Source organism: Ceratosolen solmsi, unplaced genomic scaffold (genome assembly GCF_000503995.2).
Source record: "Ceratosolen solmsi marchali unplaced genomic scaffold, CerSol_1.0 scaffold10, whole genome shotgun sequence".
NCBI classification, from domain to species: Eukaryota; Metazoa; Arthropoda; class Insecta; order Hymenoptera; family Agaonidae; genus Ceratosolen; species Ceratosolen solmsi.
The window spans coordinates 23,789,641-23,933,819 of NW_011948412.1; the positions used below are offsets into that span (position 1 = coordinate 23,789,641).

Consider the following 144,179-nt stretch of genomic DNA (forward strand, 5'->3'; position numbering starts at 1 on the left):
TTATATTCTTTAATCAAATATGTTTTAAGATTATGTTGTATCAAAGACAATTTTTAATCTCTGTATGAAGATCCTTAAACTTAAATAAAATTCAAACCTTTTGCAAATCATTTGCTTTCTTTATTATCAAAACATGTTCAAATACAATTTATAGAAAATAATTTGCAAATAAAACATGAAGACTTAACATATTGTAAATTGAAACCGAAACCAACTAAGAAACTTCTTAATGAGCTTTTCATTGAAAATAATGAAACTATAGATTAATTATTAATTTAAGTCGTTGCTATAATTTAATAAATTGAAGAATATAAATTTTTAATATGTACATTTACAAAAATTCTGATTATATAATATGATTGAATTGATGTAGAACACGTTAAAACTGTGAAATTAATTATAAAAATTAGCTTTATTAAATGCAATATGATGTTTTTAGAATATTTTATTTTTTAGAAAATGAAATATAGTATTAAATTACACTTATTACTCGAGTGCAAACATAATATTGTTAATAATTTAATTTAATTAAACATTTATACATAATACAGTTTGTATTAATAAATAATCAAACGAAAAAATGAAAAGATAAAGAGAAGCTAAAGAAGATAAAGAAGATAAAGAGAAGAAAAGCTAAATAGATAATGATGAAAAAATGAAGAAATTCGTACTATAATGGAGACTCGATATTATTTTGCATTGTTTAAATAACGTTATTAGATGATGGCAGGAGTGGTCCGTTCAATATCACTAATATGAGAATTTCGTTACTTACGCGCCACGACAATAAAGTGATTTTTCAGCCTACGGGACAAAAGTTATAAAACGGCAAGTGTGTATATAACGATTATTATTTTCTGGAGTATGCGTATGAGTGCTTTCAGTGCATTGATCTAGTTGATTAGTTGTAAGAGAAATTAAAAAAAAAATTTAGTGTAACCCAAAAATTGATATTAAATAATGAGAAAATGCATGAAAGTAGGCTAGTTTTTACAGTTATCGAAAAAAATCAGGCGACTTCAACGCCTTTCAGGATTTTAATCTTAATCAATTTCTACTAATATTAAATTTAAACAGATTCAGGTAAATGTTATCTATTACGGCTAGTAGTGAATATTTTGTTAATCATCTTATTTTATCATTGTATCAGTGCTTTCACATTTTCTCGGTAATTATTCCTGTTAATTATTGGACGTTCAACAAAAATTCATGGTTACTGTATATTATTATATAGAACTGAGCGGCTAATCTTATTGATGACAAAATATAGACAAAATAAATTGATCTAATCTTCTTTACAAAAAAAAGGAAATTTTCGCAGAAGTTGTACATTGTTTCAAATTGTGTTAGAAAATAAATAAAAAAGCAACATATTTACAATGTATATAAAGTCAATAACGATAAAATATAAGGACTTTATGTTTACATGGTTTACAACAAATACGTAAGTTAATCAAATAGATTTCCTAATATATCAAATCGAAATTTTACTGATAAATAAAAATATATTTTTTTAAAATACTCGAGTATAAACGTACAGATGTCAAAAAATTTGGTCTATATATCACAATAATCGACATATATACGGATTGAAATTCACCGGCGTATATCCATTTAAACGTGAATAATACTGCGAACGAGTGTCGCATTGCGTTGTGCCAAGCCGCCCCCACATCGTTCATTTTTATTTCTTCCTCGTACTTTGGAAGGAGAAATTTTTAGATTCGAGCTTTGAGAAAGAAAAATTTCGTAGAATTTTTTGGAAAATTATAAGAAAATTAGGTATTGCACTTTTCTTAACATATATACATTTTTGTTTCATTAAAATAAAAATAAAAAATCATAAATTTTTATATTTTTTAAACAACGTTCACGACCATAAAGAACTTATAAGTGAATTTTGAAAAATATAATAAAACTTTTTTAGATTTTTTTATAATACATGTGTAATGAAAAGTCATAGAATCATAAATTATAACTCATCGAAATAGGTTTATTAAAACTCACATATTATATTATTATGTATCTGTGACCTATTCTCCTTGGTAGAAATACACTAAAATGAAGCGAGTTAAATTAACACTAAACAATTTAATCCTTAATTTATTTAACCAAGCAAACTATTTGAGTCTGTAAATCTTAAAATTTAATTAACTTCTTTTATTATTTTTCGTCTTTAAATTTTTGACATGTTATTTTTTGCTATATTTCGATATCCAATAGCATGTAAATATTAAAATATATATTAAATACAAAAAATAAAAAAAGGTAAAAACCAAACTTCATAAGGGAAACTCGATGTTTAATACTTTTTACGGGCAGCACATGTAGTCTCTCGATATTATTTTATGTTCTGCGAATATTTAAATAGTTTCACGACTTTTCAGCAAAAAGAATCGCAGATAGGAGAATACAAATTTTAAAAGTTTCCTATCGGTTCAATGATACTTGGTAGATATATCGAATATAGATTATAAATATGGCGGTGCATTATCTCTTTTGACCGAGATGGACAGTATAGATACTCAAGTAAGTCTATACATCTGGAAGTGGAAAGATTTGCCGTCGGCGCTTTCACGTCCTTTAGTTCTATTCTTCGGGTATGTGGGTGTCTTGTCTTTCACTCGAATTACGATTGATTGTAAGCACTAATTCCACTGGTACTAGTATTAAATGGAAAATAAAGTTATAAATATAATCAAGTCGAAAAGATGATATTCAAAAAGCAATGTAATTAATAGAAATACACTATAATATTAAAACAATACAAATAAATTGAGAAAGAATCAGTGGATTTTGAAGGAATAAAAAAAGAACTAATTTATTAATTAAACATAATTGAGGATTTTGTGCGGATGAATCGTTATAACATTCGTCTGAATTATTACAAAATATCGGGCGGAAAAAGGCATTTATCACGTTTTTGCGTTGGGCTATAATTTACTAGAATCAGATTACGTTTTTACTTGCATCAAACATGGGTGCACTTTTTATTGGCGACGGAGCGACTTTTCACTCTTTCAGATTTATAGCGTATGCTCTAAAAAGGATTTCAGTATAAATTCAATTTTCCGATCTATAGACAGTCGTCTTATCTCAGTTTACGATTGCAGAAAAGTTTGATAGTCCCTCGAATAGATGCAGAATATTCGCAAAATTTAATATTTTATAAAAGGGAAGGCGGAGAGTTTAAATGAAAATAAGACGTGAGAGATAAGAAACTGACGAATATGAAACAAGCTGTACGCTTTCATGAGAATAAGACAGCGGTGAAATGCCTAAGTATGAGTAAAGACATTAAGGAAGTAGAACAAGACTAAGCGATTGGAAAACAAATGAATGGAAATGAATGAGATGAAAAGGATGAGAATAAGGAGTAACGGAGTAGTTGAATGGTAGGTATCGGTGGGTGGAAGGGGCACAAAAAGATTTATGAGGAAAAGGAGGATAGGGGAGAGAATGTACGGATGAAAAGTGAAGGATCAGAATATTTTAAAATGTTAATTCTTCAAAGATAGAGAATTTTAGGTGAGAATAAATTTTAGTAACTGCTTCTAAAGTTTTAGTATCTTTCCATATTGACACGTTTATATGAAATTTCTATTAAATTACGTAAACTTATGCTGCGATGTATAGAAACTTCTGGTACTAAAACTTTACAGTTTTGTATCGATATTTCAAATAGTTCTAATGGTAAATAATCTAATGGTAAATCTTGTTAGAAAACAGATTCATGTCGTATCTTAACTGATTTTATGAAAGCTTAAAGTAATTTATCGCGTTTTAAATACAATTTTTATGCAATTTATTCATCTTTATATCCTTATTCATATGTACGTAAAATATTTATTATTTTATGCATTTCTATTGTATTACACTTTATTTATTTTAATAAAAAACATATTTAATTTTTACTACATTTAATTTCTCGTTTAGTATAGATATTAATTTATTAAAACGTTATGTAAGATCTCAAGACATTTTATTCTACATTATGGAATGAACATTTTATTATTATTATTATATACTGATTCGTATTTCTAACTTCTCAAAAATAACAAATCATAATAGCATCTTTCAAAGTGCTGAATGTAAACGTTGCATTTATACATCCATCCCATAAGCACATTTCTAATTTGTGCATATGGTACAGCATATGGTTAGAGATAACCCCAATCCTTTCTGTGAATGATTATGTTCTAAATAACATGGACTAAGATTTTTGTAACTTCAAAGTAAGGCTTCTAAATGAAATATTGTATTTCAGTTAATTTAAATTTGTTTAAAATGGTAAAAGGAGAACTGTAATGAGATATCCATTAGACTAAAAGTAAAATAAAAATTTCTCATTTCTTAGTTCTTCCTTCAAAGTGTAGAAAAACGACCTTTTTATTTCTTCGAATTCTTCTTTTTTTTTTTAATTCAACAGGTGATCCAATAACCGGATTTAATATAATTTTGATTTAATTTTAATCGGTTTGTAATTTAATGAAATACATTCAGTTACCTTTCATTATCCAAGAATTTTTTTAATTCTTCTGCATTTCAAATAAAAAATGGCAAAATTTAATTAAAATCTTTGGTACAAAGAATTTAAATTTCTTTATTAAAAATATTATTTTCATTTATTTTCAGAGTGCTCTATAATTATATATATAAGATAAGAATTTTTTTAATAAGATATTTAAATTGAAAACATTTTTCTTTAGATTTTCAAATAAGAACAGAGTTGCATTAATTATGTAATATTTAATATGTTCACACAATCCTTCATCATCGATTCAGAAAATTGAGCTTTCTAATAATAGACACAAATACCACCATTGCGAATAATTGGCAGTTCTGAAAATATTAAAAATGCGTGGTTAAGTTGACACAATTAGTCATTATCGATTATCCGCCAACTTCGTGCTCCACTAATTTAAAAACTTCAGTAAGAGCTCTCTACAAAGATAAAGAAGCACACATTTTAAATATTTTTAAGATAACTAATTGTACTCCGGCATATTGACTGTACTGCCGATGTAACCCCGATGACCTTTGACCCTACGGGAAGCAAGATGAAAAAATAGCAACTGACTAACGAAATTGACCGTGTGTGCCCACAGATTCGACCTTGGAACGCAGAAAACACTAGGCATCGACGACACGGTCAGTATTATGAATTTGCGTGGCGGAGTGCGGTAAACAGTGGAGCGTCCATCATTTCCGTGACATCGTTCAATGAATGGCACGAGGGTACGCAAATCGAGCCCGCGAGGCCCGCGAGTAATCGGGACTTCACGTACCTCGATTACGAGCCGGAGGGGCCGGAATTCTATCTCAATCTGACCAAATGGTGGGTACAGCAGTTCTCCGACAAGCTCAATGCCGCAAGCTCCGCCCTCAGTTAATTTCCCGGGAAAGGTTCTTCCGGGGTTATTTGCTGCCTGGCGCAATGCCTCGATTAGCGTTCGCTATAAGAATTCTTTTCGAAAAGTCATTTCATACATCCTTGTAAGTTTTCAATTTGAGTTATTTTTATGCACACCTACGTGCTTTGCTTCATTTTCACATTATATTGCATTGTTCTAACAAAATGTCATATTGATTTTTATATCAAGGGTTATTCTTTTAATGTGATATACAAAATTTGTTCCTGAATATAATTATCCAATAGTGTTGATTTTTCTCTTATTTATTTCGTACAAAAAAAACCAACTTTCGAAGCTTCAGGAATATTTAAAAAATATGAATTTTTATGCTTTAATATTCAGCATTATCCAGTAGTTTAACGTAAATATAATTTGATTATTTAAAAATTCTCTAGCTTAATAAGTTGAATATATATTGAATTTTTTCAACTTATTATTGAATGCTCGTTATATTGTACATAGTACTTATCTATTTAATATCGTAAACTTACATATTACTTACATATCAAAATATCATTGATTATTGTAGTACATTATTAATTATTATTTTAAAATATTAAATCATATGAAATATTGTATTCGACTTTCAATATTTAACTATATTTAATAGTGAACATAAATAAGACAAAAACTTACTTCATTATATACACGTGGATAATTCTGATTAAATGAAATATATATTAGAAGCCTGCAACGTAGTGAGTAAATAAAAACTTTAACTACGATTTCACAAATTTCTACAATAATTTACGCTTAATAATTGTTATAAACAATTATATATTAATTAAATACTAAATTGTCGTAAATATTTTTATAATTAATTATTCAAATAATCAAGTAAAGTGATTATTATATGATATATTATAAAATTAACATATTACGCGATGGAAACATCTGTAATAATGATGAAAGTCAGTGTATTTATTAATACGCTGAAAAAAATATTGGTTGGTTGATTACGCAAAAATTTTCAAGTGCGATCATTTTCAAAGTGAAACATAACTTGAATTATTATATTATACTTAAATTAAAAATTTTACTAAAATTATTAAATAGATTTTATATAAGTATTCGTACATAAATGTAACTACTTGCATGTATTTAATACATATAATTAGTTAAATTTAAGTAATACAAAATTTTTTTTAATTAACTCTAATATTATTATTAGTTTATATTCATATTAAAATAAATTTTTAAGATATGTCTAAGACAATTTAAAAATGCACTGACTTTGTCGCCTTTTCAATGGTAGTAATTTTACATAGTTTTAATACTTAACGAAGCCAAACATTTACGAATTTAAAATTAAACTACCTATCACTGCAATTTTTAATAACTTTTATGAGCACATATTGCAATTATTAAGGGTTCACCATATATTACCTTTGTACAAAAGGTTCACTGTTATAACACACAAAGTTTTAAATTCCTATTATATTCTTCTAAATACTAAAAAATTATTGTAGCATATAAAGTAATTAATAGTAATTAAGTATGCCTAACAAATTATTCTATTTAATCGAGGAAAATATTTCAAGCAAACATATAATATTAAGTCTGAAAAAATACAAATTAAGTTTGCTAAAACTAATTTTTTTTTCTTCGGGATGTCCTTTAATATTGAAAACGAGTATAAGAAATTTTGTCGATTAGAATACTTTTAACACAATTATAATATAGATTTTGAACTCAGATTAACAAATAAAAAGATTTGAAATTTAAAATGCTTGCATTATTCGCCTTTGCAATTGAAGATTGATAATTGATAGCTGCAAAACCATTGAACAAAGAAATTTGCAAGGGTATGCCGAAGAAGGCTAGTTAAAGCTTTTGCTTAAACGATTTAGATACACATGCATGCGTCTATCATAAACTTGCATGCATACATAGAATTGGCCTTATCTATCATGGAGTTAAAGAGAAGCAGCTGCTTTTGAACAGTTATCCAGATGTCCCTGTAGGTGGACAAATTGATCAAGTTAGATAAATGAGAGAAGAAACTGTGAACTGCTAATCGATTTGTCATTTCAAAGCGGAATATAAAGGATGATATTTTTCGATTAAATAAATACAAAATAATAATAAATATATCGATTAATTGATTTGATAATTAACCAGACCAGAGAAAGTGAGAGAGAAAGAGAGAGAGAGAGTGAGAGAGAGAGAGAGAGAGAAACACCTCAGCAGAGAAGAATACATCCAAACTAAACAGCAATAATGCATAACTAAAAGAAATCAGTATGCAAAAACTTTTTGTTTGTTGATCTGTGTAATGAGCACTGCCATATTAACTGGAGCAGCCATCTATTCTAAATAATAACTACGGCTAAACTCATTAAATAAGAATTAAAAATCGCTGTTAATAAATGATATATTAGACAAATGTAGTATAACAGTAACAGTAAAGCGGAAAGAAGTTTCCTCAATTAAATGAATAATATTATGTTGTTCGATTCCATTTTTCTGTCTTTCTTTCTTTTCTATGACACGGCATAAGATTATTTTAGCTTTAGCGGCGGATGACGCTTTTTTAGCATTGGTGACGGCGCAAATTCTGTGACTTGTTTTAAGTAGATCACTATTTACGAGGAAAATATTTACTATTTTTCATTCATGAAAGCTTTACAAACGAGTTCATTCCTGTTCCGTAATTAGATTTAATGATACCAAATTATCATAGTTTTCCTTTCTTTCGAATATCCTAATGAAATAACTCGGTGAAAAATGAAAACATATTATAAATAAATACATTAAAAACTGAATTATTTTTCATACAATTATTTAAAAATGGACAATATTCGAATAAGAAATTTAATATACTATGTATATACCATTAGAAATTCGTACATATTACGGTACGATCAAATTTATTATAAAATGAAATATTATACCGGAAAAATTTTTGAAATTATTCGATATTTATATTGTTTTATTTGTACCTTTAAAAAATACTATTTATAATATTTTATAGAATAAAATACAATTATTAATAAAGATAAAAGGATTACTTTTATAATAAATACCTAGGTAACATTCGATATAATTTAAGAAATTGATTATTTTAGCAGGATAAAATGCTTTACCAATGATAATATATGAGTAAATATAATCTTATTTGTCAATATTATTTATTATTTTTTTTTTATAAATTTTAATTGATGACATTTTTAGCAAATTAGAAATAAATTTCGTTCAACGTTTAAACCATAATTTTTTTATTAATAGCATTAGATTCCTCAAAATAATTCCATTTTTAAGTACTACGCTTGACCCATACATCTTATGAAGAAAATTAGGTCAACAAAAGTAGTAACAACGTAAAAAGTGAAAAAAAGAAATATTACTTTCGACCAAAGCTGAAACAATAATCGCGTTATATTAATGGCTTTCCAGAAGGGACTGAAGGAAAGAAAAAGAAAATAATAAATGGCATACCGTTTTAGGCGGTCATACATTTTGTACCGCAAGTTACACCGAAAAGTTTAATCATTAATTAAGAGTATTGCTGATTCACACATTATAACATATAATTTTAATTACGGTTTTTTATAGTTTTACATTTAATATAATTTATAATAGATTTTACATATATTTTATTTCATTTTTATAAGGTGATAAGATAAAATTTTGTAAAATTTATTATTACAAATTTAGTTTTTCAATACGTCGTGATATTTGTACATAATACGCAAAATTAATCTAATTTGTTAATTAGTATAATTTCATAATACGTCTGTAATTATAGTCATATAGTATATCTTAACTTGCTAATATTTAATAGAATTTTATTTAGATAAAAATAAAAACTGTAATCGAAATATTAACATATCAATAGAATTATGTACTTTAATAATTAAAATTGTAATATTCGAAGAGAATATAATTTAACTGTGAAAGATATAGAAAAATATAGATTTTATTATATAAGGATATTGATATATAGTACATAAATTAAAATAGAAATGAAAATAATTTATAGAACAATTTTTATAAATAAAAAATAATATAAGTAAGTATTAATTAATAGAAATAAATACGAAAATTCGTGAATTATAAAAAAAAATGTTTTAAATTAAATTAATTAAATTTTTAATTTATTAAATTTCAAATCAAAATACACAAAAACTTTTACTAAAATTGATAGACAGCATTTTCAGATTCTATATAAATAAGGAATAATTTATATACGTTATATTATTAAAGTACCATTTATTACTAATAAAAATGTAACTATTCTTATCTTTGTTGTTATTCAAATAATAATTTATACTTTTTTCAAATTTCAATTATAAGTTCACAACTTTTTATTTTGTGAGTTATTGATTTTTTCATACATATTTCTTGAATTTCTTTTGTAAATTTTGGTGTAACTTGCTTTAAATAAATACATATTATACATAGACAATAATGAATCCCTGTTCCATTTGTCACAGGGTAATTTTTCTGAATGATAATCAGGTTTGAAGACAAATTAGAAATTTTTGTTAAAGCAAAGTAAATTGTAAAAGTAGTTATAAGATAAACGAACGAGTGTACGTTTCCCTTAAGATATTTTATTAATTTTATTTAAGAAATTTATCTCGCTTGCGTAAACTGTTACTTACCTAATAAAAAACATTAAAAAGAATGTTAATAACATTGCAATTTTTCATTAAAATCGAATAACTAATAAAAATTGAATTAAAATCTTCTATATTAAAATGTGTTATTCTTTAATATAATAAAAAAATATATAATAGTATTATTTTTATTAGTAGAATTAAGAAAGTCAACAATTCTGGAAATGAAAAAATGAAAAATTGCATATGTAACATAATAAATTGCCGTTGAAAGAAAGTTTTAAAGTTTAATATTAATTAATACAATGAAATAAATGTATTTACCGAGAAGTTAGAAATTTAGAAAATTATATTGCATATCTGAGTGTTTAAATGTCATACAAAATTTTTAAAAAAAAGTAAGTCTATTGAACCTACTCAGGCACAGAAGTACAACTCGATTTCACTTTTAAACATTTCGTTATAGATAAGTTATAATTGAAATTTTCGGTAGAGGAAGTGATATAATCAACCATATTAATGGTACTTCAGCGTACTATTGTCTAAGTAGTTAATAATAAAGAAAATATCTTAAAGTTTTCATATAGTTTTTGTTGATACTTTTAAATATACAAAGAATTTTTTAATATTAATTCGTATGTTCCTGAGAAATGTGGAAGGACATATACAAATAAAAAAAGCTAGAAGGAATAGAAAAAGTATAGTGTTCCGTCGGAAATTGCTCACTGACTAATGAAAAAGAGCCTAGATTTATAAAGAAATGTAATGGTAATACATTATGTAAATGGAATGAAAATAAAAAATTGAAGATTGAATTAAAATTGAATAATTATTATACTAATTATACAATATTTTTTATTTCTAGAAGTTAAAAGTTTTATGCTTTGATATTTTAATTTGATATTTATAATCAATTCATTACGAATGATATATATATAATTAGATTATATGTAATGGAAACTACGGACCCCACTCAACAGCTCCTGTATTATAACAAATCTAGGATCGTCGTTCACAGGTGAGTCTTATATTACAATAATGACTATTAAATTTTATTAAAATTTGTTTATTATTTACTGTAATACTACGGCATCGATCGAGTCAGATATTGATTTTAAAGCTCTGTATATTAATTATCTGTAGTAGAAGCATAAAATTACGCCTTTTACGAAAACGCAATCATAAAAGGAAATTATATTTAAATTTTTTAACCAATTACGATAAGTTTCTAAATTTATTGATTTTATTTATTAATACTTAACTAATTCAACAACTTTTTTTCTATTCAACTATGTTATCGAAAATTCGATCCTATTAAATTAATCTAAGATTTCTAGAACATCCTGAATAAGTACGTACATATGTGTATCCAGTATACGACTTATTTTATCCAAAACTAGAATTCGGAAATCTTATATTACAGTTTAATTGCAAATATGAGAATAATTATAATAATTATAATAATTATTATATTTTAAAATATATAATGTATTTTAAAATTAAAACAAAAAATATACATAAAGGTAAATAATTAAATAAATATGAAATAGTTAATAAAATAATAATTTTTTAAACAAATGTTTTCTATCCAAATTAAGTATTATACTTTATTAACTTTTTATTGAAGTTACGAAATTGCTTTATAAGAATAAAATGATAAAATAGCGTTTTGTCTTAGCTTCATAATGGGAAAGAATTTACATTTCTCTAAAATATTCTCTATCTAACAAATCTCTAAAAAAATGTCAGTTAAACTTATTTTAATAATGAAATTAATAAATTTTTCTTTGACCTATATTTATACTATTCATATTATAATAATAATACATCTATATAATGCATAAAATAGATGTCATATTTTACTGTAATAACAGAAGAAAATTATAATTTTTGTTCTTAATCGCATCCAATAAGATCATGTTTAGACAATTTTATTTCAGTATTATCATATAAAAGTATAGCGTGACAAATACTATTGTGAATAGTTACAATCCTCTATTTAATATAATATACCAGTCGATACGTCGATATTAACTGCCACTTTTGACTATGATGTGATACTGAAATTTTGAGGTAGTACTATAGATTTTCAGTTCTAGACTTCATTCACTTGAAGAATGTTTTATACTATAGTCATACATAGTATACTGTTTAATTCTAAAATTTATTAAGTAATTTTTTGTAGATTGAAAGTATGATTTTATCTACATTATCTGAAATTCGTTCACTGAATAGTAATACAGAAATATATTTGTTTATTTCTGCAATAAAAACATTTGTAAAAACTACTATAAATAAAAAAATGTATGTGTAATCATTAAATAATATTTTAATATTATATATTATAAATAATAAATATTTTACCAATGAAATATTTTGAATATGATATATTTCAATAATTGTTATTATTCTTATTTTAAATGATATCCTATTCTTTATAATTATAAAATAAATTAAGAACTCTATAAATAAAATTCAACTCGTGTTATATAAGACAAATCTATTGATATTCAAGATCAAGATTTGTTAATTTAGGTATCTATTGATACCTAAATTAAATATTTTATCAACTTTATACAATTTTTAAAATACACAAAAGATTATTTGAAACAAAATTCATTTTACATAATAATAATAATATTAATAACAATACTAATAATAATTATAACTACGACAATAATACAATAAGTATATTAATATTAATGATAAACATTTAAAGACAGATTCAAAATCATAATAACCAATAATTATATTGGATATATTTATTTATTAAGATAATGTAATAATATTTTATTATAATTTTTTTACAAATTATAAGAAATAATTTTTCGGTAGAGTTCGCATGTATGAAATAAGTAATATCAAATAAAAATCTTTATTTTAATGTATATTTAACAATTTTAACAAAAAATTAAGCTAAATTTTCAATTTATAGTGATGTAAAACATTAAATTCATATTCTAGTTCATATATGAAATAGTATTAAGTATTATTATAGTAATACAATATTGAATGAAATTGCATACATTTTATTTTCCATATTAATAAATTTTGCGATTAATTATTGCACTAAAATAAAACATTAAACAGAATATTTTTTATTATATAGAAAATAATTTATTGTTATGCAGTGACAGTTAAATCAGTGAGTATTTATTTAAAAGCATATTTTAATTATAGAAGTTTTAATATAAATTTACTTATTTTCAACTTGATAAAAGTTCAGAAAAATGTGCTTTAAATGTTTTAATTGTTTTAACAATTGATTTATAAAAATAATTTGATATCCAGATTAAATTTGTTGATGCTAGCAATATGTAAAAATAAAAAGTGTAATTTTTATGAATTTAATCCAGTAAAAAATATTGCATTTTTATTTTAAGAAATTGTGATGGAGGGCCAATAATAATACTAACTACATATTATAGGTTTATGTACTTTGTGATTTATTAGTAAATTTTTCATTTGTACAGTATTCTTTAAATTCTCTTGTTTGCACTCGAATATCGTTCGCTATCTATTATACATAATGTTTTTAATAATATCTATGGAAGAAGAATGAGTTATAATTATAAAGAAAGAAAAAATGAGAGGTATTTTTTATTATATACGCTTTCGCGCGCGCGCAATAGTAGATACGTTTAAACGGATCGCATACTCTTTTTGTTCCTTAATAATCATTTTTTGACCTTATTTTACATAACCATTTTTTTTGGTTATGGAAATAAATCTAATCATTTTTAAAGAAAAACATTTTGATGATTTCATTTATAAAAGTTCATTTTAATATAGCATTTTTACAAATCCGAATAAGAATTATGCATTTATTAAAATTGTTAAGAATTAAAATTATTAATTAAATTAACAATTAAAAACAATCCCACAGCTCTTTCAGATTTTCTTATGACTTGAATAAAAATATATATTTGTTTTTGTACCGAACACGCAAATATAACTTTTTCAATAACTGATAAAACATATGAAAAAGGATATAATCAAGGAATTACAAAAAAATCGTCACTTACAAACTTATATTCACAAAAAAATATATTATTAAAAATTATAATGCCACTCAACATTAGATAAAATCTAATAAATGGTTATATGTTAAATAAATGAATAAATTTTGAAACTAAAGATATTGTATATTTGATTTTCTTTTACCTTTTAAATATTTTCGAATTATCAACACAAAAACTCACGAAAAACTGAAACCAGACGTTAATAAAGATTTATTTACTATAGAAATTGACAAGCTACAAAAAACTTCTAATCAAATCTTAAGCTCAAAATCTCTGAGACTACGTATTCACCGAGAATTTTTGGATTGGTAGTTTGAACTCGAATTTGTTTTTTGTAATAAAATTATTATGAATAAAATAGTTATATAAAATTTCAATTATTCAACGATCAATTATAAACTTTTTTACTTTCGTTATGGATTATATGCATATTATATATATATATATATATATATATATATATATATATATATATATATATACTGAATGCTACATGTTAATTATTAATTGGAAACAAATACGTAGTCTCAATGAGTGTAATAATAATAATCGGCTTCATCCCACTTGTACAATAAATATCTTACAAAATATGTGTGACACCAATAAAAATGTCAAACTAATACGCGCCGACAGAAAAACTTTTCTATATAACGTGTGCACAAATATATTTTTTACATTTCTACGCAAGTGTTAAGCAGCTACGTCGCCTCAGCGTAGAGCGTATACATTTATTCTTTTATTTATTTACCTTCATGTTCTTCAAACATACAGAAAACAAATGCCAGAGATTTTTTATTCACATGTATACATGTATTAGGGTTGTACATGTGTACATAATATTTAGGGTTAACATTGAAAAAGCAGTTCAAATACTATGAGTATTATAGCTACTTCATATACACGCATGAGCTCCTTTATTAACAAAACTTTCTTAAAATTTTCATTACTTATGCTTTTTATGCAACTTAATTTTCTTATAGATTAGAATATTTAAAAATACTGTGAGAAAAAAATTTCATATTGATAAAAAAGTATTCGACAATTATCAAAAAATTATGTTATAATTATAAATTCATTTATTACCTTAGCACGTTTACATTTATTACTTAGGTCATATAAAACATCTTACAATAATACGACACGAGTAAACTGACATTTTAAATATTTTACTAATTAATTTGACTGTTCAAAATTTGATAGCAATAAAATTCATACAATAAATTAAATTCTGTATTTACAAAGTTAAGTTTTTATTAAAAATTTGTCCCAAAAAAAAACAACTACTATCTTCAATAGTAGTCAACATAAATTTTGACAAATTTTGAATCATTTATGATAAGATTTAATTTTCTTTACAAATATTTATTTTCAAAATATTCAAATCTTTCTTAAATATTTTAAATCGTTCTTGTGTACTGGTTCCGATTTTTATGCTAATTTATCAAATGACAATAGTAATTTTCTCAAATTTCTCTCTGACACTTGACATACTTTGTAACATCATTTGAAATAACAGCGTTATTTGTTACATTTTATAAAAGCAATCAAAAACAAATTTTTTTTTTTTTTTTTTTTTTTGAAAAATAAAAATATTTTCTTTAATATAAAAATTTCTTTTATGGTACTATCTCTTTATTTGAAGATGTTCGTTCGTTTTTTTTTTAGGAAATAATTAGATTCTTATTATTTTTTTAAGTGTCATCGTATCTTTCCATTCGTAAATTTGTATACAATTTGTCAAATGAACATCATATATCTTTAAGAAAATAGTTGTACGGTTCTCATTTTTTACTGTTCATAGATTTTATATACGTATTTATATACAGGCGGATAGAATTTTCATTCTATTTGCTTTTATTTATAGTATTTATTTTGTATCTTACGACAAAGAACTCTATCCATTTTATGTTCAATATCCATTGATTATTAATATGAACCATCTAAATATAAATATGAGGCAAATCGTTATATTAAGTATTATTCATGCAAACAAATTCTAAGACACATTTCCATACTTATTTCTATCAGTAATCTTTGAAAATTTATAAATTATAATAATTTTACGGTGTTATAAAATATGTACATTATGAAAGAAACTTTTTCGAACATATGTACGGGTTCAATTATCTATCATAATTAGCTTATGCTTTATAAAGTAAAAAAATGTTAATAGCTAGCCATTCTGTGATAATAAGACGTGCAATTCATTAAAGTCACTTTTCATATTAACTATGAGCTACAAAAATAGCACACAAGCACCTATAAATGTAAATTTAATGTTATTTAATTACCTGTTTATAATCAATAAAAAAAATATTTTATGTAAATTTTCTTCTCTGTTTTAATACAGTATTTTAGAATAAATATACATAATAAAAGAAAACAAATTTTAATTTAAATATTGGATAAGAAACAATTGGTACAGCAGTTTTTTAAAATCAATACTATATCTGAACCATAAACTATTTCAAAGAATTAAAAGATATTAAAAGATATTTGAAAACGTCAAAAAAATCTAGATAAAAGAGAAAAAGCATTATCAAAAGAGTCCAACAAGAGTGAACATTATAACGTTTAAGTTGTGCATTAAAAAGATGATATTCAAAAGTTTCTCTCGCATTTTCTTCGAAGATCACAGGTTTGACTAGTCGATATATACAAACATTTTTTCGTGCTGCATGTTTTACATTTTTCTTTCTTATTTTATAAATATACGATTTACATTTTATGTAGATAACAAAAAATCAGTTTGCCGCATTCGATTAATAGGCGGACACACAAAGCAGAGAGTGAATTCGTTGACAAAGAAATAAATGAGGTTTCATTTTTTAAAAAGCAGAAATATAAATAATTCTTTAATATTTCATTTCATAATATCCTTACAAAATATGTATGTTGAAATGTTGTGATTCCAAATGTAAATGTGTCCTTATTTATTAAATATTCAAAAGATGTTCTTAGTATTTAATTATAAATAAAGTTAATAACAAAGTGAAATTGTCACTCTCATATTTGTCAAAATATAATATAAATATTAAGCTGAAGCTAATAATAATATTAAACAATACTATTGACTAAGAAGTATTAAAGATATTTATCAAAAGTGTATTGACAGTCTCTTTAAATCATTGTTCACATTTTTATAACTTTATTTATTCATATTTGAAATAATATTATTATATAATTAATGTGATTGGTCTAATTTTTTTTAGATGTTTTAATATTTAATTATTAATTTCTTAATAATCAATTACTTAATTATATTTTTAATAACAAGATAAAATGTTTTGAAATTTGAAAACCATAGTTATCAATTAAAATTTTTAATTTAATAATAACAATTGACTAGTAACCAACGTTTTGATTTAATTATTTTTAATATATTTGGAAAAAAATTCAATACTATTAATGATTATATTATTTTATGTAACAAATTGTGTTACAATATTTTATATATACTTTATATTTGATTATGTTTTCTGTAAAATATTAAACTTATTCAATAACATTAATTTTATTTATATTTTGAGGTAAATTTATAATTGAAATGATTTTGTTTCACGATTTATAAACAAAAAATTCATTAAACTATTAATTTTTTATTTATGAACGTAGATGTAACGATAAACAAGTAACAGAGATTTAGTAAAGAAGCAATAATTTACTCCCACCAAAACTAGATCTACTGAAAAAACTCAATTAACTTTAAAATTTAAAAAATGCATATTGTTAAATTCAAGATAATGTAAATATGATTAATAAAATAATCTATTTAAAAAGTTGTTATATAAATTATGCATTACTGTTAATAAATAATAATTTATTTTAATAATTTTTTATTGTTATATTTAATTCACATTGCATATATAAAGTTTTATATTACCTATTGATTTTTGCAGTTAATCTTATATTATAATTATGTATACTGTTTTTGTACCTTTTATTATGGATTGTAAGAAAAATATACTTTAGATTATAAAATCCTTTTGTGAAAAGAGGTATTGTTCAAAAAAGCTTCTTATTTAACTCTTTGTTAATCAATTGTTGTATATTATCGCTCTCTTAATTAAAGCGATTACTCATCCAAATTGTTGACGCTATTTACATCACAACATTATGTAAATAATATTTGGTAAAACTAAGGAGTATCATTTGGACATGCATATCTTAATACCAGATAGTTAAATTTTATTGAGTCCGTCAATTAACTGTCCTGTTATGTTTCTATCAAATATGTGGATAATGGCATTAGTGGTACATTGCTCTATTCTTTATTAATTTTCCTTTAATTGATTATTTCTGACCAAGAAATCATTTTAACCAAGTGTATGGTACTTCAGTTTAAGTAAATTTTGATAATAAAGGTTGAGGGTATTTATACACTATATACGAGAGAATTCATCCACTTGCTTTTGCAAATGCTAAAGTTATTTGGCTATCAAATCCAATGGCATTATAAATCATATTATCTGATATATATAAAATTCCATTTTAAGGCTGAGTGTCTTTATTTATATTAGTATTATTTATATACTAAACTTCCTTATTCTATGTAAATTCGATACGGTAAACGTTTACTATAATTAATTTTCCATTTATTCATAAACTGTACCTCAATACGTGTAAAAGATAATAAAGCTGAATATCTTATTATTTTCATTTCTATCAAAGTATATACACAGTCATTTATATCTTTTTTGCTTTAATTTCGTCTTCTGATCATGAAAGAAATATTAACCACATTTTATACCATAATAGGATGATAAGGTCCATATGTTAATTGACAGAAAAAATATAATTTTATAATGTGACACGATATAGATAAAAGTTTCTATCTAATATTATCGCTTATTTTAATATATATATATATATATATATATATATATATATGTATATATATATATATATACACACGGCTTACAAGTTGTGATAATATAAAATCTGAATATAATTATAGTGAAGCTATAAACGTAAATCTAAGCTACTTAACTTCAATAATTAACACAGGAATTCATATTAAGATGTAATTAGCAGCAAGTGATACATAATATTATGAGCATATGTAACCTCTATAATTTAATAAATTATTTATACTAATTTACTATATAAAATCACATTAAAGACTCTGAGAAATAGGATATGTAATATTTTAAGAAATTATGTAAATTTTAATTGTCATACAGACAAAACTTTAATCATATTTTAAATATTGTAAAATTCTGGCTTTACCATATACTTTCGTTAATGAATTATTTTATTGTTTGAATAATAAATAATTATAACGATGAAAAAAACGTTTGAATTTATATTTTATCATAAACAGTTGATTTTATATTCAGCTCACCTAATATTATAAATTACAATATATATTTTAGTATATTTAAAGTTTAATTATTCTAAGATTTTCAAGTACTTATTTTTGCCTAAATATTCAATTTTTTATCATTCAGTGATTAAGGTAGAATATATACACTATGGAGACTATTTTTTATATCTATACTTTTACTCTATGAACTATGTTTTGAGAAAAGATCAAGAAAGTAATGTAAAATATAGTCCAAGTACATTTTCATTAAGCTAATCTTTCATTGGATTTATGTAATTCTGTAACGCATGTAACAATCTATTTTTCATTTAGAAATAAAATTCATTAAAAATTTTTATTAAAAAACATTTAAAATATCTGTAAAAACTTAATTAAAAGAAAAGCTCTGTTTAATTAAATGAAGCATAAAGACATATGAAGCTATATCATACTGCTTTAACTTCTTGATTTTAAAAATATGAAATGCCATTTAAACGATTTTTGTAGAACAATACACGCTTTCATCCTTCAGAAACACCCCATACATACAAAAACCCAAATAGTGGTTTATTAATATCACGAATTCACTCCCTCCTTTATACGAAAGAAAAGGAACACTAAATCCTCTTTGTGGAAAAATTTAATGTATAATATATGAAATAAAACATAATAAACTTTGAAAAAGTTGATAATTTTCAAAAGAGTCTTTGCTATACGTTTCCAATATTGAAATTTTAAAATCCGATTCAGTTACTATAGTTATTATCAATTATAATAATAATTATCAATGATTAATTTAAATAAGTATCATCCGTATTTCATATTATTTTTAATGTATTTAACAATTTATAAAAGTGATAGAATAAAATGAATTTTTATAAAGTATTAAATACTTCTATAATTATACTAAATAGCTCATAACCAATAATTTATATGTAAGGTACTTTTTCAATTTTGATTTTAATTACCAAACATATAACAACATTTACTAAAGGTAATTCATATAAAATCAGAAAATTATGAATTTATGTTTTATAGGAATAAGATATAATTAAAAAACAATCAATATAAAATTGATATTGTTTAATTTGTATATAACAAACTTATTATTCACCAATCTTATATTATCGATACTATTTAGTATTTTGTAAACTTGTTTATAGAAAAATAGCTTATCAGTTTCGATTTCTTTTATAAGTAGTTACAAGTACATGTCTTGCAATTTGATATATATATTGACCAGATTAAGGACAAAATTTGAATATATTAATCATGATGAAATCATTTTAAAATTCAATTTTTCAGAACCGATCAGCAGTGATAAAGACCAAAAAATAGATTGATCAAATTTTTCCACAAAGGGTTGGTAGCCTTTAAAAATCGTCTTATTTAACCATGAGGAAGCCTTGGACATTGATTATGAATTTGTCGAAGTTATCGCGGAACCTGAGCCTGTGCACACGCTCGGTGTTAAAGGCGACATTAGCGGTCAGTTCGTTGAAAGCGGCAGCAAGCCTCTGGGCAACCGCCGGATCCGCCTGCTCGCCTATCAGATTCTGCACGAGTTGTTGATACTGATCTTGATAACAACAAATCAGATAGTAAAGCGGTATGCTAGTGTTGGAAAAGAGGTCGGAGTTTATCTGATGCGTAATTATGAGGTTCATCAGTAGCTGAAAATAAAAGTAGGGTAAAATTTCTTGTTGTTATGATTATTAAAACTTTCATATTTGATTAGTTATAATAAAAAATATAACAAATTATGGTACTATAATAAAGCAACAAATAATGTACCGAAAATATTTAACATTTTTTATAATAATATTTTAATAATTATAGTGATTATTAATTTCATATAATTGTTTATAATTGCTTGTTGATATTATCGATTATTACTTAAAATTATTTAATTTTTTTTCGAATTTTTATTAAATATATTTTAAAAATTTCTGATTTCAGATCTTACGTTACAAAAAATAATACTAACTTACTTAATAATTACTTAATAATTTCTTATTTAATTTCAGTATTTAATTTTCAAAATATACTTATGCCAGTTAATTTTATTTCATTATAAAAAATTACATTAGTATTAAAATGTATATTTTTATTAAAAAACAAAGTATTACATATTAAAAGATGAACTATGTAAACACTTTATTTTAATCATTTATTAAATTATGTAATAATCAAATTAAATTATCAAAATGTTATTATTTCCATATAAATTTCCATATTATTTACATTTAAATAAAAGCAAAACTTTATATCTTTATAAAACATTATTAATACAATTTTAAGATTAGTGATGATTATGAATTATTTTTAATCTTTTTATAATTATACTTACATTTATAAATGGAGCCATAGCCTGATTTCTTGGTCGACCCATTTCAACCTCTGTATAAATATGTTTAGCCAGTGCTTGAATTGTATTACAACAGTGTATAGTTATTTCATCACCAAATGAAAACAATCCTAACTCTACCGATACCAATAAATGTTGTAAAACTTCAGCATTTAAGGTACAAACTTTTTCCGGATAAATTTCACAGGCAAATGTAATCATTCTAAAATATCTGTAAGATTAAATATTTTAATTTTTTAATTATTTTACATATTTAAACTGCTATATTTTATACATTTAATTTTCAAATTTCTTTATAAATTATAAATTTGTACTCTATAAAATCGTAAATTAAAATTTTTTTATTGGAAATTGTCTAATATGATTTATAATATTTAGGATTTTTAATTTTAATTCAAATCTATCATTATTGTTATATTATTCATTTTAATAAAATACATCTATTATTTGAAAAATATTAAAGTAAATATGAAAAGAAAGTTTTTCGTATTATATATTTTTCTAATATTTCACAAAATAAACATTTTTTAATTAATAATTTAAAAAAAAACTTACTGAAGACAAAGAGAAGGAAACTTAAGTAAATCTATCGTCATCATAGGCATGATAATATTTAATCCATAAAGAAAGACGTTTGGTGTTACTTCTTGGCTTGAACTAGCATCCGACGATTCAACGTGATTAACAAAATCCCTGGTTACCAAATTTGTGAGTAACTGCATGAGTAATAAAATATCCTGAAAGGTATCTTCCTCGGATGTAGAATCAGTGGTCAACCAATGACGATTACAGTTTGCATAGGACTACGAATTAAAGATGGTTTTCTTTACACTTTAAATTGGTGCCTATATCTTACAGTTACATACTTATTCAAGTTAGAATACAAATTCAAACTTATTGATTTTTTTTAATATTACAATTATTATCTATTATTGTTATTAATACTTAATTTAATCGATACTTAATGAATTTAAGTATGCATAACATAAATTTAGAAGTGAAAGAAATGAAATTTATAATTACGAACTATCAACGTAATTACTTAAATTTTACAATAAATAATAAAATTTATGCCTACTAAAACTTATTTAGTATTAGTTTTATTAATATTAAACTTAATAATTATTACATTAACACACAATTTTTTATGTATGTAATATTTCAATGTTTTTTTATGCCCTACATTACTAATATATTTTGAATACAAAATGTGTGAAAAGCAAAATGATTTGCATTAAAATAAATATGCTGAATGTTTACGTTTGAATTCTTTTTCATATTCTTATAATTAACTGTTTCATTTGTCAATTCAATTTTTCATTAATAATGGAAAAATTTTTTAAATTACATTGTATTATTTATTATTCCTATCATTCATTATTATATATTTTTTTTACAATAACAATTATATATATAAAGACTTTGTATTACTAGATTATATTTGATCGAAAAATTTAAAAATAAAAATTGAAATTCATTATGAAATTTCTTTTCTTTTCTTATTCATGAAATATATGAATAATTATTATTTAATTGTATTTCATTAAAACTGTAAATATAGGCGAGTACACTAAGAAAATACTTTTAGCGTGTGACTACTTATTATACAATCTTATATTTTAATATATTTAAATTTAATATCTATAATTATATAATATAATTATAATTGTAATATTATACTATGTATAATATAATAAAACTTGTAATATTCGATCTCTTAATAAAACTGTGGTACATTAATTAATTTAAAAATATTTAATTATTTCATATGTTAATTCAAGTGAATGTGCATTACTTAATTTAAATATAGGAATTGTATAGAGTGCATTTATTTGATAAACTCTTTTAAATACAATGAAGCAAAATTGTCTATCGGCATAATAATATTAAGTCACCTGCATCATGTGTAAGTAGATTTCAAAAATATTTTCGCTGTTCTGGAGATAGGTTAAAACACTGTTCGAGAATTCGCAGAAGAGTTCGAGTATTAACTGAACAATCTGCTGATAGTTGTGGTAAAGTGTGATTAATCGTGGAAGTTCCTGAAGTATCGTGCATATATACTGGGAAGTGAGCTTTGCAGTATCGTTCATAACTCCTTGAACTGCACCTAGAAATAAATTTGTTTGTTTATTATATTTTTTATCTTGGTCATACAAGAATTAACACTGGTATGTGCAATAATATTTAAGTTCTAAATTATTTCATTAAGATCAGTAAAATAACAAAAGTAAAATTAATAATTATTTATGGGACTATCGACTGTCTTACCAACGATGCACTCGAGAATTTCGATGATCTGAGCACGTATTTCTTCTTGATGATAATTCCTTGGAAAATCCGTATTACAAATGATGTTTTTGAAACGATTCTGTAAAGGTTGTAGTATCTGCAAAAAATATTGCTGCAGCTGATCTGTATCATTTAATACGGCACCGACATGAACGATCGTCCGCATTAGACCACGTTTGGCTACTTGCGGTAATTCATGACTCTTTGTGGCTAATTCTACGAGGTTACCAAAACGCTCTGACTTAATTAGGCATGAGGCTCTATGATAACATAAAAAGAACATTTATAAAATATTTATAACAAACTATAACGCAATAAGTAACTTATACTTAATCAATTAAATATAAGTTAAAAATACTTTTTAATGTACAGTAAATAAAATTTATAAGAATCATTTCTATAATTTGAATTTGTATAATTAAACTCCTAGTTAACAACCATTTCAGCTAATAATCCAATAGTCTGTACGATTTGTCGACTTACTTATCAGGTATCTCATCAAGTACATCCATGAGCTGTATAGTCTCATTCATAAGGTTGGGCTCGCCTTTAAAAGCATTGATATTGCACTCAATTTTTTCGACGAGGAAATTCATAGTCCACTGACTACCGGGTGTATCATCGCCGAAAGCCTGAAGCAGCGTCGTACTTAGCTCCGAGTAGTGGTTCTCTTTAGGTAAGAGATAGCTGAGGGACCAGCGATGAAGAAACCAAATTATACTGCTGCAAAGTTCGGGCGAAAGGTGCTTAGCCGCGTTGAAATTTATTGCAGTCTTTGCAACTTCACTCAGTCGGAATACGGCCGCTATTAACCGTATTACATGATCAGCTGACTGCTCGGCACCGCTTATATCACTTATATTGCTCTGAGGAGAGGCGAGTAGCTGCAATGTTACGTTCAAATCCATCTGACACTGTTGCACCTATAAAAATATATTAAAACGAGTTGCATGTATAGAATTATATGGATGTAGTAATAAGAGATATTATTTATTTAATTAAGGTATGAACTAAAATATTTATTGTATTGTTGTAAATTATGTATCGTAATTTTTACATATTAACAACGGCGCGCTTATCACACAAACAAACACGCGCACACACACACACACGCACACGCATACGCATACGCATACGCACGCACAACCTTAAGTGCTCTTTACTATTGACATAAAATAATCTGTATCATACTTGTTCCATGCTATAGCGCATGACTTTTGAGGGCACCAGCGGCATTTCACCTACTGACTCCATGCACAGTACGTGCCCAGCGATAAGCACCAACCAATGTAAATCCTCGTAAAGATTTTCAACGGTAACGTGGTCTGCAGCATGAAGAGATTCTGGTTGAACAACTAGCCGGTTCAGATGTTCCTTTAATTTTATCGTACCATTTTCAAGCAAACGTGAAAGTAGTGGCAGAGAGTGACTCAAGATGTGTCTGCCGAAGACACCTAAATGATTGAAATAATAATTGTGACAGTTACTCAATTATTTAAATATGAAGTTATTTGAAAATCTAATAATTCTTTAAATATGATGATGACTCATGCACATTATATATAATCCATTCCAGTAATATTTAAATTCAATCGACGTTATAAAAAAGCGGCTTCGTAATTCTTAAGAAATATTTTTAGATAATCCTTACAAGCTATCTATTAATTTAGTTGTTTCCACGTTAATGGACCAGAATTAATAAATGCATCAGAGCAATTATTCAATACGTTCGAATCAAAACAGAATTTTAAAGAATGAAAAACCATGATTGTGAAGAATATAAAAAGCAAAAGTAACGTGTGTATAACCAATTGTTTGAAGTTGTTCTTTATATTTGGACCGATCATCTTCCTCGTTGCCATCGATTTCTTCTTTTTTTAGATCTTTTTTGCCCACGCCTCGGCGTCCGTCAGGAGGTGATAAGTGGCACTGCAAATACGTGTTGAATATCTGTACGGAGCTTTGCTGACAAAACTCCACAGGAAAGAGGGGTGCATATGACAGTACCGACATCCACATCTCCAACATACACTCAAACGCCTCCATAAATAAACAGTCGTCAGCGCAGAGCTGCAAAATATTTTGTTAGTTGGAAAGTTGACTGCATATCTCATGCACAAAAATCAAGTTAAGGCTAATATTATAAGAGATAGTTAAGCAATTTTCAAAATTTCTCCTTTTTGCTTGCAATAAGTAATTAGTAAATCCAGTAAGTACGTTTTTGTAATGAAATATTTAACATAGTGAAATGGAAACATCCGCAAAATAAAACATTTTTACTTTTAAATTTGCTTTTAGATACATCTTATAAACACTAATTAGATAAAAGAAATTGATAGAAATATTAGTATTAATAGATTTATCTTTGAATAAAATAAAAACATTAGATTGGCATTAATTCGTACAATGCCAAAGTTTGCGATTTATTATAATGATTGAGTTTTATATCATTATAATCTGTATATGTATACATCATACTTTGTATCCAATCATAAAAATGTATAATATATATTTGTAGACAATTTCTTAATTAAAATTAGATTTAGCGGCATGTATTAGTGAGGTATTGGTAAAAATTCTTCTATAAAAATAATAATAAATATAGAGAAATAATTCATATTTAAACAATTAATCAATCTATATTCTATATATATTTTGTTATACTTGTTAACATAAGTAAAAGTAAAGTTTAATTATTATATAAAGTAAATATCTAAAGGGAAATATAAAATAAACATTTTGCTCATAATTCATAATAATTTATTATTTTAATTTAAGAATCTATAAATTGCTTAACCTAATATAATAATTTATTTTATTTTGTAATTTTTAAAAGTGTTTTTACTTTAGCCTCAACTTTATATACATTTATATTGTAAATAATACTATAAAATTCCATATTTAACATAAAATGATTTTATGTAATGATTCAAAAATACGTATTTATCATTTATATATAATTTCCAATATCCTAACAGTTTACATAAAAAATATCAAAATGTATTAAATATAACTATTGTTGAGATTTTTTATGTGTCCTTTAGATTAAGGATAAATTATGGCTATATCATTAAAAGTTAGAGATTTATATGAATATTTTTTAAATACATATAAATAATTATAAAAGTAATTGGTACATTTCAAGTTAAATTTATTTAAGTAATGTCAAAATTATTTAGATAAATAGGTACAATATGTGGTCACGATGAGTATACGTTTGTTTTTGTTTTAAAAGAATTAACGCAAAACAAAGCATTATTCTGAAATATAATAATACAGACAATAACCACATTATAATACTTATATTTTGTTACCGTTTGAGCAATAAATAAATAAATACAATAAAATAAATAATAAAGCTGTGAACACAAACACAAACACTCGTGATGGAAAAATATATTCAAAAATACGAAATTTTACTTAACTAATTATTTTACAGGTTCAGGATGACATTTTGATAATTTAAAATGTTTATAGTTTCGTACATTTCTGAAAATTTATCACAGCAAATTATTCTATAATAGTCGTTTTATTTGAAATTTATATTTTATATAATTACTCATTTATTTTTATATATACTCGTATTATTTGAAATTTATCTTTTGTATAACTACTCATTTACTTTTGAAATCAGAGAATATAAATATTATTAAAATCTGTATACTATTTTATACAAATAAAGTGACTCAAAATTTTATATATAAAATCCTGGTGACAATTTTTAAAAATTTTTTGAAAAAATATTTTTAATTTGCAAATAGTTTTATTATGAAATAATAATGGTACATGAAAATTGAACATAATTCACTGTTTTCATTATTTAAATGACAATACCAAGAAATATTTCTTATAATTATGCTTTATTTTTCAATATGAGATATTATCAATTAATTTCTTAAAAAGAATTTAATTAATTACCATGCTTAAAATATAAACAAAAAAAGCTTTACTCACAGATTCCTCTTGGTTGGCACCATCAGCAAATAAGCATGTCAATTGTGTCATATATTCCATGAATGACCTTTGAGTCTCTTGTGGCAGATTGGGTATTGCTGCCCGAAAACAGCCAATGAGTTTTTTAAATACATTAGCAATACCAATTGCTTCTTCGTCGATAATTTTGATATTTGAAAGAAGTTTCAGAAAACTCTGTACAAATGTGCTGAGATACTGAAATTTCACCTCAGGAGCTTGAACAATTAAACCATTAAGGCTGGCTAATTGTACAAGACAATTTCTCGCATGATGTGCTAGTTGTGGATTTGATCTGACTTTCCAATATAATGTGAAAAATAATTGCACAACTATGGGATCTAATATTACATCCCTCCACATAGTTGTTAAACGTAGTGTTGAACTGCTCTCTGACTCATAGGCAGATTCAAAAACCCCTATCAATCTTTTAGGCAGTGTTTTGCAGTTAAGGATTATAAAATCTTTTATTTGATTATATAGATTACATAGAACTAAAGATTTACTCAATATATTGATTATTAAAGTTTAATTATTATATAAATTACTTTCTTTTAAATATATTTATTTTTCAAATTTTTTATGAAGGATTTATTTATTAAAAAAATTTTTTTTGTAACATATTTTTCAACTGAAAATAATTTATTAAAACAATAAAGTATCCAACAAAAAATAAAATATCTCTTTAAATATCAAAGTTAATATTTATTCTGGTTATAAACACACAAATTTTGTAAATTTTGTAATTTTGTAATATTAGTTATTATATGACTCTGATTTATAATTTGGACAAATATATTTAAAATAAATTTTTGAATGTACTCAGAATTAAATTTCAATTGAATCTTCAAAATCAATATTATAATTGCATTTAAGCAATTTACTTTATAAACGTTAATAATATTATAAAAATAATATATAATAGTTTAAAAGGATATAATTAACATATATAAAGCCCCACATTAGTACACTTTCACAAATAGAGAGCAAATGCTTTATTAATGGTAAAATAGATTCAGGTATATCAGATTTTGTTAATTCTCCAAGTGCTTGAATACAAAACTTGAATATTCTCTTCAATGATGTAACTTCAAACTGTTTTTTTGCTTTAAAATGTACTTCCCAAGTTAGTCCAACATCTGATGATTTTACGGTTGTAGCATATTCTTGCATTAGCGCTGAAATTATGCTACAACCTAATAATTGCTATAACATTTTTAAAATATCGATATTTAAATTTTTGTTAAAGTTGAAACTAAAAATTTATACATTAAAGCTTAGTATATTACATTGGATAAATATTGTTCATAAAAAATAATTAAGCTATTTACATATTTTATTTAAGGATTCATAAAAATTTATAACCTACCCTTGGCATATCTCCACTCATAATTAATCCTTCAACTTCATTCAAAATTTCTTTTCTCTCTTCTCCATGATCTTCAACACTACCTCTCTTTACCATAATTGCAATAAAATGTAAAATTCTTTTTGGCTTACTTATTATATAGTGCAATAAATAATGCCTGAGAGATACAATATCAGCTTGCTGCATAATAGTCCATTCTTTTATCAGTGCAGCTTTAATAACATTCGCTGATTCAAATAAGACATAATCTACTGTAGTAGTCTCTAAAATTTGTCGACATAGCTGATATGGTGATTTTGTTTTACGAAAATTTAAAAAAACTGCTTCTGCTGATTGTCGCTGTTCAGCATTGACAAGATTTGATGGCGCCTATAATTAAAGTTTTCATAATTTGAATGTTATTCATTGATCTCTAAAAAATCAACTCTTTTGTAAAAAAATTATATCTATTGGTATAAAACATAATTATATTAAATATTTATTTTTATTAAATATTTAATTATGATTTATTTTATATTTGATATCATGATTTTATATTTTATATCATGAAATAATACAATATTGTTTAAATAAATTATTAATAAAGTTTCAGTTTCATTGCAATTGAATACTAAAAATAATTAATACTAAATATGAACATTAAAAATAATTAAGATTGTTTAATTAGTTTTATACTATTTAATTTAATAAAATTTTATCTATAATATTTATATAATATGAACAATTTATAAATAATTTATATAAAATTGTATAAAAAGAAATAATTATAATATATTATTCGAATATATACATTTACTGTATACGTTTGTTTGAATAATAAAGAAAAACCGAGAATCATAGAAACCTTATAAAGATAAAACATAGATGAAACAAAAATTTCAATAATAAATGTCGTAAACTTTAAATATTACCCAAATTCTTTTTTAACTATTGGAAACAATAACTCTATTATATTTCGATTCAGTATTGAGGCATTAAATTAAAATACAAGAAAAATAAAAAAAAAGTATGGCTTTCATATTCAATGAAAAATGATGTGATAGCTAAATCGTGTACGTAAATAAAATTTCATTGAAAACATGTTCTTACTGGAATTTAGGTCAATATTAAAAAATTATTCTTGGTATTATATCATAAAGATTTTACGAAAGCCTAATCCAAAACAAACTTTTTAAGATGAAGGTAACATAACCAATACAAAAAATTGTGAATCTGTGTTTAAAATATATTATGATCAAGTGATATTTTTATAAAATTATAAAATTTCTGATGAATTTACGCTACCTGGGTTTTTTATATGACTAAAAATTTGAAAGAAAAACTCACTAAAATAACTTGTGCAGCAGCCTCCAATTCTCTAAGCACTTGGTCCGCCATTTTTATAAATAAATATCCCTCTTCACTGTCTACACTGTCTTCACTACACTGTCCCGTTTGAACGTTTAACATTTGATGGTCATAGGAGGTAAAAATTAAATCTTTCGTTTTACATGTTTTTCACTATTAAGGTATTAAAAATCTGTAAATGCAAAGGGTTACTTTGAACATGCCTCTCTATCATTGACTGTCAATTTGTTCAGAATTTTTAATAAATATTGTCCTTCCATCATTTCAAACCTCTATGTTATATAGACCGTGAATTTTAATGATTTTATAATAACAATAAATTATAATTTGATGTCAAAGTAAAAGGATATTGCCTAAGTAATTAATAACATTAGTACTCGAAAAAGCTATATTAATACGTAGATATAAGATAAAATTACAAAGTATAGAGAGGAGTATAAGTAAACTCTAATTAGTTTTCTATTGCAATAGAATATTAAAAATTTGTCATAAACACCTTTAAAACAATTATTTTATAGCTAAACTGCAATAAATTACTTTGCGCTACTTGTAATGGTTTAAAATATATGAATATACGATTCTTCAGATACTGAAATGTGAGAAAGAAAAACTGGTGCACATTTACTTATTATAATTACCTATTAATTGACTATCCTATCGTTGGGTCTACCATGACATGAAAAAATTATAACCAAAAACATTGCTTTACCTTTTATATCAATATCGCAGATTGTCAAACGTCAAAATAGAATAATCGGAACTATTAAAAACGAACCTTCCACTTAAAGATCATAAAGTTCTTTATTATTACGCGCAATCATATTATTTAAAAAAAGGAATTTATATTATTAAAATGAAATTTAAATATGCTGCAATCCATATTTTGTTGAATATAATAGCGAAATTTTACACTTCAGAAAAATAATTATACTTAAACTCATGGTATAGACCAATTATAAGAAATGTAATTCTGTTAATGTTGAGTCAATTCATCATTTTTAACGGACGACTTATAAATTAACATAGAAAAGAGACAAATTAATAGATTTATTTATTTAACAGATTTATTTTAAACAAGAATTCTAACTACATGTCTAATAATGTTTTCCTCTAGTGCAAAATTATACAATTCTCATTAAAAACTTATAATTCGCGGGCTATAATCAAATTAGCGTAATCTATTATATATCGTCTATTGTGTACTTTTATATATCTTCTGTGGCGTTATTATGGTGGTAATCTAACAATTTAAAGATCTTGTCTTTGAAAATTAAAATAAAATCTTTCGCTTTTAACTTGAATTAAAAAGCGCTATATATTATCAAATATATTTCATTTATATAACGATTAAATGTTTCTACAGCATAAGGTAAAAAATTAACCTTCGTACATAATCTTTATATTTTTGTTATTTATAAACTACTCAGTTTGATATTGAGAAAATTATGAGATATAAACATTTATAAAAATAGGTTATTTTGTAAAAATGTTGTATTGTATATATTATTTGATTATATATTAAATTATTTATTATTTCTTTGTTATTAACTTTCTAGCAATAATGAAAAGAATAAGAAAATATCCAGAGACTCCAAATCCATTGTTTGAAAAATGGCTAGAAGAATGGAAGGAAATGGCAGCTGCAAAAGATTTACCAATTCAATATGCTTTTGGAAAAGCCCTATCCTCTTTGAGAAAATATCCTTTGCCTTTAGCAACTGGAAAAGAATGTTATATTCTAAATCACTTTGGGCATAAATTGTGCTGTATGCTTGATAAAAAATTAGCAGAGTATAATAATTTACATAATATATCATCTACTTATAAACAAAATATTTCTTTGCAAAATAATAGTAAAACAATACAAAATGTATTTTTACTAGTTTACTATCATTGATATATAATTATTACAGATAAATTAAAATTAAACATTTTTATTTCAGAAATCAAACAAAATATATATTCCAAAAATTGGTTCTCCATCTTATGCTATTTTGATAACAATGTATAAAAATATGAAAAAACCTAATTATCCTGGTGAGTAAATGAAATATAAATAATTTAAATACATTAAATAATTATAAAGTAATTTTATAGGCTTTATGTATAAAAATGAAATAATATCGCAAGCACAAAGTGAATGTGAATATCCAATGAAAACAACTGCTTCACAGCATTATGCGGGTTGGTCTTCTATGAGTTTATTAATTACTAAGAATTTAATACTTAAAAAAAGTAATCCAGCAAAGTATAGTTTAACTGATACCGGCGTGTCACTTGCTATATCATTACAAAAAGCAAGAGAAAATATTTCCTCAGATAGTTCCGATGAAAATGCAGGATTATCTAATAGTTTATTAAATGTAAAAGAATCTCTAAATAGTTTAATAGCTTCTTCACTTAAATCTAAAAGTAATACATCAAAATCCTCTGAAGACAGTATCAATGATCTTCTACATATTGAAAAAGCTCCCTTGTATTTAGATTTAACAACAAGTAATTTAACAGATTCTATTAAGTCTTCATCAGTATTAAATAATGATCATGAAAATATTAAAGAAATAGATGATATTATAATAATTGATGATGACACTGATAATGATAATGATAGCAAAATATATAAATGTAATAAAATGGTAAATATTTTATGTATTCTTAATTTTATAAGTTAATAAGTTGTATAAACGAAAATATTAATCTACTTAACATTTTTAATTTGTAACAGAAAACTAAAAGTGAAAAAACAGTTGTTTTTGATAAAGATGCAAGAAACATACCGCATATAGAAAAAGATAAATCAAATCATGACTCTTTTCAAGAATTATGTAATATAAATAAAGAATCTTTAATTAATGTAAGTTAAATATAAAAATACTATATTTATTAGTTTTATAGTTGTTCCAATCATTTTTTAATAGTTATTATATGGATTGACTAAGAATTAAAATAATTTTTTAATAAAAATTTCAATTAAAATCAAAAATTAAAAATTTCATTTAATTGAATAAATTTTATGAATAAGTAGAATATACTTATTATAAATTTTTATAATAGATTCATTATCCAAAATTAAGATCTATTACTAATAAAATGTAGTTTTTCATTAATGAATTTTTTAAATTCTTAACATATAAAAAAATATTTTTCAAATTTTTATATTAGTTAATAAACCAATGTATTTTTAAATTATTAGAAGAACGTTCCCTTGGAATGTAATACAAAGAAAAAAATTGGTGGGATACAAGATAGAAAAAGAATATTTACAAAAGATGATTCTACAGATAAACAAAATAAAAAAATAATTCTTATAGAAAATACATCAAATGAATCCTTTTACCTTTTACCAAATAACTTTGATATCATTTTATTGGTGGATACACAAGAAACTAGTGGGTATGTTATGTCACTTTTATAAAATATTATTTTATTTTTCGTGCAATATTTAAAAGATAGTAATTATTTTTAGTGGTAAAATGAAAATGAATAATAATGAAAAAATATCAGAATTGAGTAAAAGTGGAATTTTATTTGAAGTTAGACGTTTAGGAGTTGGAGATTTCATGTGGATTGCTAGATGTAAATTTACAAATAGAGAACTTGTTCTTCCTTACATTGTTGAAAGAAAGCGTATAGATGATTTTAGTTCAAGTATTAAAGATGGAAGATATCATGAACAAAAGGTATGCAAAGGTTAAAATTGTTTACTAGAGAATTATTATGTCTAGTACCTGTATCGTATAAAATTATGAAATACTGTTTTGTGAAGAACAAATATATGTAATATTTTGGTAACCATTATTATTAAGACACTTGATTATTCAATAATTGATTCCATGCATTTTCACATTGATATGTATTTTGAATAATTAATTGTTACTTAAGTATTTTCGTCTAAATTACAATTCTCCATAATTATAATTAAAAGATTTAAATTTGTTTTATTGAAAATACACTTTTAAATGATTTAAATAAATATTAATATGTAGTTTTGAATAAAGAAATATTTTCATGCATTTGTATTTTATAGTGAGATATTAAATTTTACTATATAATTTAATATCTATAATAATATTCATTCACGCGTTTGAAATGTGGAATATTTTGAAAATACGTTATAAAAAAAATATTTACAGTATCGACTAAAAGAATCTGGCATTAGAAATGTTATATATATGATCGAAAGTTATGGAAAGAATTATCATGGTGCAATACCATTAACATCTTTATTTCAAGCAGCAATGAATACACTTGTTCAAGACGATTTCAATGTTAAATTCACACAGAATCACAAAGACTCATTGCATTATTTAATTACAATAACAGCAATGTTGACTGAAATATATGAGGTATGAAAAAGAATTGAAATTACATAAGATTAAAATACTATTGGTATTTAATAATAATTTAATTTAATTTTTAACTTTATTTTTAACATTATTTTTAGGGTAAAGAACTAAACAGTTGTAAAAAAGAAGACTTACCATTGACAAATTATAATATTCACGAAGGTTTGGTATTCTTGATGGAATTTACATTATTTAATAAAGCATCGATGAAGCCAAAAGTATGTATAAAATTCTTTTTTTTAATTTTTTAAAAATTTTATTAAATATAAAAATTATTTTAAAAATGTCTACAATACAATTAAAGACAAATTGAAAAAATAAAGTAGATTAACAATTTATAAATACTTACATATTATAATAATTAATATACTACAATACTAACTACTAACATACTATAATAATTAATAAAAGTATTTTTTTCACAGTCAAATATTTTATTATTATTTAATTAAATATGGTCATAAACGATTTAAAATCATAAAGCTTACTTTCATTTGCATAGTTTTGTTGTATAAATAATTTCTCACAAATGTAATAAATACCCATTTTAATAATAAAAAAGATAAAACAATGTTTTCCTAACGCTTAAATGTTACCATCAATCACATAATTATAACAAATTATTTATTTTATAGAATTTTAATGTCCGAGAAATATTCGTTCGACAATTGCTACAATTAAAGGGGATGTCACTGGAGAAGGCATTGGCAATTGTAGAGTTGTACTCAACTCCAGTATGTCTGACAGAAGCACTTATAAAAGGAGAAGAAAATTTGTTAGCAAACATTGTTGCAGGTCCAACAAAACGAAAATTGGGACATGTTATTAGTAAAACAATTTATCAATTATACACCAAATACGATTTTGATTGATGTAATCCTTTGTTATTTTTAGGCTATTTGCTTACATTTATAAACATATATGTAAATGAAAAACTATTAAATTTTTTCATTTTATTCAAATGTGATAAAAAAAATGTGATTTTTATGAATAATAATAATGCAGTATGTATTTTACAATATTACGAAAGAAAATTTAGAAATATTATTTTTAAGATACAAATGTACAAATATATTTTGTATAAGATTATAATTTTATTTTATATTAAAATCATAAGTATAAATATTTTAATATTCTTATTCTATCCTTAGCTATATAAATACATACTTCATGACGTTCTTAACTTTTATTATTAAAATATTAGTGTCTTAAATGTTAAATAACATTTTAAGTGCAAACTAACTTTGTACTCGGTCATAGAATTATTTTTATATGTAGTTACAATTTGATACATAATATTATAACATAATAAAAATTTATATTTAAAATTTATTTAATTCTTATGATATTCAAAATATATATAAACACTTCAAATTTTAATATCAACTTTCTTAGTATTATCGATTTGATCAGTGTATTTATTATTATTATTCTTAAGACGATGCACTGTACGACTGATGCGTAGGGATTTCAAAAAATTAGGAAATTTCATTAAGTAAATTGTAAAAATGAAATTGTAGTAATAATCTTTAAACTTGAGATCATTTCTATGGAACTATCATGATTTATTCTTTAATAAATAATTTAATGGAATGCCGTTGTTTAATTCAATAGTTATGTTTATGTTTAGAAAACAATTTAAGAATTAGAAAATTGAAAATGGGCAAAATAGAAAAGTAACATATTCCATGAAAATCTTAAATCATTTAACTTTCTTTTATCAGAAATAAATTTTTTTATTTAAAATATTATAATGTGTACATAATTATATTAAATTTAAATGATTAATTTTTTATCATTTTTTTATTATATATAATAATTTTTGTAAAATAAAGGAGAAAGTTCTTTGATATTAAAAATGTTTATACAGTATTATGTTGAATAAATTGCTTTGTCTCAAAAAGTTTTAGCTATTTTAGTAGACAATGTATACAAGAATATACTTAAATGCTAAACTGAATTGAATTCAGCTGATATTTTATTAGCTTCAGAAAAAGAACATGTAATGACATGATTGTAACATGATTTATTTATTATTTTTATTTTTTCCCAATTATGTTCATCTTAAACCACTCTATTTTACATGAAATGATTTGCACTAGATATGAAACCAGCTAAATCATTCTATAACAATCAATTTATGAGCGTGTATTAAAATAATATCAAAAAATTACAACTGTTTTATAATTTTAAAACTAGAAAATTACCTTACTATTAAAATATTTTTTTCATTAATTTGTTTACTTCCGTTAAATTAATCACAAATAATAATATAGATCATTTTAATTTTACAATTATGTGACAATTTATTTAAATAAACCTCGAAGTTATTACTTTTTTCATTATTCACATTTTATTTTATATATATAAATATTTAACGTGCATCCTTAATATAAAAATATAAAAATTTCCATTATAAAAAATGTTAACATACGTTAAAATAATTTCTTTCTGAAAATATAATTAAAATAAATAAGAAAAATTTTATCATTTAGAAATTAAATAAGACACTGTTAATAGAAAAACATTTCAATAAAGTGCAAAGCTTAAAATTCTATTTATTCGTAAATTAATACAATTATTAAGCCTACTTTTCTAAAACATATTTACATATTTCAGATTTAATGACGATTTAATGTTTACCATTATAGTAAATTTTGAAAGAATTATTAATTAAATATAAATATAAACAGATGAAATATAAATAGAATCTACACCAATTAAATATAAATAGAATCTTGAAACAAAATAACTTTTGAAAATTAAATTATAACTGAGAGTGTTGTTGCAATCATAATTAAGTCCTTTTTTCTGTGTTAAAATTAATTTTATCTAAGTTTCTACACCCATCGAAAAGCATATATACTTTTATCTAAACAATGAAATAATATTATTATTAAATAAAAAAAGATTAACGATAACTTATTATTAATATTACAATTTCCAGTAATAAGCAAAAATCAATAAAATGAATACAAAGCCTATTCAGTTGAAAACAAAAAAAAAATAATCTCGGAAGAACATTAAAACAAGCCTGAAAAATCTAAAACATTTATTTAAATTGATTTTTTATAATGGAATCGTTATATACCTTTTTTTTTAATTTTGATTTTAAAAATATTAAAAATTATATCTTAATACCTACCGACTTTAAAATGAATAAACATTCATCACTGTTAATATTAATTTAAAATTCTTTATTTTCAAATTTATATTGGGTATTTAGAAAATGACGCATCCAACATTGGTTTATCATTTTTAATCTATATAGTACGTTTTTAACGGGCCATATAATTTAAATTTATAAAAGTTTTTTATCTTCAGAAAAAGTCATTTATACGTTATGCATTGTATAAAAAATAATCATTAGAAAATCGCTTCGAACGAGAGCAAAATAGCTATAGAACTCTTTCAACCAAGAGAATCAAATTAAGTCTGTATAGTATCCATTGTCTTTGCTATCTTTTGGCTACTAGTCATATGTTTTATATCGGTATTATCCTCCTGCTTTTCTTGTTCACTTTTCTTCGCAACTTCCAACTCCTGATGATCATTGGACGTTGGTCGAGCTAACGTCGTCGAGCTAAGCATGAGTGAGATTTGTTCGGGTAGTGGACACGCGATTAACATAAGCTCATCCCCGGTGTATAGCTGACTGAGCAACTGCGACAGCTGGGTAAAAGATGCAACGATACTATTTTTGATCGGCCGAAACAAGATGCTCTCAGTTTCACGATTCGCTAGGTACAGCTGCATTGACTGCTGGATGATCGGTAGCTTAAACTTTATTAGCCGCACCGAGTCGTTCACAACATTAGCTACAACTTCTGCGGTACCCAGTGATTTTGGCGTCGACACCTGAAATACGGAATTAGTGCAGAATATCAGGATATGTGTTGAAAAATGTAACTAAATAAAGAGAGATCGATTAAGTTTAAAATATTAGTTAATAAAAAAAAACGTATTTGCTATTATGACGGAGAATGACAATTTTCTTCATTTTGTTAAAAAGTATTGATATTTCAGATAGTCTACACATTGAAATTATGTTTTCGAATGAAAAATTACAGCTATTATAAATTAGAATAAAAATGAAACCAATACTATTAGAAATATTTTCAGTAGTTGTTAATATTGTTATTAGTGATGGAAATTTATTATATTGTTACTTGATATTTATGGATTATTGAGACAATTTTTTAACAATTATAAAACTCATTAAAATTATATTTTTTTCGCGAGTCAATACAATTATTTGAATTAGCTTGAAAAGCAAAAAAATATAAATTCAACATTTATTTATCGTTTCAAATAAAATTCAATATGCAACTATTAAATACCTGATGTGGTATTTTCGTTTTCTCCAACAGCAACAATACCGGCTCAATAAGCTGATGTGTAACGTGCTGTATGAATCTCTGGCAAGAGAATTTGAGTTTAGCGTCAACGTGCTTACGTGAGTCAATTAGTTGCTCTTTCATCTGGGGTGCACCTTCCAATAGGAACTCTAACAGAGCATTATTCGATAATGTGAATAGACGCGAGCGTTTCTCTAGAAGACTAAACGCGGCTGTTTTTACTTTGGAAAAATCCAGACTATACTCCTTCACCGTAAAATCCACTTGGAAGGGTGCAATTTGCTCCCGAAGGATCAACAGATGTTTCACCTATAAGCGTAAAATATTTGCCGATAGCTACTGATACTGATTTTATTGAAAAAGAGATTACGAGCTATGTATGATTATGAGATAGCTTTTATTTTAATATCAACATTGATATACAAACCTGGAAAAGTTCGGCATCCAATGGCGTTGATCTCGCTTGTATTCGTTCTCTGGCAATATCGATGCTTTGTACACAAAAGGTTATTGCTTCTTGACTAAGTGATTGGAAAACTGGACGGTCTACACATCTATAAAGTCTCGAAAGGCACACGAGAGTTCGACGAACAGTCGGATACCACATGCCGTGGAGATCCGCTGGAGAATTGCCCATGTGAGAATTTCGCTGATACATTGGATCGATTCCCTTTGAAATAAATTTTTATCCAATGTATTCTATTAGACATTTTAATAAAAGTTCCATATAATTTTATTAATTAAATTTACCATAATGTGAGTTCGAGAAATGGGCTCAATGATATTACTACTCCCACTACTCTCCATCGACGACAACGATATCTTTTTCATCCTAATCTGTCTGTTTTCCTCCCGAATTGATTCAGCTATATCTTCCATCATTTTAAGTTTTTCAGGATAAGCAATATCACCCGATGAAGGATTGTATCCAGCCACATCGGACTGCAGATATAAATGGGCTCTGAAAACTAATCTCTCTTGAACATCATGCAATAACTGTAAGCATACATTACCAAAACCCTGAAGGGGCTCTGTATTATTCTGCACATGTTCATCAAGCATTTCTATCCTTAAGATGCAACATATTTCTGCCAAGGTTTCTAAATGATTTATATGAATGATAAAAGGTCTGAGAGTATCATACAAACAGGTACACAGACTCTCTGAGAAAGATATCAGTGTCGCTGAAGATTTATTGAAAAATTGGTAAAACAATCGATATTCATCAATGGAGGCATGTAGAAGGAGAGAGCATGAATGTCGAACGAGACTACAATGATCACCATTGTATTTTGTTTTTATAGATTGTAAACTTTTTTGTATACTGGGACCCAGTACGATACCTCTCTGACTTAAAAAATATTGTTGACACTCCAGAAGTAAGCTTTCGAATTCTTGACGTTTATTAGACTTTTCTTCAAGCTGCTCAATTACTTGTTTAGCTTTTGGCAAAATAGATTGAAATCTACCATAAAAAAGAGCCAAGGCTGCATCAGGATTCTTTTGGATACTTTCATTATCTTTTGGATTTAATATACTTTCTGTTGCTTTGGTAAATAATTTAAAGATATAATTTTGAATGAGAGTTATAGCTTTTGATTGACAATGACGATATTTAACTAAATAAGTATGACTTTCTTTGAAGTTTGAATTGTTATACATAAATTCCATGTTTGCATCAATTTTGTCTAATAAATCGAAAAAAATTTCACTATTAACAGATAATGTTGGGGCATCTAATTTATCCATTATATAGTCTACTTCTTTAAAATACTTGACATGTTCTGCTATTTTTTCAACAAATGTAATTAATTTTTCTTGGTCTGATATTAACTGCTCACTAGCCTCATGCAAAGAGGTAGTTTTCTCAGAGACAAGTATGTATTGCTCTGCTAATGAAGAAAAATCATTTAATACACTTTTAATTTGTACATACAAGTCGTGACATTCCATCCGCTTTGACTTCAATTTTTCTACATATGACGCATACTTGATATCTTCTATTGTCATATGTTTTTGCTCCAATTTAGAATAACACAGTAAGAGTTCCTGATAACTATCAATTCGATCAAAAGTATTTTGAGCATTATCAGAGTGTATAGTTGAGTTATTGTAAAACTAAAATTAAAATGCTACATAATATAATTAAATAAGAATATTATCAATGGTCGATATATTCAAAAGTATGTTATACCTGTACAGATTCCGATTTTGAAGATATTTTATTTAAATTAACAGAATCTAAGGTAGTAATTTCATCTTCCAATGACGATAGCTTAAACTTTTGGTTTACTGTAAGTGGAGCCAGTGAATCATTTGCTAAATCCCACTTAATTAAATTGTCTGATATATTTACAGGACCTGCCATAATTAGTATTTATAAAAGAACATTCATGTGATAATTTTAATGGATTTATAATTTTTTTTTATTTTTTAAATATATTCCTTTCAACACTTTCTTGTTAACTCTTTTATCTCCTTTTATATTAAAAATATTACATTTCTATTTATATTAAAAATCTAGTTCTTCTGTAAAGACAATAACAAATATTATAAGAAAAATATAAATAAAATAAAATTATAAATTCTTACCTATATTCATATAATAAAATATTTGTACGTATTTTATGGTTATACATTTATTTAAATATAATTTATAATACCTGCTTTTATGTTCAAAAATATAAATAGATTAATTAATATACCTGCAAATTTATAATTTAAATCATTTTATAATTTTTAAGAATCATGTTTATATATAAACTTAATAACATATTATTAGTAAATTAAAATAAAAAATAAAAAATAAATTAAAAATTTTGAATAGAAATAATAGTTTATTTATATTTTAATTTTTTAAATAATTTTGGAAATTACACAATAAAAATTTGTTAAGAAGAAATAATTAGTAAATATATAAACAAATACATTTTAATATTATCTTCAAAGATTAATCTAAATTTTATTTTCTATAAATTAATGTATAATTATTTTATCTTTTCATCTAGTTTGTATAATAATAGTAGTATTAAAATATTTTAAATTACAATCGTAAATCGAATCTTTCCATATTTTAATATATAAGGGTCAAATTAAATACAAAGTGGTATACTTACTGTAATATTGTAAATAATTTTACAGCTATCTGATAATTTTCAATTACTAGAAAAAATAATATTAATTAAAAACATTACATTACTTCATTATAAAATAAAAAATTAATTTTTTAAATATACTATAAACTAATAATAAAATTGTAATCCCATTTTATATTTCGGATTATTTTTGATAAAGTTAGCTATATTTGCCACGAACACGCAGAATCCGTTTCGTCAAATAAATTGCATACAATGATATAAAAGTTGAAATGGCGCATTTGAGGTTATACCTCATAAAGTAGTAGTATATTTTGGAGTTTCTACCGCAATTTTACATTTTGTAGCATGCGTTTTTCATTTGGAGTTTCCCAGAAAATGAAGGAAGCTCAAAAAATCTAGATTAATTATACAAATAAAAATTTTTTTGTAATGTGAATAATCTTGTATAACAATACTTCGTATAATATATATAAAAAAAATTAATAGTAACAATAGCCTCTTAATATACGTCTTTAAAGCTACTTTTAAGATTTAGAGGTTCGTACACTGAAGGTTAAGTACGAATTATAATAAGTAACGCACGAAAAAAGAAAAAATATATAATTGATAAAAAAGAGGATATAGGTGATGTGTTTTAATAGATATTTAGCCACGTGAAGTAAAATGAAGCGACGGCAAAGAAAGACAGTGCTTAATATTAACGGTGAGTCTGACTCACCAAGGAGACGCTGGCCGACTGAACGTAAGTTTTGAAGATTTAATCGATAAAATTATACTAGACTGTTTAAAATCAATTTGTCGTGCTTTAGAAATGACTAATTTATAAATATTTTAGTTTCTTAAGATAAAATATAAAACTTATATATATCGTATAGGTCAATCTCAAAATGGATCACCAAGTAATCCTTTGGCAAATTTTTTGGGACATTACAATTCAGACAGTGAAGCCGAGGACGATACTAGACCAAGATCACATATGCTCAACGATCAAGTTAATGACTTTCTCAAGGTATTAACATTTATCAAACTTAAAACATTTCACTATTAAATGAATATATCCAATTTTAATTTTTATAGGAAATACAATCGATTGCCCCTGAAGTATTAAATAAAGACAATCGAAATCGTACAATTGCTCATTCGTCTTCATGTACGTTATTAAAATTTATAAGAACTAATCTTACAATATTATTTAATAATAATAAATAATGGTATATTGAAAAATAATTAAAAGATGGTTTTCTTTCATAGATTGATATCCATACTATTGGCATACAGAAACTAATCAGGTTACTTGGGAAAAGCCAGATGAATTAAAATTGTTTCATGAAAAATGCCAACAGGAAACTATTGTATCTCATAGTTCACACATTCCACAGTGGTCAAATATTTCTACAAATAAATGTATGTTTGAAAATATTCCATTCATCAAAAAATTTTCATAAATACAAAATTCTGATATTATTGAGAATATATGAGTCAAGAATGTTTCAAAATGTCTAAACTAATTTTTAAAAATTAATTTTTATTTGAAGTTTATATTAAGCCTCAAATTTAAAAAATTTCCTTAATAATTAAATATATAAAAATTAAATTAAAAATTGGTTTACTTTATAGCTTTAAATCACTTTCTAATTAAATGAAAGTAATTTACATTTTGTTTTTTAGTTTCACAATCACAAAGCAATATTCCAGAAGGTATGATACCAAAAGAAGTTGTTGTTAGAAATCGAAATCGACAAGCTGGTATTCTAAATAAACCTGAAAAATTACCTATCAAAACAAATAGTTGTAGATCTCCAGGATTTAAAAAAGATGACAGCTCTGATGATGGGTAAATCTATTATCTATATAAAATTATATCAATTACGTATGTTAAATTATAATATTAATTTATCAATTGCATGCATATTATACTGCCACTTTATGTAGCAGTATTTTTTTATTATAATAATGATTAATAATTAAAAGATTTATGCTAATAATTATGATAGAAAATTAAATAAACCAGAGCTTTTCAATTAATTTTTTTTTTTAACTTCAATTGCTATCAATAATGATAAAACGTAAATTATTCATTATCTCAAAGGAATAAACTATTTTACTTTTATAACTATATACGTTTTATATATTTTAGGTTATATATCTCATAAACTAATTTATTAATTAAAAAAAATTAGTTCTTTTCATAAAAATATTAAATATTAAAGTATTATGTCTATGTATATATAAAATAAGTTCAAAAGGAATTAATAAATAATTATTTAAATTTTGTTTAATTGATAATTCTTTATCTTTCAAATATATGAAATATATTAAATTAATAAATTGGAAGTTTTTTATTTTTTAGCAATCAAACAGTATTTATTAATAAAATTTAATTTGCACACTAATAATAAATAATGTTCTAAAATTTTTAATTATAAACTCTTATTATGTGATATCCTAAAAAATAAATAATTGTATAAATTTGAAGTACATACCTATTTCCATAAAGTTTTAATAATATTGCCAATATAGAATTTAACGATATAAATCATAAAAATGAATAACACATTATAACAAATTGTTTATATATTTGTATCTTAGAGTTCGAAAATTTTTCTTTCAAGGAAATTATATCTACTTTTAATAAAAGCCGTATTTATAAAAAAAGTTATTTCGATTTTTTCAGTAAAATTGAAATGATAACATCATTTGGCAACGACGAAAGTGATTCAGACGAAAGTGAGCACGAAGAGTTACTAAAGAAAGAACTATATTCTAAGAAAAATTCGCTTAAAGCTAGTCAAACTTCAAAGCCACCTGTGGAATTATCATCAAAAGTTCCAGAATCAAATGACACTAAAACACAATTAGGGTCAAGTCTCTCAACGGTGCAATATGGGCCACAAAACAAAGAAAAACCTATTGAGAAGGTAACACAGGTATGTTATTATTTTGATGTGGATTATTATCTTTTTCATGATTTGTAAAATCGATTGTAAAACATCACATAACTTTAAGAAATCTGACTACGTCAGACGATAACACAAATATGCAATTGCAAATTTAGAACTTGCCAACATGTTGTTTTATTTTATATCAGTTTTTAGATAAAAATGATAGAAGATAAAGCTCTTTGATTATTTGTAAATGTTAATATGATATAATTAATATCCAATTGTTTATAATTCATCTATGTAAAAAATATTGTAAGGTGTACCATTAGAATATATTTTGTTCAGTATTGAAGTAACACCATTATTTTGCTGGTTTAGTGATAAAAAAAAACGGAATAATGCTCAATCACAAAATTCATTAATATAGAAATTTAAATATAGATATTTCTATAAGTGATTTCTCATGTTTTACATAATGCTTTTTCTAATGATAATAAAATGATATATTGCAAATACATACTCAATAAAAAAGGGGATTAATATAACTTTCAAATTGTCTAACTTTGAAATTTTGTATATTTCTGTTCCATGATTTTAAATGGTTGCCTTCACAATTGTTTCATAAATAATGAATTAGATTATATTTTAAACTAATGAACTTCATTTAAAGCAATATATGATTTACATTATATAATTAATTTATTTATTTAGCTAAGAAATCGATAGATTGTTTGCATTATTTTTTTTTTTTTTTCATTTCTTTTGAGAGTTTGCAGAGTTTTAAATCAAGGATTTAAATAGAAATAATAATCTTCGGTACACATTCGTATTGTGTTAATACACATTACCCCACTTAGATCGATTCCCATTTATGAGTTAGAATTTTATTAATTTTATCACATTGCCTTAGAGTTATACTTGAAAATATGCACGCCACAAATTTTATCGAATTATTAATTTTTATACAGGAATCGTAATTAATTTAAGTACTTCATCATGGAATAATGCTATTTTAGTCATTTAAAATTAAATCTACTTTTATAACTATTCCATAAAAATAATAACAAAAGAAAAAATAAATCTATGTACATAATTATTACCGATAATTTGTCATTTAATCTTTAAATACTTTTTCATAAATTTATGAAAATGACATTAAAAGAAAAGTCTTATAAAAAATGATGTATAAAATGAAGTACATTAATATACATAAAAACTCTGTGTATATTTCGGTATTATGGTTGTATTGAATATAGTTTTACATTAATTTGTAGCTTATTTTATTAAAGATCTAATTTCTGTCTCAATACGGGTACAAATAGTAACTCAGAAGATTATCAAAAATAGATTTTTTATAAATTGAATCAATTTATTTAAAAAATTCTTTAAAAATTACCGATTCGTTTTTATAGTCATCTAAAACATGGGCAGTTTTTTCTTTATAAATACCACAATTTGTTTTTAAATAAACAAATAAACTCTATTAAGGAATTATATTTTGAACCTTTTAGAAGTTAGCAACTTGTCAATTTTTTTTTAAATATTTTTTTTTTATTTTTCAAATTTTTCATTAAATATTTTGTTCTTAATATAGGATCTTTCTTACCAATCAATATACATATGTTGATTATAAACGTACCATATTTTCAATGCATTCGTAGACCATAGTATCAAGCAAATTAGTAGTGACCAATGCAGCTATTGTCGAGGACGACATTCTGACGCGAATGAAACTCGTAGAGTATGTCGGAAGTAAGCCCTCGAGCCCTGAAAATGTCGATGAAGAAAAGCGGAATGTGGCCGATGCTGATACTGGGTCTGATTGCACGAAAGAACTTAAACTGTCGCTCGTGCCAGGCTATGAGGATGACTCAGAAGGCGAGGAGGAAGCGATCAATACAAACCGCAAGCCGCTTTTTCCTATTGCTCAGACGACCGGAGTCGAGCTCAAGCAAATCGAAACTAGCTCCGGCAGTACTAGGATATACGAGTACCTAGACACGGATGAAATTGGTTCCGATGAGAAGCACGAAGAAGACGAAGTTAAAATCGAGGATAATACAGAAGAACGATCGGAGGAAAGTAAAAGTGAACTGGAGTACAAGGCCAATAAGTTTCTTGAGAGCATTGATGTTCCTAGCAAAGCTTTCCAAAGAAAAAAACGTATAGCTTTCGATGGTGAGTGATTAATAATATTAAAATCTTGTATTTTAACCATTACTGCAAAGCCTTTGATTATGTTTAGTAAATCATCTTATAAATTTCAAATAAACCTTCATTATTTTATAGAATTCTTTATTTACTATATAAAGATAGATGAGTAGATAAAATTTTTATTCGCTTAAGACGTTTAATAACATTTAATTAATAAATTACTTATAGTAATTAATAAGTACAAAATACAATTAATGTAAAAACAATTGATTAAAAAAATCTCCTCTTTTAACTCTTCGAGTAAACATTAATAAAACTATTGATATAATTCATATGTAATAGTAAAATGTCAATAGTATAATCGGAATATTTTTATTAACTTTGTTATATTACAATTAAAAATATATTTTATAGAAAACCGTGATTAATAAAAAATACTTGACTAAGATCAATATTAGCATTAATTTAACCTTTATTTAGTTTATATTATTTCGTTATTTTACTCCTTATATTTTGCTTTTGACTAATTATGCAATGTTTCAATTATCTTTCGTTTAAGTAACGAACGATTATAACTTCTTTCCTATGTTGCAGTTGCTTTAAACAAGGGTAAACCAGTTCCGGAAAGTCAAGAGACATCCATCGGTAAGGATGAATCTCCACCTAGCGGTGAAGTCCCGGATCGTAGAACCATCGACGTAATCCAGGAAGATGTTGCCGACGATGCTTCGCTCGAAGCCGACTCTTGTGTCAAATCGGAAGTTGAGTCCAATAAGAAATTACCGGCAGTGATAGCTTTCGTCAGAGCATCATCCGAAGAGGATACCACCATCAAATCAGCAGAGAATGATGAACCCGAGCTGAAGATTCTTACCGAGCCTATCATTGAGAAGCTAAAATTTTTATCCGAGGGTAGCCCCGCTGCTTCGGCTGTTCAAGTCATGGCTATTCAAATAGAAGTACGTGTCTCTTAAAATATAGTTTCTAAGATATTGCAATGAACATGTTTTTACTCCTTTGTAATTTTCCATATTAAAAAAAATGATTCAACAAAAATCCATAAAATAAAAAATAGAAATGTTAATATTAACAAAAAAATATAATAATATAACAAAAAAAATTAATATTTTCTTATATTGTGGAACTATAATTGCTTATTTAGTAAAAGTGAATTTTTCAAGTATCAAGCTAATAAACTAAGCAATTTAGATTGAAAATCTAGATTATAGGAATACAAATGAGAATAAGATGTTCAAATTAAATTTATAAAAGAATTTTCAATCTTTCAAACCGATATATGTAAATAAAAAATTAATAAAATACTTGACTAATAAACACTTGATTAATAAAATAAAATATTGACATATTGCAGACGTTAGTAAGCGCTTGGGAATCCGGTGATCTTCAAGAGACATACTTGCGAAAGTGGCTAATTGGTACTGGTTGTGAGCTGACGAGACTTGAAAAAACGGCGGCACCTCCAGGATGGGAATGTCAGTGGGATAGGTACGGTATCCTACAGAAATGCTCTCTAAAAGCAAACTACTTGGGATTTATAATAAATAATTTAATTACCAATTTCAATTACTGATTTTTTACGTACTTTACCCGTCCAACTTTACGTTTATGTATTTAAGTCCATCAGACTCGTAGTTTTATATAGAACTTCTAGATATTTTATTCTTTCATCATTTTTCTCTTTCTCTTGTACTTCTCTTTACTCGTTTCATTATTGTTGTTTTTTTATTGCACTATCCAATAGCAATAGAAAAATTTTGTGATAATTTGTTTAAAAAATATGAACAATAGTGTAGAAAAGGTGATGATTGTTTAACATTTTTAAAGAAAGGTATTGTAATTTATTCATCTGATTATTATATTCGCTTATTAATTTTCATTTTTGTAAGCTTTTTAATTCCTTGTATGCATGTTATTAGTAAACTACTAGTTTAGTAATATAAAATGTTAATTTTATAAAAATTTATCCATATTACTGAAAAAAGGAATAAATCTACTACGCGTATATTGACTAGATTTTTGCAATAAAAATGCATCATTGCAATTTTGTAATGATTATTATAAGGAATGCACAGTTATTCATAATTTTTAAATCAACTACGTTGCTTACTTTTTTTTATCATAGAAAACTTTCTGTTGCTTTAATACTCTTACTCGCGCTTACTATAATTCTGTTGATTATCTATTACACGAAAAGGAAGATAGAGCAATTTTTGTCTCTTCTCCTGTAAACCCAAAAGGAAAATGAAGACCTTTCTGCGTGAAAAAGTGTATGTACACGAAAAACTTCAACGGCGACTGTAAATAAAGGGAAGCACAAGCGAATTTATAAAATTGTATATTTAGCAGGATAAGTACAAAAACATGTGACAAACGAAACCAAAGAACCGTAAGTGATTTTCGTGATTTATAATTTATCTTGGTTGTTATAGGTTCCTTGATACGCGGAAGGTGACAAGTCATCCAGTAACAAAATATTTTATACCAATAAAAACAACACCGTGTAAAAGACAATGCTTAATTCCTCCCCCTTTTTTTTTATATGGAAACTTGCAAAATATTCTGTTTATTGTTCATCAAAAGGAATATTAATTTTAATGACTATATAACATTATAAAATTAATCAGTGTTTACATTTTAGATAGAATTTCCATTCTTTTGTACATCATATGTAGAAATAAAAATATTCATACATAAATTGCATTCATACAAATGAAATTACTGATTTTACGAAAAGTACACTTTACTTAATTATCAATAATTTTCCATTGTGTTCATTTTTAAACTCAAATTAACGTATTTATAAATTTTTATACATTAACAATATAATCGCATAGCATGATAATGTTTATTAATTATAATTTGAAAAACAACATTATATTATAAGCATTAATAATATAATGCTACTTTTATACTTATTTTTCATATTCAATACTAATATTTGATATGTATAAGCATTTTATAACTACGATGGATTAAATTATATGGTTTTTTTTACAAAATGTAATAATAAATAAATATTAACATATTTTCGATTTTTTAAAGTATCGAATAAATTTTTATTTATATTAATTTCATGTACTGATAACATATAATAAAATCTAATGCACAGCAAAATATAATGCAGTTTGCTATATATTAACTAACCTTTTTACATCATCTTTACGAAATAAGGCGTAACAATCAGTGTCCTGTGAAGAAAGTTAAGAAGTATGTTAATATAATTTTAAATAAACAAAGCAACACGTGAAGGAAATCCAGGATAAAAGAAGTCAAACAGACGAATTTCGAAATTCTTTCTGACTATTAGTTCAGAGAAATGTTGTGAAATCAAAGAGGTTTATTTCCCTTAAAAACAATCAATTAAATATCTCTTTGCAGGAAGATCCGAAGACTTTGAAAACAGGTAGGGGTACAAAAATGGTTTACGATTTAAGACATATTGTACCAAAAAATTATTATTTATAACGCACTATACATATATCAAGTTAAATTAAAAGAGAAATTGCATCTTTCATCGATATTACCATACTATTATTAGATACATACAAGTTCAAACCACAACTATGTTATTAAAAAAAAAAGATAAGAAAAGAATAGAACTTGTCTCCTATTATCACGATTTGTTCTCATGCGGCTCCGTTTTGTTTGTTGGATGTCGGGTGCATTATAGGTCGCATAAACGTTACTATTATCGGAACTCGTCGACAGGCGATGCTCAGTGGACGTACCCGGAGACTGACATCGTTGGCGGCACCGAGGAAATGGAACTTTGTACAACACCACCACCACCTGAACAAGAGGATACGCCCATTATTGGTGAGTCATAATTTTGACATTGAAAAAAAAAATCTGTAAGATGCACTAGACGTATAAACTAATTTTATTTAGAAATTTAAATCTTCTTGCTTGAACTTAATTTATTAAAAATTGAAAAATTGGTTTATGATTATCATCATTTATATAATTGACTTTTATTATGAGATTTCTTATTTATTTAATTTTAATTTGATACATATAGCATATCAAATTTCGATAGTAATACTCCATTCATTTCAATCGGGTTGAAGGAATTGAAAATAATAACATTGTTTAGTTATAAATTTCATGAAAACTAAGAACATACTTTTTATATGAGTATTTGCAATATTTCATAATTTAAGAAATACGCCAGTATTTAACATAGCTAATTTGTTGTCGTAATTAATAAAATATTTCTTCTTTTGGATGCTTTTTCTAAAGCGCAGTTAAATAAAAAGCTTTCTCGGAAGTTCTTTCCAAGAGTACAGTTACAGAGTGTTTGTGCTTGCAGAGATGAGCGAACAAGCGGCGACAATCAACGCAGAAACAACGAGCAAAGAAAAGAGTGCGACTAACGAATTAAAGCAGCAGCCACAGGGGGAGTCGATGCCTCTACCACCCCCACCGACGATCTCGAGTCCAAGTCCACCACCGCCACCACATATTTTCGATGATGAACAGAAACACGCCAAAAAGCGAAAATGCAGTTCCGAGGAAGGCGCCTTGGACATAAAGGAAGGTGCGGAAGCTGTTTTCTTTTTTTCCTTTATAGCACTTATGTAGTGTACATTTCTAAGTGCATCATTTTCTTGAAAGTTCTGGGAATGCAAACGTTCCAGGCAAGTCTCGAACCAATTTGAGAACAATAAACTTTTTGGAACACGATTAACTTTGAAATATAATTGCTTTAATTTTAGGCATACTGTAACGTAATAACTTGTATACCAAAATATGAAGGTAAAAAGAATTGGCTTTCACGATTGCATATGGACAAATGCATCTATCGTGCGATAAAATTGTCTTTCCATTGTGAACACACTTAATACGTGTAAATTAAATAAACAATAGTCTATTATTATTGCATAAACTTATTTGTATGTAAACATATAGGAAGCGTATAGGATTTGTTATAGGACTTTTGACTTTAACGATTCAGATATTCATATTTATTTACGAAATATCTTTAATTTTTTCAGAAGAAACAAAGGATGAGAAGTCAAGAGTGGAGCCACTACCGCCTGGTGTTGATCCGCCCGAAATCGCGTATACGCTTCCGGCGTCGGCCCTTGAGGCTGGTGTCCTTTATGGAGCCCAGCAGACGAATCCAATTTATGCGGCGACCCTAGCTGGTGCCGGCATACCCATACTTTCGCATCACCATACGGCTCTCATGCAAAGCCAACTCATGCATTACAATCCAGCTTATCATCAACATCTTCACAATGTGCGTGGTGGCATTTAACTTTGTTCACTGAATTTATCACTTTTAAAATTTTTTTAAACCATATATAGACAAAGGAAATACTTACTGTATCCTTTAATATTTAAGCATTACAACTTTATATCTTAGGAGCTCATATTCATTCCACTTAATACTTTCAATTTATATCTTTCTGAAATCAGCCTGAATATCTTGATAATATAATTTTTCATTTATTTTCAATTTCAGCAAGCCTTAGTAGCAGCACGTCTTTCTGGTCAAGAAGCGGTGCAGTTTATGGTGGCCGAATACGCTAGAGTATATGATAACAACCAAGTAATTGCAAAACCACCAATAAAAGTGCCCCATGAGTCATCTTTAGGTTCGGCTATAAATTCCTTTTATAGCGATATAGCGTCAATTGAACAAAAATCGACAGCCGACATTGAAAAAGAAAAGGTTGAATTACGGTTAGTTGAGTCAATACCTTCGCCAATAGCACAAATACCCGCTTTGGAAACAGAGTCAAACACAGTTGAAGCGATAAAAGAAAAAAAAAAGAAAAAGGTAATTATTAAAAAAAATTTCTTATATTTCTGTTTGATGAAATTAAAAGAATGTTTTTAATGTACGATTTCAATTATAATAAAGTACATCAAAATAATTTTTAAATGTTTCACTTAATTCTGTTTTAGTTAAAAACTGGAATTGGCAAGAAGCAAAAGGAAATGTCTAGTATGGTTGCAAAATGGCAGAGGGCTCAAAAAAACTATAAAGATGGTCATTAAATTATAAGGTCCTGCATTAATTAGATATCCAATTTTATGGACAATTGACATGTATATACAAGTACAAATTAATGTAATTCGAATATTTTGTATTTGCGTGTAATGATGTATTATAAACACTTAATTAGGTATGTCAACTTGTACAGCACACTAGTGTCACAATGAGATGCTTATAATATATACAAGAAAAATAAATTTATGTATAAAAGAAAATTTTAATGATTTACTTAGAAAAAAAAACTTAATTAAAATATACGAATACAATATATTTGAACTTTGATTAAAATTTATGTAATTTATATCTTTATAATAGCTTAATTAGTTAATTTTTATAATATTAACTGTTTATAAAATAAACAAAGTTGTTTTTTTTTAAAGTATTTATTGAATAATTATTATTAACATACAAAATCAAGCTACAAGAGCACTGGCAGTTGAGCTTTCATATTTCCAATTTGGTGGTAGAGAACCTTTAGTTTTGTAATATCGTCCAAGCCTGTGAATTCTTGATTCAACCAAAATCAAACGAAATTTACTGTCTTTATCTTTACGATTTCGTTCTAAATGCTTGCGAATAGCAACTGCCTTTTTAATTAAATAGTACAAATCTTCAGGTAGATCTGGAGCTAATCCCATACTCTTGACAATTCTTAAAATTTTGTTTCCAGTGCGAAAACGAACTTGTGCTACTCCATGAGAGTCACGAAGAATAACACCTAAATTGAATAAGATAAAAGTATATATTCAATAATTGGTTAAAAATCCAAAATTCAAGCTAATTATTTACTTTTCAAAAATATACTTTACATTGAATTTTATGTTGATTAAATGTAAAGGGTAAAAGAACTTGATAAATTTTTTCTTTTTCTCTTAATGTTTCAACATTAAATAAAGAATAACAGAATGAAATATATTAATATATATTACAATGATTCTTTAATTATTATGTATTTTGAATACCTATAATTACTTTAGAAATGTTATTCTAAAATAACCTCAAACATCAAACATTTTAGTTTTGCAAGCATTTAGGAAGAGGAGAAACTAAATAAAGTTAAATCTCAGCTGGTAACTTGCAATTATTTTAATATAAATGTAGCAAAAAAATTACCAATTTGTGATGGAGTATGACCCTTTTTGGCTAGTTTAAATATCAATTCTTTGCAATCTTCTGGTGTAAGTTTCAACCAGGTTGGTACACTTCTTCTATATGGAAGAGCTGACTGGGATATACCCTTACTAAAATAATAAATTCATCTATAATTCGTTATAATAATTATTACATTTTCTTAATATGTGTTCTCGTATTTTACAAAGCATTCGATAAAAAATTATCGTAATTATGGTTAAATTGTAGAAAGCATGATCAAAAATCACGTTTCGATGTGAGGTTAAAAAAAGTATGAAGTAAAAATTTCGCGTTCATCCAATAATTATCAAAAACCAGAACAGGTGAAAGAAAAATAAATCTAATTTTTGAATTAAAAAAACTATACTCTCTAATACAGATAAAATAAACAGAATTTTTCTTACCCAGGAGCGTGCATACGACCCATGACTGCAGATTTCTTAAACCAGAAGAACTCAACAAAGACATGGCGTCACTCGATGTCTCGAACCTAAACTGTGCCTTCCTTTCTAATTGTCAAGTTGTGTTTCATTTTTCGATTAATCGAACATCACATTTTCAATTTATGGCTTCCTGTTACAAAATATAATTACTTTTTTTTTAATAATTATTCGAAGAAATACTCCAAATAATAAATTTTTGTAATTAGTACGATCAAAGAAAATAATTACCTTTAAAATATTTTAAAATGTTTGAATTTTTTTTTATTTCATTTGAAAAATTATTATAAATTTCTACAAAAATTATGATTAAAAAAAAATTAAATAATTTCTAATAGAAAGTAAATAAACATTATTCATTTAATTATATTAACATTTGTAATATAAATATTTTTCATTTTTATTACACTTGAGCCTATTATTTCAAATAATTAAAGAAATATTTTTAGAATTATTCACAAAATTACTTACTATTAATTTACTTTTTAAATGCAAATATTTTCTCTAATCGATGTTCTCTTGTCTAATTAAATAATTACCAGTTTTACATTTTGCGAATGAGGAAATAGTACATTTTATAAAATATCAACATTTTATGATAAAATTCTTAAGTAGAAATAATATTTGAATCAGTTAATTAAAAATTATATTAAAAAAGTAATTAAAGACTCAATTTGGCACATGTAAATTGGGTATACCATACGTAAGTAATTTATAATTAATATACTACTTATTATAAATTATTTCAAATTTCTTAATTAATAATTGATAAACATATAATATTATTAAAAAAAAATATGTTTCGTCGTTGGAAAACAATTTTTTTTATTACATTTAGACGAATGAAAATATAAACAAAATTATCACCAATTGCTAATTAATAAAAATCAGCTATTAAACAGTATTCAACAATAATTTCAGCTTCATTTGTTAATTATCACTTAAACACTCCCGCTCAATAAAATGTAAATTCATGGCGTAGTTAGGATTTTTTATATAAAAATTGCTATGCTTTACTATAAAAGCATACAATTCTCAATAAATTATCTTTAATTTAAAAAATGTTATCATTTAAACGTTTGTATTATGTATACAATTTTTCGATAATTCGGCAATATTCGAAATTCTAAACACAGATTTCTGTTTTTACCAAGCAGATTAAGCGCCGGAAACCATCTTAAAAATCATCTAGAGACAAAAATAAAAATATTAATAAATTTTTCTGATTTTAATCGATATAATTTTATTCTTTTGGTGCCATGCATGGATATTATAAAAAAAGTATTAAGAATCACTGGTTTATAATCAAACCTAAATAATAGAAAATCATCGAAAAATTAAAATAAAATTATAATCTTCCTTTATAAAACATTGTATAAATTCGGAATAAAATCAAAGATAGCAAGAGACGAGCGAGGGCCATAATACATTTTAATGTCCTGTCATATTCTCGTAACTGCACCGTCACTAATTGAAACTTATTGATCTCTAGGAATTTACGAATTTTTTTCAATATTAAATTTCTCCATTAAAACTGTTACATTAAAGTAGCCATCATTAATATACCATTACGAAACCAATAATTTGCTCATACTATTATTGTTCACAAATCGGTAAGTCAGCAGTCATTAACGGTCAGTTTACCGAGGTCACTTAACCCCAATCACATGGCGCTTAAGCTAAGGAACAAGCGACACGATCGGGTTGGCCAACGAGCGGCTGTGGAAGGAGAGAGGTTAAAATTTTATGAAATATCGCAACGTCGCAATTGGCGTCTTGCGGCGACGCGGTCGTGTGTGTGCATTGTGCACGTAGGACTAAGGTATGAGTCCGAGAGGTATGGTAGAGTCGTGTCTCCCCAAGATGTCGGCGGTTTCGCGATAGGGGGGTCAATCCACACGGACGAGACGTTTAACAGCGCGTCACGGAGTGAGCCTTTCACCATCGCGAAAGTGCACACCAGGATATTGTGGCTTTTTCGGGTTTCCCCCCGACATCAGATTAATTAATGAGGTAGGAATTATGCTACACTTGCAGATTTTCGCGCACGTCTGTACTTCCTAGTTGTCCTGAATGCTTGTGTAAATCTGTGCGTTCGTATATTTATATGCATATATGTAATATGTGTGTACCAATATATTTAAAAAATGCGTGTATATGCAGATGCGTGCGCGATTTCTCCGGTTTGCTTCGACAGAGCCGTGTTGTCTTATTAAATTCTTTCGTGGCTAATATATTTTACGTTTAGTATTTCATTTTATTCTTGTTTTAGGAAAGAAAATTCGAGGTGAAATAAAAAGCGCGCGCCTGCAAAGGGGACGCTATACGCGGGGTGTGTATGCAAAGTTATCCTTTTCTCGCATTCTTTTTTTTCTTTCTCTCTCTCTCTCTCTCTCTCTCTCTCTCTCCTTTCTTCCTCTCTCTCTTATTCGAGCTTTTCATGTTGATTTTTAAAGTTGCTAGGAATGTGACACGATCTCAGGTAGTGACACTTGGTAAATATAAAATATTGTCAGCTCCCAAAGGATGATGGCATGGGAATGTAATGGAAGCTTCATGTATCCAAAGAGAATGGAATCATGAGAGTATTTAGAAACAAATGGTTCTTATTGCTATAAAAATTTTAAAACTATTTTATTAGCAGCATTGGCAACAATAATTAATGAATCTTATACTTTTAATTTCTAAAATCTTGCATTTATAATTTATATTTGAAACATCTTATTGTAGTAATTTTAATCAATGATAAATTTTTTTTTCTTCATCAATACGTCATATCAAATTAAATAACTGCTTCTTAGTATTGAATCAATGTTTATAGTATATAAAATCAATGTAAATTTCATATGAAAATATATATTATAATTCTAAATTATTGATATTTATATTGAAATATAAAATATAGAACTTGTCAGGTCTTGTAATTTTTTTGAATATAAAATTAATTGTATAATCATTGTGATAATATAGTTCAAAATACAAATAGAAGCTATAAATAATTTTTTTCATTTGGTAATTTATATGAAAATATACAGTTTCAATAGAAAGATATAATTAAAATTTTAATTTCCAGTAATAGAAGTAATGATGCAGTGGAAATAAAACTTTAAAAATTCTATTATGTCAAGCGACAGTGAAAGATTACCTAAGCCTACCAATCGGCATAGGATGATTATATCTGATAGTGATAATAGTGAAGATATATTTGTCAATACAAATCGTCGAAAAAGAAGAATTTGTGTAAGTTAAAAAATTATCTATTTCATTGAAAACTATACTTTTAAATTTATTATGGTGCCATTTTTTATTTATATTACAATATTCATTCTAAACAAAATTTTTTTGATACAGAGAGTAATAAGTGAAGACGATAGTAATGATGATGATAGTGATATTCCTTTACATTCTGTACAGAAGAGGAAAACCCATGTATGATTTTGAAATTTCTTTTCATTTCATTTCAAAATTTATTCTATTTACAGTGCTTAGTTATAATTTATTTATGCATTTCATTTTTTAGAAATTAAATAGTGAAGAATTGAGTTATGATAATAGTTCATTCAATAATGAAGTTAGAAGTAATTTTGGTAAGTAATTAAAAGAATTGTGCTCTTAAAATATTTTGTCCTTACTTTAACACTTATAAAAAATAATAGAATATATATGTATATACTATTGACAATTATGAATACAAATTTTATTTCTTAAACCTATATGACGTAAATAACAAAAAGGTTTAGTAGCTAATTAAGTTTTCCAAATTTAATAATTAATCCATGTTTTTTATTATACATATTTTTCAGAGGCAGGCAGTACTAGTGACGAATGGCAATCAGATTGGGAGAGTATGGAGGAGTCAGGTTTTGAAACGGTTAATAAAAATTCCAGCAATAAATGTAAAAAGACACCAAAAAAGTCTTTGGTAAAAGAACTTGTGACCTCATGTGATTCTGAAAATAGTGATGGAGAGTCAGAGAAGTGCCCAATTTGTTTGTTACCTTTTCGGAATCAAGAGGTGGCCAATCCTGCATCTTGTGAACACTGTTTTTGTTTGGATTGCATTATGGAGTGGAGCAAAAACGTTAATACCTGTCCTGTCGACCGTCAATCATTTTCAGTTATCAATGTTAGAAGCAAAATTGGAGGAAAGGTAAATTGAAATTTAGAATAAAAATAATTTTTATTCTAAAGAGTACACAACTTATTTTTGAATATTAAAATAATTTAAAAATCGTTTTTTATAATATTTAAAAATTGTATTCATTGAATAACTATAGTAAGTCACTTTAAATATATAGTTAGTAAAATTATAACCATCCTTTTTACTGTAAATAGTTTAATACAAGCCAAGCATTATTAATTATGTCTAAATTGTAATAACTAATTTATTATCATAATTCAGTATGTTAAACAGTAATTTAAATAGAATGTAACAATAATTAAGATTTGAATTTCTACTATATATTTTCTAATTATTCTTCCAAATTCCTATATCGTGTTCTCTAATCAAATTGTTCTTAAAATAAACCATCCAGACTAAATGTAAATAAATTTGAGTTTAATACTCCATTATAATTTATTTTTATAAAGCATTTGGAACATTTAGATTTTAATAATATTCATAATTATAATAAAGGTATCAATAAAGAAAATAATAAATTTAAAGGTTTGTCTTTAGAATATGAATTTATAAAATGACTATTTCGTAAACAACTTGAAGTAAGATTTTCTACACTAAATATTTTTAATACTATGATTATATTATATATGATGAAATATAAAAAGAAATTGATTGATATTTCAAGTAAATTATATAAACTTTAATAAATTGTAAATATATATGATTGTATATCGAATGTTTTCAAATATTAAATAATTTCGAAACTATAATATAATATAATATATAATTTTTTTAAGAACTAATAATATTTTTAAATTAATATAAATGCATATAGAATAAAAATAATAATTATATTAAGTTCCCATGAATAAATTATTTTATGTTAAATATTTTACAATAACTCATAAAAATTTTTTTGATTGCATAAAATTTTTGCTTAATAAAAAACTAGCAATTATGATAAAAAGTCATAAAAAACAAAAAAAACTAATAACAATTTTGGTTAAATGACAGATAAAGCTACATGGAATTTATATATCGAATCTCTAATTTCAAGATGTATACGCTTATTTTTATTTTAAACAGAAAAGATGAATTTATTTATAGTTTTTTTTTTTATTGTTTGTTTAATTTATCTTATATTTTAAATATATTTTGTTTACGGAAAAATAAAATTTTTGAGTAGTTTAACAGCCTTTTCTTTGTATCTTAATCAAATAATTGAAATTTTTTTTTTTTTATTTTCTCAACTTAGCAAGTTGAACAAATTGGTTGTTACTTATCTTCATTTTTATAAATGAGTTATAAATATTTCTATATAAGTATAAAAATCAAAGGCTTTTAGTGTCAAACACACTAAACCTTGGTATATTATAACATCAAAAAATTGGTAAATGGTATCACATAAATAATTGAATTTAATTGTTTTTACTATTTAAGGCATATGAAATAATTGAAAATGTATACTAACTATTGCATTAAATTTTATTAGATCTTTGTTGTGTTTTAAATTATGATTATTATGAATGTGTAATATAATTCGAAAGCTAATATACGAAATAAATTATTTAATGCGTAAAAAGTAATTAAATGATGATTTTATATAATTAAAAATACTTTTAAAAAAGATCTTATTGAATAGTTTTTAGAACTTTTAGAACACTGTGATAAAAACTTCCACTTGCTAATTATTTGTGTATTTGCTGAAGTGTTGAAATATTTTGATATATTTATTATCGAATATTTACTTTCACAAATTAGTATTTAATACATCCTATAATATTCAAATATTTTGTTTAAAGATTTTGAAATACTAATTATAATTTAAATTCAATCTTTAAATCCTTAAAATGAATTTTATTGAGAGTAATATATAGAAAATAGAAATATGTCATTTTTATTGTATCTTAAATTTATAGATAAAATATTGAGTTTCTTACTAATGTAACGTTTCATTATTTGCTAATTCATGATTATAGTGTATTGTTAGGTTTTTCGTCTTTCAAAACTACACATTATTATGCTTTATAATTAAATAGAAAATTGTCGCGAGTCAATATTATAATACTTTTAATTTTGTCAATAATTAATTATCTCACCTTGTTTGCAGATTGTAAGATACGTGCCAATTGAAACTAAGTCGTTGACCGATGAAGTCATACAGGAAGATCCAACTTATTGCGAAGTCTGCCAGCAGTGTGACAGAGAGGATCGGATGCTTCTGTGCGATGGTTGTGACTCCGGTTATCATCTAGAGTGTTTGGATCCGCCGATGGATGAAGTTCCCCTTGAGGAGCACTGGTTCTGTCCAGAATGCTCGCAAAACAGCCAAAATGATGCTGAAGACGTGAGTTTTTTTCTTAATTATTTTTTTGCATTTTATTGATTGGCCAAAAGAGAATTATTATCTACTTTTTCTGCCATAGCTTTTCATAGCTAATAATCTAAAATTAATTATATTTCATGATTCTTTAAATATCTAGAAATGTAACACAGTTGTTGGTATTATGTAGTGATTTTATGTAATGATTAATTAGTATGAAAGTAAAAAGAAAATTATATTTAAAAATTGAAGATTGTTAAATGTATAACAATTTTTTTAAATTTAAATAAAATCATTTAACAAGTTCTTCAGTTAATAAAAGTAAAAGTAATAAAAATCAGAACATAAACTTAATTAATATTTGGATCCAAACATTATTTACTTACTATAATTGACAAACAATAACTTTTTTAGAAACATTTAAAAATATCAAAATATTTAGCTAATCCTAATATATTAAAAAAATATTTCCATTAAGTACATATTCAAAGATACTTATATTAAATATATATTTTATTTTTAATCCAGAAATATTTTATAATAATTTTATAATATTCTAATCATAAACTAAATTTAAGTACAATTTGAAAATTCAATATATATAAAAGAATAAACTAGACATTATAAGAAATATTGCAAATGTAAGTCATAGAATTTAAAAATTTTGTTATAAGTTTTGTTTATTGAAAATATTAAAAATTAAATTCATATAGAAAATAATATAATTTTATTTTAAGTGATGAATAATTAATAAATGATGATAAATAATAAATTATTTAAATATGATATATTAAATTAGGAAATTTAATTATTATAATAGATAATTGTTAATTAAAATTTTATTATTATCGTCTCCTATTAGAAATTTGTATTTAATTTCACATATTTTATATATCTCAATTTTATATAATATCTATATATAATATCTAAATTTAAAACAAACCTTATAATAAAAATGTCAATGGATACTGTTATAGTTATTAGTTGATAAGGAATCGATTATTGTAATGTTTTATTCAAATATTTTCGTCAAAAAATATTAATGGTATCTGGTTAATTTATCCATGCCCTACAAAATATAATTGTTCACATGTTATTTTCTTCCGAATGGATATTGTAAATGATATTCAGATGCCAATGACACAATGGAAGTTATTTTCTTTGATCAACACATTGATGGATTTTAATATTATCAGATTTCTGAAATTTATTATTCATTTATTTTTCACATTTAATTTATGCAAATATTTTTTTAAATAATACTTTCCCTAAAATGTTTTGATATTACTATGTGCTATCTGATATAATAAGTCATCAGTTTGGATTAAAGGTTATACATTGCTTGTAATAATGTTTAAAATTTCTCAAATATAAATAAAATATCTTTGGTCATCTTCTAAAAATGATATTTCAACGACCTAACGGATATTTTGCATAAGAAAAAGTGGTAACTGATATCTTAATTTACGGAATACTTTTTCATTTAGTTTCATACATATAGTTAATAACTTTAACTACATGTATCGTTAAATGTAAAAGTAATTGAACAATAAATGAAAATGGCCAACTATCTTGAATTTAATTTTGCTTTTAACTTCTTGCATGAAAAACTAATTTCTACAAATGCCTTAACATAGTTTAGTTTTTTATTTTATGCATATTTTATTATATTTTGTATGTACATGGGTATATCCTTATAAATTCGACTATTTAACCATTTTTAGGTAGTATTAGTATTATTTAGTGTTTTAAATAGGAAAACATTTATCTTCATTTGAAAAAATTCACTGAAAGTTTATTCATAAATAAATATTATAAATATTTCATTATAATACTTGCATATCTTTTTAAATAATTACACTAACAGAATAGTTTGGACATTTTTAATTTTTGATTTTTTTATTTACCAATCTTTCAAAAACACATGTTCTATGTTTTTTGGAAGTAACTAAATACGGATAGAATTTATTTAATATTCATTTCTTGCTTTTACTTATCGATTAAAAGTGTATTATATTTAATATATATAATTAATTTTTTATAGACTGCATAGTGATTTATGATAATTGATTTCATATTGCAAATAAATAGTGTCTATAATTAAGAAATTATTTATACAATTTTTATCCTTATTGTTCTCTCGTTATATTTTCATGTACCCTACACAAAATTTATTCGTTATTGTAGCCCGTTATTAAAAGTTCACCATAAATTTATAATTTTATGCCCAATGGTATAAATTTAATGATTATTACTTAATTATACAATTATTTTGATAATAAATATTTTCTTTGTTCATAAATGCGTGAAATAATTAAAATTTTTTAAATGTATAAAACGATTAAAAGATTGTTTACATAAAAGTTTTTTAATTCTTTATAAAATACTCAGAGATTATAGTTTTATATCTACATTTACTTATCTATTGTAATTTACATAATTTTGGCTATTTTAATAAACAAACAGAATTTGATTGAATAGTTTTTCCAATATCTGGAGTAATCAGATATTAATCACTTATAAATTATAATATGATACAAATCTTGAAATTAAACCAAGCATATCTTTTATAATTAATTGTTAGCTTTATATTAAATAATTATTTAATGTAAATTGTAAATGCATTTTGTTGAATAATTGAAAATATTTTTCAATTATTATTTTTCCAAAATATTCACTGTATGATAATGCTCAAATAAAAGAGCTACTTTTAATCTTTTATTTGTAATTTATTTTTTTTTGTGTAAGATGAAAAATTAATGGTAATTTATTAGGTATTGCACTAAATACTGTTAATTTATTATTAAATTATAATCTGATGATACATTGATGCATAATTGATGTTAATTAATGATTTTTTAAATGTTTTTTTATCAATATTTCTTATTTCCATAAAAGTGTATTTTCGAAAACAAATTTGGTATTGACTTTTGATTTTCGGTTTGCATCAGAGTTGTTTCTTACAATTTATATTCATCATAAAATATATGTTTATTCATTTTACTTTTTCAAAAATTTACATATTTTTCTTCATATAATTTTTGGCTTATAAAATTATAATTTGCATAATGAGTGTGTTCAATTTTCTCTTTAATATATTTTTTAAAACTTAGCAATTTAGAATTAATATTTCTTATTTTTAATATCCCAAAGCCTCATTAAATTTGTGTTGTAAAAATATTGAATAAAATTTTTATTGAAGAATTTGTACTTATTAATCTTCGTTTTTTATATGATGAAAAATGAGACTTTTTATCTGATCAATTCTTTTTATTATCCATTCCTGGTTAAATGCTAATAAAATTCTAGTAATTTAATTGTCAACGAATTTTAAGCAAATTTTAAAATATGCGTTTACATTTAGAAAATTAAAAAAATGTAAAATATTAAAATAATAAATGTGCATAATACTTTATATTAAAATATAGATAATAATATAATAACAATTTTGGATTAAAGCCTAATCTTTTGAAATGTAGAGGGTACATAGTAATAGTCGCTGATTCAATTTTTTTATTAAAATAAATCATTAAAAAGAAATTTATTTTTAAGAGTATTTAATTTATACAATGCCAGACTTTATATTCATGTTCTATATTTTTTAGTAAATACGAAACAATTAGAAAGAAACAGAGAATAGTAATTGTAATTTCAATGTGTAGCATAATTAATGGTAATAACGATGACTATGATTATGACCATGACCTCACCATAAGGTATTGTCGCCTCTGGTGAGGAACTCGGTCTTCCACGAGTAAGGTACAATAGCACAATGCCTTTCATTTTTTTTTAATTTCAGATCGACATCGATTTGGACGAAGTTCCAGATCTCATGGAAGAGGCCCGCCGCCTCGGTCTCTCGTACGGGCGCACGCGCGCCTCCCTCGTAGCTCAAGGTCTGCTCGCGACTGCGGACGGTCCAATCACCTCTGGACGCCGTAACCTCGTTCCACGCACCCGTCAGACCGAGCGTGTACGCGCAAATGTGCGGGCGAATCGTAATCGGCGTGGTACCGTCGTCGCAAGTCTGCCAGGCTCTTCGGGACTGGCCCAGCCGTCGACTTCGTCGGGATTCGATTCGATAAGCGAAAATAGTCGCGGCCGCTCGCCGGCGCCTGGCCCTTCTATCGGTGGAGCTTTGTCATCGCGCCGCGCGACGAGTCTCGGTGCCGGCTCCGCGAGGCGCCGCAAGCCCCGGAAGCAACGGCGCCGGCAACTTCGCACTCAGAAGAGGCACCGCACAGAGGAATTGCGCCAGGTGCGTATCACCGAGATCAACCAAGACGGTGAGCTCGAGGAGATCGTGACGTACGTGAGGGCAGCCACCGGCAACGTCAGCAAGAGGAAGAAGCGCAAGGTACTTAGTGATTACGAGGACTGAAAGCCAAACTCGGCCACTTTCTGTTTGCATTTTCTTAATATCGATTCGACATGTACTGGCTCCTCTGACTGATATTTCTCATAACTTCGTTTATCCGCTCCATTATGATCTTCGAGAAATTTCACACACTAATCCACGTTGTTGATTGGATCTTAAGAATTCTTTAGCTCTTTGCCTAATTTCGCTCTTTTTTTTCTTTTGGTATATTACGAAATCATTGTATTCACGCATATTTTGGATAAATTGACGATGTACGTAAATACTTCAAAGTAAAGTGCAATTATTATTAATTTATGCATTATTATTATTATTATTATTATTATTATTGTTATTACTGTCTGGTAATCTTATTTATTAAATATCCAGAATTTTGATAAGTATTGAAAATTGCATTACTATTAGAAATCACTTACATTTTAGCGAAAATCATATCCTGAAAATGACCAAAATTTATATAATTAATTTGGCTAGATAGTAATTAGATATAGCAATAATTGTTAAACTTTAACTTGTTTTTTAAATTTAAACAACTTTGATTCAATTTTAGTAACGATACTTCAGATTAGTAAGCGATAGGATAGTTTTTGATTAGTAAATATCATAATTGTGTTTTTACTAGTATATCTGTTGCTAAAAGCATTGTAAGACCGATTAAACTACAGAAAACTATTGACATAATATAAACTACTAGTGAAATAATTTTCAATTTGTACCTGTAATTGTCGCTCGCGAAGTCACTCGCGAAAGCTTTTTATTACTATTTCAGTATATTTTTTTATTATTGTTATCTTTATTTTTTTTTCTTTGTAGAAAACTGATTGAAATATTCTATTTATAATTTAATATCTATCCCAGAAAAAATAAAAACTAAATTTTTGTAATATAAAAATTATACGGTGACAATAATTTATAAGGTTTAATAATTAGGTACTGTTATTTATGGATATACATTGCACACTATTTCAACAAGTAACTTAATGTACAAACACTTGAGGAGAAATTCAAAACCTTAAGGTACACCTGCATTTTTATAAACCATATAATGTTCTATCGAATACTAAATGTTATCAATGTACATAATGATCATTTATAATCATTTTCAGGTCATTATGCAAAGATTCTGCAATTTCCAATTTTAATTATTGGATTTCACAATGAAAAGACTGAATTTTAAAATATCCAATCGATGACTGCATTTTCAAAATTTAATTTCAGTTTATGTTACATTGTCAGTACAAGATCAAAATTTTGAAGAGAATATACTTATTATCAACATTTTTTGTAATTATGAGCTAAAATGGCGACATTTTCCAAATTTTTCTTTGAATATCAATTCAAGAGTGAAAGTTGTAATGAAGATTCTAAAATTCTCTTAAGATGAATTACAAGAAACGCTTCTGAAGTCAAGACTAATGAATTGAAATTTTATGAATCATGAAATGCGCTATTTATTTGAAGAAGATGCATTTAAGCAATTAATTAAAAACAAGTGTATAATTAATGTTTCTATAGTTATTGTTGTATAAATTAATTATATACATTTTTGAAACATAATAAGAATACACATCAATAAATTAAACCATTTTAATTGGTGTACATTATAACAATAACTGTAGAATAGAACTTATTTTTTAAATTACTGATGTATTATGTTTCAATATTTAATTGAAAATTACGTATTTAGCATTACATTAAATGCTACCAGTGTACATCTATTATGAGTTGATTGAGATACGTTTATCTTGAAATTTTTTGCGTTATTCATATACGAGATACTGACCAGTGATTACTTTTAATGGCAAAAGAAATTTTTCGTTCCAATTAGGTAAAAGAAGCTGATTGTTAATAAAAAATTTCTCGATGTATATTTTAATACAATGTTATTTTAAAGTTTTAGCAAATGCCAAATGCCGATTAAATTTTTACAATATTTGTGTTATAATTTTTACTGATCGTTATTCAGCGATTTGTTTATTCACTACATATATTTATATCGAACAAGCATTTGATTTTCTATATTTTCATTTTGTTTGGAAATATTTGTAACTAAAATTAATTTTTGTAAATAAAATACTTTGTCAGCAGATGCATTTGGCTTTTTTTTCAAAATTTTCTGGAAAGTTTCTTTTGTAAACATATGGAAATTTGTTGAAAGTAAAATTTTGTTAAATAATTATACAAAAAAAAACGTCTCATGATTCATAAATTTTTAATTTTTTAATTAATATCTAATCTTTTTGTATAAATAAAAGTTTTCTATTCAGTAGGTTGGAAATATCTGTTTATTGATAGTATCTGTTTTAAATAAAATATTTTAAGTATGTTTATAACCAGTAGAAATGAAAAAAAAAACAACTTTATTCATTTGGTAAATGAAAATTATCTATTATTATTAAATAAAATTGATAGTTTTATTCGCCATTTTTGCTTGTTGAATATGAATTTATATTCATTGTCGTCGATATACAAGTATAATTTATTAAATTTAGGTTCATTATTTTTAAAAAACTGGTTAATCAAACGTTGATTATTCTTAAGTATTTTCTTCATAATTTTCCACAGACACAATTTATATAACACTTATTTTTATTTTTTAAAATCGTTTCAGCATTATTTGATAGAATGTTGAAAAATATTTTTTAAGAAATAATAGTAAATTACATATATTTGATAGTAATTTTATGACGTTTAAAATTATTCCTTAGGAATTTATTTGCAGTTATAAATCAAAAGTTATATGCGTAAAAATAATCTAAATTTTGTGATTTTATTAACACTCTTATATTGTAATATAAATAAATAAATTTATTTATTTATTAATTACATAGGAAGTTCAAAATCGTAGCAAGTACATTCTTTTATAATAAAAAATACTAATAATTTATATAAATAATCCATTATGGGGGCGAAATATAGTTTCTAAACCAAATGAATATTTTTAGTTATTTGAAATTGGAGAAAATGTTTGCATAATAATTTGTTTCTCTCTAAGTAATTGAAATTTTTATAGCTATTAGGAAATCGGGTAAAGGAATTTGTATGTATAAGTTTAATTATTGAATATCATTAATCTTCAGAATTATTATTAATATTTTTATTATGTAATACGTGAAATAAATTGCAAAATTATACAACCAATATATTTCATAATATATTTTATACATACAAGTATTGGAAATTAATAAAGTATGATGGCATTCAATATTTAAATATAAATAAATTGATGAAGAATTTAACACTTGCAGTAAATTCTTCAAAAGTTGATTTTATTCATATTTTTTATATATTACAAACATGTGCAATTTTCTATGATTTAATATTATCGAAGATAAATATAAAATTAATCAATATAAAAATCTTTATTCAGTCTCTAAAACAATATAATAATAATAGTGAAATCGAATTAAGAATCAAATATCTGCATACTGATACTGAAACTGGTTTCGTATTAAAATATAATGCATTGAGAACTTACTATAAATTAATAAAATGTATAATTAGATAGTTTTATTTAAATTTCTAATCTTTAAATAAATTTAAACTTTAAATTTTAAACTTTAAAGAAAATTTATTTAATCATGATAATTAATTACTATCAGTTTCTGTATCATTATGCTATTTAATTAGGACTTATATATTACTAATACCCCATTTAAAAACTTCGCCCGGCATAACATTAATTAATGTAATTATTGTTAAATTCTATCTGTTAATTCAGTTAAATAGATAATGTGGTAGTCAATGTTCAATGTATTGCCATATAATACAATGATCTTTAATTGATTTTAACTACTGGTTCTTTAACTTCTTGGTAGCAAAATCTTGCATTACTTTGCAAGTTTTTAAATTTATAGTATATGTATAAATTAGCATATTAAATATCTTTAATAGATCGTTATATCCGTTACAGAACGCGAGAATATCTTGATAGATTATAAGTAATTTAAATACGAAGTGAAATAAACCTTTGATGGACATTAACTGCATTCGATTTGAATAAGACTAATTCTAACAGAAATACAAATAAGAATTTCAATTAGTTGATGTGATTGCATACATCCTTTTGCATTATTATAGTTCACATCAAGTAAGCAAAAGTAATGTTTTTGCTTTTGTCTGCATTACAAATTTAAAGATTTATAGATAATGCATGTTAAATGAATTGAAGCTGATTTTTAAATTCATTTTTAATACTAATAATTTAATATTATCCTTCTTAGCATTTTTTAATATCAGCATTATGAAAACAAAGTTTACTCAGTTTAAATGAATCTACTATTAATAAATATATGAACTACTGATAAAATAATCAAATTTTATGAAATTTATGATAAATAATTTCGTTTACAAAATCAAATACAAATCAAAAATATGACTATAAATATTCGATCATTCTCATTGATTTTTAATGATACATACAGATAAATTACATAAATATTAGAGAAATAACCTTATAATTTACATTAAAACTATATTTTACTGTATAATACGTTCATTGTAATGTATTTTGTAATTATTAACTAATTTTATCAATTGTGAATATTTTCTGCTAATACTTTCTAAAATTAAATTAATCAATCAGTCTTGTCTTGTCAATTGATATTTACATTTTATTTAAATACATCACTACATATTCAATTCTTTGAATACTTGCTATATGGGATTTTTAAATATAGTCTATGCTTAAGACATAATTGTTAATATTTTTTTTCATATATTAATATTTTATAAAATAAAAAGTTACTGCTTATTTAATAGGGAATATTTCTAATTTTAATTTATTCGATAAATTTATTGCAGAGAAAATTACGTAAAGTAAGATTTCAATGTTAATCATCCCCATAATGAATCATACCATTAAGTAGAATAATATTTAATTTTCTATATTCATTTCATTAAAATTATTACTTGAATATATAATAGCCATGTATTTAATATTATAAATTTAAGTATTCTATTTGACTGATTTGCATGTAGTGTATATGTATCAAAATAATATATTTTTTGTTCGAATTTCCGAATAGCGTTACTCAAATTATAACTATCCACGTTATTTGTTTCTACGATATAAATTTCCTTTTTAAACATAATAATAATAATAATAATAATAATAATAATAATAATAAAAGATTATTTAAATAAAAATATATTATGCACTCAAAGAGGAGTTTAATATATGGATAGTCATCTAACATCCTTCACGAATAAGACACATATTGTTGATTCGAAAACTATCGGGTTAATTTGATTTTTATTTGATTTTATAATTTATTGCATTTTAATGGCTTATTGATCAGTAAAATATTAAAATGTCATTTAATTTAATAAAAACTTAATAAATTTAATAAATTTCGTTTGCGTAATTAATCAATAATAGGTTAATTTCAAATTATTTTTTTAGTATTTTGCATGTTTAAAAAAAACTTGATTTATTAAAAATGAATTTTAAATCGATCTTAATCTTTATTCTAAAACCTTCAAACGCCTAACTGTTATATTTATATAGATATTTGTCTATTAAGATATTTTAGTTATTAATTTATTGGTATAGATATTAATAATAAATGTAAAATTTTGAAAATTAAGTGGTATTATATTAAACCCTACCTTTTGATTAGTGAAATATTCAATATTACTAATGGAGTCTGAAATGTAATACTGCAATAAAAGAATTTCTATCATTACATTTCAATAAAAAAAATTTAATACTTTTATATATTATTTTAATTGATTAATATTATAGTTATATTGATATACTGTTCGATAAAACTAAATGCTAATCTTATTCCAAAAAGATAGACAAATAAAAAAAATTTGTAAATAAAATAATTAAAATATAATATTTAATTCTAATAAAGTTGATTTTATGTTTTCTATTCAAATGTAACGTAAATCGTGTGTAACCGTATATTTTCTTAGACATGTAATTGGGATATATAGAATATGTAAAGAAAAGTAATAGTATTAATAATTATATTTCATTTGGAGACTAATATTAGATAATTGTAATTTACATGCTGATATGATTAATGCATGAAAAATAAAAAATTATAATTAAATCATTTATTGTAAATATAATGAGATTTTGACTTGATGTATACAATGATACAATAATCTAAATGAAAAATAATCGTATAGTTTATCCTATCGAAGTCACTTCTATTTTTATATTAAATTTATTTTAAATTCAAAACAGATAAATTTACCATTAAGTTTAAATAAAAAAATCGATTTTGTATAACGATTATAAATCTTCATTAATTTCGCTGATAAAATAAACATTGTACTCATGTGACTACCGAAAAATGAGGATTATATTGTATAAAACGTAATAGTAAGGTAAATATAAAATTTAAAATAAAGAATAAAATATGAAAAATTAATGATTTGTCTGCATTAAAATTTATTATTGATAAAAGATTATTTAGCATTTTTTCTTTTAACACTTATAAAATGTATTCTCAACTAGTTATAATTTTAAATCATTTTTTATACATAAATAATATTTAATTAAAAATAAGATTAACGTATCCGTTAAAATACATGAAATTCTATTAGTTGTTAGAATAATATTGAAAACACTTAACCACAATGTCTATTTAATGTTAAGTTGTAAACAATCGAATAATTATTTTCATTACAAGCGATGTTATGAGTTTATGGATAAGATAAAATTTCTTTTGCTTATCTTATTCATTTGTACAGTTAAAAAAAAAGTCAAAATAATATCTAAAAACTGAAAGTACAATAAACAATGGGGCAGATAATTAGGAAGGCCCTTTGAAACAAAATAGCTACTGACTAAATATCCGCGTTCCTTTGATTGCAGAAGTGTAAAAGGCGTCGTGCGCGTACCGTCGCCTCGGTCGCTTCATCCGTAAGGACCAAGTGTCGTCTCGCTTCCCAGTTGAAGATGCTAAAGATACCGGGGACCACGAGCATGGCCTCCGACATCGGTGGATCTGTGCCACGACTGCGTGCCGCGCGCCAAGATGCCGGAATCGGGCAACTGAGCCTGTTTGGCACTGGCCTCAACCTCGACTACAGTCCACCTGGGTAAGTCGCTAGTACACAATCTGGCTATTCTTTAACTGCTTTTGTCTCTACGTCTTATTCGTGAGAAACTGCTTCGATTCTTGGTGATTTAGGCACACGGTACCAAGTCCATGAAACTGCGATGAGATTCGATATTTTTATCATTGCTCCATGGGGGTATTGCATCATAGTTTTGGTGTTTGTTTGCTACGAGGCTCAAATAATAACTGCATGCACTGCCATTTAAGTACAACACTGGCTTAGACAATAAGGCTTAGACTGAGTGTTAAAGTATTTCTAATTTACAACGGCATAGACAAACAAAAATTTTTATTTGAATATATTTATGATATATTATTTATTTGAAAATTTACAATGTCTTCTCAAATTTGGATTTTAGATCTTTAGGGCATTGTTAATAATGTATGTCGACACAAAGAGTTTTTGCGAGCGATTTAGAGAACGACAAACTCATTAAAGTCATCGTATTTATATATAATTAGTATATTGAATACGGTTTTTGTTGAAGAAAAACAGGTTGCCGTTTGTTGAGTTTTAAAAATACTAAATTATAAAGGTTTGAAGTATTAATTTATTCATAAATGATTTATCTAAGATGTAAAACAAAAATTTGGATAATTAAAAAATTATATAATTAATGAATTATTAACGTGAACAGTGACATACATAATTAAATTAATTAATCAATTGTTAATGAATATTTTTTGTTTAAAGAACCATGAGTATTATAAAATACTTTTCAATAGTTGTCAAATATCGATGTTTCTACTAAATAAAATCAAATGAAATCTGATAGAAATACAAAATTTATCGTAAAGTGATTGAAAAATTTTTAATTATCATAAAACATAAAATTATATATACAATATTTAAACTTGAATCATTCAATAGAAAAAGATAATTATTAATTATTGTATTTAAATAAATTTTACTATCCATTCATTTAAATATTTGTTAATAAAGTTATTAAAAATCAGCATCAACTTCTATCATTGATATTATATGTTATCAACAGAATACAACTATAAATAGTAATTTCCAAATCTTAAATTAATATAAACATTATTGCATACTGATTAATTAACTGTGACTATATTTTTGTTAAGGTATTTGAAATAGACTATAAATATATTTTCATATCTCAATATTTTTAAAGTCGTTATTATATATTTAATATTTTTACTATAATCAAGATAAGATCAATATACTCATTAATACATTAATTTCGTACACAGTAGATATATTAATATACTAATTTTGTACATTAGTACGTAAATATTTAAACCATTATCTTTAAGTATATATAGTATAGTATTTCATACATATTTAATTGAATATTTTTTAATTACTAATATATTATATATTTTCAAAATAAATTAAGTTTCTTTATAAGTAAAACATTACTCGATATTTGATTTGTGCAAAATTTGATTGATTGCGTAAAGATGAGGCAGTTTTTAAACTTATAATTAATTAAGAACTAATAGATATAAAGATTAAAATAAAATAAACTTAAAATAAAAAAGGCGTTTTAATTATTTATTAAAAATATTAATGCTCTGCTGTTATTTAATTAATTATCTAAAACGCAATTGCACAATAAGAAAGATTTACATACAAAAATATAGGAGAAAGTGCATGTAGTTGAATGTTGATAACGTAATATGTAAATATAAATGTTATTAGCTGAATACATTATTTTCATTGGCTTGTACAAAATCTAAATCTTAAGGATTAAAATATTTATCATCATTAATAACAAATTAAAGTTGTTCAGACCTTTTGATTCTTTTTTTCTCTTTTTATATTTAATAAATTTTGAATAATTTTATCTTTTGATATAGTAAAAAATTTTTAAATGTATTTCAGAAACTTCAGAAACGAGTTATTGAAACTTGTTAATAATTTGTTATTGTGAATTCCCGATTAAATAACTAAATATGCATAAGAAAAATAATGAAATTATGTAATTTATTTATATAATTTCTTTGCTTATAAATTTTCGTTCGAAAATATATTGTAAGCTACAAGACATTGTACATTTCAGATTTGTAAACTTATATTAGCTAATGACTGTAACTACGGAAACGTAAATTAGAAAGTTACACCTTGAAAAGTACGCCATTGATAAAAAGAAAGAATATTAATTTTGAATAAAATTTTAGGAAAAGTATTTTTCATTTTTTATGATTGCAAAAAGTTAAATGTAAGCCAAACTATAATCTTAACTGAATTTCAATATAATAAAAATATTAATATATTTGATGATTATATTAATGTCATTGTGCATCCGTAATATATAAAATACACCTATTATGTATAAGACTGGATAAATCAGTGTTATGAATTAAAAATCTAATGATTCAATCTTTACTTGTTAAAAATCCACGATATGACAATGTTTATGCTGATGAATCGAAGCAGTTTAATGTTCTCTTCCTCTGTATATTTTTCTTTTCTATGGTGTGTGAATCAATTTTCTATTAAAAATTATGTTTATTTTATTATGCAATTGGACTTAAATGAATGTAATAATAAAACTTCTAAGACATGCGTTAAATTACTATAATAAGCCAAAGCTGCATAAATATCGATAATATTGCAAGAAAGAAAAAATCTTGCCAAATGTTTGTGGAGAGTTATAATTTCAGCGCTATTGATAGGATTGATAATTTCTCCTTAAACAATATTTTTGAGGAACAAAGTATATGGTATAAGAATTATACAATAATATTATCATATAAATATATATAAATAAATTAGTACCAAAATTGCTGAAGAAAATGTATAGGTTCATTATAAAAAATATTGCGCACAATACACATTGTTCTGGATGGTAGTTCTTTTTTTATAAGATTCACTAGAATATTTACCTATTGAATTCTATCAAGTCAAATTAAATATTCTATATATTTTATTTATCATCAAAATTTCTATCCAAAAAGAGGTGAGTGTCATGAAATTTCAAACTATAGATATTGCTCCTTGATTAAACAATGAAAGATCTTATAATAAATCTTTTTTCTGTTAAAAACTTCTTCAATTGTCAATCTTGGTTTAGCAATGTCCAGATTAAGATGTGTAAAATGTTTATTATAATAATATTTATATATATGATAACACATGTGTCAAAGATCAAGCACAAATATATATCTAAATAATCTTATAATTTATTTAATTGCAGATCATTCATTAAGCTATAACTTTGACTGTTCATTGTGTAGAAATTTTAATAATCATTCTTGCTTTTCATCATCTACCTATTCTGGAATAATTTCATGTCTGATAAAGTAAAATTTTATTTAATGTAAATAATTATAAATTAATGTTGGCCTCCATGAAATAATGTTGCTGATAAATAAAAATAATTATATAAATCATTTATTTAAATTTTTACCAATATCAAAAAACAAAGTCGTTTTAATCGAGTATTGTAAATAATATCTTTCTGTTTATTACAAGGTCAAATCTTAATACACTAAGCATTCGATGGCAATTCAAAGAAACCTCTTTGCGAATTCGTAGCCCCTCCCCCCTTTTCACACGCGCGCGCGCGCGCGCACACACACACACACACACACACACACAAAATACATTTATAAGATGCAACTCAAAGTGGGCGCATCGAACGATCAGCATGAATATTTTGTGTGTTTTACCCTAATGCAGGTCTGACGATGAGAACGCCGAAATCGGTAGCGGTTATTCAGGTTTGCTGTTGCGCACGCGACCCTCAGTCATGTCTGCTGCGAGGCGGCGCATGGCCATCAAAGGTGCAATCGCTGACTCGGCAATCACTCAATCAATAGACATCCTTAGCAGCATTCTTAACAGCCAGGAAATCTGGCACTCCAAGAAGACCAAAGTCACCCTTAAATCTGATGGCTCATTGTTAATCGATAAACCCAAGCAAGATATTGAAACCAATAATAATGAAAGTCCTATTAAGATAGAGAATGTCAAGTCTGTGAATAGAGAAAAGCCACTTGACCTCACTAACGTAAACTCAAATAATCTTGTGCAACAAGCACCAATGTATAATAGCCCCCGTGGTGGTAATCGCGGCAGTAACTATCGAGGCGGCGGTAATTATCGTGACAATAATCGACACAGTCATGGTGGTGGTAACTACAATAGTGGAGGTGGTGGTAATTACGCTGGTGGCGGTCATGACTCCTACTCAGGCGGTGGTGGCAGGCATAGCTTCGGCGGGACAGGCAATTTACCTCAGGATTACTCCGCTGGTGGACCCAGTTATTCTTCTAATTATGACCATCGTAACATGCCACAACCACCGTCGCTAATGGGCATGCAGTCTCCCTTTCGTAGTCGAAATCCTCAAAATTTTCGTAACCGGTTTCCTCCTCCTCAATTCAATCAAGAAGATCGATCATCGCACGGTCGTGATTTTTCCTTTCGGCAACAGTTCCCGAGATTAAGAGTACAAGGAATTCCGCCTCCGCCACCTCCATTAGCATTAAGAATGCCTATGATGCAAAATAATGAGAATCGGGGACCACGTGACAGAGACAATAGTAGTAATATAGGCGGATGCACTAGTTACGACAATCAAAAATACGATTCCTATCAGTCGGACATCCGTGGATGTAATGATAATAGATTCGGTGACGACGAGTGTAATATGTACGATGATCTTGAAGAAACACCTCGGAAATTAGACAGTCAAGATATACATATGGAAAACGAAGGTGAAGACAGTGCGAGCACGTTATTACCGCCTCCTGAACCGCCTTCTGATCTCCTTGACTTTGACGAGAGTGAGAGAGGCGCGGACAGTGATGGCGAAGAACTTGTGATCGATGATACACCAAGAGATGATGCAGGTAGATCGGTAGGACCTCACATCAGTGCTGACAAGTACGATCCATTCGCCGAAGATAGCGATAGCGATGATAGCCAGCACCAACATCAAAAAAGCAATACAAAAAATAGTCATAAAGATGCTATCGCATCTATACAGGGCTCAGTTTTTCGACCTTCGTCGGAGTCAAAGCATGACGATGCAAAGTCAATTATAAACGACGATACATCGATAATAGCTGGTAATGTTTCATATAAAGATAATGCATCGTCTATGAAAGACAATGGTTACTCGAATTCCAAAGCTAATAGCGATTCCAGGCCTCTGGAACCTCCTCCATCGATCTTTGGTTTTCCTGGATTAAATGTTGAGACTGACGCTCTTTCAGAAGACGATAGAAGGATTGAAAACGATGAAAAAACTATCAAAAAGAAGAAAATTTCCATTCCTCGAATTCGTTTGACAGCATATGATGACGACGAGGACGAAGATTCAGAATCGGATTGTCCGAACTTTTCCATTTATTCATCAGAAACGATAGACGTTGCTAGGCATACTGAGCAAGCAATGTCTTCGCAAATCGGACCATTAGAGTCTTCTACAATGATTACCGATATATTCGACAACAAACAAGAAGAGCCAAACTTAAAATCTTCGGAATCAATTGAATCTATTCCGTTAGAAAATAGCGAAAGTGAAAGCACGAACAAAGACGACAATAGAAACGTAACACCATTAGAGCCACCACCCGTACCCCATGGTATACTAGATGACGGCATACAAAATAAAGTCGATAGTCCTAAGCCATTCACATCATCATCCAAACCTTCGTCTGAACTTGCATTAGAAGATATGGAAGAGACAGCTCCATTACAACCGCCACCAACGCCGCCAATGGATAGTTTAGTAAGTGCTGCTGGGTCTCCGATTGCTCCTCTGGAACCACCACCGATGCCGCCTATGGATTCATTAGGCGATGACCCATTAGATCCCCCTTTAACGCCTCCGATGGATATATTAAACGGTGCTCTTCCGTTGGAGCCACCACCGATGCCTCCACTGGATTCTTTAGATGATCCACTACCATTAGAACCACCACCAACTCCGCCTTTAGGAGCTCTAGATGATGGAATTACTCCTCCTTTAGAACCACCACCAATGCCACCATTAGAAGTACTGGAAGGCGTTTCAATATTAGAACCGCCACCATTGCCACCAATGGCACCACTGCTTGGACTCGATGTGCCCCCTCCATCGTTACATCATCTGGGACCACTCGACAGACCTCCACCACCTATACCTTCTCTAATTAGACTCGACGGACCACCACCGCCACTAGAACCACCGCCTATGCCTCCTATGGGCGATTTAGATTTAGACGACGATAATGAAGAAACTTTGCCATTAGAGCCACCACCAATTCCACCAAGTATTTTAGGAGACAACGAAGATCTATCTCTAGATTCATCAAGTGAAGAAGATGATTATGAAGAAGAAGAGGAAAGCGACGAGGATACCCCTGTTATTGGACCGAAAAATAGGGGAAGTAAGAAAAGGTTATTAAGCTGTAAGAAGAATGATGAACCTAGCGGTGAACAAGACGAAGACGTTATTGTCGGTGACGTACAAGCTTGTGATTTAACAGAATCCGAAGCACCTCAGTATGTTGATGCAGTACAGAAAGAGCGGCAAACCTTAAATAAGACATCAGGAAAAATTCAATTAGATAGTAGAGGCAAAATTACTTTCAAGATCGGTAACTTAAGTAGACTTAATAAAGTTAACCTTTATGACGAGATAGACGAAACAGATATATCGCGGACAGATGTTGAAAAGGAAAAAGAAAAGGATAAAGAAGATAAGGATAAAGAGAAGGACAGGCATAGAGATAAGGATAAGGAGTTGAAAAGGAAGGATAATTTTGAAAAGTTAGATAAAGTAAAATATGATTCTAAGTGCAAGTATATCGAAAAAGAATCTAAGTCAAAAAATAAATATGATGAAAAAAAAAGTTCTAGTAAATCGAGTAAGAATAGTTCTAAGTATGACGAAAGCTCAAAATCTTCAAAAGACTCGAAGGGCAAGCATAAAAGTACCAAAGACTCGAAATCCAATAAAAAGTATCATGAAAAGATTTCGCACCAGTTGCAATCAGGTTGGGATATCAAACCCGCGGACATGACAATTTCTGGTGAATCGGAATTAGAAAGCATGATTGGTAGCCCTTTAAAAAAAGATAGCCCTTCTAAAGTAGAAAGTTCTATTGTTAGTGATAGTACTGTAAGAAAAATCGAGTCATCCAAGTTATCGTTAAAACCAATTAATATAGATTTGGACGAACTTCAGCAGACTTTAGACAAAAAACTTGTAGAGCTTGAAGATTTAAATAAGCTTCATCCTGATGAAATGGACCTTGCATCTGTAACTGATAATTTAAGATTTGTTAAAAATAAGGATGACATGAGCGAAGATGAATTCTCTACCCAAATAATCGGTATAATTGATAGAGAATCAGAAAGTAATGATAAAGAACTTACTGGCTCAATTCCGGTTATCAAATTAACAGAGCAAGAAAATACATTGCTAGACGAAATAGAAAAAACTTGTGAAGCTGAATTTATTAAAGAAAAAAATCCGAGAAAGGAAATATTGAACAAAGAAGAAGATAAGCGTATAAGTGATATTAAACAAATGGAAGTCGATCGTGAAATTCACGATGACGAGTCGATATTAAATAAAACAGCATTGACTGAATGCATTCAATCAATGGAATTTAAAGTACATTCGAAAAAGTTATCCGATAAAATTGATAATGAGTACTTAGAAGAGGAAAATGAGATATTGAAAGATGACGAGGAAAAAGAAGAGGAAGCAGCAGCCAACATGGATGGACTAGAGAGAATGATGTCAGCAGATGATGACGAGGAAGATGTGATCATAACTGCTGAGCCCAGCGAAAAATCAGAAATCATCGATTTTGAAACTGCCGAGCTAATGGACAAACCTCTACAATATCATACGGATTTTAATAATGACAGTTTTCAATTCGAATCGTCTGCCGAGGCTGCAAATGCTATAGCTTCAACGTCTACGACTTCAATTAACAAACAAAATCGATTGAGCGAGGAGCATATTTCTGAATGGGAGGCTGAGGGTGCCTTTACACCATGTAAGGATGAACTGACCATTACCAAGAATATTGACTTACGTGTTACGTTGACAAATCGTACGGTATCTCTAATTGAGAGTGGCCTGGAGCCTATAACACCTACGAAGGATAGAATCAGTGACGGATTAGATGGCTGCAGAACTCCAGTGGGTTATGCTGGTCTCGGTACTGAGGCCATCTCTGAAACCGACGAGGCTATGAATTTCGAGGATGAGCTCGCTTTACTGAACATGCGATCCAAGGATAGAGACGTTGAAGAAGGTGAAATACCTGAAGATAGGCCTAGAAAATTACAGGCGGGTACGAAAGAAATACCGCCGTTGGAAGAAGAGACCAAACGAAAGCGTAAAAAGGACAAAAAAGAAAAAAACATGAAGGACGCAGAGAGAAATAAAGAAAATATAGCTTCAGAAAATAATTTAGTAAGTACGTCTTGGAAAAAGGCAACTAAATCGATAGCACCTAAAGAGCGCCAATATCGAGAAAAGCGATCTAAATCAAAAGATCCTAAGGTAAAGAAAAAAAAGGATATCCTTAAAAAAAAGGAAAAGCGTAAAGAGTTGCCACGTTATGACGTACGGCGACTTGTCGCTGAAAAACCACGAGCCCGTAAAGATGAATACGGGCGTGATATACGCGAAAGTTCCCGCAGTAGATCATTAAGTTTATCAAGAGAACGTTCACTTTCCTTTGTCAGACGTAGCCATTCTTATACTCCGAGAGTGCGCAGAATATCAAGGAGCAGATCGAGATCCTGGTCCAGGAGCAGGCGCTCGCGCAGCTTTCGGTCCCTGTCCCGTCGACGATCTCTGTCTCCACGAAATAGAAGAAACGAAAAATTAAGAAAACGTTCGCTGTCACGGGTTCGTCCTAGAAGTCGAACTCGCACCAGGAGTCGATCCCGTAGACGATCGATCTCTCTTCGTCGTAAGTCTCGTCGATCTCTTTCCAAGAAACGAAGAACGCGGTCTCGATCTAGATCTAGAACGCGATCGAGATCGAGGTCGAGGTCCAGATCTAGGTCACGAAGGAAAGAAAAAAAGAAACACGTATCAAGATCGAGGTCTAGGGTACGAAAACGTTCGCGTTCCAAGAGTCAGAAGAAGCGTGAGAAGAAACACTCGAAGCGAAAGATTTCGAGATCACGGAGCCGCTCGCTTGACAGACGCAATTGGGAACATCATCAGTTGCCCGTGACCGACAAAGTCGTAGATCGCAATTTTGTTCGAGAATCAAGCTGGACAGCCCAATGGACGCCTTCTTGGTCGCGCTCACGCTCCAAGACTCCGCCGATTGCACGACCTGAAAATATTGCACGTAACTGGTCACCACCAACGATGACTTTATTAAATACAGTTAACGTACAACCGAAGAATCTCAAGGTTATTCTTACAAATAAAGAGGCTATTAAAAAGAAGAAGAAAGAAAAGCGCAAGGAAAATAGGAAGGTGAAGGAGGCCGATAAGAAACGTAAGACCAAAAAAACACGAAGTCCACCACCGTCGAAAGAAGTGTTTGCCAGTGGAGATAATATTCTTGTAAGTGTCTGCTTCAATAAGGATAACGAGGTGCAACCTACGACTGGCTTACCCGAATTGCCGGAAACGATACCTCTTCTACCACCAGTTAAGCGACGACGTAGAGAACCGATACAATTGGAGTCTTCCCAACTCCAGGTAGTACCTGCAAAGAAGTCAAAGAAAGACAAAACGAAAGAAAAAAATGGAATTCAACGATCAAAATCGCCTTTGAAACAAACGAAAAAAAAAGAAAAGAAAAAATCCAAAGCTGCCGAAATTGCAGCAACTAAAAAACCTATGGCAGTGATTGACCTTGATCAGTCGCCTTTTCGAGAGCAAACACCGTCTCCCAGAGATGTAATTATTTTAAGCGACGACGATGATAAACAAGTGACAGTTAATGAAGAGTTAGAGGAGATGGGCACCCCAGAGCAAATACAACAAGAGTCCCATACCCCTGCGAGGTTGGACACTCAGTTCCTTCAAGGTCCGAAAACTCCACCTGAACCTCAAGTAAAGTTCTCAGTTGCCAGCAAGCAGAGTAATCTTAGACCATCGCTTCTAAATCCGTTACTAGAGGAAGAGGAGGAAATAGAAATGGATGAGGAAGATCCGGAAATGGAAATTGAGGATATGGCCGAAATGCAAGAATTGATGGATGAAAGAGTTGAAGAAGAGCTGGAGCTCAGAGCCCAAGAGGAATTAGAATCAAGGATGAAAGTAGGTCCGAATACCCCACCCGAGCCCCCCACATCACCGCCGACTTCTCCAGACGCTTACGATCCCTTCGATCCAACTAAGTCGAGATCGCCGACTCCTGAGGTAAACAACCAAGAGGACAATAACGTGAATGAGCGGTTGCAGGAGACTAGAGATTCTCCTGTCGAGATCGAAGAGTCTCAAGTCAAATCTTCGGAGTCCGGGTCTCAACAAGACCAATCCGAGACGAAGAATACAGACAAACCGAAGATTATATCAATGGTCACAATAAAGAGGCCCTCTCCTGTTTCTAACACGCCTCCATTGGCTGATCAATCGGAAGCTGATGGTGCCAGTCCACCGATCTCGGTTCCATCAAATCCTCCAATATCCCAGCAACAGCAACAACAACAGCAACAGCAGCAACAGTCGCAGCAACAGCAACAACAGCAAATCGCACCCCAGGTGAACAACTTTCCTGCTATTAACCCCGTATTGGCAACTGTCGCTGCAGCTGTTCAGCGTAGTAGTATATTCAGTGCAACGTCACAGCTTGTCGGGCCCAGGAATCTCCTTCAGGTAAATCCTTTAATAAATTTAAGATTATCCTGCATGCTATTCACATTCTATGACTTGGCTGTTGTTTAACAAAGCCTCGCTGAAGATCATTTAAATTTATTTATATTCCGTCAAAGTGTTCGTCCTTTCTTTGGTCTGTAATTTATCTTGTTTTAATAAATTTCTTCTTGAAATGTAACATATAAAAGCATGGCGTAGTTTTATTCTAGCTTTCAACTTATGATGTATATTAAAAATTCCATAAATTTATATGTTTTTAATTTAAAATTTAATTGAACGGAAAAATTACAGTGAAAATTATTTAATGTATTTTATAATTAACAATACAATGATTTATATAATAACAAGTACAATTATTTATTCAATGCCTTTGGAGTAAGTAAAGCTACTTGTTGACAGAAATTATCAATAAATAAAAATCCGAGTATATTTGTATTATTACTTCATGAAATTCTCTTTCAAAAGATTGTGGCATAATTTAATGTTACAAACTTTATAATGCAATCTCTTTCGTTTAGTATACAAAGTCACCATAAAACAAAGGAGTTTTTCAAAACGTTAAGTTATGCTTGTCTTATGGAATATTGCAAGTACTTTTTGTACTTATTTTAGACAGAATATTAATCGATCGAAGCTTTGTGCTTCGCAAATACCCAACAATACTTAACTCGCAGAAAAATTATCTTGTGCAGAATAACCAGCTTAAACAACAACAACAGCAACAACAGCAACAACAGCAGCAACAGCAGCAACAGCAGCAACAGCAGCAGCAGCAGCAGCAGCAGCAGAGGCAAAGCTTGCCAAACATATTCTCCAACTCGTTACCGAAGCCGGGGCCTTTGCGCACTTTGCCCATAAAGCTCCAGGCGAAAAATTTGTCAATGGTGGGCCAAAACGGCAGTGACACAAACATCGAAATAAACAACGACAACGTGGACATGTCCTCGCCGTACTCCCCCGGCTCGAGCCTCAGCGATGGCCTTTTCGATCCACCCAGTCCTGCCTTTAATAGTTCACCAAATGTAGCACTCTCCACTAAGCTACGCAAAAACCAAGAAAAGAAGGATGCTTTCGACGCCCTTTTTGATGCTTCGCCTATTGTACACAAGACATCAATGAAGGTCCGCATGAAGAAAGGCGAAAAGGACAAGAGAAAAAAGGGTAATGCCATTTTTCGACTTCGTTTTTCCTTCTTCGTTTATTTCATTTACAACTTGGCTACACAAATGCTTTCTTTGCATGAGCCTTCTTCTTTTCCATCTTTTTATTCGTCGATGCACTATTCATACAATGATCTGATATCTTCATCAATGGTCTACAATTATTTTACCTAGTTACGTATTATATGAATTTTGTTTAAGCGAAGATCGACATTTCGATACAATATACAGTAATATTATCGATTATCTAACTGAAAATCTTAAATTGCTTCACTTTCTGACATTATTGGAGTGTGAATATGAAAATCATTCGATTGCATATATTATAAAATTTTGAAATTAAAAAATACACAATTGTGAAATCAGAAATGTATTTTAGATTCATTCTACATTACCGTTATTTAATATTACATAATATTCCAAATTTAGTAATAAGAGGTTGCATTCGAAGTTTTAATAATCATCATACATTAATTATTCTATCAATATCATACGTATGAGAAATATTTTCATAATTTATGAATATAATTCATATAATACAATTTAAATATAAAAGTAATTAAAATGATAATCATGGCGCATACAAAGATTAAATAGGTTTATTCGACAATTTTATTAGTGTGCAAAATGGTTACAAAATTATTTATATAATGAAAAAACTTTCTCATTTAATACTTTAATCTCATTTAAATAGTTCGGTTAAAAGTTAAAAAGTTGTTTTTCAAGAAAAAAGAAAAGATCTTTATATTTGTATTAATGTCAAATCGATATTTTTAACTATCAATTTATAAGTCCTATTAGATACATTTATTAAGTAATATAAAAATCTTATTTTATTTTATTTCTGGCTAAAAATTGTTGTGGTACTACAAACCTTGTTTTGTTTGAAGTTTTTGCACTTACCAAATTAAAATATTAATGCCGTTCTTAGGTTATATTTGCTAACTTATTATTTTTAGGCACTCATTCCAAAATTGGTGTCCGTATGGATGAGAATCAACTTCAAATATTGGACGATCTTCCTAGTTCCGCTGTAGAAATGCAAGTTAAAGATAAGGTGAACATTTTTAATACCATTACCGTTATTATATCTTCATAATAATACAGTAAGATTAATAATAATGTTACTATTTTGTTTATTAGTTTTTGAAAAAACTGAATCGACAAGAAAGAGTTGTCGAAGAAGTTAAATTAGTATTAAAGCCGCATTACACTAAAAAACACGTAACAAAGGAAGAATACAAGGATATCATGCGAAAAGCTGTTCCAAAGGTATAATTTCTATTTGTTAAATTTTATTCGCAATACTATTGCTTTTTTTTCAGATATGTCATAATAAATCGGGTGAGATAAATCCAAAGAAAATTGCAACACTTATTGAAGCCTATGTTAAAAAAATTAGGAACAAGAAAAAATCTTTTGGACCTGCACCTACATTACCAGCAACAAATACGACAAATAAAAAGCCTGTGTAAGTGCATTAATTTTATAGTTTTTATCAAAATTTTGAAATTAGTAATTAAGTTACTTGAATAATAATATAAAAATATGTATTACAATTATTTATATTGCCTTTTTTGTTAAACTAATACATATATTTTTCACATGAATTGCAAATATATACATATATATACATATATATATATAAAAATATAAATAGAAATATAAATATAAATATATATATAAATATAAGAGAATATTATACTTATTAATATTCAAATAACATTTTGAGAGAAAATTTGTATTTTTTCTTTATAGAAAAACTTTGTGGAGTTGATTCAACAAAGCGTAAGTCCAGAGCATCATTGTGTATTCTCAGATGGGTAGAGCAGTTCTAGGTGTTGCATCTTGCCCAAAATTAAATCGCACAGTTAATGCGCATGGTAAGTGATCGTAATTTTGTGAATATCCTTGGAAGAGGAAAAAAAAAGAAGTACGACCGAGCAGATTATAATTGAGACATCGGCCGAACAATGTGTATTGTATGTACATACTTAAACCGAATATAAGCGCAATATTTTTATTTATCCAAGTGCTAACTTACATGTGACCATTGAGCGAATTTATACATGAATTAACAGTTAAATTGTTAATTTTATTTTTCGTTTAGAGGACACTTATTAAAGATAGGAGAGATATGTAATTAAAAAAAAATAATTTAAGATTTAAGAAGAAAAAAATTAAAAATAGACAAAAAATTCATGAAAATATGAAACAAGAAACATGTTTTTTGGGTTGCAATTGCCTTTTGTTTTTTGTTCAAAGAATTGTGTGAACTGTGGGTAAAGATTTTTTTAAATAATTGAATCTAAATGAAAGATTTAATAGTAAGAAAGAATATAAAGAAAAAAAAACAAGTTAAATGTAAAAAATGGCAGCGTTAGAACATATACACAAAAGCATAGATTGATTATTATTAACCCTCTATCTTGATTTTTTCCAATAAAAAAAAACTGTTGTACAGTTAAGCGAGACGATCTGACGTTGGGAAATAGGAGGCAAAGTGATCACGACTTTCTTTTGTTTTTATACCGTAAATGCGACAAACTAATGATAAACGATGTTTATCTGTGTAAAAGAACTTCAAATAAATTAATTCACAAATACAATGAAGCATTACATCTATACTTTGTTCCTCTAAAATATACTTTAATTTTATAATAATGCATGTACTTTTTCCCTATATTTAATTCGTAAGTCTTGTTATTTTTAAGCTTGCTTTTACTAAAATGTATAACAATTTATTTTAGGAGACTACAGTGCTCTATAAAAAATTACAATGCATGCATATATTGATCTGGTCAAAGATTAAATATCTGTTAATGTGAAGTAAATAATTTTCTTATAATTCAGTTATAAATGTAAAATCTTTATTACTTAATTACGTTCATTTGTCTCATTTGATCGGAATTTCATCCATTCGTTATGCTTACAACAGTTCTAATTGATTTTATGAATAATAATTAATAAGTCATTAAAATGTAAAAATAATAATTTGTTCATCTAATATCGCAAATTCTTCATTGGATTTGCACAAAAATTTTTATTTAGCGATGGCAAATCCAATACGATTGTTTCCCATATCGAACTCAGTGTAAAAACGGCCAATAAATACATCGCCTAAAATCCATAGTGGACCTCGTGGTGGATCGATATCAATGCCCATAAATCCACTAAGGCATACGGTTTGCCCGAACTGAGTAACCTAAAAAATAAAAGATTACACGTTATTTACATTATTTGTTTTTAAATTTTATAGGAGTAAGAAATGGATTCTATTCTATTGATTTATTAAACTAAATATTATTTTGGCAGTCAGTTATATTATATAATAGAACATCAATTAATTCGATAAGATATACGTTTGATACTTAAATAAATATTTGATATTTATTGATAAAAACAAATTTTATCAGTAATGCATGTGAATCATAATAAGATTAATTTTTATCAAATAACTTTTAAAATAATTTTTACTGACAATGAGTATTAATAGACATATTTTTACTTCAGTTTTTCAAACTTTTTTGCATCAGTCATATTTTTGTGATTAATTAATAATACTATTAATATTAAAAAAAGAGTAAAAAATTATTAATAAAATAAATTTATAACTATTTTTGCACGTCAAAACATTAACGGTAATTGCAATGAAATTGAAATTGAATTAAATTAAATTAAATTAAAATTAAATTAAAATTAACAGTTTTATAAAGCGTTTTTCATAATAAAATTATTATAAGAATAACTATTGGCCTAGATTAAATTATCAGAATATATTTGATTTATCAATTTTTAATCAATTATTGACAAATAATGTTTTCTTACCTTTAATACGTAGTCGTCTCCTGTTAAATTAAATGTTTTATCACCAATCATAAAATCAATCGTAGGTAAATAGGGAATAGCAGAGCAGCTGATCTATATTTAGAAATGTATTAAGTTAATCAATATTCAAGCCAATTATACAATGTTTAATTATCATTACATACCATTGCTTGACCAGCTGTAATTGGAGTGGCTCCAATTTTCTTGTTGATTCCAGCAACTTCGCGAACAGGTCCGGCAATAAGGGAAGTTCCAGTGTCAGCGATAGCTTGACAGCCATTATTGCAAAATGTTTTTCCACCAATGTTGATACTCAAAGTATTAAATTAAAAAAATAGAGTACATACTTATTTAGTATTCTTAGTTATGGAGAATTTTTTAGATTTTTATATATACAAAATTATTTAAGACTTACTTATCCATTTTGAATTGCCAATAGCCCTTATTGCTAACAGGAACATATGTGAATTCACCAGTGTAATGTTCAGGATCAGAACCACCTAAAAGCATTTCTCCACCAATCTTTGAAGTTGGATCTCTAAAAATTGAAAAATCATCTATACTTATGAAATTTTTTAAAAATAATCTTTTATGGCAATAAGTATTTACCTATTCAAATAGAAACTAAAAACAGGTTGAGGAACTAAACCTTGTTTGACCATATTATAGAAAACTGGAGTCACACCATCAACTGAAATTGTATCATATGCCATTCCCATAATGCCATCAAATTTAGCTACTACAAAAGCCAATCCAGGTTCACTTAATGCTTCAGCAAATGTTGTATCTTTCACTTCCACACCCGCAATCTAATCAGTTATTAAAATTAATAAAATAAAAATTAAAACTGCCATTTCTTCTAGTTTTACTAATGCTTACAGTAACAACATCATTTGACAAGAATCCAGATAAGCTGCCAGAACCATAACGAATAGCAAATTCAGTTCCATTTGCTTTATAAGTATTTGAGCGTTTACTATTATACTTATGGTGCAATACTGTAGCAATAAAATGAAGATTAACATAATTTATATTCAATTGTATGTTTTTTGAAGATATAATTAATGGTTCTTAAAATAATAGTAATAAAGTAAGGTTTTAGGAGAATATAAACTAAAATATTAAGAGAACACGTGAAGTTATATTATTTTGTTTTAATACTTATTAATGATAATATATAAAAATACACAAATACTTACAGCAAGCAATATTTGTTATGTGGCATTTCTTAGATGGTACCCAAAGATTCGAAGATCCTGTATCAAAAACAACAGTGAAATTTTGCGGAGGTGAACCAATAGAAATTACTCCATAATACTGAGCATCTAAATAATTAGAAAGTGGCTCTAGTATTGGTTCATCTCCATAACGAAGTTTTACTTGAGTGAGTTCAGTTCCTACATCGAGTAATCTATTTCTAGGTGATTGAAACCGGTGTACTGGAATCCTATAAAATAATTTTTTTACTTATAATTAAAAAACTAAGCCTCAAAATATTATTACACTAAAGATATTTTTATAAGATTTAATTCCACATAATAAAGTCATAGATATTTAAATAAATAAAATTATTAATGGAAACAAAAAATTGTAATGACTCATTATTCTTCATCAAGTAAATTTAAAATGATATCAAAGTTCGATGAGTAACTATATTATCAATGTAAAACAAAATTTATAAATATACAAAATATAATGCTAAATTTGTTAAATAGCTCATTTATTTTTATTGTTTATTTTTGTTAATAGCTTATTAATTTTATATAAATATTTTAAAAATTGAAACAGATTTATAAGCAACTTTATGAAATCCATATTTCAAATAAAAAAATTTCATCTTAATATTTAAATAAAGTGACTAAATATTAAAAATATTAGATTAATATTTATATATACTTATGTATTAACATTTATGTATAATCAAATTTTTTAAATAAAACTGCTACCTATACTTACTATATTTACTATCTTTTTCAATATTAATTAAATAACGATATTACAAATTATATAATGTTAAACATGATTAAAGAAATATTGAAAATTTGCTAAAAGATACTTGGAATTTTAATTTAATTATAATTTTAATAATAAAAACTTATAATTAATAAATTAATGAGTTAATGAAGGTTTCTTAAAGTTATTTCATCTGAAAAGGGTAGGAAATAAGTATATAATAAATAAATAAGTAGTAAATAAATCCAATAGTAAAAAAGTATTTCATAGGATATTAAATATTTAAATTTTAAGTATGTAATTTACAGTCCATATTTTAATATTTGTGTTAAAAAATATTGAAAAAATTATTAAATATTAATATATAACATAATTAATATTATAGTAGAATTTATAAAATGAAACAAAGAATTATTCATTCAAATTAATACGAAATCAATGAATAAGAAAATGGTAAATTGAGAATGTAAAGTGAAGCAAGTATTGATTGCAAACATTATTTAAATTTCAAGAACTAGAACTTAAATAAATGCATCATTAAAATAATTTAATAGAATGATGAGGCAGATTAAATAATAGATGAAATAACTAAGATTACTATGAGGTACTTAACGTAATTTATAGAATTTTATTATATTATATTAAAATGGTCTTGGTATTTGAAAATTATTGAATAAGTTGAGAAAGCGTCATGATGAAGAAACAAAAGTAATATAAATATCTCTCTACCTAATCAGATCAGCATTAATGAAAGCGAGGTAAAAACTTGCCCAAAAGACAAATCGAAACATTTTTTCAATACACGTTTATGTAAGTAACGAAAGTCAGTCAGTCGCTATGAAAAAAAAATTATCTCTTTGTTTACGAAACGAAGTCCGCAAACGAACTGTTACTAACTGGGAAGCTCAATGACATTAAATCATAGTTTGTGTGCCCAGTGCATTCACTGTAGGTGCTGTTGATATTTTGGTGTCACGTGATCGGGATATCGCGTCCACCGTCCACTGAGACGCTTCTTGCATTCCGTCATGCGAATAGCCTTTGAGGTTAATATTTGAAGAGTAATTTTATAATCTAACCGACTCATTTCATTCATTTTCAATACTTTCAACTGTCAGATTAAATTATATTAAAATTATGGTTTATAATAATAAATATTAATTCATTTTTCGGTAAATTTTAATGTTATTTATTACTTACAAGTTAAATGTAAATATAATTCCATAAATAGCGCTCTAATTTTAATTTGTTCTATTACGAATGATTACAATAAACGCCTATTTCAAAAAATCCAAAATTTACATAAGGAAAGATGTTTAAAAACATTGGTTATAAAAATGTTTAAAAACATTGATACTTTACTTACTAGTATTTATTTATTTTTCACTTTATATTTGTTAACAAATTAAACAAAGAAAAAAATTGCTTAATATTTCTATACTTTTAATTGATTTATTTTTAATCTATTCGAGTGGCTTACATAAAAGAGTACACACAATAAAAATTTTAATTTCAACAAAATTAAATAACAAGTAATAATTTTCATCATAGTTGCAAATAAATTTAAACTCATTTTAAATAAATGGAATATATATGCTAATGTATTATACAGTAATTTACATTCGATTTGTAAATTAAATAATATATAAATAATATATAATAATATATTAATTACATGTATATCACATGATTTCAGCTGATATTAATTTTAAAATACGAGATAAGATATACTTTCATTTAAAAAAAAGAATAATTTTTTTTATTGTATTTTATTATATCTGAATGTTATATTGATCTATATAAAATAAATCGGAATATATGATAACGTTTAATATTTTTACTCCAATAAAATAATTTTTAAAAAGCTAACACAGCAATTAAAACAAATTTATAATTAAATTACCATATAATTAAATTCAGCTTAAAAATTTATGATATTAAAAAATATTTTGATTGTAATTGATAACAAACTGAAAATATAACGATTAATATATAGTATTGAAATTTAATTAATATTTAATGAAATGTGTATTCGCTTGTGTGCTTTTTTACAAATGCTTTTTATAGGTACTTTTTAAGAACATATTTTATAAATACTTCGAAGAATAATTTTTTTAACGATAGCTTACAATCTTGTATAAAAATAACTTTTAGCGTTTATGCACAGATTGCGTTGATTATACATACATATTATTATTAATAATTTTATTAATAAATTACAGTTCATACTAAATATCTATCAATAGCTTAAAGATATTTATTATATTTATTTATTAAATTTATTAAAGATATCACGCATCGTATATTTAACTTTTTGTATTGCAGCATATAATACTTGGTTTTGTTTACACGATGGACATCCTAAATAAATATTAAAATTTAATGTTTCAGATAATCAACTTTTAATGGTTATATTAATGCACATCTTATATCTGCTCCTTTGCCATTTTTGTATAATTTATATAATTTTTAAAAATTTACACAGTATAATGGATAGTTATATATCTAAAAAATTTGCATGTTTCATTAAAATAAATTATAAAATAAGTTTGCATGTTCAATTAAAATTATATTACATTTATAAATTTGTTATTTGTGTCTAATTAAAATCTCTTAATAATGTCTGTTAATTGTAATCTTTTAATTAAAATATTTTGGTAGTGTATCATTACATTATATTAAAGTTTTGTATATAAATTGTCATTAAGGGTATATCATAAAAAGTAAAATAATATAACTCAAGATTATTAACAAATTTGCCCGTGATTGTGTTATATGTTATTGTTATATGAACTATACAAAATAATATTAGTATCATAAACAATCAACATTTGTAATTAAGGTGCCAATTTTGGAATATAATCTGATCACTTACGATTTACAGAAATCATGAAATCGAACAGAAAGAATGCAAGTATTTATATAACCACAATCGTATAGAATGATGAAATGGTGATATCTGCAATTGAGCGTCACAAAGTTTCTTAAGTAAATAGAATTTTTATAAAAAAAAGTCCAATGATAGGAACTATATTCAGGTAAGTTATTTCACCTGTAAATTTTATATACAGGGTTGTCAATACGTAAGAGTGATTCTTAGTTTTTGGATTGATTTTTTAAGTTTTTTTTGACAAAATTTTATTTAAAAATACTTCAATGAAACTAATTATCATTTATAAAACATACTGAAAATAATAACATAGAACGATTTTTATTGCTAATTTCTTATCGAAAAAATAAATGAGAAGAAGTACGATGATCTCATAAATCAAATACGTGAGAGTCAGTATAGTAAAAATGACGCTAGTACATCTGTTAAAAATAGATATTTTAAATTAAGGGTATTTAAATTAAGGATATAAAATGTTGTTTCAATAGAAAATATAATGAATAATCACTGTAAATACGCAATTTGTTTGCAAATATTTTTCTTGTAATTAAGTGTTTGTCTAAATACGCCTGTATTCAACTATTCCAGCAAGAGTATATTAATACATATGTAGTATCAATGTCGAACAAAAGATTTTTAACGTGATAAAATATTTCTTTCCGTTACTTAGCTTTATAAGCTGACGTAGGTCTGAAATGGTCGTATTAATTCAAACATTAAAGAATTTATGATATTTTTTTTAAGTAGGGAGTAATGTGAAGAACATTTACGTAGGTATCGAACAAATATAACATAGATGTAATCAGGTGAGTGCTTTAACGCTGCCTCGTGCGGTGAAACCAAAAGAGATTTATAGTTAACGAAATAATTATTGAGCGGAACTCACGTACAATTATTTACGGCAGGCATAATAATCGGGAATTTGTGTAAAACTTACGTATTAAAGTCAAGTCATGCAATAACAAAACACTCGAATTTTGATCTCTGTTTTAATAAAATTAGATATACCTTACCTAAGATGTACTTTTAATAAGTTGCACTAACTCCAATTTGTTCTCTTCTCTTGTTTTTTTTTTTTATGAGCATCAAATACTTTAAAATAGCTAAAGTTTATAATAAGTATATGATTAAATTACAGACATTCTATGAATAAATTTTTAATTATATTAAATTACTTTACATAGAGAAACGATATCTAGCACTGCAGAATATAATTTATATTAAATTGCATCAGTAATGGACTAAATTTTCTAGTTGATAATGTTTAACTGAATAAAGCGAACAATTTATTTGATTGGTATTTAAATATTCTGTTTATTAAATAATATAATTGGAAATAATTTAAGCATTTTAGAAATTTTAGAAGTCTATATTAAAAATGTCTTATCATAAACAAAATTTCTAATCCGGGAAAAAAGATATTTTTATAATTAAATTATTTTAGCGATACTTTGATGTATTTTTATAATGCCATTATTAGTTTATAATCTGTTACACTGATGTGATTTCATTTAAAGATATATAGTTTCAAGTATACGTTCTCAAATGTATCTAAATGATAACATTAATTTACCGAACTAAATAAGATATTTGGATAATTATATAAAAGTAATTAAAATAAATATAAAATATAGTAAAAGTAGAATTGTATTAAAGGATAAATTTGTTTCTATCAACACTGAAGGTGTTTTTATTTATTAACCAGAAATGCATAAAATATGTATGTTAAATAATGATTAATATAATTAGTATATTGGATGCCTAAGTGACTTCCATTTCTGTTTACTTCTCAAGTTTTATATAATTTAATTTTAAAGATAATTTTATTGTATTTAAGTAAGTTTAAACAGATTAATTATAAAATTTAGAATAATTAAGTACTCTTTAAATAATTAGTAATATTAAATAATAAAATTATAATATAATATAATATAATATAATAAAATTAAATTAAATAATTATATTTGTATCTCTCTTTCTCTTTCTCTCTCTCTCTCTCTCTCTCTCTCTCTTATATGAAGAATAAACATATCTATAATATAATACAATATAGTAATATATTATGAATGACTTCCAATTTAAAAAAGTAACATTTACATAAAAAGTATCTGTTGATAATATCCTTATAAAACATAGCCCCACATTCATTAAGTTTATAAAATTTCCATTTAGTAAGTACAGTAATAAAGCTTTCACATTAAGAATCAAATATTGATACAAAAATTCACTTATCATAAATACATAATTAAATGAGATTTATTTTGTATTATGTATGTTAAATATCTACATTCGAAAAATGATATTAATGTAATGCTAAAATCAAATTCTAGAAAATTATATTACTATAATATTAAATTTATTATTATTATTATCATACAACTGTTTTTATATTATTTAATTATTGTATTGTTATTGTTATCATATGAAATTGTTTAATTGTTTCATTAATCATTATATTGTTTAATAAATACGTAATTAAAATTAAGTTTTACTTAGAATTTTTTAATAAGAAAATGATTTACGTTCATGATTTACTCTTCATCTTTTAAATCTTTTAGCTAAAAAAAAGAAATTCACGACAGATTATCTCATTTAAACTACATTGTACAAAGATAACTAGATATCCGATTGAGATTACAAAAGGGAACAAAATTAAAAATTCATTGTGACAATGTATATTACTTTGTACAAATTTTTTTATATAATAATATATTATTTGTTACATGTACTTATATGAGTTATAATATTATTGTTTTACCGATTGGAAATAAAGAAAAATTTCCTCAAATTTTATTACATTACAGACTTGACACATCTTAATTTCCTGAACGTAAGCATCATTAATTAAGGAACATGATAATTTTTTCATTAAATATACAAGATGGTTTTTATGGAAACAACAAGGTGTTTTCTTAATAATATATTAATTAATAAAATAGAGATATTATTTTTCCAATTTTAATTATTTTTTTAATTAATTGAAATTAATTAATTGAAAAGAAAATTAAAAATGTTTCAATTATAAATAGAGAAATATGTATGTATCATGAATTAATTTATGATAATTTAATTAAAAAAAACTAAAGAAGCTAAAGATCATTGTTTCATAATATTTAACGAAATTTAATATTTTTAACGTGCTATACTCCAAAGTTATATTTTAATATATAAAAAACAATATAACAATTACAAATAGTATTAGAAAAAAAAAATTTGTTTGTATGTATTCTTTATGTTTGTTAATGTTAATATATTATCCATCAACAAGCTCATATTTTTCAAGAGATGTAACGAGGATAAACCACTGAAACTAGTGATTAAAAAAAATTTTCTTCACAAAATTGATATTATATGAAAATTTGACACAACTTGAAAATAGATAAATAAAGGCGCTGAAAAGTTAGGCAATAAATATACAATCGGTTGAAATCAGCCAAACTAATCAGCACTTGAGCAGATAAGGATGTCAAATTAGATCATAAATAAAATACTCACATTTATTTTTATTTGAAAATATAATTATAAAATATTATGCTGTTCTAGTTTGATATCTTGTTATAATTTTATGCGAAATCCCATAAAAAATTCTTCGGTATGTCTAAATATTAAAAATTTAATATTAGTTTACAATTATTTTAAGATTCAGCCTATGTACATGTTATTATGTGTTTTAGTAGAAGTAATTTTATGTATATTTGTACCTTATGTTTCGAAATTGTATTTCAAGTATATAGTCCAAATAATATTTTTAGTTAAGTATACTCTACCTCAATATTTATATAATTTTTCTTTAAACATTTTACAGCCAAGACTTGAAATTTACAGCTTATATATTGAGCTATAAAATAAATTAATTCATTAAAATTAATTCCGATTTTATTGTAATTAACATATTAAGAAAATATTTAAAAATTAATAATAAATAGAAAATTAAATAAATGTGTACTTTAAAATTCATTTCATCAGATAAATATTATTATTTTATTTAAGTTCAATTAACTTCATATTTATTTTAAAAAATGTAAACAGGTCAACAATTTCATTTTTTAAAAATTTTATAATGTTAAACCTGTTTGATAATGTGTAAGCTTTATAACATTAAAATTATATTATAAGAAATAGTTTGTAGACATTTAGTCATTAAGAATATTAAGTAAGTTTTCATTTGGAAAATTTTATTATTATCAATATTGACAAAACAACAAAAATAGTAATTGCTGTGATGAGCAGATTTTAATATAATTTTAAATATTAGCTTAACGAGATTTTATATATATTTTTAAAACAAAGCTATTGTAAAATTAAGTTATAAATAATTACGGGAACTATAAATAAATATTTATTTCATAACAATGAGAAATCAATATATATATATATATATATATATATATTATTAAATTTTTTATTTCGAGCGAGTAATAAAAAGAATGATTAAATATTATACGAATCCTTATTTTTCTCTTAATGAAAAATAATTTTAAATATCTATGTTAATTAATTTTTTAGCGTCATAGTATTTAAGAACGTCTTTTTAAAAGCTTTAATGTGTTCTTAATCTATCTATAATTGTATGAAAAAATTCGTATACCAATGTACTTCGTAATATATCAATTATTTAGATTAGGATACATTACTCAATTGTTTTGTATATTCCAACAAAGATACAGAATAAATTTTGATATTTACTGTTTTATATTGGAATTATATAATTTTAATTATTAACATTTATTTATTAGCTAATAAATCTAATATTTTTTTTAATTGGAAAAATTAATTAATATTTAATTGGAATTACAAAATTTTTATTCCTTGTTTTGTTTAATAACTAATGCAAGCTCACTTTAAATGCAGCATATTATGAAACTACGAATAAAATAAGTTTAAATATAATGTCATTATCAATACAAAATTTCATATAATTTTTAATTATTGAATTTATCCGTCAATCAAAAACAAATATCATACGTATGTAAACATATTAAATATTATTTGCCTTTTCATTATGAAAGAAAAAATTTTTTTTGATTTATACTAGATTGAAATAAACTACTTATTTAAACTCTTTGGTGATTTTTTATGTAATATATGTCGTTTTGCACTGTAGTATTTTAATGATATTTGTTAGTATGACAAAAACTGTTTTGAAATATAACTTAAATTTTATATAAATTGCTTTACTTATATGCTTTCATAATTAGTTATCTTGTGCGCGCTTCATAAAAATTTCTATAATAAATGCAAAGATTCATCGATCAATCAAGCAATCAAATACTTTGATAAATTTTACATCACTGATAGGCTTTCAATGCAATTCTATTCTTCTAATTAATTTTATTTTTATTCGGATTCTCAAAAATTACATGAATGTTTATCACTGAATTGGCCTATAAACTAATAACGATATTTAAATAATCATTCTTTTTTTTTATTACTATCAATTACTGTAATTACTATCAATTTTATCAATAAAACATTTTATAACGAATTGCGTACATTTTCTTAAATGCTCGAACTTATAATAAATAAAATTTGAAACGTTAAATACTATGGTATTTAATCTAATAAATATTATAAAAATTAATTTTATTATCTGTTTTTATGTATTTTTTTAGTTTATAGTTTATTGTATTGTATTTTATTAGTTCGTGAAATTTCTTTTCGTACATTGGAGTAACAATATATCTCACCAAATAATTTAATTTCTACTGATATTTAAGAATTACATTTAATAGTAATGAGCGTGAATTGTAAAATTTACGTTTACGATCGAAGTCGTCGATAGCTACAGGCTACCAAGCTAGTCGGAGTCAATACAATTGTGTATACATAGTATTTGAGCTCAAATAACAGAAAATAAGTACATGGTTGATTTGACATAAACAAACTCTTAATCCTATTCCGATTGACAAGATCTGTTGCATTTGTTTTTATTTTTCTAAAAAGTTAATGTTGATCTTAATAATGTTTTTATCATGAAACATTTGTATTACAAACTCGTTGCAATAACCTGTACAACGCGTAATCAACTCATAGTAAATCAAAATGTGAAATAGTAAAACTACTTTAAAATATTCTTTACTGATTTGAGGCTCTTCAATTCAATAACTGTAACAATAATTGTTGGATTGAGTAATTTCAGTATGCATGTATTTCACACAAGAATAGATTTTTATTACTGCTTTTTATTATAAGAAAATGAGAAATAGTACAGAATTAAAACAGTATAAATTTAAAAATTGTTTATAATTTAATTATGATATCATTAATGAGCTATTTACGAAGATTTGTTGTTAAACTAAATTAAATTAAAAATTATATTTTAAAAATACCATTTACTTTATAGAAAATAAGGTTTGACGTTAAATTATTTTAATTAGAAATACATAATAATAAAGAAGTTCAATAAATTTAGGAATCTACAGATATTAGCTGATATTCTTCACTAATTTATGTATATTAACAAACGTTAAGACAGATTATTAAAAGTTTTTAAGCATTACTTTAATTGAACGGTAAAAAATAGATTGTGTACATTTGAGGGAATTTAATCCATTAATAAATGTGGATATTTTTAATTTACGACCTATCACTCATCTTTCCAAAAATTCTAACGATTTATGAGTTCAGTTATGAGTTAATTGATTATTAAATTGAAAATATTAAAAAGATAACATGTTTAATAATAATACTTAAATTGATAGTCAAAAGTATGCTTCAATCACTTAATGCTAAAGTTATAATTGCAAATTGAAAAAATCAAGTGAAATTAAAATAGGTTGTACAATATTATTTAAAAAAAATAATTTACTAGCATTCGATTTTGATATCATAGAAGTATTTCTAGGTACAAGTAAACCATTCCAACTCTGATAGTAAATATATGACTTTTACAATAGCAATTCTTTGTATTTCGTTATTTTTTATAATACTTATATAACGTTAATAGAATGTTTATTACAATCACTTTTATGTATTATTGAAATAAATAAAATAAATACATATGTAACAGTGGTCTCTAATCATGGATTTTCATTCATATTCTTCGACCGGCATATTTAATTAGTCTATTCGCATATCAAATCCGACATTATAATTATATTCATTTATAATACTAATAGGCAATTTCTTTCATTTTCACATTTATAATAAAGCTAAATGAATAATCAACTTAACTAATGTTCATAATTATAATATATAATTAATTATACAATAATTAAATAATATAATTAAACGAATTTACAATTATGTATTAAAAATTTAGTATTTTAAATAGGAACAAAGAATTCGTTTATTGTATAGAAATAATAGCAGTAGACAATTTAAAGCATCAAGATGAGGCTCCTTCATTTGCAGCTATATTTCAATTTCAAAAATCAATGTCCATAATTGCGATTGCTACGTTTTTATAAATACATATTTTGCTTAATAATTGTAGAAATAAATGTTCAAAGGTAAAGAAAGTGTAACGATTATTTATAAATAAGATTTAACGTAGATCATTTACGTTAGATATTATGTGGCATTTATGTAAGCGTACACGTTAAATTTGCACGTACGTACCAATTAATTATTATTTATATACGCACTAGCATGTAATAAAATAAGTATTATGATGAAATAAATATAATAAGTATTATAAATAGTATTATGAAATAAGTACAATAAATAAACTACAAATTTTTTTATTTTATAATTATATATTAAGATAAACAACTCATAGCTATGTCGCGTAATATGCTATTATAATTCTCTATACCAATCAATTTGTGATAATAAAGCATTTATTGTTTAAATATTAAAATTTTTAGAAAACATAAAACGTACATTGCAGATTAAATTATATAAATTAATAAAAAAATTAAGCAGTTGCCAAATTATTCCATATTTAGAAAAGAATTTTACAATTCAACTTAATATTTAATATAGGTTCTAAATAACAATATTGTAAATAAATATTTTTAATCTTAATTTACTCACCTTGAAATTTACGTGTATTTATTTTGATTCAGTAGAAATTTTTTCATATAAATATAAATCCCATCGATAATCTACATACTTACTATTGTTTTTTGTTGTATAATGGATCATTGGCTATTAACATAATACCAACATCTATAATTCATGAATCCAATGCTATGTAATTGTTTTCATTATAATGAAAAACAAATTTATTATTTATGAAGTTTACTTCTTTTGCATTGTATCAACGCAAATTTGTTTTTATCTGGAATTATTCGGGATTATCATTATCAATGAGTTATCCTTGATAATGAAAAGATGAATATTAAAAGCTATTGAATGAAAATAAAGCAATTAATCGTCAGTAGCTTCAAACGAGTCTTAAATATTTATAATTTACATCTATCAGAACGGCTATAATCTACATATTTTTTACTTAAAAATGCTAGGATATTTATTTAATAAAACTAAATGATCTGATAGTACCTTTACATTGAAATCCATGTAATTCTATTGTATATTTAGAAATTTTTCTTTGCAATTACATTTTTTAAAAGCAATTCATATATCAAATTAATTTTTATCTTTTTTATATTAACATAATAAAAGAATATATACGGTAATTCTGGCAATTATTAATCATTTTACAAAATTAAATTAAGTTTTATTTTGTTACATTCAATGTGTAGCAAACGCATTAAATTATGTATATCCAATGTGTTTATATATAGTATTTAGTACGCTAATATTCATTACCAATCAATAATTAACATTTAATTATTAAATTAAAAATTTTATTTTCTTATAATTGATTCTTTGTATCTAAATAGTTTGAAATTTGTGATAAAATTTTTGTGCCATTCTTATATGGTAGAAAATTAATTACTTTTATTAGTGAATAATATATTGATAAATACTTAGGCTGGAAATAGGTCGCAATACTCAACAGCAATTTAAAGATGAAATAACAGCGTGTTTTCAACCTAATACCTTATAACCAAACATATCATAAAACATCTGTATGAGTGACACTACACTCATCTGCAGATAACGACACAATTAATGGGCTTACTCAAATAAATCTGATCTAAGTTATGGAGTTACTCAAGTTTCCCCATTCTATTTCAGATTTCAACTGTTAAGATCTATAAAGTGACATTGTGTGCCCTACACTTATAGTTTAACCAAGCTATATACTGATTCCACATGATGTGCCAAGGAACGATTTAAATTTTAACAACTTAATTGTTACATGATTAAATATGCGAACATCGGCCATTGTTTCAAATCTTTTTAAATATATAATATCGGTACAAATTCAGTGCAATTGATGTTTACTACAATAAATCAATTTGCACTGATCCAATCAATCAATAAAATATTTCACACAATCTTAAGTTATAATATTCCCTTTTCTCATGTTTTCAATTATATATTTAATATTAATATTTGGATAAATTCCATTAGCCGCATTATTTAGTTCATAATCTTTACAATATTAATTATTATTGTTAATACATTAACACAATGTCTTAGCTAAACCGATTTGTGATTAAGTATTTATACCATATAAATGCAAATATCTCAGTATACAAATGGATAAAAGAAAAAATACTTGACAAACTAATTATTGTTTACAGTTTGTGAGAATTTTAATCACAAATCCATCCGAGTTTTGTTAGTGCTCAAGTTATTAGTATTTTGAAAGGAACAAGTAAAGAAAATAAAGTTCATTATGTAATTAAATTAAAAAAATCAATATAAGTAAAAATTACAAATGTTGCAGTGTTGTCCTTCTGTTTTGATTGACAATTATTTATTTTTTAATCGCCGCTGTACATGTTTAATTTTTCTTCCACTGGACAAGAGGCTTCGCACTGCCATGTTTTACATAATATATCGTAACATACAGATTTTCACCTTTACGGTAATACAGTGACTTCATATTATGTTACGCATCCACTATATAATTTTTTTTTTTTTTAAATTGACAACGCGAAAATGCTCACTTTGATTTCTCAAAGCCTCTCGTACAATTATTAACCAGATTCACAATATCGGGTGGAATGTATTTCAATATAAAGCGACTTACAGAAAATAAAAACTCTTGATTTCACTCGGATTAACATGTCAAGCGACGATTAAGCGCCACTTATATAGGAAAAATTAAAGAGAACGAAAACTAAAGTAGGAAAAAAATTATCATATAAGTCGTTCGAGAGCCTTACTCGTCGATTCGACTCGCTTTCGAGTCTCTTTTGAACGTTCACAATATACACACATATAGTGTCCATATGATTCAAAAATGAGTAAAAATAAAATAAAATATAAGTTACGTTCAAATGTTTTGAGATGTCAGTAGTAATTAATTGCTTCCATTTTAAATCTACATTGTTTTCCGGTAAAATGATTCAGCAGCAATGTTAAAACTTCATCCGCAGATTTTTCACACGTGTTTTATGCACGTGTCATTGTGAATTGTGTGAATGAGATACGACGCAAAGAAAGTTAAGTAATTGGGAATGAAGATGGAGACTTTTAAATAGTGGCTACACTTCATACTCTTGTTTTTACATGCTTTTTCACGCTTATTATGCCATTAATTTGCTTCTTACCATTTCCCAATAATATACACAATAATTAGATGATTACAATACATAAGATTTCTCTATTTCTTTCGCACATGTGTCTTTGTGTACCTTGATTCTTATTACAATAATATTACTTTTATTTATTATGCAAAAGTGATTATGGTTGTACATGTATGGTGATGGTAGCTGTAATACCGGTGAAATTAGAACATCGCACCATCATTATCCGGAATTTTAGATTTGTTCATTTAATATAACATATCCGTTCTTTTGCTTGATTTTTTTTTTGTTCCAAAAATTTAAATCGTTTGTTTTTTACTTTTCATTCAGACGATGTGAAAATCTGTGTCTAAGGAGGTTAGGTCTAAAAATGGATCGCGCGATTTCTTGCAAATTATGCATCACCGTTTGTCTCCGCCTCGACCGCTGCCGCCGCTGCCGCCACGGGTTTTTCCTCCAATTTCGCTTTCTTCGGTGGCGATGCGACGTCTTTCACATCGTCGGTGACATCTGCACCCGTCGATTTCCTCTTTATGTAAACACATTCAGGGGCTGCGTCTAAAACATCGCAGAAAGGTGTGCATTAACATTCGCTATTTTTTTTTATTATGCAACACAATGAAAATTTGGAATATTTTTTAACAGAATAACAAGTTTTTTTATTTTTATTATAATCTATCGTAATAGTAAACCAATAATACTTTTTATTTATTTTTGTTCTAAAGGATGTATTTTCCTACAACAGCATACTTTCATAAACTATAAATCGAAAGATTACTTGGCAAAATAATTATATTTCTTTAAAATATTTTTTTTCAAATATTATGTAACATTTACTGTATTACAACATTAAGTAAAATAATTTGAAATATAAATAAATACCTCTAAATCAATATTTACATTTTCATAAGCTAAAATTGCTTATAATTGTATAAGGATTTGTTATATATATATATATATATATATTCTAATTTTATCTAAAAATAAATTTTCGTGATAATTATCGACTTTAATAAAATTTTTTTTATATAAAATATTGGACTTCAATAATCCAGCCGCTTTCAACGTGACCTATTTACTATTAGCGGCTTTGATATGAAAGGGATGCTAAATTTGTTGAAAAAAAAAAGAAAAAAGAAAATACAGAAAAAAAACCAAGAATAGTGTTTCTTTAACAACACATTTGGTCTATTAATAATTTATGGAAGCACACGTCACAAAAGTATTTTTCACATCTTGCATTGAAATTTCATCTTTTAGTATTTTATGACATTCTTAACGATCTTCCAAATATGAAGCAGATTGTGTGGAAACAGAAATCTTTAAAAGAGTACAAAATAACGATACTTCTAGATGTATTATAGTTACTGAATGCTGAAAATTGTATTGATGTAAAAGGGATAGAGGACGATATTCAGCCTGAATGTTGAAACGGCTTTTCCACCCTGTAGTACTTGACGCAAAGTCGCTCACCTAAGGAGTCACCGTTGGTAGACTCGGCCTCCTTTTCGTCGGTCTCCTTTTCTTCGCTGGACCCATTCTCTTTAGCCTCTTTGCCGTTACCGGTGCCATTGGCGTTGTCATTGCCGTTGCCGTTGCCATTTTCCGAAGCCTTCGAGTCCTCGTCTATTTCCTCCTCAGCTTCGGCTTCTGCCTCTTTTACCGGTGCCACTTCCTTCACCGGCGACTCCTTAACAGATACTTCCTTTTTCTCTTCCTCCACCACCTTCTTTTCAGGCGTGCTTACAATTTTGGTTTCCCTGTGGATTTACAAAAAATTCATACAAATTAGTTTACCTTACTTCCTTAGCTTGTATTTGATTTTCCAAGGGGATAAGGTAAGCCCAAAATTTTAATTTACAAAATGATTTCTTCATATTTTCATTTTTTTGCGATGCAAATGCAATATCAATGTAAAGTATTTGGAAATACTATAAATTGCTTATTTAATTCTGTATTCAATATTAGAAAATGCAAACAATATTCTTTAAATGAATAAATTCCCTAAATATAGAAACATAAATGTCAAGCATATCAAATACATATTATTATAAAATTCATTTTAAAATGTTAACAGCTTTTAACTATATATTTACCGTATATAGAAACTTACTTAGGTAAGGAAAAATTTAATAAACTTCATAATGTTTAGATTCAAATAGATTTATCTTTCAAATATCTAATAATGTAGTTAATAAACTTTATTTTTCCTCGTATATATATGCTTTCTTATTTTTAAAAGAAATATAAATAAATAATTGTATTAATGCTGGTATTTTTCTTTTTAATGACTTCGTAGCAAACTTAGATTATAAGAATGATAACGATAGTGAGGATGAGGTGACCTAAAAACTTGTTGAAGTTTACGAACATTATATTTCTTGCCCGAATATTGGTTGTATTTGCATTCTAATCTCATATACTGATAATTTATATTAAAAAAATTATAATTTCAAATACTCAATTAATTTCATTATTTACGAAATAGCATTTCAAATAAAAAATTAATTATTATATATTTGTGTAATATTTCTTAAAATAGATAATTTTCTAATTTAATTTAATAAAATAAAAGAAACTAAGTTCTTTATTCTAATAAATAAAAACAAAATTCATTCCATTATTAATACAAAAGATACAGTCGTGTTATGTGAGGGAGGGAAAGGATCATTTCAAACGGCAATAAAATGTTTGCCGTTCGGTTTAATACATTGTAATTAAGACAATTAACAATGTACAATGCATTCAAATGGATCAATATATTAGGGACGGAACAACGGACGATCTGAAAAGATAGAAGACTCTAATTCTCTTATTATTAAATTTCGTGCTATTAAAAAAAGACTAATAAAAAAATATGAAGATTTATTAAAATTATAATTAAAAACGTATTTAAAACAAAAATTCGTTATTAACATTAACTATGACTTTTCCGGCAAAATTATCTAGTTCTTTTTAAAAATAAATAACATAAGTTTAATTATTTTTGCATCATTTTAATGATGGTTCATATAACTTATAATTAATCTACATTTGTATATGGCAACTCCTCGTTTTGCAATTCTTAAATAAATTGTTTATATAAAAAATATTTAATCCGATACACAAAATTTCATTTCCCTATCCAATTAGAAATAATACATTATTTCTTCCATAGTTTAGTTTAAACGCCAACCAAGCATATATTTTTACTTAAAGTATTAACATTTTAATAAGTGTCGATTAAGCAGTGATGCAGCGCCACCTGCTAGCAAAATAAGGAAGTAGAGCAATGAAGAAAAGACATCGGAACGCTCGGTTAGCGAAATGATTCTCTCTCAAATTGACCGGAAGAAAGGGCGATGGCGCATTTACGTTATAACATGGAGCAAAAATTAGTCACGACTGTTGCTGCTGTACTACCCAGGCATCGTACATGATATGTATTAAAACAGTTAATATTGCATTTCGCTTACCGTGCGTCTTCGGATTCACTTGCAACGTTATTGTTCATTTTCACGCCTGATGAAATAGAAGATTTTTGCAACTTACTTCAACTTTCTATTTTACAGTCAATGACTAATTTCAAAACGTTCATGCGGCAGGGCATCATTTTGTGACTTAATATATAAGCGAGGATTCAAATTATTAAGCTTTAATTATTCTTGGCATTTATTTATTAAAAAATACTCGTTTTTGTATCTTATATTATTTGAAATATAAAGTGTGACTTGTGTAAAATTGTTTAAAAAGAAAATACAGAATTGACAGACAAATGATAGATTAAAATTATTTCATTAAAACCGTGAATATAATGAAATTGTTCAAAATTCGAAAAATCTACCGATCGTCGTTGTATTTTAATTTGATACTATGCAAATTATCTTATTTAAATAAATAAAGATTTAAGTATCATTTAAACTTGTTTTTTTTGTGTCGGTATGACCTTTGTTCAGTCACCTCATTTCTTTGCATTAAGCTTTTAGATTGTTAAAAAACAAAAATCACAAATAATTTACAATAATCCTTTCTGAAGATTCATGTTTTATTTATTGCAGTATTTTTAACAAAATAATTAACTGTTATTTTGTAATAATAATATTGTATAATATAAAAACCAAATGACAATGAATTTCTTATAGGATTTTAAGATGGTGACGGTTTCTTATTAGTAGAGTCATTTGATTTCTCAAGATGAAATAATTTTTTTTTTATTAAAATAATTCTGAAATATCTTCAATTATTAAAAAAATCGGTGTTAACTTATACATGTTGTATTTTTTAAACTACAAGATTGTTATACGCATTTTTATAATTACATTGCAAACGCTGTTGATGTTATAAGCATATTTTTCATTGAAATATTTATTATGTAGACAACTTATTTTTCTAATACTTTAAAATATTGTTACAATTTGTGACATATATGGGTAAAAAATATTAATTACTATTAATAAATGTAACAAATCTATCTTTTACATTCACTGCCTTTTTATAAATATACTATAAATATATATAATTTGGAGAAATCATGTTTTTATTTCATTAATAATTTGCACGTGTATTGGTAAATCTACGCTAAAAAATTAATTAGTACTTGAATAGCACAATTAAATTCAATGCGCTCTCATTTATAATTAAATGATACCTTTACGTTTTTCATTAATCTTTTTTTAGAATGACTGACTTATGCTTACATTTATATAACCCCTAAAAATACCTATATTGAATAAAATTATAATAAGTAAATTGAATTCCGTTTTCTTTCATAATGTGCATGATTTAATACTTATAAACAAAAAGCTTAAAAATATAAGTCTTGTCAAGCCGTTCGAAGTAATTTTAACTTGGAAATCATTTCAAAATGATAGAGTGGTTTTCAATTTTACGAAAATTTATGCAAAACATATAAATAAATTTATAACTCGTAAAATATTCATCAATTACAGAAAACTAGATTAGAATTTCAAGATATGCAGCTTTTATTTTATCAACAATATCAATAAACAAATGATGCATTAATCGTTTTGAATATTTTTTATCCAATTCATCAAAAAATGTTAAAATAAAATAGAATTTTCGTAATCTTGATTGGATTGTCTTATAATTGAAAATTATTTGAAATCTTATTTTATAATTAATTTGGGAAAAATTATATTTCTTATTAGTTTAAATAAATATCGTCAGTATGTATGATTTTTTCAAATTATAGTTTAATATTATTAAATTTTTTAGTGCAATTGCTTTGTACAATTTTAATATAATCAGTAGTTTATTAGCTAATGTAATGTAAAATAAATAGTGTTCTAATGTACAGAAATAAAATAAATATACGCATAATTATGGTCAAAAATTGAAAAAATTTATATATGTGCGCGCTTAAACGCGTAAAATAGTTCGAATTTTTGAGCTTTGAAATATTGTTTGTATAAAAATATTTGTATTTATACATACTATATTCGTATCGAAAACACGCACAGTAAAAAAAAAAAATGCCACATTTTAATTATTATTTCTACAATAATTGATATTTATATTCTCATAAATGATTGCAGATACATAAATATTACTAATATATTGACTGCAGTTTAATAAAATACCACTAAATAAAAATATTGTCAATAGGTAAATATGTAAATAAGCAAGTAATAAAATTTAGCATAACTGCATATAAAATTCTATTTTTATTTTATTTGTCAAATATTGCGTTTAATTTAACTATTGTATTTAAAAAAAAAAAATAAAACTAATTTCACATTGTATTATTTAAAACAAATTAGACATATTATTTATATAATATTAGGAACGGCGAAATTCAATAAAAAATCCAATATACGTTTCACGTAACGATAGAAAAATAAGTAAAATACTTAAATTAAATATATCCTCCCCATCCCCTTGTAATCGTGTAACCAACGTCCGTTGAGAGAAACTTGAATGAATATACGTACAATACACGAAATATTTATTTTCTATGCGTACAATAAATACACAACAAATTAAAAGATATAGCGAAAATATCCTCTAATAACATTTGTATAAAAATGTTTTCTTCAATTTTAAACGATTTAAATATTGTTCACCTCATGTCAATACAATTTACAATTGAGTGAGTGATTGTTCAAATTAGGAAATATTTACGATTTCTCAATTTGTATAAAAAATTAAATGATTAAGCCATTGATCGTATGCATTTTAAAATCCGTACATAATAACAATAATTATGATCGACATGACATCATGGTATTATGGACAAATAAATGAATTTTATAAATTAGTTTGGTCACTATACATAAGGAATAGATGTATATATATGGTAGGTACGGCAAATATATTTAACATTAAAGTTTGATAATGTTGATTTTGCATTAGAAACCTGAAGTAAATTTTGATCGACATTAAAAATAGCGAGTTATCTTAAAAAGGGGACGAATTTCTAGAGGGATTGACAAAACTTGGATTAAAATAATAGAAAGGTAGAAAATACGACAGTTTGCTCTCGCCGGCTTTCACATGCCTGATTCTTCCCAGCGGGGGAAGGGGTATAGGACGCCAGTAACAGCGCCATCTTGCGGAATCTTTTTTCTTCCCCAAACGCTAACTTGGATAGACTGGCGCCTTCGCGCGTGCGCAAGCGTGTACTCGCGCGCGCGCGTACTTTGTGTGCGTGGCGCAGATGACGAGTAACAACATATAGTATATTGTGTATTCTTGGTTTATACAAGCTGTACCAGCTAATACGCGCGGAATGCGTGTAATACAATATTACAATTCGCGCCACACTGTCGCAAGTGTATGTGCATGTCATATAGCATTCACACCTATATTTTCACCTTGATTCTTAGGCGTTTAGGCGCATGATGGTTACGTGCATACGCAATTTCGCGAGAAAAGTAGCCGGAAAATGGGTAAAAAGTTAGCAAAGACGGAAGGGATAAAATACGACTCAGTCTCGTATTTGAAGAATTGACAATTGTTTGTTTTGGCAAGTCTTACTGAAAAATGCATTCGTCGCATCCTTTTTTACACGCCGGACGCGACTATATCGTCCTTCAAGCGCTACCAACGCAACGCGTCGCGACGCCGCGAGGGTTATATGCGTACAGGCAGGAGAAAAGGAAAAGAAGGATAGCGAGGGCAAATCGATATTAAGCCGGCCATTCTTTCTCCCTTTCTCTCTCTTTCTCTCGTCTACGTCAGGCATGGTACTACTCTGAAATGAATGCAAACACACGTGTGCGGCTTCTTACACGTACATGGCCGATTCACGGGTTACACGAGTTGGACAGGCAAAGAAAGAGAAGTAGATCGAGAGGTCGATCCAAGCCTGGACGACCGCCAGAGAGGTTATATACGTATACGGTCGGTCGTTTACCTCCCTCTCGTTCACTTCTTCCTCACCCGTAATCCCCTCCCACTACTTTCTCCTTGTTTCCTCCGTGACGGCAAACGCGTGCGCTTGGGAACATTTATAGCGCTGGGTATACGCGCACGCGAGATCTGCCGAATTTTCCGGACTCTGTCGGCGGGTCGTCGCGTGCTATCGATCGACCCCTCGACCACCAAGCGAACGGGAGACAACGGGAGAACGGCAACAGACGCGCCGCGTGTTCCACAATGGAGCCGCGGCCGGGTGTAAAATCGAAACGCGCGCGCTTTCACGACTTCTGTCCCGCGCTCCTCGGATCTCTTTACGAAAATGTATTTTAAGGTAGGTGAGGCATTGCGAGACGAGTTCTCGGCGACGACGCGATAACGCTGTACTCCTTATCCTGCGACTTTCCCGCGGTTTTGCCCATCCGCGCGGGTAATAATGAAAGGGAGAGGATGAAGCGTTTTCTCGACGCTGACAACTTACTTCGTCTCTGTGTCTGCCATCTCGACGCCGATGCTGTATAATACACTGAATAACTTGTGCGAGAAAGTCTTGAGGTTTTTCCAACTCCACTTCACGTCTACTCGAACGACGTTAGTACGTATCCGTCTCGGAGCACCAGAGCAACTGCGGGAAGCGCGCGTTCTCTCTCTCTTGAGGGGCGCGGGGGCAGTCGAGCCGGCCGCAGAAACGAGCGTGGGGCAAGTGGCGCGGGAACGGCGGGAGGCGGAAGGGGGGCTTAAGAAGGGAAGGCGGCGTGAACGAGAGAGAGAAAAACCGAGGTGCAGCAACGCGCGTGCGAAGCCGGTGTAACTGGTACGGGAGGCAACGAGGGAAAGACTTGGGTAGTTGCGCCGTGCTCGGCGGCAGCACTGCGAAGCGCCCGTATATACTCGCGCTCGCTCGCACCCGCGCGATATCACTATGCTCTCGTCCTCTTCCGACCCCATCGCCGTCGGGGGGGGGGGGGGGGGGGGGGGGGGGGGGGGAGCGGTTGGTGCGGCTTCCGCGGGGTATACAGGCGGGAGAAGGGATCGCTGCCGTATACGTACGATACTTACACATTCGCTGGAGTGAGGCGCCGGCGCGGGCCCCCACCCCCGCAATGAAAAGAACGAGGGGAACGCTGAGCTAGTCTATACGAGCGGGTTGTGAGCGGGGGGAGCGCAAAAAAAGCAAGTGTAAAATTTGTAGGAATATTTACGCTGGGGCTCGCGAGATAGTAAACGTGTACCTTGTCAGTGGCGGCCTTTAGCCTACCTCGAGGCTTTTCTAAGCTCCTAAGTATCGAGTAAGGATAGAAGATGTATTTACCATCTGACAAACGGGTGGTAATGATATTTTATTGGAACTGCGAACAACTAATTTGCTGCGAAAGAGGGCATTATTATTTCATCTTTACTATCGCTTTTGGATTGCGTATGCTTAATCAGTCGTACATGCCACAATGATTATCAACATTTATACACAGATTTTTATGTACTGTCGATGATGATTTTTTATTTTATTTAATTTCTAGTCGGAGGTGTTAAATTAAATCGATCACTGTCATAAACCCGCGTTAATTTTTTAAATTTTTGGCTATAGCTAATAATACCATTCGAAATGATCAGTGTTATTGTTAAAACGTGATAAAAACAGAGTTCTTTTAAAGTTAAAGGGCACGAGAAGAAGCTGAAATGTTATGTTATGTAAATTTTGAGTCAATTTTTGCTTTCTTAAGTTCATACCTTATTCGATATTATTAAAGGAAATAAATTCTCTGACCCACTAATTGCAAATAAGTTAATACTCGACAGTTTTCGTGGAACACGGAAAATATCAAACCACGATCGAGCCGTTCTTAATATATAGATATTAAATATAGATTATTTCCTCGATACATTTATGTATTTTATGAATTTTAATGTTTTTTGTATAGTTGCATGGATATTCTCAAACCCACAGACACCTACCTACATACGCGTAGCTTATATTTCCTACACGCGAGCCGGGTCGCATGCACACGCTGCAAAAATACACACGTAGGGGTCGCGCGCGTACTTTCTCTCTCTCTGTCTCTTTTATTCTCTCGCTCTTTCTTCGTATCCCAATGTCGTGCTAGAGAAAAAGAAAGATGAGAATAGGACGTGTGTTTTTGAGAACACATGGTCGCACACTGTTTTAGAAACTATAAAATCAACGTTCACGTAGAGCCAGTAGCAAGCGAGGGGAATGAGAAAGATAGAAAGGGAGAGTTGGAAATAACATGTAGTAAGAAGAGTGAAAAAGTTACGAAAGGAACGTAAAAGAAAGAAAAGCATAACGGTAAAATACAAGTTTCTAATGTTTGAAAAAGAGTAATAAGTATGGCAGTGGCTGGCGGGAAAGGGTAGAATAATATGAAAATAATCGTGGTGGTACGTGTCGAAACGAACAGAAAAAGGGGTGACGGAGAGAACAATGTAGAATAAAAGAATAAAATTGTAATAGTAATGCATTCATGAGTTATTGTAAAGACATGTAAGATCATAATTCTAAGAGAAACTTGTGCAATAGATAACAAAGGCACAAAATCATTAGGTTTAAAATAATTAGTAGTCATTGATTCAAAAGGTAAGGAAGGGAAGGAGGGAAATAAATCATAATTACTTGTAACGATTAATTTACATGGGTTCATATAACCAATAAAAAGAAAATTATTAATAAAATTAAAAAAATAATCGGATACAAACGAAAATACTGTTAGCCGAATGAAATTGCAGGAGTAGAAGAGAGAAGATGAAAGAATGAAATGCAGTGTATTAACCGGCCGGCTCGTAAGGCGGCGTAACCTTTAAACGCCGGTAGCCCCGCGTTACCACTGATAAGTAGAGGGCGCTATTTTTAAATCCTGGACTTTTACGGGATTTAGGTTTAACGCGCAATGATCGATTGCTAGTGTCTTTCATTCTTTAATGTTAATTTATTCTTCTAATATTTATTTTTTAACTAAATGTTGAATTAAATGGTCGTGGGCGACACTCGTCCAAATTATAATTTCGTTAATATTATAATTATTGTAATACCTTATTGAATTGACAAATTGAGAGCTTTTTCAGATTGTACTTGTAATACAAGTTTTGAACGTTTTATCAAATAGAAAATTGCATATGCGTGCATAGGTTTCAATACAAATTTATTTCTATTTTTATAATGGTGAACTTTGGAATAAATTATGAATCGTAGTTTGTTATTTCTATTGAATCCGAGCTCGATATTAGTTAGTTTATTGCACTTGACTAATTGATGGCTTAGGGCAATAAGTTGTAAAGATCCCAAATTTTAATTCAATATTTGTAATAATCAATAATTGTCATGCGGAATGCCTAAAAAAGTATGTCACATACGATCATAACTATATGTATAACCTCAATTCTTGTACGAAAAAAGGTGAATTTTTGACCGTTTGCAAAAAAATTCTTAAAAATATCGACGTGCTTTTAGTTATCAACTCAATATGAAAAGTCTTTTGTCCTAAAAACATATATAAGGATTAATAAAATGTGAAGTTATGGGCAGATATACCGGCCTTGCAATACACATGCAATATAGCTATATTACATATAGGTTGTATATATATAGATAAGTATGCATATATATATATATATATATATATATATATATATGTAGGTTGGGGGTCACGATATTCTAGAAGCTTCGTACGGCGCCACTGATGCTTTCAGTTTCCTGTGCCTGCGCGCGTCGTTCTTCGATCCTTTGCTCTCTTCTGAGCTCCGCTATCTCATTATCTCTCTTACACTTGCCAACATAAATGTGGTGTGCCGCGAATCCATGTTAAGAGATACGTTCACCCGTCATATAACGGCGTTCCTTTGCTCAATCGCTGCATTTTGTAAGTCTTACGCCCCTTTTTCCTAGGACTTTAACCAGCTTATATAGTTTTATTACCTGAAAAATAACGAGTTAACGAAGTAATTATTAATAACCGATTGATTATCAACATTTAATTATCAATTGTAGTTACTTCGATGTTGGATCTGTTTTATTTAAAGCAGACTGCATAATATGGATAATTAAAACTCTTCGATTCATTTCATTTTGCAATAATTAAGTTAGTCATAAATTAGTCCCGTAATCATGAATGTATATACTTCAGCATATACTACGAATTTATACTCCTAAAATCTAATAAAACTAAATACCTTATTATCAGTGGCTATTATTAAATTAATCTATCATACATTTATTGACTAAATAAAATGAGATAAGTTGCAACTGTTGCTCTACTATCGTCTTTTACGTAAGGTATGAATAAATTCTATTAAACTCGCAAAATATTTTAAACTTCAATTTTTTTTCAATATTTCTATATGTACACCATAATTTATGTTTAGCAATCTATACAATAATTGATTTTTATATTAAAAATTATTGAACTTGTTAGTAATAAAAATAATTACAATAGTATTGGCAATCATTTTATTTGATGCAGCATAAGTACTGCATATAAAAAATTTCAGTTGCTTCAATTTTTTGAATATTGTATTTTGACAAATAATATATTTTGACTATTGCTATAAAATACTTTGCTTCCTGCTGCTCCTATTTATTCTATATCATGTGGAAATTTTGTTTTGGAATTTATATGACGCTAGCTATTCAATAAAAGTATAACAATTCGAAAATTACATCTTATTATATTGAAATATCCTTAATTTAATTGCTTTGTACCATTATATATGTACATATTTATGCATATACATATGACATACACAATGCAGACACAACATACGTGTATCCATACATACTCCGACACGCATTCATACATATATAATCCGCGCACAATATACGTGCATGTGTATATAGTACACACAGGCGCGCGCCCACACAAACAAATATATATATTTTCAATGCTTATTTTAAATGATAAAAATTGACCAAATAAAATTATAGATACTTTATAAGTATTAGATATCAGATTCATTATAATATACAGAGGAAATATTAAAAATTATAATGGGTTGGTAATAACATTATTAAAAATTTGAGGTTTTAGAATGCATATGAGCATACCTGCACGGATATTCATATAATAGAAAAAGGAATGATAAATATTAATTTTATGAATTCAGTGAACATGGACTAGTTTTTCAGTACATATGAATAGAATTTGATTGCTTAAAATTATACTCTTTAAATATTCTATTTGATATAATTCTCGCTTATCGGTTATTATTTTATTCACTTTAAGAGTCAAGATATAATGAAACAAGATAATAAAACTCTCAAAACTTATTTCTTAAATTTTCAAAATAGGAATATAATCCAATATCAATTTTTAAATATGGCAGTATGTGCTAGCTTACAAATTTTTATTGGCATTTAAATATATTTATTTATATATTTATTATTATTAATTTATATAAATTTAAATATATTCACAAAATACTAGTTTTATTATACATTATAAAAACTTCCTTGAATATAGGCAGATGATATATGTTCAGATCATTATTATATTTATTAATTGAGTAAAGTTCAACCCTTAATAATATTATTCATTGTTGTGCAATATATACTTCTAATTAAGTTCATCAATAGTTACTACTCTACGGATACGACTAAAAGAAATTCAATGTAAAGAATACTGTAGATAATTGATACTCTCGAAAATCGATGAAAGACGAAATAATGATATAATGTTTTCAAATTATTATTTGTCCTAATAAAATGTATATCTAGGAATTTATAAACAATAAATATATGAATTTTATATCAAATGTATATCCTATATGAAAATTGAAAGTCTCTAATTATAGAACATGTATTTTTATAACATCCCGAAATTACTAATTTTTCTCAGGTTTATTTTTATGAAATTATAGTAGAAGTGTAGACAGTACGATTAAGTCGAAGATATGATAATCAATATGTAAAGGCACTTGAAGAACAGGACCACTTAATGGTAATGATTTCTTTTATTTCTATTTAAAATTAGTGAAGCCGACCAATATATTTAATAAAGACTTTGTATCGATATATTGTAAAAAGTATTATATATTTTCAATTTGACTCACGGTAATTATAAATTAAATGGTAATACAAGACACGGATCAAAAATTTTTGTAAAATTAAAATTTATCAAAGGAAAAAATTTAAGCATATTTCAATTAAAATATTAAATTAATAATATTTAAGTTAATAAGAAATATTTAAAATTCAAAACATTTTTAGTATAGACATACCATTTTTATTTGTACAATTAATTTAAACTAATACAAATTCACCGTCAAAAAACGAACTTTTTTGTGTACTTTTTGATAGCAGTATCAGTTTTTATCACTACGAAAATTTTATATGTTAGTTAAGTATTTTTTATGTTTCTGAATTAAAAATATAAGACCATATAACTATAGGTAATTTGTATATTCATTAATTTCTAAAAGTCTAATTTATTTTCGATAATTTTTTAAATGTTTGTTTCAAGTTATATTTTTAGTCAATGTATAGAAGAAATGAATAGTTTATTATAAAAACTGAAATAATATCTACATGAACATGTAAATAGACATATTTTTTATTCGAAGTATTTTATTCTTTTCTAAGTAGAAACTAGAAAAATAAAGCAGTGCAAGCATATAATTTAAATTAAATTACTGTAATTAAAAAATATAAAGTGTAAATTAAACAGCTAATTAATAAAACTTTTAAAATATATTTTTTATTTAATCAAAATATTCTTGAAAGTTGTATTTTGAATTTTTTAATTAATTTTAATTTATTAGTTGCCATTAAAGTTTCTATTTAATAACACACCCAAGATGACGGAGTTAAAGAAAATGAATAAATATTTACATCTATGTATCTTTTATTCTATATAATTTATATTGCTACTTTCTTTATAATCTTTGTTGGCAATTAAAATCGAGTAAATCATGCAAGTAAGTGAGAAGATTAAGTACTTAAAAAGAAGTATTTCTTTTTAAAAAGAAATTTTTCTTACGTATACACTTAGATCAAATTATTTTGAGTAAAGAAATTTTGAAGTGTGTTTACTTAAATATTTTCAATGACGTGTTTACTTAATGTCTCAATATTCGGTACAAGTTGTTTGAACCATTGATTTAAGCAGTAATAGATAAGTGAATATTATTGATAAGAAATACAAAGGACAAGAAATAAAAGTGTTTTGAATTGAGTTTAAATAGGGTTAATTTTCTCTAAAAATTAAATATTTATCATGTGTAATATAACTGGTTTATTTAAAATTATATATTTATTATATATTCAAGTTATTACTATATGTATTATTATAAGTATTTTTATTATATGTTCTAAGATAGGTATGTTCGTAGAAAAATTTTAATTGAAATTAGTTGCGTTTGTTTTTGTCTATTTAATATAAAATTTAAAAAGAAATTAGTATTTTAGTATAAAAAAATCATTCTCTGACTAGATCTATAGTATATCTATATCGTATAGTATATCTATAGTAGATCTTTAATAAGAAAATTAAAATAATACATCAATTCTTTATTTAAATAAAACAAATCTTTATTATTGGGTACACCATACATTGATCCAGGATTGTATTTGTGCAAATTAAAGAGCAATTTAATCACGAATGAAATGTGATGTATCTCAATCAGTGTAAAAAATTCATTACTAATAGTAATGGGTAAGTCCTTTATTCTCTTGTAACCGTGATCAGTATTGATAGCTTTATCGATAAGTTGAGAAAGTTGGGCCTGAATGAAATATATGAATTTTTTATTCAAAATTCTCTTCCAATTACTTTTCACTTCCTTTGTCTAGGACTAATTTAACATTAAATTTAATTTTCCATTAATATCAATGTTAAAGTCACTACTAAAGTTATATGATTTTAATATTTTTAAATGTCAAATATGAGAGAGCACAGTACCATAGGAACATATATTTACTTATAATCATCGTTTCTTCCTCTAATTAAAATTAGAGTTTGTAGAAATTTAAAAATAGTAAATATTCGCATGTAAAAAATAAAATAATTTAAATTCAAGTTTAAAACTTTGATAAATTAAAAAATTCCTATAAAGCAAATGAATTAAATAAAGTTAATTAAAATTATGATTTTGCAAACCAGAAACGTCGTGATACCTCAGTTTCTATTTTCCGTGATACACAATCTTCACAAAATATGGGCTAAAAAATTTTCTAACTCTCTATTTTACTTGAATACGTAATAAACTACTCAGTAAGATTAAGTTATGCACGAACAAACGCAACAGATGAATTGCAAATATTAATTTTATAGATGAATCCATTCCTATAGATATTTGCCAATAAATAATATGGAATTTAATAAAGAAATATTTAACAAGTAAGATATTTAAGAAAAATTATATAAAAATTAAATAAATAATTATTGACAAGTGTATGAAATCATAAAAATTACTTAAAAGCATGGACTATTAGCGCGGGTACTTTCGAGGATAACAAATGCGCATGCGCAACTAATTTAAAGTTACGTTAAGATTATCAACATAGAGTTCTAGCAATATTTCAGTTTATCTTCTTGTAAAGTAGGTTACAAAAACTTCATGTTTGCCATTTATGACTTATATTTAAATATATTATTTTAAATATAATGCACAGCTTAATATTAAATTTTTTTATAAAGCTGCAATTAGTTTTTAAAGTAATTTCCATACAAAATATTTGATCATTTACAGGATTTGTATTAGTTTTTGTACGAATAATTTTATAATACAAATAAGAAAGTTATTTAAGTAAAAAAATTTTCGTATTAATAGGTTATCAAGTAAAATTGAATCGATTTACACAATGTTCTTTTGAATTGCATAATTTTGATATAAAAACTAAAACAATCTGATGATAAAATTTATACATTTTAAATTTTATAAAGATACATTTCAGCAATAATTGTATTAAAATACTTTTAAAAATAGAAATTATTCTATTATTCAATATAAAATTTATTTTAATTTTGAAAGCATTATACATTCAAATTTTATATCATTACCTACATTATTTAAATTTCTTTGCTTATTAAAATATTGGCAATAAAATTAAATTTCACACTTTTTAAAAATTAATTTAATTTGAGACTCAGTAGTATTTTATTATGTGTGATTGTAATAAGTTATGTGATATTTATATATAGTTTTAAGAATGTTAATATTTATTACCATTTTTCCGGTGAAAAGTTTTTCTTAAATTTTTTATATATATAATGTATAATTTCATTATCAGAAAAATCAATTGATCATAATATTATTTAAAAGACATTAAAATTTTCATTAAATTATTATAATACTATTTAAAAAATACATGGAAAATTTTTTAAAGTATATTTATTTTAATAAAAAATTTTACAAATAAAATATACATTGATAGGTAAATAGAAATAATTAAATTTTGAGAAAGTTTTTTTATTATCTTATTAATCTCTTGTTTTCTAAAGAATTTAAGTAAATATTTTTATTAATCAATGGATTATACCTTAGAATACATTGTATGAAAATTTTAAAATTTTAAATGTGTAAATAAAATTTATTATGTTTAATATACAATAAACTGAAACATTTTTGTGGATATATTAGAATTTAATAAACTACAAAAGGTTATTTGTATTAAAAAATATATATCATATACAACATTGAAATAGTATAAAGTACAAGAGGCAGTAGAAAAATCTTGTACTCTTCTCAAGATATTAGTATATTTAATGTTTTTTACATTTCAGGAAATAATCACAAAAGCTGAGTAAACAATTTGTAAGAAAGAGAAAGAGAAAGAGAAAGAGAGAGAGAGAGACAGTTAAGTCAAGAGTTAAAAAAGAAAAATACAGCAACTGTAGATTATATATACCAAGTATACAATTATGACTGTACACTGAAAATAAAATATCTTATGTTTAGAATGTCCAATTTAAACGTAAAAATATTTAAATACGTATATCTAACTTTCGATTTCACGTTTTAAGTTTAAAAGTAAAAATAGTGTAATCTAAATAGTCACTTTATTTATCGTTATATTTTTTAATTAATTTTGTTTGATGTTATTGATGTAGTTCAGTATAATTAAAAACAGAATTGTTAAAGTGCTTGATGTCAATTTTTATAAATGTAAAAAATATTTTAGATTTTTTTCTTTCTTATTTCTAAGTTTTATGAATATTTATAATTTTACAAGCTCATTGGCTCTATACTAGTACTAATATACCGAACTTTCACATAAATATTACATTCTAATAGATTATAAGTGAATGATAAAAAATAATAGATCGGTTTATTTTTGGATTAGTTTTGTATTATGTGCTTAGTTTTGTACTTACTTTGTACCACACTCACAATTTGAGTTATATTAACCATCAAATAAAAATTTATGTTTTAATCAATAGGAAAAATTTTAAAAATATGAAATTCATTGATTTTAATCCCTTGAGCAAAAGCACTAAATTGCCATTACCATTGTAACGCTTTTCTTTTCTTTATATTTGTTTCGAGCTATTGCTTCATACATTTACGACAGATTTCTCGATTTTCTGTGGCTTTCCGCTCTTTCCGATCTCCTCTTCCGTTTTCTAATAGTCAAAGAGACCGGTTTTCGGTGAACACGAATAAGAGATGAGGTGCGGCTTATTTCAAGATTTTTAGATTGTCCCGTATTCCGAAATAAGCACATGAGTCAGCGTACGAAATTTTGTGAAATGCGAATCACGTAATATAAACCTAATATTTTCTTACATGCCTTTCAAGAGTTGCATGCGAAAATGGATCGCGGAGAGTATTTTTCATGCAATAGTTAAGTTACAAGCATGAGTTAGGCAGCCAGGAGATAATTTTTTGACATTAATTGAATCCAAGATTTGAAATATGTCTGAAAATATATCGAGTCTTGACCATCATCGAAAAGATATTTTTTTATTGTTTTTCATGTAATTAGTCACTTGTAAATATTTTTTATTTTTTTATTATGAAGCAAAAATCATTGTTTTATATATTTTCATATTAGTGAATGCTAAAATAGCATTATTTGGCTATCTTTTAATTATATACAAGTACACATACCTAATAAGGAACAGTACTTGCAAACAAGTTACCACACTTATTTCTTGACTATTTAAAATAGTGGTAAAAAATAAAATGTTATGTAGCTTAAAGAAATTGTTTTTTTTCTTTTTTCTTTCTCTCTACGTTCAATAATTGATAATTCTCGACATAGTATATTGTAAATTATTACAATATTACACGAATTATATAAAATGTAAATCATAATATATAAAATTCCAACAATCAACAAAACCAGCTGTATTCTTGTATAATATAAATAATGATATGTTTTTGACAGTTCATAATCTTATAGTTATAAGTAATCTTGAATACACGTTACAAATCCTATACAGTTTCTAGTCTATATTCATTAATATTAGTATTATATTATATAATGCTATATAAATTATTTTGTCTATAAATAAATTTAAAAATTAAACGATTTTTCTTTCTTTATTTAAGCACTATAAAATAGAAATTCATTAAAAAAATTATTAATTAAAAATTTTTTAATTAAGAATCTACTTTTATAAAAGAAATAGAAATAACGTAATTAATCATACGTGTGAATTATTTACCAAATATAGTACTATGTTATTCATTGATCGTTTTCACTATAGCCTAGTGTAAAACCGGCATCCACAAACTAAAAGTTTATTAGAGTAAGGAACAGTATATCAGCATATGACTGTAAAATTATAAGAATAATAATAAAAAAAGAAATACTAGAAAGTGAAATCAACGCACTTTCTTTACGTTATATAAGTTGTTCATCAAAGTAATAGTGCAACTATTCTAAGATCGAAAGTTAAGCTAAACAAGGCGATGACAATCTTGCCAAATTTTTTAGTTTGTTCCCATGGAAACTTACCAAATGGAAGTAACCAATTTTATATTATTGTACGTAACATTACATTTAACCAAATCTTTTACTAACATCCAAGCGTGAACTCTTTTTAGCATAACTTGGAGATATTTTTCGAAAGTCAGATCTTGATATAACAATCGAATTTCAATCGCATTTTTCAATCAATTGAATCAATGCAAGCATTTATCAATTGCTTTAAAAAAAGTTTAAATTATTTTTAATATTTTAACCTATGATATTATTGGGTTTCATATGTAAACGCTTTCAATATAATACTTTGAACGAATTAATCGAATTTAAATGAATTTCTATATAGGACATTTATAAATAAAAACTCACGATACTTTATTCAGATGTCTATAGTTCCTTGATGGTTATGTACTTAATTAATCCAATCAATTTAAAAAAAAAAAATTTTTCGTTTTTAGAATAAAATACCAACTATAAATATTTTGTAATTTTTTCAATTTTTCTTTTATATAATAAAAAAATAAGAGATGCTAACCTCGATTATATGTAGCATTATAATTAATATATGTCATAGTATAATTGAGCAAAATGCAATTTTCAAAATGTAGTATTTATTTCTTATACTTCTATTACTATATACAAAAAATTTTTTTGATAGTAATAAAACATTTGATTAAAGACCATAAATTTAAAATCATTTTCTACTATTAAACCATCTTCTATTAATTTCGACAAGAAGTTAAATTTTGGTAAAAAGTAAATATAATTAATTTTATTAATATTATTAGCATTGAATAACCACAGAATTGTCTGCCTCAAAATTGAATTTGATTTTTCAATTGACTATTTATCTTTTTTTTACCAGAACTTCTTTTAATTCATTAACTAAATTTATAATTAGGTTATAGTTAGTGATAATTATTGCATTTAATAAACTTTTATTATCTTTAACTTGCGAGCATTGTTTCATAATAGAAAATTACAAGTTAAATATTAATAAATCATTAATTCACTTATATCTAATTATGCAATCATAATAGTTATTGAGTTTTTTAAAAATATTAATTATTGTTTCAATTAAAAATGTATAAAACATTTTAAATGCTTAATGCATTATTATATTGTAAATATCGATGTTACTGATAAATCGTGAAATTTCATGTATTATTAATTGAATTACATTGATTTAGAACTTGATATAGTGTCGTTCCTCAACAATAGTGCTAAATTTTTTTTAAATAAAGCTGCTCTAGGTAAGAGAGTCGTTACAAAATTTAAAATGTATAAATCCTGATGTATACAAAATTAATGAAGTGCAAGTAAGTAATGAATAATTTCAAATTTAAAAACATTGATTTCCATGTAACGTGGAAAATAAATTCAGAATTCGCACACGATTTTTAACGGATTTATTAATACTAAAGAGTTATGAGTGTTCTAATAACTGATAATTTACTGATACAAATCTGAGTTAGCATTCCAATAAAAAGACCAAGAAAAGAAATTATGAATGTATAGTTTTCTTATTCGTGATGGCTATTTTTTTACAGCTGCAGCGATAAACAGGTGAAATGAACAGGTGGTACATACATTCCTCTTTTTTTTCTCAGTTGACGAAGCACTAATACCTCACGGATACTAATTTACGATCGTTAGAATTTACAAGTTTCTAATAATTACTTTCGCTTTTTAATTTGAATTTACTATTTAATACAATTATTTACATTATGAAAATGCTCGACAAATATTTAAATGCAATTACATGTAATTTGTGGATTCGAGCTATGTTGAAAAATTAACCTTATATATTTGAAAATATGTAGAATAAATTTATGGCAATATCTAAATTGTTACACTGACAGGTGATTATTCTTAAAAAATTATTTTTTTATGGAAATCATTTATTTTAATTTTTTGAACAACAATATTTTATTTTTAATAAAATAATATCTGATAGCCTATTTATCATTGAAGTTCAATAATAAATAATTAGCTTTGCTCTAATTAGTATAATTTGTAATAACTTCATTTAACTGCGGCTATATACTGAAGTAAAAATAGGGAGTACAGCTATAGTTAACGGTTGCCTTATTAAATAGCTGATGGAAAAAAACTAATGATTGTAAGCACCTTCTAAATTGTGTGTCATATTATTTATCATTTAATGATATTTGATAGTTACTGTCTTTCACGTAGTCCTCAGATGAATTTATAATTAATTTATAATGAAAGTTTAATTAAATCATCAATATTTAGTAGAAACGTTCGAAAATTTTTCAGTAATTATTTGAAAATAATCAATAAAGAAATAATTAATCATAAAGGCATTATTAAAACAATCTTTAATTCTTTATTAATAATACAAGAAAATGTAAGTAGATAACAGTAATCTATTGTGATACGTTTAGAACTGTATATAATTTGTTTTTGTTCGATATACTAAAAAAATTCTAATACCTAAACAATTAATTAATAAAACTAAACTTGAAAAGTATTCCATTACAAGTAGCAATATACAAGTGTATATGCGTATGTAACAATTCACATCGTTATCCTAAACCACTTAGAATATTTCAAATATATTCAAAATTGAAGTTGTAGAATTATCATTGAAAGTTACATATAAAAATAATTTAATTCAAATATAAAATTATTAATGGCATATATAATTACAAAATTTATTCATGATATAGACAAATTGGTAAAATAATATGTATCATACTAATAATATACCATTTTTTCAATTATAATTTTGCTTATAATCAGAGCAATTTCTACAAATATATTTTTATTAAAATTGTAGTTTTCGATTCATATTCGTAAGATCTCTTATATATATATATATATATATATATATATATTTAATATTTTTCATTGACATTTAATGATCGGTTCAACATTCAGTTCTAGTTAATTCATTTTTTATCTATGACTTTTGCTAGTTTCTTTTGTGGTCTTACCTTCGTTCTTGACAATTAATTCGAAACAAGACACTAAAGAAGGATGGGGTGCAGGCGCGAGTTGTGGGCATAGTGGCGACAAGGAGAACCGGAAGCGTGCGACTCGCTTCGCCGGGCTCTCGGTCTAGTTCTTTGGCCTTTTTTTCCTGGCATTGGCGTTCTTTCTCTTCTTCCCGACGCATTGGCAAAAATAAAAATGCTATTGAAATTTACGGATGCTCCTAAAATAAGGTTTTCCATGATATGCAGATTGATACGTTCGAGACAAAAAACTCACTTTCAGAAGATATATGAATATGAGCTATCAATCATCCTTAATAGTTGTTTATTTCCACATTAATTTCCTCAAAGGTTGAGGGTTCTAGCTTTATTCAAGCATGAATAAGTCGGAAGACTAATATATTTTTCAGATTTTTAACCCATTTATATTCATATATTTAGAGAAAACTTATTGTCACAGAAATATTCTATTGAACTCTAATTCATGTGTTTCAAATGTTTTCAGAAAAAAGGAAAATTTTAAATATACTATAAAAATATAATATAGTCTTTGCTCAATTTGTATGTAAAAGCTTTTCATTTTCCAATCAGGAGATTGAGAAGTCTAATTATACAAATACAAATCCTTAAAAATATGATATGATAATACAGACTTTATCAACTTAACGACCATGGTTATTTTGTTAGAAATTATTATTGATAAAATTGTATTTCAAAGTTGTAATGCCTTTAGTAAAATATTATTAATTTTAAATGTTGTGATGTATAAAATAAATTTTAAAATTAAATAAAGAAATGTTTTGCTCGTCGCTTTCAGTTTATTGATTAAATACATCAGGGTAATTCTAAGTTTAATAAGTAAGAATTCTTCTTTTAATTCAACAATTACCAGTAAATAGTCGAATTTACCTCTTTTAGCACTTACGAGCGAAAGTCAAGACGGTGTCCAATAAAGATCCGATCTTTTTTGTATGTGTATATTGAATAATTATTTACTCTACCATGTTGCTGTACCAGTGAGATTCAGTGTGATTATAGCAAAAGGTATATAGGTAAATTGGTTCGCGTCAAAAGTGTGATTTATTGAGAGAAGTATAAGGTCTCCTTAGCCTGTGTACTTGTCTTAACCTACCATATATTTGTTTAAACGTTAAAGGTAAAATATTTATTAATGAAGTTTTTGAAAATAATAATTTCTTGCCACGTGATCATTTCGTCCATACATCAAATTAAACATCAAATTTACATAATAATATAATATAATTTAATAGATTTCAGTTTATATTTAATATATTCATTGATAGAATACCCAGTAAATCTTCAGCGAATGAAAGCACATTTTCATTTTCATTGTAGTATTAAACGTATTTTTATGTATTGTTTCACCTTAATTAGGTATTGTTATTCTTTGAAAAGTTTATTAATTCGGGCCAATAAAGATTCAGTTTCAAGCCTAGTAGAATCAATAAAACAGTAATTGAATGAAGCTCTCTTTGCAGATATGCCTCATAATTACAATAATAATTTTTTTTATTATTTACATAATTTGTTTAAATATTTTATTATATTCTACGTCTGCTTTGCAATTGTATTTGACTTTATCAGATATTATTGTTTAATTTAATAGTAGGTCAAATATTTAATTGTGAACATTTATATATGCAATATTATTATAATGTGATCCAATATATGACTAGATTTTAAATATAATAAATATATTTTTAGTGTATTAAATCAACACATTCGGTTTATTTTCAATAAATTTAATTATATTTTTGATAATTCATTTTAAGCAATGAAAAGAATATTAAATGTAAAATATTTTTACATTGAACAGGAATGATCGTGAATAATGTAACAGTTTAATTAAAAAAATGATTAGGACATTTTTAATATAAATGTAGTATTCATGTCATGTATTCAACTTTGGATTATACAAAAATTATAGTTTTGCCTGATTAAGTTATTTATGATCAATTATATATTAAATTATTAAACACATATTTATTTGTGAAATAATGTTTTATTAATTATTAAAGTAAATTAATTATTAAATAAAAATTAAACAAATTAAATTTATAAGATACAAATTATTTATTATTGTAAATATTGTTTCTTTTTTACACATAATTATCGTACACGTAAAATACGTCAAATAGTTTGTAGAAAATATAAAATTCAGAAAAAAATTGTTTTGTGCTATTAAAGCTATTGCAGTAAATATGATATTCATAGCATGTAATACGCAAAGAAACTAAGTCGTGATTAAATAAAGATAGAAACAATGAGTGAGAGAGAAAATAAAACATAGTGTCGGAAAAAGTGAGTGAGTGAAAGAGAGAGAGAGAGAGAGAGAGACAGACAGAGAGCGTTATAAAAACAGCTTCTTTATGTAAAGTTAAAAGAATTTTAATTCTTTTTCTGTAGTCTGGCGACGTAGGCGGGGGCAAGGACTAGTCAGTGTTTTATGGATTTGAAATATTGGCTCATTTTCTATCTTATCAATTATTTATATTAATGCAATTAAACTTTTTTTTTTAGTTTGAATGTATTTTATTTATGTGTTTTCTTATTAAGTTATAAATTAAATAACTATATTGTAACTTAATGAAAATTATTTTATTTTAATATATTATTTTTAATGAATAATAATGTACAAGAAACATTTATGTAATAAAAAATAGATATTTTTATTGTGCAATCTATTTTGTTTATAGACTACAAATTTCTTGTTGATTTATAGTCTTTTGAAAGGACAAGAAAAGTTGTTCGTTACGTAATATTTTAATTTTTCTAACTTTAAAAAATAAAATAAACTTCTATTCTTTTTTAATAATAAAGAAAATGCCTCAATAAATTAAAAATATTATATAATATAATAAATTAAATATGTGATTGAAGTCGATCAGCTTCTTTGATTCAAGGTTTTTTTTAATATACTCATTAAAAATGAGCTATATCGTTAAAAATTCGTATTAAAAATATAAAGACCCACAAGTGTAAGTAATTGGAACTTTTTCTAATTTTATGTTCACTTGACAAAGTGTAATTCATTTTATTATGGTTCACTATCAGTTCACTACTATTTCAAAGTAAAAAAAATACGTAAATTCAATTATTATGTGCAATATGAAGTACGTGTGTTCGTCGGTAGGTAGCGTCACAAAACGGTTGATTTATGCTAGCGGACAAAATCAGTATAACAATCGTTTAAATGTCAATTCGAATGAATATGTTAGGAAAAGAGAAAAAGAAAGAAATTTTGTGTATGTAGACACACTTAAATACTTTAAACATTGGAATATCATTATAATTTAAATATTTTACAATATTTAAATATTGAAGTTAGATTATTTTTGTATTATTTGCAATATATATTTTTTATAAATATTTTTTTTACTACCTATTTTTTTAATCGACAATTTTTATCGAAAATTAAACTAAAACCATAAAAATACTAATGTAAAAATCTTGATGGACAAACGTCATTACAGTATTTTTAATGTCCATTAAAGATAAAATATTTCTTCAATTTATTTAATAAGATTATACTAAGGATATATATGTTTCGAAAGTGAATTATATATTTAAATAAGAAATACATTGAATTATGTTGATACATTATTTGGTTAATAACACTTTTTCTTAAAAATATCGAGAATGTTATAAAAAGTAAAATTCGAGAATAATATTTTTAATTTCAGAATAAGATTACGAATTCAATTCTACGTTTCCTTGTTTTTGTGTTTATATTTTTAAAACCATTGTTGATTGAAATTTCAGGAATATATTTTTGAATTTTTGAACTGCCAATTAATGAGATCAATGATTTTTGTTTCTCCAAATGATCAGATGCTTTTTTTTTGTTCTAACATAATTTGTTTTTAAAACAAATTACCTTGATAAAAATATTATTTATTATTTTTAATCTTGTGCGTGAAAATAATTGCTTTTACATTAAATAATTAGATGTCAAAACATATTAAATATAAACTTTAGACTATTACCTTAATTAATATTTCATTATATGTGAAAATATATGAGCTATAAATTTTAATATTTAAGTATTTGTTTTATTCTTTTTCTGTTTTCTTTTGTATTCTATGAGTAGTTTGTTTCAGTGTTAATTTTAATGCTAAAGAATTAAAAATTATTAATATTAAAAATCGTTAGCTTGAACACAAGAAAATCTTAGTAAGTGTAAATTATTATATCCATGATGATAAAAGATAAATTATAATTATTTAGTAGATTTTATTATTATATACTTTTTAAATTTGATAATGAAATTGACAAAAAAGTTTGTATTTAAATAACATTCATATGAATAATAGTTTCGAATTCTTCTTTTTTCAATTTATATGACACTTAATAGTTCTCAGTATGCTTCATTATTTATTACAAGATACAATAAATCGAATTATTTAAAATTTTGATTCTAATTGATATGGTATGTGACATAAAGCATAATTTAAGAAAAAATATATAAAATAATTTTTATTCTTTAAAGGATTTTAAAATTTAATTGAATTCATAAAAAACTAACAATTTTGAGAAATACAAATTTCAGTATCACTATATACATTCAAATTTTTTTAAAATGGAACAAATGTGTATTTAACTTTCAAAAGTTTTTGTTAAAAGTAAGTCTGTTTGTGTTCTAAATTATGATATAGGATTCATTGATTTTTTTGGAGTTAAAATTACGTACAATCGTTCGCATTACCATTTGCAATTAAATTTATATTTATTAATTTGTTTATAAAATTTATAAAATATGCTAATAAGACATCAACAAGAAGCAATAATTTAGCAAATGATATTCATAAGAGGGTGAACTTATTTAAATAAGTAATGAAAATTAATAATATAAACGTAATGAAATAACAACTTATAGTGATAACTTGATTAATTATATCATTTGAAATCACACTAATAAGTTTTTAACTTTTCCATAGCCCAAATGAATATAAGAAAGAATAAAATAATTAATGAAATAAAAGATATGCTTGTAATTCATAGTAGAATGTATTTAGAAAATATCAGAATAACGTATCGGTAAAAAATTTTAATAATTTTTTTTTAAATAAAATGAATATTAAAGGCATGCTGTCATATTTACTTACTTATCAGGTTTGAAATAAAAAGAGCCTCAGTACTTATTTAATTATAAAATAATTGTGATTTTTAACATATTTATAATATAAATATCATTATACAAGTGCCATACATGCATAGAAGCAATAAATTTTCTTTATTTTATGTAAAAAAAATTTCGGTTCTTTTATAACTATGAAAGAAGGCCAATTCTTTCTAGAATGCATTTAATAAGTAAAATTTCTTTACCATAATGAAAAGATTGTATTATTAGGCTTGTGCACTCAATTCGAAAAAGAGCAGACATATGTTTTGCTCTTGAATTTTAGATTCGTAATTGTTGTGATTTCGTTACTTGAATAAAGAATATTAAATATGATGCCAAATTCAAGGTATGTAAAGATAGTACTGATGAATAGCTGTTTTTATATTTTTTTCTCCCGGACACTTTTAATATACACATATTTACGTTTATAATAATCCTGCTACAAAAATGTATTTTAATGAATTTTTTGTACTTCTTCATCATATTCTTTTTTAGTTATCTATATTTTTCGTACAATGAAAAACTTTCATATAAAGATGAAATTGTTTAATTAATATTTTTTAAGTTTATTCTAATTTTATACTTTATTTCATTTACTGCTATCGTTAAAATATGAAAATTTATTTAAAGTCGGTACTAAAATTTTATTTAATTAATGAGAATTATAAAAATGTAAGTTTGTTTTTAAATATACATTACCTGTGTTGTTTCTATAATTGATTAGTTAAATTATATATTTTTTAAACACATTTTTTTAATTTTTTACAGAAATAACTTATGCTTTATATATAAATATTATTTTATTTCTTATATTCGTTTTAATAATAAGAATTTGGAATAATAATATGAATGAATAAAATTGTATATAAGTGAATTATATTGTTAAAAAAATATTATTTTTATTAATGATATATTTTCCTATTTAATAGGAAAATGTCATTCTGTTTATTTTACAAGTCAAAAAGCAAAATGAAAGAAACATAGCAAATTCAATTGGATCGAAAATATACAAGTAGTTGCCTCGGTAATATGAATTAGTGATAGATTAGCTGTAATTACATATATTAGAAAATATTTATGGAATTAGACAAATTGCCGCTAATTATCAATCAAGGTCTGTATTTTTACGTTAATTCTGACATGTATGGATTTCGTAATTTTATATTAATATGTAAGTATTGTAGGTAAATTATAAATATTATTAGGTAAATATTATAAATATTATGAATACATTATTTTTAAATAAAACAACATTTAAATTGTTTCAAATATTAGTTAAAAAATCATTTTACTTCCTATTATTATTTTTAAACATCAAATTTACTACTGCGTGAAATCCAGTTTATTCCACCATTGTAAGTGAATAGTACATACTGAGAAAGTAATATTTATACATACGTTATTATTATACTTACTATATTTATATATACATTGTTATACCGACTTACACAAGTATTATCTCAGTGCGTGTGCATCCCTTGAACCCCAGTAATAGTGAATCAATATTAAAAAGTTGAATTGTACTGAATTCGTTTTTAAGTAACAACCCGTTATTGCTGTTTATGGTATTTTTACTAGAAGCGTATAAATAACACTGATTATTAAAGTTTACATATATTCAGTTCATAGGATAATATAAGTTTTACACGCTCTTTTAGAAGTTCTATACTACAGTTACGGATTATTGTTAATTAAGTAAAATTATTAGCATTATCTATATTGTAATTACGACTTCGAAAAATACCAGTAATATATATCTCATCAATGATATATTTATCAAGACAATTGTTAAACTTCTTTCTTTTAGTAAAGGTTAAGTAATGATTGTTGGAATAAAATGATACTCAACGGCAAAAATGCGCGCGGGCACGCACACCCAGCCTTATGCTTTTTATATTTTTATTTGAAGCTAAAAACTGTTTATAATGCTTCAAATTCCACATTTTCCTATAAGTACGTACAATATGCAAAACAATATAAGTACATTAAATGAGTAGTTATTTCGATGATGTATAAAGAAAATTTATATTATTTGTCATTAAATAAATATTAAAGAATAAGTTACATTTGCAAGTTATTTATTGAAAGTAGTTTTCAATAAATATTATTGAAATAAATTGAAAATTTTTATTTAAAAATATTAATTTTATTTAATATATTAATTTTATCTATAATATCGGTGTTACAGATTAAAAATTTATAGAGATTAAAATGCAAATTGAAAATTATGTTTTATTAACTATATGTAATCTAGTAAATTTAAGTTAAAGCTATTAGCTATATAGTTTTTAACTGAAATTTATTCCAACACATTCCAGTTTGAACGATTTATTGCAGAAAATATTACAGTACATAAATATAATTTTTTAATTTTAACACTAATCTCGGAGAAATTTAAATTTCAATATGTTGTTCGCTCACAGACTCATATATAATTCTGTAGTTATATTTTATATTGTCTTAATAACAAATCAAAGCAAGAATAATCTCTTAACTAATATTATTCAATCTTTATCATATTTAAATTTCGATTAACTTTTGAGATACTGCTTATTATTTTTTAAAATGTAGCATATTTTTTCTTGTTCATAGATTTTAGAATTTGCTAATTATGAAATAATTATTATTAATAACAGTTTCTCCAATTTCCTTCAGTTATTTATAGGATTAAAATGAATAAAATCGTTAATTTCTTATTATTATATTTTCTCTATGTCGTAAGAATATCAAATGTATGCTTTGTTTTATGAGTTTAATTTTCAAATGATAATCAAATTTGATAATCCAGGTCAAATCAATTAATATTTCGATGTAGGTAATTACAAAAATCAATAATTCCGTACTAATGTTATTTTTTAAATTTAATTTGATAAAAACGGCGAAACGTCACTGTCAATTATATATATATATATATATATATATGCATCTGTATTAAACAGGTACGTTCATGTAAATATACATGCATGCTCATAATAATGCAAGTAAGTGGGCTCGTGTAAATACACATTTGCATGTATGGATATAAATACACAAAATTTAAATTCCTTATTATTTAATTATGGTAAAGGATCATTATAAATCGGTGAATGTTTGCTGTATCAAATAATTTGCATTTCATAATAAATTTTCAGTACTTTAATGTAGAATTTGATCTTTGATTTGATTGAATTTGATCTTTGATTTGATTGAATTTGATCTTTGATTTGATAGAGATTTATATCTTCATTGTGATTCCTAAACGATTTATGTTTATTTTTATGCTTTTATTATTGATTTTTGTAACAATTCGATCGATATAATTTTTGTATCTATTCTGTAGTTATTATTATACGTAACTTAGTTGATTGATTTCAAGGGGAGGTATTGTGTTGAAATGTTCGACTTTTAGCAATTTAAATAGCGATTTGTAGATTTTATTCTAATATTTTGATACTTGTAGCCTTGTTCCTCAGTTTATAAAGAAAGTTGCGTACTTTATATACTAACATTAATTTGAACTATCGTTGAAAATTATTTTGATGTAACGGGTTTTATTTCTGTATTTTATATAATAGAATAATATTCATTTTTTAAACACATAATTTTTAACATGACTTAATATTTATATTTGATAATACTAATAATGCATTAAAAATTACTAATTGAGCTCTAGAGTCTACATAAAATTGGATCAAGAATATCGAATTTCAAAATGAAATCTATATAAAGATTTCTTAAAACTCGTAAAAATATTTATATTAATTGACTCCAAATACTTTAATTTAACTATTTTTTACCTTTTGTATTTTTATTCTTTTTAGTGTAATCTTATGTTTTTAAATTTATTTAAATACTTTACAAAATATTCATAATATATTATGAATTTAGATTTTTGCATTTTAAATTCTCTATCTAAATTTAAATTCAAATATTTTTACAACTCATTTTTTAGTTCTAAATATAGTGTTACATGAAATAAGTAATATGTATATATACATCATGGTAAGAGTAGTACATATTAATATCAATATTTCCACTACGATTGTCAATTTACCTCTTATATACTTGAATAATTGTTGTACAGATGATGTTATATTAAACAAGTAATTTGATGCAGAGCATATTATTTAATCGTATTTTATTTATTTAAGTAAATTAAACTGTAATAAAACTTGAAGAGTTTTTTGGTGGCATTTTGATTTTTAATTATCATCAGTGAAATGAAAAGAATTAAATAAACTTATATGAACAACCTCACAAAAAGAAAAGAACATAATATAAAATATTAGTGGTATTTAATATTTATTTTTATTATATGGTATTATATATTCAGCTTTTATTATTAATTATTATATTATTTATTTAGTAAACTATTGATGAGGTATTTTAAATATAAATTCAATTAAAGTTGTTTGTCTATTTTATGTCTTACAGACAATAAGAGCAAAAATAGTGAAATCAGAATAAACATTAGTGCTTAATAAAAATTTCTGTTTATTATATTATTTTAAATTATGAGTATTATAAAAAATAAGCATTTATAACATTATTAACATTATAATTAATTTTATTTGTACACATGATATACTTGTAAAAACTTTAATGAAAATTTGAAGGAAATCTAATATTTTCAAATTGCTTAGTTTAAATAATCATGAAATATATGCTCTAACCTGATGATATCAAATTTATTAATATAGTTGCATTTTTAAGATAGAAATAATCTTTTTAAATATACATAATTAATATTTTTCGTAATTAATATATAAAAGTATATTAAAATTCTCAATTTTATTTAAATAATTATACAAATTTATTTATTCTAGAGAAAGCTTTTAAATAATTTTATTGTTCTTCAATAATAATTTTGATATTAATATATTGCAATATATAATGTCTAAAATACAAAAATTGGATTTGTATATATATATAATTATAAAACAATAATTATAACATTTAATCTTTATCGCTATTTATACAATACTTATATATTTAAAATATTGAAATTAAATTATGGAAACAATTTTAAAAATAAGAAAAAACGTTGAAACATAATAATATTAGTACTTATATTAAGCTGTTAAAAATAATTTGTTATTTATGTAAGTAGATAATGTGTTAAACATCCTTAAAAATATATATTATTCTGCTATCTTACGATTATTGAATAGAATTAAAAAATAATTTGTTTAAAAAAAAAAATTGTTCAACTATATTATAAGTGTAACTATATTAAAGCACACACGCGCGTACTGGCATATTGTGATTAAGATGCTTTTACAATTTAAAGTTTAATATTATTAATTATTTACGTATATTTTTGTATTTTAATTTTGATGGAACTGTAGACAATTTTTCTAGTGGCGCCATCTTTCACTTAAATTCGCAAGCTTACTTGATATCGACCATCAACTCATAAACTTGAATATTTGGAAGCAATTTATAAAGGTAGCTGTATCAAATTAAACGTTCAGTTACAAGCGAATCTTATATCGATATATATTTATTTATACACACAACTCAATATTTGCATTTGCAAGAAGTGCAAGCATAAGAAAAAAGTAGCAAGTCGAGTAAGTAACCAGGTATAAGTATTTAACTTACCACCTGATAGATCGACAAATATTTGGCAACTTTGTAAGCAATTATAATCTCGATTCTTTAAAAGGTGCACAAGTGCTTATGCAAAAGTAGCCGACATATAATTTGAAAGTACAGGGATGTAGAAGAATAAAAGAAACAGATAACGTATGCGCCGTCGCGGATAGTCGCCGCCGTGACCGCAGCAGTACCACCACCACCATTGCTCGTACTACCACTATCATTAGTAACATTAGCAGCGGTAGCGGCGGTAGCAACAGCAACGGCAGCAGCAGCACCATCATCAGCAGCATCGGTAGCAAGAGCAGAAGCATCAACAGCGACGAGCAGTGGTAGTAGCATTCGTAACAGCTAGCGTGTATTGGTGCAGATCCGCGCACTGCACTGATTCCCGTTGCCACCTATTAAGGATCTGCTAGTTCGTTTATGACTCGACAGACATAAAGTGTACAGAGTGACGGAGAGGAGCGCTTACACGTTGCGCGTCGCCATCTTTAGCTGAGAATCAAAAGCGAGTACAGGATAAGTACTGCTGCAACGGTCTTTCACCTGCTGGTGGTACGACAGTCAGTAGCGATGTTCGATTCGGAAGTTTTCGGAAGTCGAGTTTGACGCGGCAGTGTCCCATTCACCTCCTCCTACTCTCAGATGTCAAAATAAGCGCATCAAAATAAACGTCTTGCACATGACGTGATTTTCAGCACATAACGACTACACTCAACGTTTTAACGCTCATGCGTACTTTGTCGTAAGTGAGCTAGACACGTTGATTGCGGGTGGGAGGGGGTAAGGGAGAAACAAAGCGAAGAGCCGAGAGAGTCGCTAGTGTCGCAAGTAGAAACACTGTGATAGAGTGCGGTGGAGCTCAGACAGCTCGCGGGGTAGGACAGTTTCTGTTCCGTTCCGTTTCCTTTTTAATTTTAGACACAGTCGTAAATTGCCGTGTGGTTTGCTAGTGGATACTTGGACGAGAATAAGCGACGTACCTTACATCCATGCGTAGGCACGGGAACGTGGATGGCTAATAAGTGTGCGTGTATTGCGCGCTGTTCATCGTTGTTTTGCGCCTGTTCGAGCTTATGTGCGCGCTTGCCGTCGTCGTGCTTGTGCTATGCGCGAAAAAGTAGAGGGGCCTATACGTGTATGTTATATACGTGCCTGCGGAGCGTAAGTACTAACTAACACGTATACGAGTGTCCCGTCATCGACCATTGTGCGTGTATTCTCTTTTTAGTCAACGACAGGGCCGACGAAAAATAATAAATTCATTAGAGAGGAAAAGAGAGTGCGAGGGTGAGAGAAGAGAGGAGAGCGGAGAGCAAAACGAGGAGAGAGACAGAAGAGGGAAGAGAAAAATTCCTCGAAGTTTAGTGTGTGTGCAGCGTCACGAATATTCAACGCCAGTATATGTTCGACGTGGAGTTGTAAATTTTTTCTTCTGCAATTGTTTACGGGTCCAAGAAAAGTGTCAGAGTTACAGAGCACAATAGGTAATAAGAGTAGGACGCTGCTACGAGAAGCTTGTAAGAAAAATTGATCGAAAAGGTGCTTTTTCCAATTTGGTTTCCATTGCCATTATAGATAGGCAAGGGAAAAGAATTAGTCAGTATCGGGATGGCGGAGTCAATAATATTACGAAGGGAGCAACATTGATATATTTACTGGGGAACATTACCGTCTTCTTTTTTCTTTGCTTCCTTTTCAAAAAGTCGCGAAATTCGTAAGATCAATAATTACTGAATAATTACAGAAGAAATAGTCCTTGGGAAGTGCTAGTCTGAGAGTAGTGAAAGAGATAGATTTATAGGAGGCTCTCTTATTATTAAGAGGGAGCAGAGTTTGCCAGCTACAAAGTTAATAAAAAGCTACCGAAATTCTGAGAAAACTTGATATCCGTGGAGCCCTAGCTGGCTCGAGCGGCTCCAATAAGATGGGCAACAATGCCACAAGTTCCAATAAGAAGGTAGATGCTGCAGAGAGCGTCAAAGAATTCTTGGAGCAAGCAAAGGAAGAGTTCGAAGAAAAATGGAAGAAGAATCCAACAAATACAGCAGCTCTTGATGACTTTGACAGGATCAAGACCCTTGGCACAGGTTCTTTTGGAAGGGTGATGATAGTACAACACAAGCCAACCAAGGAATATTATGCTATGAAAATCTTGGACAAACAAAAAGTTGTTAAACTTAAGCAAGTTGAACATACTCTTAATGAAAAAAGAATTTTACAGGCTATAGAATTTCCTTTTCTTGTTTCTCTCCGCTTTCATTTTAAGGATAATTCAAATCTTTATATGGTTCTAGAATACGTACCAGGTGGTGAGATGTTTAGCCATTTAAGAAAAGTTGGCAGGTTTTCGGAACCACATTCTAGATTTTATGCTGCGCAGATAGTTTTGGCATTTGAGTACCTGCATCACTTAGATCTTATCTACAGAGATTTAAAACCTGAGAATCTCCTGATTGACTCACAGGGTTATCTCAAGGTCACAGATTTTGGCTTTGCTAAGAAAGTCAAAGGTAGAACGTGGACACTTTGTGGAACACCTGAATATCTTGCTCCAGAAATTATTTTAAGTAAAGGCTACAACAAGGCTGTTGACTGGTGGGCCCTTGGAGTTCTTGTGTATGAAATGGCAGCAGGTTATCCTCCTTTTTTTGCCGATCAACCTATTCAAATATATGAGAAGATAGTCAGCGGCAAAGTTAGGTTTCCAACACATTTTGGTTCAGAATTAAAAGATCTTTTACGTAGTCTACTCCAGGTGGATCTGACCAAGAGGTTTGGTAATTTGAAAGCTGGAGTTAATGATATCAAGGGGCATAAGTGGTTTACCAGTACTGATTGGATTGCTGTCTTCCAAAAACGAATCGAGGCACCGTTTATACCAAGATGCAAGGGACCTGGTGACACTAGCAATTTCGATGACTACGAAGAAGAGATATTAAGAATCTCATCAACAGAAAAGTGCGCCAAGGAGTTTGCTGAATTTTGAAAAGTTATTAGATTACAAAGTTAATGCAATATCAGCTATCAGCTGTACTTATTAAGGAGTTGTAGAACAGAGGATGTGAGAACAGAGCATCATGTTTGATATCCCATGCACCTTGGACACCTAGGAGAGAGAGAGAGGATAATAAAATCCTATTAACCCAGTAATTCTTTACCGACAAGGGACAGTTATTTTGTTCTCCTAGGTTGTGTTCTGTCACTCCCAATTCTTTATAAGCAATTCCCAAATAAAGCTCAAATATTTAAAAGAGACATGAAGTGATTAGAGAAAAAGGAAAAGAGGTGAAGTGTAAAATTGTGAATTTTTAGTTATCAATTTTTAGTATTTTTGTTGTAAATTGTGGAATTGCTTGTTATTAGAAAAGGAGAATGAAGATTTAAATAATGAAAGGAGTAAAAATAATTTTCGTCATCGTATGAACAATTACACACGTGAATCATCTTTATTTATTTTAGTTGACGTGTATAAAACAAAAACTATATATTACAGAAAGAAGACCAAGGTGAGTAGGAAGGAGAATCCTCTGCTTATCGCATACTGATGAGTTTTTCGAGCGATCAGCTGATGCAGATCAAGTTGGTAGAATACAAGTGTTCATGGTCGCTTCGTTTGTGCAGTTTTGAATGAGTGAAGTGAGACAAGAGAAATTGTGATTGTATGTTAGTACTAGATGCATATTATTGTTTTTACTCGTTAAATCCGAGATATCTGAGTTGAGTCATTCATTATAAAGTCAGGTTGTAAAGATCGTCGTCGGCAGAGAATAAGAGTTAAGGCATATTAGAATAGCATTTTTTCGGTCGGAAAGCGTGATTGTGACGTATTATAATTGATGCGAATGAACGTATCCACTAGAAAAGAGCAAGGAATCTGTCTCTTTTTCCTTTCTTCCTCCCCACAACCACATCATCCTCCGTGAAAATACGTCGGCGCGTGATAAAGGATCCAGATGCTCCATCGCAGACTAAAAAAGTAATTTTTAAAATAATTAAAGAACGTATAATTATTGACTTTGTAACAAGAGCACACTATACGGCTCGATCGGCGATCGACAAGCGCTTAATAAATATATATATTTACAGCACGAACAAAGAGGATATTTCATAGAAGCACTTTTGCTATTAATACAATTAAATAATCTGGTTGAAGTCCATAATCTATCTTTTGAAGTCAGTTACTATATGAATACAGCCCACAATAATAAAAACGAAAAAAAAGTAAAAAACAAATACGGTTAATAGTTGTAACTTCTTGGTAATGCGTCAATTTCGTTTCTTTCTAGTATTTTTGTGTTGTGTCTGCCTAAGGCCGTACGTTACTACTTACATACATATACGCACGTGACAGACACATTAATTATATTTTTTTGGCTGTAAGCTTGGCTGTCGAAGCATAGAAAGTAAAGAACAAGGATGAAATAACAATAGAAAAATAATGTAAAATAAATGAAAAGAAAACAAGGAAATAACGAAAGTCATAATTATTAAACTAAAGTATATATTTGGTTGAGATCGATGGTTCAGTTCTCGTTAACAAATAAATTAGTTAAAAAATAAGGGGCGAATAAGAGGAGGAGGGTAATTTATATTGTGAGAAAAAATGGAACGTGTCGAAATGCATTCAATTTATAATCTCTATGCACGAAAAATTTTTCTACAGCGTAATAAGTATTTTAAATAGCTATCAGAAATTTTCTCGTGACCTTTTAATAATTCATAATATAAAAGCGAGATAACGAAAAAAGCGAGTAGTTATTAGTGATGTATACGGGATTTTAGAATTTTTACTAGGCCCAAGCTGAAAACTCGTGATTGAGGGCAATGCGAAAGAATTTGTCGCAAGTCAAAATGTTTGAACAAAAAAAAAAAAAAAAAATTGGCCTTCGAATGCCTGATATTTCAGATTTCGAGAAGTTTTAGGTCTGCAATGTGGACATTTACGCTCCCGCGTGTACACATCCATACACACACGTGACCGTAAAGAGAGAGAGAGAGAGAGAGAGCCAACACTTCAAACAAGTTCATAAATATTTTCGCGACGAATATATCATTTATAAGTACGAAAATTAATTCTTAATAGAAGCCTTAAATTGAGTAGAATTCATTTTTTGTATGTTATAACGAGATTATATTCTCCCGCTTAAGTAATTATATAAATTATTATAAAACGAATTTCTTCGTGTTTTAACGCAAACTATATAAATACTGTTTTGAGAGTACATTTTTGTAACGATAAATATGTGTTTCATATCAAAACGATTATTTCCTAAGACTCGAAATCATTTTTAAACATTTTAATTTTTTGTATAGTATTTCCTCCCTTATATCATTTTCCCTTTATGCTCACTAGCTTTATTAACCACATAAAAAAATGAAAAAATTTCTGTCACGCGCGAGTGCATTTCAGAACATTAAAAAACTGCAAGTATAAAGAAATTTAATATTGGTAAATCTTTATCTTAAACAATATATTTTTCAGTTAAATCACCATTCGGATGAAATCATCCTTATCGCCAAAAGGTCACATATATTTCATTTATTTTTTATGTTTAGCATTTGATAAACTATACAGATACACTATCCGTATGCATAAATACATGTACATGTACAAGTGCAAAGTTCGACAATGAATTAATATAAGTACATATGCATTAGAGCGCCATAGAGGGAAAAATTTTGTACGAACAAAGTGCTAAAAATAACCGTAGCATAAGGATGACAGATAAAGGGTTCATTATTTATTCGTTGCCAGAACTTACTCTATTACATAATTAGTTAAATACAGACATTTATTTGTACGCGCAATTTTATTTAGGCAATTCATTGTACATAAAAGATGGGGCGAAACAACTAACTATACAAGGGAAGGGTACGGCGTGACTATTCATATTTTTGTTGTCCGGTTTATTGCGAGTGTTTTTTTCAATATAACAATAGTTCATGTATTTTATAATTTTTCTGTCGAACAAAGGGTAAGGAATTAATAAGGAGTGACTATAACGGTTTTGTAATAGGCAACTACGCATTATTTTATACGTAAACTGGCAAAAGGAAAATTAAATTCTTGTTTATGCTCCTTCGTTTGATACTCAATTTTTTACATTCGACTCCCGAGGCTTGACTTGGATCACGTATATTCTTAACTTAATTGGGAATTGAGTTCAATCATCGTATCCGACGCCAAGGCGCTCTCGTATAGTTTAAACTCTCTTGCTCACGTGGTTGCTTTTCATGTAATTCGTTTTTATTGTTTTTCGTTAAGAGAACGGATCTTTGAGCTCGACGATGGAAACATTGAATTTTTTATCGCGATTTGTTATACAGTAATGACCCCACTCGTTTTAGAGCGGGATATGCGCTTTTTATTTGGACTGTTGGTTACTAACAATTACAGGTGGCATAAATTGCCTAATTGTAGTCTTATTTTTATTCTTTTAAATACAAGATGAAGGAATTGCAATAGTACCTTAATCAGAAGATTTAATATTTTATTTTTTTATTTTGTTTTTATTCTTTTATCTAAGGTGCAACTATGCAACATCTGAGATTTATCATTGCATCTTTCATTAATTTTTCAAGCGAAAGCAATGAAAATAATTGAGCTAATTTGATTAAATTGTCATCTATCCCACGGTATAGTTATATTTGTCGAAAGCTAATATTTATAATCGAAAGCGCTCGTGATTTTAAAATCTTTCTCATATCTTAGGTTACCTTCAAGGCATAATATTTTACTGTAATAATTGTTAAAAATAAATTTACATTGGCGTAATTAATTTTTGCGATTATTGTATTTTTTTAGGCTATTCCATATTATATGTCGAAACATTAGACTAAAATTTATGAGAAGAGTAATAAGCCATGTAAATATATTTAAAAGCTTTAATATGGTGGCAATTTTTAATTTATCATTTTTAATCTGCGGTGTAGTGGTATTTTTAATTTCGTATTGTTTTTGTTTACATTATTGAGAAATCGCATATAATTATTTGCATAATGCTGAATAATACAATTGTAATTATAAATAAATACCAAATTTCATTTTCGCGTGCGAAATAGAATGGTATAATTTAGAAATTGAACGGTACGCAATTATATTATTGCACGTGTATATAAAATAT

At 26.4% G+C, this 144,179-nt stretch overlaps 10 protein-coding genes across 10 annotated transcripts in view; 5 read left to right on the plus strand and 5 right to left on the minus strand.

Annotated features, from left to right (window-relative positions):
* Positions 1–5,519, plus strand: part of LOC105362854 (glycoprotein endo-alpha-1,2-mannosidase) — a 9,699-nt gene extending 4,180 nt beyond the window's left edge. Inside the window, exon 5 of the mRNA XM_011500368.1 lies at positions 5,109–5,519. Coding sequence (XP_011498670.1) covers positions 5,109–5,393 — 285 coding nt within the window. The 3' untranslated portion in view covers positions 5,394–5,519. The remainder of the gene's footprint in view (positions 1–5,108) is intronic.
* Positions 5,520–20,617: 15,098 nt separating this feature from the next.
* On the minus strand, positions 20,618–30,692 carry LOC105362856 (exportin-4). The gene is made up of 12 exons (XM_011500382.1): positions 30,631–30,692; positions 29,305–29,673; positions 28,874–29,141; positions 27,918–28,372; positions 25,772–26,033; positions 25,155–25,417; positions 24,447–24,886; positions 23,943–24,223; positions 23,567–23,781; positions 22,227–22,474; positions 21,654–21,882; positions 20,618–20,976 (listed from the first exon to the last, which is right to left on the minus strand). The coding sequence occupies exons 1-12, from the start codon at positions 30,679–30,681 to the stop codon at positions 20,689–20,691; spliced, it is 3,369 nt and encodes a 1,122-aa protein (XP_011498684.1). The 5' UTR covers positions 30,682–30,692; the 3' UTR covers positions 20,618–20,688.
* Positions 30,693–31,878: 1,186 nt separating this feature from the next.
* mus81 (mus81 structure-specific endonuclease subunit) lies at positions 31,879–35,930 on the plus strand. The gene is made up of 9 exons (XM_011504685.1): positions 31,879–32,020; positions 32,208–32,521; positions 32,595–32,688; positions 32,749–33,227; positions 33,845–34,044; positions 34,118–34,331; positions 34,785–34,997; positions 35,096–35,215; positions 35,633–35,930. Exons 2-9 carry the CDS (start codon positions 32,213–32,215, stop codon positions 35,867–35,869), a joined length of 1,866 nt encoding a protein of 621 aa, XP_011502987.1. The 5' UTR covers positions 31,879–32,020; positions 32,208–32,212; the 3' UTR covers positions 35,870–35,930.
* Positions 35,931–38,301: 2,371 nt separating this feature from the next.
* On the minus strand, positions 38,302–41,848 carry Cog3 (conserved oligomeric Golgi complex subunit 3). Its single transcript, XM_011500394.1, has 5 exons — positions 41,550–41,848; positions 40,106–41,473; positions 39,783–40,025; positions 39,338–39,664; positions 38,302–38,855 (listed from the first exon to the last, which is right to left on the minus strand). Exons 1-5 carry the CDS (start codon positions 41,721–41,723, stop codon positions 38,427–38,429), a joined length of 2,541 nt encoding a protein of 846 aa, XP_011498696.1. The 5' UTR covers positions 41,724–41,848; the 3' UTR covers positions 38,302–38,426.
* Positions 41,849–42,666: 818 nt separating this feature from the next.
* On the plus strand, positions 42,667–53,732 carry LOC105366296 (formin-binding protein 4). Its single transcript, XM_011504700.1, is given in 14 exon segments — positions 42,667–43,195; positions 43,329–43,462; positions 43,531–43,603; positions 43,705–43,857; positions 44,122–44,287; positions 45,128–45,380; positions 46,997–47,513; positions 48,084–48,448; positions 48,862–48,995; positions 51,181–51,326; positions 51,820–52,047; positions 52,505–52,752; positions 52,978–53,295; positions 53,424–53,732. Coding segments are annotated over 14 exon segments (2,907 nt in total). The 5' UTR covers positions 42,667–43,116; the 3' UTR covers positions 53,517–53,732.
* Positions 53,733–53,882: 150 nt separating this feature from the next.
* On the minus strand, positions 53,883–55,127 carry RpS13 (ribosomal protein S13). The gene is made up of 3 exons (XM_011500405.1): positions 55,050–55,127; positions 54,628–54,755; positions 53,883–54,232 (listed from the first exon to the last, which is right to left on the minus strand). The coding sequence occupies exons 1-3, from the start codon at positions 55,070–55,072 to the stop codon at positions 53,928–53,930; spliced, it is 456 nt and encodes a 151-aa protein (XP_011498707.1). The 5' UTR covers positions 55,073–55,127; the 3' UTR covers positions 53,883–53,927.
* Positions 55,128–56,877: 1,750 nt separating this feature from the next.
* PHRF1 (PHD and ring finger domains 1) lies at positions 56,878–87,527 on the plus strand. The gene is made up of 14 exons (XM_011500417.1): positions 56,878–57,098; positions 58,159–58,325; positions 58,437–58,514; positions 58,606–58,672; positions 58,889–59,235; positions 61,316–61,552; positions 65,328–65,885; positions 72,739–72,965; positions 76,635–83,754; positions 84,447–84,915; positions 85,874–85,971; positions 86,058–86,186; positions 86,240–86,385; positions 86,673–87,527. The coding sequence occupies exons 2-14, from the start codon at positions 58,206–58,208 to the stop codon at positions 86,689–86,691; spliced, it is 9,615 nt and encodes a 3,204-aa protein (XP_011498719.1). The 5' UTR covers positions 56,878–57,098; positions 58,159–58,205; the 3' UTR covers positions 86,692–87,527.
* A 235-nt stretch (positions 87,528–87,762) lies between these two features.
* On the minus strand, positions 87,763–91,605 carry cathD (cathepsin D). The gene is made up of 8 exons (XM_011500429.1): positions 91,425–91,605; positions 89,942–90,189; positions 89,622–89,740; positions 89,352–89,551; positions 89,158–89,280; positions 88,907–89,054; positions 88,743–88,835; positions 87,763–88,119 (listed from the first exon to the last, which is right to left on the minus strand). The coding sequence occupies exons 1-8, from the start codon at positions 91,484–91,486 to the stop codon at positions 87,958–87,960; spliced, it is 1,155 nt and encodes a 384-aa protein (XP_011498731.1). The 5' UTR covers positions 91,487–91,605; the 3' UTR covers positions 87,763–87,957.
* Positions 91,606–103,268: 11,663 nt separating this feature from the next.
* On the minus strand, positions 103,269–112,040 carry LOC105362902 (Decondensation factor 31). The gene is made up of 3 exons (XM_011500442.1): positions 111,973–112,040; positions 105,609–105,895; positions 103,269–104,693 (listed from the first exon to the last, which is right to left on the minus strand). The coding sequence occupies exons 1-3, from the start codon at positions 111,990–111,992 to the stop codon at positions 104,530–104,532; spliced, it is 471 nt and encodes a 156-aa protein (XP_011498744.1). The 5' UTR covers positions 111,993–112,040; the 3' UTR covers positions 103,269–104,529.
* Positions 112,041–138,632: 26,592 nt separating this feature from the next.
* Positions 138,633–140,115, plus strand: Pka-C1 (Protein kinase, cAMP-dependent, catalytic subunit 1). Its single transcript, XM_011500455.1, has one exon. It carries the CDS (start codon positions 138,980–138,982, stop codon positions 140,039–140,041), a length of 1,062 nt encoding a protein of 353 aa, XP_011498757.1. The 5' UTR covers positions 138,633–138,979; the 3' UTR covers positions 140,042–140,115.
* The last annotated feature ends 4,064 nt before the right edge of the window (positions 140,116–144,179 follow it).

Coding starts and splice junctions, on each gene's coding strand:
- LOC105362856 (XM_011500382.1), bottom strand. CDS start 30,681: ATGGCGGACCAAGTGCTTAGAGAATTGGAGGCTGCTGCACAAGTTATT. Junction 29,142..29,304: donor TGAGTGGAGATATGCCAAGG/GTAGGTTATAAA, acceptor AAAATGTTATAG/CAATTATTAGGTTGTAGCAT. Junction 22,475..23,566: donor TCTACTTACACATGATGCAG/GTGACTTAATAT, acceptor TTTAATTCGTAG/TCCTATGCAAACTGTAATCG.
- mus81 (XM_011504685.1), top strand. CDS start 32,213: ATGAAAAGAATAAGAAAATATCCAGAGACTCCAAATCCATTGTTTGAA. Junction 32,689..32,748: donor GAAAAAACCTAATTATCCTG/GTGAGTAAATGA, acceptor GTAATTTTATAG/GCTTTATGTATAAAAATGAA. Junction 35,216..35,632: donor AAGCATCGATGAAGCCAAAA/GTATGTATAAAA, acceptor TTTATTTTATAG/AATTTTAATGTCCGAGAAAT.
- Cog3 (XM_011500394.1), bottom strand. CDS start 41,723: ATGGCAGGTCCTGTAAATATATCAGACAATTTAATTAAGTGGGATTTA. Junction 41,474..41,549: donor CAAAATCGGAATCTGTACAG/GTATAACATACT, acceptor TTTTAATTTTAG/TTTTACAATAACTCAACTAT. Junction 38,856..39,337: donor AAACGAAAATACCACATCAG/GTATTTAATAGT, acceptor TCCGTATTTCAG/GTGTCGACGCCAAAATCACT.
- RpS13 (XM_011500405.1), bottom strand. CDS start 55,072: ATGGGTCGTATGCACGCTCCTGG. Junction 54,756..55,049: donor GGTCGTATGCACGCTCCTGG/GTAAGAAAAATT, acceptor TTATTATTTTAG/TAAGGGTATATCCCAGTCAG. Junction 54,233..54,627: donor TCATACTCCATCACAAATTG/GTAATTTTTTTG, acceptor TATTCAATTTAG/GTGTTATTCTTCGTGACTCT.
- PHRF1 (XM_011500417.1), top strand. CDS start 58,206: ATGTCAAGCGACAGTGAAAGATTACCTAAGCCTACCAATCGGCATAGG. Junction 58,673..58,888: donor TGAAGTTAGAAGTAATTTTG/GTAAGTAATTAA, acceptor CATATTTTTCAG/AGGCAGGCAGTACTAGTGAC. Junction 86,187..86,239: donor TGCGAAAAGCTGTTCCAAAG/GTATAATTTCTA, acceptor CTTTTTTTTCAG/ATATGTCATAATAAATCGGG.
- cathD (XM_011500429.1), bottom strand. CDS start 91,486: ATGTTTCGATTTGTCTTTTGGGCAAGTTTTTACCTCGCTTTCATTAAT. Junction 89,281..89,351: donor TTTAGTTTCTATTTGAATAG/GTAAATACTTAT, acceptor TTCAATTTTTAG/AGATCCAACTTCAAAGATTG. Junction 89,055..89,157: donor TGGCAATTCAAAATGGATAA/GTAAGTCTTAAA, acceptor TAATACTTTGAG/TATCAACATTGGTGGAAAAA.
- LOC105362902 (XM_011500442.1), bottom strand. CDS start 111,992: ATGGCAGACACAGAGACGAA. Junction 105,896..111,972: donor ATGGCAGACACAGAGACGAA/GTAAGTTGTCAG, acceptor GTAAATCCACAG/GGAAACCAAAATTGTAAGCA. Junction 104,694..105,608: donor TACCAACGGTGACTCCTTAG/GTGAGCGACTTT, acceptor GCGATGTTTTAG/ACGCAGCCCCTGAATGTGTT.
- Pka-C1 (XM_011500455.1), top strand. CDS start 138,980: ATGGGCAACAATGCCACAAGTTCCAATAAGAAGGTAGATGCTGCAGAG.